Source organism: Ipomoea nil, unplaced genomic scaffold, assembly GCF_001879475.1.
Source record: "Ipomoea nil cultivar Tokyo-kokei standard unplaced genomic scaffold, Asagao_1.1 scaffold2480, whole genome shotgun sequence".
In the NCBI taxonomy this organism is placed as follows: domain Eukaryota; kingdom Viridiplantae; phylum Streptophyta; class Magnoliopsida; order Solanales; family Convolvulaceae; genus Ipomoea; species Ipomoea nil.
Window position 1 is genome coordinate 1,125,930 of NW_017618908.1, and position 129,080 is coordinate 1,255,009.

The 129,080-nt window shown below is 33.5% G+C and overlaps 10 protein-coding genes across 19 annotated transcripts; 4 read left to right on the plus strand and 6 right to left on the minus strand.

Moving 5' to 3' along the window:
- Window positions 1-21,262: 21,262 nt before the first annotated feature.
- On the minus strand, window positions 21,263-23,677 carry LOC109153332 (E3 ubiquitin-protein ligase BOI-like). Its single transcript, XM_019301234.1, has 4 exons — window positions 22,928-23,677; window positions 22,712-22,833; window positions 22,318-22,625; window positions 21,263-22,214 (listed from the first exon to the last, which is right to left on the minus strand). Exons 1-4 carry the CDS (start codon window positions 22,972-22,974, stop codon window positions 21,687-21,689), a joined length of 1,005 nt encoding a protein of 334 aa, XP_019156779.1. The 5' UTR covers window positions 22,975-23,677; the 3' UTR covers window positions 21,263-21,686.
- A 24,517-nt stretch (window positions 23,678-48,194) lies between these two features.
- LOC109152923 (lon protease homolog 2, peroxisomal) lies at window positions 48,195-56,372 on the plus strand. Of its 3 annotated transcripts, none has more exons than XM_019300614.1 (18): window positions 48,195-48,332; window positions 48,421-48,584; window positions 49,081-49,193; window positions 49,292-49,400; window positions 49,566-49,735; window positions 50,676-50,767; window positions 51,130-51,309; window positions 51,403-51,486; window positions 51,728-51,894; window positions 52,155-52,356; window positions 52,460-52,666; window positions 53,524-53,654; window positions 53,925-54,138; window positions 54,343-54,642; window positions 54,793-54,987; window positions 55,386-55,628; window positions 55,734-55,835; window positions 55,968-56,372. In XM_019300614.1, the coding sequence occupies exons 2-18, from the start codon at window positions 48,478-48,480 to the stop codon at window positions 56,049-56,051; spliced, it is 2,700 nt and encodes an 899-aa protein (XP_019156159.1). In that variant the 5' UTR covers window positions 48,195-48,332; window positions 48,421-48,477; the 3' UTR covers window positions 56,052-56,372. The 3 variants fall into 3 exon arrangements, with proteins under 3 accessions (XP_019156159.1, XP_019156160.1, XP_019156161.1); XM_019300615.1 differs by having other exon boundaries at window positions 48,195-48,317; XM_019300616.1 differs by having other exon boundaries at window positions 48,196-48,332; window positions 51,767-51,894.
- A 207-nt stretch (window positions 56,373-56,579) lies between these two features.
- LOC109152921 lies at window positions 56,580-71,228 on the minus strand. The gene is made up of 23 exons (XM_019300609.1): window positions 70,613-71,228; window positions 68,820-69,865; window positions 67,819-67,934; window positions 66,502-66,710; window positions 65,813-65,932; window positions 64,665-64,793; window positions 64,457-64,582; window positions 63,577-63,632; window positions 63,383-63,482; window positions 63,042-63,159; window positions 62,660-62,869; window positions 62,181-62,505; window positions 61,776-61,869; window positions 61,142-61,250; window positions 60,760-61,028; window positions 60,532-60,656; window positions 60,001-60,235; window positions 59,587-59,775; window positions 59,208-59,491; window positions 58,607-58,817; window positions 58,273-58,512; window positions 57,364-57,449; window positions 56,580-57,104 (listed from the first exon to the last, which is right to left on the minus strand). Exons 2-23 carry the CDS (start codon window positions 69,662-69,664, stop codon window positions 56,945-56,947), a joined length of 4,356 nt encoding a protein of 1,451 aa, XP_019156154.1. The 5' UTR covers window positions 69,665-69,865; window positions 70,613-71,228; the 3' UTR covers window positions 56,580-56,944.
- Window positions 71,229-78,184: 6,956 nt separating this feature from the next.
- LOC109152714 (methyltransferase-like protein 23) lies at window positions 78,185-78,862 on the plus strand. The gene has a single exon (XM_019300365.1). The coding sequence runs from the start codon at window positions 78,185-78,187 to the stop codon at window positions 78,860-78,862; it is 678 nt and encodes a 225-aa protein (XP_019155910.1).
- Window positions 78,863-79,704: 842 nt separating this feature from the next.
- LOC109152922 (SUPPRESSOR OF ABI3-5) lies at window positions 79,705-88,152 on the minus strand. Of its 4 annotated transcripts, none has more exons than XM_019300613.1 (17): window positions 87,845-88,151; window positions 86,293-86,425; window positions 86,052-86,092; window positions 85,523-85,732; window positions 84,978-85,404; window positions 84,797-84,868; window positions 84,605-84,697; window positions 84,447-84,526; window positions 83,702-83,852; window positions 83,489-83,573; window positions 83,319-83,410; window positions 83,167-83,235; window positions 82,540-82,719; window positions 82,096-82,282; window positions 80,992-81,924; window positions 80,515-80,699; window positions 79,705-80,140 (listed from the first exon to the last, which is right to left on the minus strand). In XM_019300613.1, exons 2-17 carry the CDS (start codon window positions 86,338-86,340, stop codon window positions 79,961-79,963), a joined length of 3,033 nt encoding a protein of 1,010 aa, XP_019156158.1. In that variant the 5' UTR covers window positions 86,341-86,425; window positions 87,845-88,151; the 3' UTR covers window positions 79,705-79,960. The 4 variants fall into 4 exon arrangements, with proteins under 4 accessions (XP_019156158.1, XP_019156157.1, XP_019156155.1 ...); XM_019300612.1 differs by having other exon boundaries at window positions 83,702-83,855; window positions 87,845-88,150; XM_019300610.1 differs by having other exon boundaries at window positions 83,702-83,855; window positions 84,447-84,697; window positions 87,845-88,152.
- A 1,323-nt stretch (window positions 88,153-89,475) lies between these two features.
- Window positions 89,476-91,861, minus strand: LOC109153151 (vacuolar protein sorting-associated protein 55 homolog). The gene is made up of 5 exons (XM_019300950.1): window positions 91,699-91,861; window positions 90,541-90,646; window positions 90,406-90,445; window positions 90,104-90,188; window positions 89,476-89,793 (listed from the first exon to the last, which is right to left on the minus strand). The coding sequence occupies exons 2-5, from the start codon at window positions 90,616-90,618 to the stop codon at window positions 89,601-89,603; spliced, it is 396 nt and encodes a 131-aa protein (XP_019156495.1). The 5' UTR covers window positions 90,619-90,646; window positions 91,699-91,861; the 3' UTR covers window positions 89,476-89,600.
- A 13,682-nt stretch (window positions 91,862-105,543) lies between these two features.
- On the plus strand, window positions 105,544-110,464 carry LOC109153147 (two-component response regulator-like APRR2). 5 transcript variants are annotated; one of them, XM_019300947.1, is made up of 13 exons: window positions 105,544-105,865; window positions 106,605-106,806; window positions 107,143-107,222; window positions 107,558-107,624; window positions 107,763-107,809; window positions 108,144-108,221; window positions 108,305-108,472; window positions 108,677-108,841; window positions 109,031-109,171; window positions 109,258-109,530; window positions 109,664-109,732; window positions 109,810-109,896; window positions 110,022-110,464. In XM_019300947.1, exons 2-13 carry the CDS (start codon window positions 106,677-106,679, stop codon window positions 110,184-110,186), a joined length of 1,470 nt encoding a protein of 489 aa, XP_019156492.1. In that variant the 5' UTR covers window positions 105,544-105,865; window positions 106,605-106,676; the 3' UTR covers window positions 110,187-110,464. The 5 variants fall into 5 exon arrangements, with proteins under 5 accessions (XP_019156492.1, XP_019156488.1, XP_019156490.1 ...); XM_019300943.1 differs by having other exon boundaries at window positions 105,545-105,865; window positions 108,305-108,841; XM_019300945.1 differs by having other exon boundaries at window positions 105,545-105,770; window positions 108,305-108,841.
- An 80-nt stretch (window positions 110,465-110,544) lies between these two features.
- Window positions 110,545-111,176, minus strand: LOC109153152 (small ubiquitin-related modifier 2-like). Its single transcript, XM_019300951.1, has one exon. It carries the CDS (start codon window positions 111,174-111,176, stop codon window positions 110,787-110,789), a length of 390 nt encoding a protein of 129 aa, XP_019156496.1. The 3' UTR covers window positions 110,545-110,786.
- Window positions 111,177-111,970: 794 nt separating this feature from the next.
- LOC109153149 (glycine cleavage system H protein, mitochondrial-like) lies at window positions 111,971-114,055 on the minus strand. The gene is made up of 4 exons (XM_019300949.1): window positions 113,835-114,055; window positions 113,251-113,339; window positions 112,972-113,142; window positions 111,971-112,261 (listed from the first exon to the last, which is right to left on the minus strand). The coding sequence occupies exons 1-4, from the start codon at window positions 113,935-113,937 to the stop codon at window positions 112,139-112,141; spliced, it is 486 nt and encodes a 161-aa protein (XP_019156494.1). The 5' UTR covers window positions 113,938-114,055; the 3' UTR covers window positions 111,971-112,138.
- Window positions 114,056-115,181: 1,126 nt separating this feature from the next.
- LOC109153148 lies at window positions 115,182-118,859 on the plus strand. The gene is made up of 7 exons (XM_019300948.1): window positions 115,182-115,425; window positions 116,440-116,572; window positions 117,079-117,158; window positions 117,247-117,325; window positions 117,403-117,512; window positions 117,860-117,924; window positions 118,328-118,859. Exons 1-7 carry the CDS (start codon window positions 115,291-115,293, stop codon window positions 118,419-118,421), a joined length of 696 nt encoding a protein of 231 aa, XP_019156493.1. The 5' UTR covers window positions 115,182-115,290; the 3' UTR covers window positions 118,422-118,859.
- Window positions 118,860-129,080: the final 10,221 nt, after the last annotated feature.

Sequence of the window (129,080 nt, forward strand, 5' to 3'; positions counted from 1 at the left end):
TATATATATATATATATATATATATATATATATATATATATATATAATACAAAACAATAAAATAAAGTAGTACTATTTTGAACGAGTCTTTTTATCAATTACTATAACATAATCTTATTATAATTCTTAAATGATATTTTGAGCATTTAAACTTTTTTGAATAATATTAACTTATTAATATAATATGCTTGATATTTATCAAGTTTACGAAAATTTAGCCGTGACAATAATTTTGTAAGTCTTTTTTCATTTTTTTTTGTTCGAAGTATCACGATTATTTATAATTTATTAGTGTTAATATATAAAGATATTGTAATGATTGAAATATGTTTATTTCTTTGTGGAAATAATCATTTTCGTAAGATTATATTCCTAACAGATTATTTAATGATAAAATTTTTTTTATTAAATAATTACCTAATAAGTAAGGTCACATCAAATAAACAAACTTTTTAATTGCAAACCATCTATCCTTACTAAGAAAATTAAATTCCGTACTAAATAACGAGACTTAGGGGGTTAGTTGGTTAGTAATATTAAATGTAAAATTGAATTTTGATTGCGAAATTAACGATTAGAGAATAGAGTTTGGGAGTGTGACCGAAAGACTTTCACCAACGGTGTTAAATGCCACACAAGTCAACGTACTCTGAGGAAAAGTATGGCACCATAAATATGGGACATTAAACTGACTTTGTAATAGCAATAAATGAAGAAATTGACCTTTAGATTATTTTTGTATTCAAATGTCATGAATTTAAAATTTTTATTGACACATTAAAAAAAAAAACTTTTTTGGACTATATATTGGACTCGATGAACGTGCCCACACGTCTATAGAGGGATAATTCGAGTCAATCTAGTTTCGAGACTCAACATTAGACTATATATTTATGCGTACAAAGAGTCCATCCCAAATCTAAATCGCTAATGTTCGTGGCAGGAATGACCTCCCACTCCTATTGTTGGAAAATTTTTTAAGTAAAGTTTCTCATCCACTAAATAAATGTCTTGAGAGCTACAAATTTGATTCTTATTAATATTTTATTGATTAAGTCCATCACACAATATCTTCTTGGTACGATTTACTTAATCTTAATTTTTTTAATACATACAAATTGTATTTTATCATTTGAGAATTGAGACTTATTTGGATTCAAATTACTGTTTATATCGTTGAATTAATCAATGAGCATGTTTGGTTGGGAAAGTTAGGAATTGGGGAAATTGTAAAATGTAAAAGAGTTTTATACCTGTACTTTTGAATCGTACTCTCTAAATTTTTATTTCTTGATGTGGCGAATTTTGATAAGTTATTTTTTTTTTATGTGTGACTCAATACAAGTGTTTAAATTAATATTGTGTGTAAGAGTATAAATTAGAAGTACAAGCTGGCAGTACATGTAGCATTTTTTAATCTAAAATGATATTTTGTGCTTCTCCCAAAACGAGGATCCAAATATTAATGCCCAAGTTGCCTGGATTCTTTTGTCGTTTTGTTCACTTTTGGCCAATATATTCAAAGCTGAGTGGGGCCCGCATTCCAGAAACCACCGGCCATGGGACCCGCACCCCCTCGTTACACCCGTCGTTCATATCATTGCGGTGACGTTAAAGTAAATGCAGTTAAACCCACTTTGCACTTTTCTCGTTCAAGGTACTCCTACGCACGCGAAATCCCAATTCTGCCCTTCCAAATACTCCGGTAATTACTAATCACGGAGTACAATTTACAAGTTTGAGGTAATGTAATTTTTTTTTTTTTTCAAAAATGAACTTAGGCCATAGTTAGCTTATTATTTAATTTTGATTTATTTAGTCAATTATTAATTGTCTAACGTTGTTAAACAATCAATACGAGTGTGATTAATTAGTTTTTTGTAACAGTTTATTATTTCAAAATGTCAAAATTCAAAAAGTTGTTCAAAGTAATTTTTTTATCAACTTTTTAAGAAAGTCATTTTGAATGTAATCAGTGCTAACAGTTAATTTACCAAACACTTTTCTAAAATTAACTAATGTTATCAACTAGTCAAACTCGCTAACACAATCAACCAACAAATGTTACCAAACACTCCTGTAATGTTACTTTTATCACAAAAATCATCCAATATCTTTACGGTTGAAAAATTAATTTCATTAATGCTCATAATGTTAATTTACTTAAAGGTGTATGCACCAGATAAACTTCGATTTCGGTCTGGTGAGTTCCAAGCAACACGCAGATGATGTAGAGATTCGAACTCATGACCTTTGATCTGACTCTAATACCAAATTGAAGTATGTGCTCCATCTCAACTAAAAGTCTAAGCTAATAGTAAGATTGCACATTAATGGTTATATGCTCAACAACAATAAATCATATTAAAAAGGCTATGTTTGACGGATTTAACCTCCTGTGCAATAATCTAACTACATTTTATCCTCCGTATCTGATAATGAAATTATGCTTTTCTTCATGTAAACTTGAAAGATAATAATCCAATAATTTTGTTAGGTCATTAATCTCAAATATCCGATATATAACTTGCAAAATACAAAACTATTTTATTGAACATACTGCATTAAATTATTACGTAAGATATCAAATAAATTCCTCATCGTATCAAAACGTAAAAATACAATTGTGCTTGTTGTACCTGTTCTTATTTTATCGGTCAGACGTCACCGTAAACTTTTAATAATTATTATACCATATCATATAATTTCAACAAATTTTGTTACGTACACCTCGAAATGTATTATAATTTTTTTCCGCTTATAACAATATGAAATATTATTTTCCATCACCCATTGAAACGGATTGGCCCTGCTGGCAAGCATTGTGGAAAAAGGTTTATGTTTTCATTTACCAAATCTATAGAGAAAATAATTGGTCTAAAATTTAGAAAAAAAGTCGTATCCACATAATAATAATAATAATAATTATTATTATTATTATTATTGTTATTATTATTATTATTATTATTATTATTATAAATAAATAAAGTGCCCATACCAATGATGATATGTGGGGCCTCTAGTAGAGAAATTCATGCTCTTCTAAAAAATAAAAATAAAAATAAAAAATTGAGAGCATGATTAACATTTGTTGTCCTAGAGTTCTTCCCCCGTCACATAATAAAGATGAATTGAGTTGAAGTTTAAGGCAAAATTTTATGCTAGACTGTCTCAGGATCTTTGTCCATGAAATGGATTGGATCAATATAAAATATTATATTTATACTAGCAAATATAATACTAAATTGTCAATAAAATATTTATTATTTATATAACAAAATATAATAATTTTACATTTTGATGTAAAAGTATTACATTTTTCTTCATAAGTGCAAATTATTTATAAGATAAAATATACTTCATAATATTTTTGATAAAAAAATAATTTTATATTTTATGTTATGAATAACAAATATTTAATTTATTATTTAGTATTACATTTGTTAGTATAATTATTACGTTTAAATATTGTCCAAGTCAATCCGACTCAACTCGTTTAACGAATAAGGATTAGTAAAACAATTTCACACAAATGTGCCACGAAGTTGATTGACATGTAGGGAAGCAAGTCGAATAAGTCATCTTGCACGGGAGAGCCAGTTTGGCTTATCATTTATTGAGGAAAAAAATATTAAATAACATCTATCTAATAGAGTCAAAAGTTAAAAGACTATGGGGTCGTATACTTCATTTCTCTGTTTTTTCATTTCCAGTTTTCCATTTTTTCATTTCTCCAGTTTTCTAATTTGCATTCCCTATTCTTCTCGTTTTTCATTTCTCTAATTTCCTAATTTCATTATATATAATCATTTCATATATAATTTGTACATTTCTATAATAATAATAATAATAATAATAATAATAATAATAATAATAATAATAATAATAAAACAAAAAATCTGTGGGGAGGAGGAAAAAAAAAGAAAAAAATATAATAATAATAATAATAATAATATTAATAACAAAAAATCTGTGGGGAGGAGGAAAAAAAAAAGATAATAATAAAGATAATAATAATACTAATACTAATACTAATTCGAACAGAAGACCTCTCTTACCCAGTACTGTTCACGCGTGTAATTCCCACTCCTCCATTTGAAGAAGTCCAAATTTCTTTTCTCCAAAAATGTACATAAGATTGGAAAATGGAGGGGAGTTAGGCAATTGGAAAGTTGATTTTAGTAAACGATCGAGTTTTCCATTTTGCATTCTTCCACCTCCTCAATTCTCTGTTTTTTCAGAAAATCCTCAATTTTTTCAGTTTGGTAAACGGCCCCTATTATTCTAAGTTTCTAACCCTCATTCTTATGTCCACAGTAATTACATGGCACTCTCTTACAAATCATACATGAGACTATGAGAGGTAAAATACACTATAAATACGTACATGATAGTCGGTCAAGAAAGTGTTTACAGCCCTTCGAAACTTAGTGTATGTAGTAGTTTGTCATCTGACTTAAAGGTCATGACAGAAGGCAGCAATGTTAAGTTCGAAACCCGCTGGACGGTCTCAATTAGATCTCTTGTGCGCACATGAAAACTAGGATATGACCGATCGACTGATTGCACGACTCGCGATGTACCTCTGCAATGGCTCTTGGGTGGAGTCCAGTGGGCTTAGAATTAGTAGTCCGGCGAAGTTGTGATTACCTAAGTTTTTAAAAAAAAATGTTTACAAAAATTGAACTTGTGATTTTCGAATACAATAATTATGCTCAATCACATGGCCACTATTTTTTTTATTTTTAATTTAATTATATTGTAGTTATTATTATAAAAAAAAAAAAACAAACATTTTATTTATATTTAAGTAATCTCAGTTTTGTTGAGCTCATCCTAAACTCACTTTACATCGTCTCTAGATCCACAATAGAGATAAATCTCGAGTTATGCAATTAACCCACCGATCAGATCCTAATATTCCTATGAATTTTTTTTTTTTTTTTTTTTTTTTCACAATTGTTTGTATGTGGAGGGATTGAAAAATCCAAGTGCCAACTGCCCAAGTGATGGCGTCTCCAAATCAGTAGGCAGGTGGGTACAGCTCGCAGTTTGTAGAGTAATAATAATACAATTATAACGGAGAATTATATTATATTGGAATAAGGTTCAAATTGGTCACTGAACGTAACCTGAAAATGCAATTAGGCCACTGAACGGAAAAAAAGTGCAATTAGGCCACTGAACACTAAAAAAATGTGCAATTTCACCTGATAGCAGGTTACCCTCAATTTTAGCAGGTTATCTGCTTACGTGGCAGCTGTGTTGGCATTTTTAATAAATTTTAATTAATTTTTAATAAATTTTAATAATAACTTTTTATTTTAATTTTTTTTTAAAATAAAAACGACTTTATTTTATTTTTTATTTAATTTTTTCCAATTTTTTTTTATAAAATTAATTATTAAAAATTATTTAAAATTATTAAAAATGCCAACTAAGCTGCCACGTAAGCAGGTAACCTGCTAAAATTGATGGTAACCTGCTATCCGGTAAAATTGCATACGTTTGGAGAGTTCAGTGGCCTAATTGCACATTTTTTGAGTGTTCAATGGCCTAATTGCACTTTTTTTTCGTTCAGTGGCCTAATTGCATTTTCAGGTTACGTTCAGTGTCCAATTTGAACCTTATTCCTATTATATTAGATATTTAGCATGCGGGTTTTACACTCGATGTGACATACATTTTTACTTAACTTATTCCTTCACTTAATTGGATCCTCATATCATATGTTATATAAATAAGCTGGTGAGAATGGTCGTATCTGCCAATGACTAATTGTGTGTTTTATTTTAGTTTATTGCTGCTTTTGATAAGTTAATCACATGTGGCCCATCCTAAATGAACCAGCTTTGCTAGGCTAAAGGTTTGCGTTTGCGAGAGAGATGGGATTGGAATAATTTGAAGGGCATTAATAATATTAAAACGATTCAATAGTTTTAAATTTATTGTTTTCATGTTTTCTTCAAATTATATAACTAATAACAAAATAAGATCTTTAAAATCACTTTTTTCATCCCATTTTATGTGTTTGGTTCAATTAATGAGACTTGACTAAAATTATTTTTAATTTAATTTTTTATAATATTAAATTTATTATTATTTATTTTAAAAAATACATTAAAATTACTATTAAATAAACAAATTAAAATAATTAAAAATCCTAAAAAGAAATTTTAAAAAAATAATTTGATAAGTAAATGGTAAATCAAATATGTAAAACGGGTATTTTAATAATTTTTAAGTATTTATCAAAAAAAAAATTTAAGTAAAGTGATTTTTTTTGTTTTTAACTCAACCGATGAAATTCAACCTTGAAATGTACTATTAGATTAGACCTTTCAATCCCTAATTGTTATACGATGGACTATAGTCTACATTACAATCACGTTCTTATGTAATAAACTAGCTAAAGTAATAAAGTAATGGTAAAAACTAAACTTGAGATCTTTAATTAATTATAAGAATTGTGTTTAGCCAACTAAATCACCTTTCCAAGACAAAGGTTCATATTATTGTGCTTCTATATTATTATATAATATAATAATACTAATGTTCCAAAGCAAAAGTTCATATAAATTATTTTAAAGCACGCGTCGAGCACTTTTATTTGTCTCATTTACTTATTTTTTAATCCCTAATAAAACTTTCATACATACACTTTCCCCATGGAAGAATTTATCTACTCAAAACAATACGGAGTATAATGTATTGATTTAAGTTTCATTTACACAAGAACATTCTACCAAAAAATAGCAAATTTTCAACTTACTTGGTATATCGAAAAGTTGCTAAATTTTGTTAAAAAGGCAATTAACAATTTCTTCTTGATATATAGAATTATCTGTAAAACTAATCATGTTAAATCTGTTGTGAAATTTGATGTATCCTCACTTCAATAGTTGTATGGTTTCGATTGTAGTAAAGTAATTGAATAAAGAGAAAGACAGTGAATACTGAGAGAATAATGAATCCTCTTATTAATCATCATTCAGTGTAATATATACAAGATATACAAAGTTGCTCACACGGGCTTAACTCAATGGTTCAATGAGCTGTATTTGATAAAAGAGATCAAGGTTCGAACCTCGACAACCACAATGTAGGAATTATGACTAAAGTGGACAGATTTCTTGTGTGCACAGTACACTGACATTTGACCCTGTCTGTTGGACTGGATTATTGAGTTACCGTAATTTATAAATGAAACTGTACCAGACCCTGTCTGCTGGATTGGATTATTGAGTTACCTAATTTATAAATAAAATTGTACCAGACCCTGTCTGCTGGACTGGATTATTGAGTTACCGTAATTTATAAATGAAAATGTACTAGAGATACCAATCTAGCGGAGGAATTCCTATTTTTTAGTCTCTATTTACACTGCTTGTTTTTATTTTTATATTTTCTTCCTATCAATAAAGTCACACCATATAGTGGAGTTTTACTCTATAAAAGTTCAAATATGTACAAATTGATTATTACTCAAAAAAATTTCATCCACAAAACTCCTCATTTTCTAGGTGTTTCTAGCCCATTCAAGATTACAACATAAATTCTTTATTTATTATTACAAGCATGCCGATCTGACAACAGTATTGAAACGTGGAAGCGTCTCGAGAGCGCACGTAATGTCTCTGAAAGACAAGGCATGTTCGGTAACGTGAGACCTCTTCGCAAGTGCCCCCCCATGGCTGCCTTTCTTTATTCTTTTTTCATATTTTATTTATTAAAATATTACTCTCAGTATTACTTTTCAAAAAAGCATAATCTTTTTCTTTGTACCACACTCAGGGTGGCATCCAAGCTAAACTCCCGGCTTTACGTTTGTAATTAATTGAAAAGAATAAACCAATTAACTAATTATTAAGTGATAATCAATTATTTGAATAAACTCCCTTCAAAAAAATTATTGGAATAAACTCTAACTGAATTAATTAGACAATTAACTTGATAATTATAAGTCAAGCACATTGTACTCAGATGACATGTAGTGACCTCTCCCATGTGGGAGGTCATGAGATTGAGCTCCAGTGGAGGCGTTGTTGACTCTGTGTGTGCTTCATTAGGTTGAGAAAGTATATTTGAATAGATACTACATTGTAATATAGTCAGTAGCATTCAAGAGTAAATTATATCCGGTTAGCTATTGACAATTAACAACTTAGACTGGTTTCTTGTGGTTCTTTGCGGACTACGGTTACATTACAAACTTCACCCAGAACGTCATTTCTTTCTAGTATATTGAAATAATAATAAATAAATTAAGAAAAACTCCAAGCGAATTGGTGAAATAATTGACATGGTAATCAGAATATTTTAAGTTAACAATAAATTTTAGTTAATCACCTATAAAAAATTTAAAATAATTGGTTGTGATTCTTTATTGTGATTCAACAACCTTTGGGCGTCCGCTTTGGACATTCTCAACTCAGCGAAAGCAGAAGCGGAAGGATACCAATGCGCCCTAAGGAAATTCAATGGCCCGTTGGTAGCTAAGCAAACATGGGTTCACTGGCTACCACCACAACCGGGGATAGTGAAACTGAATACAGATGGGGCGAAACGTTCCTCCACTGGCGTCGCTAGCGCGGGGGGCGTCCTACGCGATCACCAGGGTAGATGGATCACGGGTTTCACTACTAAAATTGGTATTACAGATAGCTTCGTTGCGGAGTTATGGGGTCTCCGGCAAGGTCTTTGCCTCGCAAAAGATCTTGGTCTACACTCTTTGTTGGCAGAAGTGGACTCTTTGGCAGTGGTGCAAGTTCTAAAGGGAGATACTAGTTCTTCTCCGGAGGCGGACACGCTTATTTCTGATTGTAAAACGCTTATGCGGTTCTTCCCAGTCTTTGACATTGTTCACACTCTCCGAGAAGGCAACCAGTGTGCGGATTTTCTAGCTAACTTGGGACAAAGTTCTCCGTGGGGGGTGACTATCCTTCCCCATCCTCCCGACGGGCTCACCCACATCCTGGATCGCGATGCGAATGGCGTAGCTACGAGACGTGTTATTTAGTTCCCTTGGGGCCTTGGCCCCTTCCCTCTACCAAAAAAAAAAAGAGTTACAATGTTAGCTTTATCCCGTAAATTGAAGTAATTAATTACTTGATTAATATATTAATCAGCCTTGTTTCTTGTACACTATTCTATCTCTAGCTTTGTTTTGTTCACTTTCGGAGATTCTTGATAGGTGAGAGTAGAAGCTGACACACGTGCGGCCCAAAATGACCACACGTGTACGATTTACTTGCGATGAAATTTAGGCACTATTGGTCTTTGTTTATTTATTTTTAGGAATTTTTTTATTTGTTAAATAATTTAAAACTTTGTTCCATTTTTACCACTTGTGACTATAATAATATTTTATTTTTGATTATTGACTTTGATTTCTTTAGCTCTTACTTTCTAATTTTTTAAAATGCTCGTTGTAATTTTTTAACTTTAAACAATGGTTCATTTAGGCATCATTGGCATTTATGGTCCGCGATTGTTTTTATTTGTTAAAATATTTAAAAATTTATTTCATTTTTACCATTTAAATATACAAATATTTTTGTTTTTATTACTTACTTTGATTTCTTTCACGTTTAGCTTACTTTCCTTTTCGACAACCTATGATACTTTACTTATTTGTGGTACTTTACCGAGTTATAGACCACAATACGAGCTTCACTCATAATGTACATCAGATAGTGACTATAGATTTCTTCGTGAATGAAAGTAAAATAAATTAAAATGAAAATTAACAATAAAATTTTCATTATAAATATGTAATCAAAGTGTAATAAATTCCTTATTTAATTTTAGGTGGAGAAATAAGACATTACATGTGCAAGGCTTCTATGTGTTGGGTTTTTATTTTTTATTCTTTCTTGAGACAACTACAAGGTAGATATATTTATTAAAGATTAAGCAAGTGGTACATTACATGTGCAACCTAATGATATTGGTGTTAATTAATTTACAAGGTGCAACATAACCACTTTGACTATATACAATAAATTTCCAAGATTTGAAATCTATATTTCATCATGTTATGCGTCATTGGTTGAATATTGGAGGGCAGATTGATTTCCCACATTATTTGTAATTGGTCAAGTAACAAAAAAGACTCACAAATTTCAAAATAAGTGGTCAAGTGAGTGAAACATAATTCTCTTACAATAAGGTCACAACTCACTAGTTTTATTGTTGTCAATATTTTCTCAATCGAGTCTGCCCCACATTTCATATTTGATTTGCAGACTATTATACATAAATGAGTTTTATCTAAGAGAAACTACAAAAGGTCTTTTTTTTTTTTTTTTTTTTTTTTTTAAGTACCAAATAGGAGTGAGAAGAGGGAGGAAAAAAGGGTGAAAAAGAAAGAAAAAAAAAGGAGAGAAAATCTGACACGGAATCAGAAAAAAAAAATCTAAGCAAGTAATGCGCCCGGTTGGGCGCCTGCGTCTCCAGCACGCGGAGACAACCCAAGAGCTTTGTTTCCATTTCTTAAAATATGAACCCCACAAAAGCCTATCACTTGCACTAGAAAAAACATCAAAAATTTCATCTCCCATTAGTTTTCAACCTCAAGATTTTGTTTTTTGATTTGAAAAAATTTCAAAAAAATCACATATATGGTTGCTCTAATGGATACTATCCAATAATGATTGTTGATCACACTCATTAATAACTAATTTGATAATCCAAACACCTCTGTGGCTCTCTTTGAGGAAATGTCACATAATGAATTCTGATAATATTAAACAGATATTACACTGTAATAAAGTTGCTAGTACTAAAAAGTAATCAATTTGATATATAAGATTTGTTTAACTTTTTAAATCAACATTGCAGCACGTTAAAATATTTTGAACTAAATTTTTAAAATTATTTTAAAAAGCATATTGCAGAAGCTAGGAAATTAATAATTAAAGATTGGTATATGAAAACGTAATTATAGTCAACGAAGTAAAGTTAGTTCAACTAAAATAGCATAGGGAAGATTCGACGTCAAACGCAACTTTTGAAGTCGTTAATGTCTCGGGCCACACTCGAAAATGCCCAAGCCCGAAGTCATATGAATGAATGAAGGATGATATAAAATTTTGCCATGGAGAACCATTCCGTGGCCCGAAGAGTTTCAAAGATTTGGCCCATTATGACACTTTCATGGAGTTATAGCCCAATCACGGAAAGGTCCAAAGATCCAAATAGTAAAGGATTTTAAAATGATAAATATATTGGCTTCTATTGTTGATAAATATTTATTTTTGAGTAAATTTCAATTTTTTTATGTGACTATTTAGATTCTTCTTAATTGTAATTCATGACTTTTAAAAATTTTAATTTAGTATCTTAACTATTCAATTTTTATCAATTTTGGGTCAAATCTCACCGAAAAATTATAATTATTTTTAAATTTTATGTACTCATATGTCCATTCCTCAAAAAAAAAAGTACTCATATGTCCATTAATATATATATATATATATATATATATATATATATATATATATATATATATTACACACACACACACACAAATTTGTGTTAAGTTTAATTTTTCAAGTTATGGCAAAAAAAAAAATTTTAAATTTGGGTGTAAGGGTGTATTAAAATCTTAATAGAAGTTATGCAATATTTGGGTGTATTCAATTTAGAGTTTTATATACTTTTGTAGACTTTTTATATGATGAAAAAGTTGTTAAAAGTTTATAAATGTTTGTCATACAAAATCTTATGGAAACGTGCATAGTTTATGAAAATTTAAAAAATTCTATGGAATTTTAGAAAGAGTCTATGAAAGTCATTTAAAATCCATCACTTTAACAGTCTTTGAAAGTATATATATATATATATATATATATATATATATATATATATATATATATATATAAATCTTATTGAATAAATGAATACACCTTCTTAAGATTTATATACTTTATAATTACTTGTGTATGGACGTCATCGTAAAATTTTACAAGTTAACAATGAGGTTGGATTATTGGCGTAATATATTTCAATATATATACATGATATAATTATTATAATTAAGAATAATGAACGTTTTATCCCGAAACAAATCATCAATCACCCCACATTAATGTTTTATCTAGAAGGACAATTTTGGAGATTGTCAACTTGTTGGGTAACTAAAGGGGCAATAATACTAGTTAGATGTTCAATCGTTGTTCAATTTTGCATATGCTTTTACTATTTCTCTTTGTAGTTCTCTAATTTGGCAATTGACATAGTGTTAGGGGGACAAAGAAATCAATTTGCAATCTACATACCTATTAGCATAATCAAGTGGTAGGCCTAAATTTTAAATTTTTTTTTAAAATATTTTTTTAGTTTGTTCTCTCTATGACGACTAATGAATAATATATGGTTGAAATTGAATTGAAATTTAAATAAGAGATCAACTTTGGTTTGAATTGAACTAAGTAGGACTAGTGTTGGAGACTATGGACAAGGAAAAAGGGTTCAAAATTAGAGTTAGAAAATGTCACAATAAGTAGAGAATAGAAGAAAGGGATTAGTCTCACCAAAAAAAAAAAAAAAAAAAGAAGAAAGGGATTAGTGGATTATTTTTGGAGCTAGGGTTGGGTTAGGGAAATGGATGACCCGACCCCATGAGAACATGGCTAGTCACCAAAACCACCAGCCTAGCTCATTCATCATTCAACCTTTTGCTTTTGCTATATTGTTGGCATTATACATTTTGAAAAATAAAAAAGTTTCAAAAGCATGAATTGAAAAGGGTGGCAGCTTAGCTTCCCTCCTAACAAAAGAATTTTTTTTTTTTTAAAAAAAGGAAAAAAAAAATTTGCAACCTCAGCCAAGTTGGTTAGGTTATTAGCTTAGTAATCACAATATTTCAAATTTAATCCTACTTAGAATTGCTATTTGGATTTCTTGGTTTGAGCCAACCAGTTATCTATGAGAAATCTAAATTGATTTACTTCCTTATGGTCCTTTGCCAGCTGGTATTGGGGATGTCAATTGGGCTAGCCCACTCGGTTTCGAGCTAGCCCTGTCGAGTTGTCAGGCTGATTGGATTCGGGTTGTCAGTTAATTTTTTATTTTATTCTCCGATTCGGGCTAGCCCTAATCCTAAACTTCAGATGGTTGAATTTATTGGACGGGCTAAACCATCTGAAATTGGTATCACAAGGTAGGGTTTATACAATGGACACGTACCCTCGAGTAGTCACAAGGAGAGCAAATTGCAGCAGTACAATCGATATCTGCCACCCTGCCCATCCAGGATGCATATATACACTAAAGAAAAAGAGTTATCATATATAGAGTACAATATATTGTACTGCCTTGGCTACACAGCTTGTGATAATTGATCACCAAGAAAAAGAAAGAGAGAAACACATCTCAGTGGATCCAACAATAAATGCATTTGATGATATTTTGGAGCATTGTAATTTCAACATGGGGTGTGTTGTGTGTGTCATCATCTTAAGGGGGCCTTTCTTTCATCTGCTGTTTTCCTATAATTGGTTTTCTTTGATCTCCACTGTTTGTTGTCATTTGATTTCTTTCTTTATTTGATTGATGAGAGGGGGGGGGGGAGGTTTGTATATAGGCAAAGAGTATAGAAATCAGGGTATAGGTACACCTACAACAAACAATATAATTACCTGACCCTCTGAAAATGTTGATCAAATAAGTAAAACATAATTTTCATACTTAAAAGTCATAAATTAATTAATTCTATTTTTGCCAATACATTTTTCATCAAACTCGTTATACAGATCTTCTTAGTACACTATCTTTGAATGGGGATTTCAAGTTTTCCTTTTTCGCTAAAAAAATATAATTACATGGATTGATGCTATCTTTTCTTGTACTAATTCAAAGAACCAATTGGATCAATTCAACCACTTAGCTTGCCCCCTCCAACCCTATCTAGGTTTTTTATGATGAATGGCGACAACTTAAGTAATGAGATGAGCAAAGAGACGAATAAGATCCATTATTATTGCTTATTTTGAATTTGGCCCTTCAAATTATAGAGACTATATAGTGCTCTCCCACTCATCTTTCAATGCCGTACTCTATCTTTCTTTTGAGTGATTTAAGTGGAAATTTTAGTTCAATCACTAAGCAGGCCAGGTCTTTCCTTATTTAGGCACAATGTTTTTAGGTTAGGATTCGGAACGTGATTTCTCGAGTTAAAATTAGACTAAAGTACAAGGACGGGATTGTGAAAAAGAAAACAATGCTGGACACAGAGTATTATGTTGATATCTAAAGTATTTGTATATTACATTATGGAGAAAATATAAGATACCATATGCTTTTGGGGCATAGTTCAACTAGTCAACTAATCTAAAATGAGTTAAGACTTGAGAGACTCTGTTTTCCTAGTAGACGCAAGGGTTCGAGTCCTATCAAAGAATCTATTATACCCATCGATCTCTCGTGCAAGAGCTGTAAGGGGTTCAAACCAAGACAAAAACGCTGAAAGTCCCTCAAGTTTGGAGTTCAAGCTTAAGATAAAACATCGTCCAAACTGCTACTCTTTCTGTCCCATTTTATCTGATTTGTCCCGGCTTAGTGATCAAGGAAGCCAGCTTGAAATAGTTTGTACTAGGAGTGATAGTGCAAACCCTTTCACGAGTTGTGGAAGAAGAGTGGAGTAGGCACAGTTAACCGAACCACTATACTTACTATTTATTGGCCGCCAAACCAATTCTTTCTTCTTTGTTTATTTTCTTTAGTATTGTTTACTTATTTTTAAATCTAATTTGTTGTGTTTAATAGTACTTTTAGTGTAGTTTCTAAATATATAAATTTTGTATATTAATACTAAATTTAATATTATGAAAAATTGAATTAAAAATGATTTCAGCCAAATATCGTTAACCAAATCGAACACATAAAATGAGACGGGGGAGTACTATTTAGTTAGGGACATTAGACTTCAATCCATCTACACATTAGGTTTAATATCTCGAAATGTCTTAACCCTCAATTGAAATACTTATTCATAAGAGCAATACGTACTATATTACTATGCTTATTTCAACGGATCCAATTTAATTTGATGTGACTATTCTGATTGATTAAAGGGTCAAATCAAAAAATTTATTAATTTAAATTATAATCAATCAAATCACACAACATCATCACAAAATTTATCATGTCATAACTATCTCTAGTATTATTTCCATTCATCACTATTTTGGACCAAGGCAACATGGAGATGATAAATTCAAATGTCTCATTATATTTCGTATTGATTTTTGCCAAAAATTTGGAGAAATTTGGGGTATCATCGTACTATGTGTTTTCTGTGCCCAGAATAACAAAAGCATTATGCATGCATAGGTGTCAAGTGCATGAGGATTAAAAAGTTTAATCTCGTTCGTAAAGGTAATCAAGTAGACTGAACATAATTTTCATACTAAAAAAATTATTAGGTGCTCATCGGGCGGTCGAAGAGCATAGACGGGGATTAATCGGCGCCTAGGTGCCTGTATATTTTTTATTTTATTTCTTATTTTTTTTTAAAAAAATTATTTATTTTTTTAACACTTGATAATTATAAAATATTTAATACTTTAATAGTTAATACTAAAATATTAAATATTAACCTAAAAAAATCTAAAGTTTGAACAATTTAGGGTTATTTCGCTCAAAATGATGTCGTTTTGAGTTGAATAACTCATTTAAAAAAGAATTGAACAATAATTAATCGGCCGACTAGGCGACCTAGTCGGTGTCTAGGAGGCCTAGTCAGCGCGTAGGAGGCGCCTATGAGGCCTAGGCGGTCAGTGCCTACGCGGCCTAGGCGGCACTTAGGCGGCCGACCATGCGCCTAGACCACCGGTTATGGTGATACGACGTTAGGCGGCTGGCCAACGTCTAGCCCTTAGGTGCCGATTAATCGGTGCCTAGGCGGGATTTTTGCAACACTAATAAGAAGTAAAAACAATGTTTATTTAATACACTTTTAAAAAGTGGTTACGAATTTTTATCATCACTCAAAATAAGGTAAAATATATGCATAGAGAGATAGAGTGTAACTCTTCTAGTCTTCTATAATGTTGTGATGAAGAGGTAGGGTTTGAGGGTGAAAAAATAGTGGAAGATGAAAGTAAAAGTTGTGATAGTAGATGTGGTTAAAGTGGGATTAAGATGTGTTAAGGATAAGTATGAGATTGGCAAAATGACAAGAATCATCATCATAATCAATTGAGGAAATTGCAGAATCATACCTAACATTACACAAGTAGAACAGTCACAATCCCATATTAAAAAGAAAGAAATTAAAATAACTCCCTTATATATGACACGTTTAATTTGGTTCATGAGAAACAATTCGAAATTGCAATTCTTCCACTGGCCACACATCATTGTTAACGATCTCTTGTTGGGAAATTAAATTCATATACAAATGGAACTATTTTTATTATTAGTATTTTTTATGCGCGATGTGCAAAAAATATATGTTAATATTAATACTCAATATTAAATTCTTAATTATATTAAAATATTTTTTAAAAATAATAGTATACGATTTGTCAAGTGGCAAACGTCACCCAAATGGAAGGTCATGAGTTCAAATCCTAGTGGGGGCAATATTGACTTATTGTGTTTCAATAGGTTGAGACCATATATTTGAACAGATACTACAATAAAAACAGACTTAAATCAGATATATAACCTGAATTGAGACTTTTTTGTATATATTTTAGATTAGATATTTCTAACGTCTGCTTAAGACCTTGTGGGATTGTGGCTCTCCTAAATGATCGGTCATAGATTTGAATCTTAGTGGGGATAGTGACTTTTTGTGCTTCAATAATTTGAGAAAGTATATATGAATAAATACTACATTGTAACAGAGTAAATAGTACTAAAAAAATATTATAAAAGGTAATGATTTATTTTAATATACATAATTTCCTTTTACTAATATGTAATCAATTATTCTTTAATTACACATTATTTTTTTTAGGCTCTCCACTAATTATTTATTTATTTTTTTTGCATATCAGATATGAATTTTACTATATGTATTCTCAAATTCTACCCCATCATTTTTACTCAATAACGTGGCAATCAAGGATATGATATTTTTATAAATTTGTGTGAGATAATAGATAATTGGGGTAAGAATGTATTTGAACTTAACAATAATAAATTAAAGAAAGTGAAACCCCAATTTTCATTCCTGCAATGACTGAAATCCCCAAACAGGCCTTCCATCACATCACAGGGTCCACTGCTGCGTATAGTATACATTACTTGCAAGTTGGGCAGAATTGGTACTTGCAGCAACTAAATATAAATAATGCCGCGTGCGTCGAGTTTATGTTTTCGTGTATGCAGTGTTTGGTTGCCAAGATTTAATGCGCTATGGTAATTGACTTTGACCAGCGTAAAGAACAAGCATGTAGGGTTTCAAAAAAAAAAAAAAAAAAATTACCAAAGCCCTCGTCGCTAATTTAGTTTGTTTGCAAGTGTAAGATTGTACGTAAGAAATTAAAAAAAAAATAAAAAAAAATCATTGGGTTAAAGTTTCACCTTGTATCAAGGACTTTGCTGAATGGACGCCATTTATTTATTAAGAGCTGCTTAACTTGTCGAAACTATTAAATGGTGCGTTTGGGAGTGGCTCATTGTTGGCAGTACGACAGTTATAAATTGTGGAAAATAATAATGTCATCTTGTGCAGGTTATACGGGAGTTGACACATACTATTAAACAGGTTCACAAGGATATGATGCTATCTATATATTGTGCAAATTGGATGACTCTTATTGTATAAAAGGTCTAACGTAACACTTTGACTATATATTAGTACTTTGAGTATCCACTACAAGGAATTATGCCTATAGTCTTTGAGGATATTACTAGAATGGATTTTTCACGTTTTATATCATTTAATTTTAACTTGTTATTTATTTATTTTTCCTTGTTTTTTTTTTAAAAAAAAAAATTAATAGTTTAGAGCAATTGTTAATGCAACTATATGTCAGGTTTCATTATATCATCACTATTTGGAAGCATACTATATTATTATTATTATTATTATTATTATTATTATTATTATTATTTTGTTGTTGTTGTTGTTGTTATTTTTAATGTGAAAAATTCTAACTATAAAGGGAGTAAAAGTAAAAGAGAAAAATTGGACCAAGTGATGAAAACGATAATATTTATTTGTTGTGGTCCAATTTGTTAGTTGAAAAGGAAATAATTAGATTTGATGTAAGCAGTGAGGACAATAACCGGCCTTGTCCAAGTCCAACATATTAATTTCAGCATTTAATTAATTATTAAATACTATTGAAAAATAAATAATTAAAGAATCTATTATTATTATTATTATTATTATTATTATTATTATTATTATTATTATTATTATTTCTAGACATAAAACTGACCAGGACAGCATTTTCTTTCTTTACACTGCCCAACCAAATATTTATATTTTTTGCCTACAGAATCCAATATTATGGTAAGACTAATCTAGATTTGCCTAAATTATGTTTGTAGAATTGAACTTTTTTGAGAGCATAAAATTGAACTTTTGTTTGGGAGAAATTTCACTCAAAAGACAATTCAAAACTCTTAAACCTGAAATATCTTTTACTAGAAGCCCTACCAAAAATTTAAAAGAGAGGATCTTGGAGAGTTGCATTATTTTTATAATAAAGTCAAATAAAAATATAGAGAAAGCAAATCCAAATTGTGTTGGTGCCATGCATGAGTTGATTTGCTTCAAAACTTTTTGACATGGTAGCCATTAGCAACATATTTGGTGGTGATTAGGAATAAGTTCCTTTCAACTTATAATAGCTAAATCAAAGCCCAAAAGATTGGTACGAATATGAGCAATGTAATCTGCTATAAATTAATCTTTTGTTTTTTCAAATAATGTTATTCTATGTTATTCATACAATCATAGTCATAGTCAGTAAGTCGATTGAAGTATTATCAATAATTGAACAGTTATGACCGATCACACAAATCACATTATTTGATGTAAAAAGTTTGTGATAGAACATATTTTTCATATAAATAATTAACCTCATATTAGAAAAATGTTCTCTCAGTACTCTAAAGTCCAAACTAAATATTGACCAAATTGTCTCATGATGTTATAAACTCAACTCATGTGCCATTGTAAGAGGGGAACGCCTAACCCTTGGAACATACTATAACTACGACCCTAAGTTTGAAGGGTGAACATCGAGACGTCAAACCTTCTCATCGATATGAGTTTCGAGAGAAAATCAATCTATTATTCTTAATTAGCGCGCATTTATCTGCTGATCGAAAAACCATTTCACTCGGCACCATAGGATCACTAAGACCGAGTTTAGTCCCCACTCGATGGATGAATCTTACCGTGAAACTCTCTTAAGAATTATAACAATTTTTTAATAATTAAAAACATCCAATGTTGATTACGTACTTAATAATATTTATTAGTGTTATACTTATCGAATCAATTTAAAAAAAAAAAAAAAAAAAAAAAAAAAAACCTAAAATGGAAGTGGTGTGGATGTCACATGTGAAGAGCCATTGGGATACAATACAAATGTATGACTTAGGAGATAATTTGGTTGTATTTGATGATGAGCATCCATGTTGTATTGTGTGTGATCTGGTCAAACTAAGTGACTGTCATTATTATTAATTATAATAATAAAAACATATGGATTAGTGTGTATGGCATTCAATCAATCAAACCTTGAATACATGGTTTTGGAGGGGCATGGAGCTTAGTAGGAAAAGAACAATTCAGAATTGGCTAAAATATTGGGGAGAAAAAAGTTGTGATCCCACTTTCCTTGCACTTATAATCCTTCTTTTAGGGGGAAAAGAAAAGCTGTCACAATTGAATTGCATCCATGATCCATCCACACCACAAATCAACTGGTCAATTTTTTTTGACTAGACTAACTTCACACAATGTGCATTTTTGAGTAACGAATGTAAATTTTTCTCTAAATTAAAAATGTTGTTTAATTTTTTTGGTATGCACTAAGAAAATGTAAAAAAACTCTAAAAATACACTGCGAAAACTATAAGTGCACCCATTCTTTTACATATCATAAAAATGCAAATTAATGTTTTCAACTTATATATATATGATTATTTTCAAATACAAACTGTGTGCATGTATGTTAATGTATGCACGAGCTAATTCTAGATATTGTTGGCAGTGCGTCCAGTGTGCATGTAAGTATGTTAATGTGTGCACGAGTTCAAGTTTGTATTTTAAGGGGTTTGTATTTAAATGTAACTTTTTATATATATATATATATATATATATATATATATATAATGAACCTTCTATACAGCTAACATTTGTTTTGTCATCTTCAAAAACTTGGAATTGGAATTGGAATTGGGATTTTCAAGATTTGATTTTATTGCATTGAATAAACTCCTTGATCAGTGTATTCCTAATTTACTGAATTGTCATTACTATATCGCGACCCAAATCATGACTGACCGCATTTGCTTATACATTAATTGTGCATCTGCCATAAAGTATGAGTTCATTGGACACTGTGGTGTCTGTTCATCCATGTGATCCCAATCAAGATTCCAACTTATCACACAATCTAACTTTTTTTTTTTTTTTTTTTGGAAAAGACACAAACTAACTTAAAAAAGCCACTCCAATAATTCAATCAAATTACTCTCCCAAAAAAAAAAAAAATCAATCAAATTCAAACTTAAGGTTCAGATTTCAAACATTGTGCATATACCTATCACATTCATCAATTTTTAAGAATACAATAAGGATACACAAAGTAAACACATAATCACTATCTAAGGGTGTGTACTGAATAAACTCTACTGTTGTATAACATGTAAACTACACGGAAAAGATAAATCGTATTATGAAGATGGTGTGTGACAAGCTCGACTGAGAGAACAAAAACACGAGCTTAGCTCAATAGTTTAGTAGGTAATATTTGGGAGCAGCGGTAGTATAACAATTATGTCCAAAGTGAGCAGAACCCTTGTGCTCACCGACATTTGGCTGTCTGCTTAACTATCGAATTATCGTGATTTATATTCTGTCGGTCCAGGTTAATTATACGTGAGAGGTAAATTACAGTACGACTGAGGAGGTTTTAGTAAATAACAACAAACTAGTTTTGGAATAGTTGGTTGATGACCATTAATTGAGCTGGATATTTGAATGTGTGATGCATACCAAGACAATTACACAAAAACAGATTAGATTTTTTTTTTCCCGAAAAAAATGATGTGAAATATTAAAAAAAAAAAGAAGATAATAATTAAATAATTTGACGATAAAATTCACGAGCATAATTTCGTGAAAGGGAGATGTACAAGCAAATAAAGTAAATGAATTAAATTAAAAGATTAAAAAAAAAAACCAAAAAATGGCATTTGTCACTCCGACCCATGACACAATGTACATCACCTCTAAAGTTCTTTTGCCCTAAAAAAAAAAAAAAAAGGAAAAGAAAAAAAGAATTTGACATGGATTTTTTTTTTTTTGGTTGCAGAGAAAAGAAAAGATTAGTTCAAAGAAAATATATATATTTATTATTTTATATTCAATATTATTTCTTTGTTCATTTTCGGTTGCTATTTTACTTTCTTTTTTTTTTAAATAACGAAATTGGACTTGGGCCATTGTTAAAGTGGGCCGAAGTATTCGAAGATGGGCCGGGCCTTTAACAGAGGAAGACCTCGACGCTGGAACTTCTAACGGAGAGGCAAAGCGGGCACGCCTGAGCCACCGCATCGCAGGCGGAGCAGAGGCAAAGATGGCGGCACGGCAACACCACCACGGAGGCGATTCGCTTACGGCACGCCTTGCAGCTCGGCCCGGGAGACAAAACTACTCGGTCCGGGTCAATGTAGGCCGACTCCGCATCCTCCGCGTCTCCACCGGCGCCGCATGCCGGCGCGTTTCCGTCTTCCCTCTCCTGGACGGCGCCGGCGTTCATGATCACCTGCTGTAGCTGAGCTTGCAGCGTCGCCGCCGTGACTTCCTGCGCCCTGGCTCTCGCCTGCCACGCCTGCGCCTCCGCGCTCAGCTGCTGCGCGCGGGCGTGCAGCTCCGAGTTCCGCCTCGCCGCCTTCTCCACCTCCGCCTCTTTCTCCCTCAGCTTCCGCGCCACCGATTCCTCCGCCGCTCCCAGCAGCGCGCGGTAGTGCCTCTGCCGTTTCTCCTCCAATGTCCGCCTCAATTGATCTCCCTATACACACACACACAAAAAAAAAAACCAAAATTAATACACGCCGGAGAAAATCCCTAGAAATCACCACCATATTTTCCACAGAAAATCCTCGAAATCTCACCTGAGCTCGGAGAAATTGATCGATTTCATCACGCTGGTGTTTGATATGCGTGCTCAAATCCTCCGCTAATACCGAAAACAACAGAGAAGATTGAGGAGACACCGAGCTTTGTTGTTGTTGTTGAAATTGCTGTTGAGTTTGTTGTTCTCCGAACGCCAATCGTAATCCGGTGGAAACAACATTAGGCGGCGGCGGCGGCGGCGACGCGTGTAACTGCGCGAGATCAATAATCTTAGGCTGCTGCGATTGCATTGACATCAACGGATTCATCTCATGCTCTCTCGCCCTTTTCCTCGAATTACTCCCATCTGAAATCACCAAAAAACAACATCCTTCAACGATTGGATTCTCCGATCACAATACGATTAGGTCTCGAAACGGAGAAAATCCATACCTGCAGGATTCAACCGGATTTGCGTTTGATCAACAACTGCTCCTCCTCCTCCTCCACCATGATTTTGAAAAGAATAATCATTGCCCAAAGGAGTGAGAGGATTCTTCCCATCTTGCAAACTTCTACAAGACAACATACAAAAACGAAGAATCAGAGCACCAATCAACAACCAGAAAAGACAGGATAGAATCCAGGGAAGCATATAGGAATAGGAACCTGTTGAAGAAGAGTACATTGGAAGGGTATTGAGCTTGAACTGCCATTGTTGCCTCTGCAATTCTCTGATATGATCAATCAATCAAGAATATATATATATATAGAAGGAAGGCAGTGAAGGGAGATGGGAAAAGAGGGAAGTGTGATTGGTGGGAGCGTATAGGGAAGAGGCTAATTAAGGCTTACACAAAAACAGCATGAAGAGAAGAAATTGGGCCAACCAAGTTTTGATTGATTGATTCTTTCTTGTGTATAAGCAAGAAAGAGAAAGAGATAGAGATAGAAAGAGAGAGTTTTGAAAGAAGAAATGGAAAGTAAATGAATCTTTATATATGTCAGCAGCACCACCACCATGGGCAGAGCTCCACCATTACCAACACCATTCACACCTCCTTTGCTCCTAAAAACCTTTGCTTTATCCTCTTTATCTCTGCTTCCCTGTTTGCTATGTTCAATGCTAATGCCCCTTCAAAGAGAGAGAGAGAGAGAGAGAGAGAGAGAGAGAGAGAAGAGTATTCTTCCTTCTTTGCTCTGTGTCTTTGCCTTTTCTTTTGACACAGGAATGGGGGGAGTCTCCAGTTTCTTATCAACTCTTCACCTTTCCCTCTATCCCTTTTTATATTTATCTCCCCTATTTAAAAATCCCAATTTTTTTTGCCCGAGGAAGATGAAAAAAAAGAGGAGTAAAATTACATGAACCTATACCATTTAGATGTATGGTTAAAATTTTCAACTTTGATTTGTATGATTCTTGATTTTCTTATTAGTATTGATTCTTTATTGAAGAGTTTGTATGTATTGTACAGGGAATAAATGAGGTGTGGGGGAGTTGGAGTTGGAGTAGGAATTGGGTGATGGTATTGTTGGGTGTGCAGAAGGTCTTTGCCGTTACCGCTGCCGCTGGGATTGTTCGTACATGGCCCCATTCTCCTCACCTTTCCCTATCCTACATCTTCAATATAATGACTTTTTTTTTTATTTATTCAAAATTATTGTTTTTCTTCACCCTCAATTTAATCCTTATTTTTTTGTTTAATTTAAGAGTTTTTTTTTTTTTTTTTTCTTTTTGGTGATGACAGATGATGAAAACGCTCAGCCATTAAACATGATATTGTGAAGGGTCATATGTCAATAACTGACCGTTTCAAATTAAGAAGGACAATAGGGTGGTATGTTAAGAGTGTTTTGGTTTAATTTAAGATTTGGAGATTAGAGATTTGGGAAGAGTGATGTATGGTCTATTCTTTTGGTAAATGGAACACTAAAAAAAATGGGAAGACAAACTGTCCCCCTTTGCTTAGAGAAATGGAATTGGTTTCTTCTCGTGATTATTATTAGTGTATGGTGTCATTATTGTTTAATTTAATTGTTATTTAAAGAGATATATGGTGGGGAAGATCCATAGTCTATGGACAACCCAAGATGGCTATCTAATTTCTATTCTAGTAGTTGCAAAGCTAATGTCACCCATTTGGATGAACCACACTAGTGATGTGGTTTCTTCCACTTTATATATATATATATATATATATATATATATATATATATATAGACACACATAGAGAATCAAATGCGGACAGGTCTTTTTATGCGGACGTGCTGTCATGCACCATTTGGTATGCATAAATGCACCACAACGTGTTAAAAATGCACCAGAGTGAAATGCACAAATACATCACATCCTGAGACGTGCGGTCATGCACCACCACGTGTTCAAAAATACACCACACCATGATGCATTTCTGAACACGTGATGATGCGTTCTTGCATACATGGTGGTGTATGACCATACGCCTGCACAGGAACCAGACCTTATATATAAAACATACTTCGGTGTCGTTATGTCTAAAAAGGAAAAAAAGGAAAAAACCAAAAAAAAAAATTTGAGAGAAATGTCATCAAAGTAAGAAACACCAAATACCAAAATACCTACCCCGATGCATCTTTCCATTTTGAGAGGGGCGGGGTGTTTTGGTAAATCCATCGGCTAACATTTTGTTCTGTGCACTCATTCATTTACCTATTATCGTCATACTTAGTTTTCGCCTATTCATTTTTTTTAGCTATTTTTTTTTTTTTTGTATGACAAATGAAATGCGCAACTATGACACGAAGGTGTGCGATTTACACGAGATGTGCAAACCCTGCTCCTCTAAAAAGATCACGTGCAACAAGCTCAATCATAAAAAAGAGGTAAATCGCACTAGGAAAACTTTGATTGAATATCTCAACTAAGAAAATATTGACAATATAAGAATCAAGTTCATGACTTTTTAGTACGATAACTATGGTCCACCAAATCGGTAACCTTTTTCGAAGCTCTCTATTTTTTAATATATACATCGTATGTGTTGTTGAAGATATAAAAGATATGATGTACAATACCATCAAATACAAAGTATGTTCACAATATCAAACCGTAAAACTTTAATTTCTTATATATAATGCAAAGTATTTAATCAAAAAAATTTACTATCTACAAAAGTCAAATCAACCCCACCAAGTTTAGATTAAATGACATGGGGGTTATGTTTACTAGTAGATACCAGATAGACTTAAAAACAAAATTAAAAAAAATGGAAATTTTTTTTAATTCATATATCTTTTTTGTGATTGATAACCAAAAATAAAATAAAATAAAAATAAAAAAGATATTTCTCTCGTTGTCATTTGCTTGGCGGAAATAATTGTAGAATATTACTTGGTTTTCAAGAATGAACCCACTTTAACAGCTACTGCCTATTCTTCCCAATCTGTATCGTAGAAAGCAAAGCAAGGGATCGGAATGCCCTCCAACCTCTTTCATTGCTTCTCCTTCTCACAAACACTTTAGAAAAATTTTCTTTTAAAAATGTTGAATCTTCAATCTCAAGGGCCCCTCACACCCCAGAGCATCTGAGAATGATAACTCAACTGAACCACAGAGATTAGACATTTGCGTACTGCGCACAAGGAACCTGCTCTCACCGTGTCGCGTATGAGACTCGATACCTGGTTATCCTTCCCAAACTTCACCGTTATGACCAATTGAGCTGCTCATACAAACTTTATATATATATATATATATATATATATATATATATATATATATACTTTTTTTTTTTTACTTTTGTTCCTTTGAATATTGTACATATATCAAACTTTGTAATGTGAAGTTACTTTTTTACCCCTCTAATTTTGCCACTTCCCAAAGGCTAAACACATTACAATTTGTAATTATTAATAATTAAGGACCAAATTTGATATATGTACAATATTCAAAGGAACAAAAGTAAAAAAAAAAAAAAAAATAAAAGAAAATTCTTTTATTTTTAAATTATTGTCGTCCATTGCCTACTAAGCTAGCTACTATCATCCAAAAAAACTCAAACTATGGGGATCAAATTCAAATGAATATTCACGGAATAGATTACAATTGCCATCCTTAAAAAATAGCATTTTTTAAACCTTAAATTGTTATAATCGTGGCGAAACTTTGGTGAAATTGACTAATTAAAATGGTGGCGACGACAAATACATTAAAGCCACCCATCCCCCACTTATTCATGGGCTGTCACAAGAGAGTTTTCGGAAGAGTCAATGGTCATATACGCATGGCGAATGGCGATTGATATGAATTGAATTCCCATTTTGTGATTTTGTGCATTGGAATCTTAAGCCGTGTGGCAATCAAGAAAGAAGGAATTGGTAATTATTCCAATTATACCGCATCTATAACGTTGAAATTCTAGAAAATAATACTTCTAATTCCGAATCCTAAGGACCCTCTAAATCACGGTCTAACAAAACATTTGGGATGATGTAAATTACGGTGACTCAATTGCTCAGCAGACAGTGCTAAATGTCAGTGCGCACAAGGGATCTGTCCACTTTGAGCATAATCTCCCACCGAGATTCGAACCTTCGTCTCTTCTCCCGAATATTGCCTACTGAAACTAAGCCCGTGCGAGCTAGAAAATAATACTTATGAGTGAGCTGTTGTACATGATTTTTTTAGAACAATTTACTTTTTTTCTATATGATTTGTAGAATATTACATATAAATACGGAGTAAAATTTATCTAATTTACACCATTGAATAATGATTGCGAATTTTCTTCTTTTGCCAAACGTTTGTGTCACAACTTGGACTTTGCCAAATTGTTTGTTCTTAGCTTGTTTTCCAGAATGTTTTTTTTGGGTGATTTTTGTGATTGTGAATAACCTTAAAGTCTCCACCATACATCCCAACTTAATCTCCCTATTTGACAAAAACAACACAAAGAAAATGATAGAAACCAACGTTCCATATTGATTTACCGTTGGAAGTTAAGAATTGTGGATGAAAATCGTATTTCCATCACTAAGGGGTTTACAACGATTTGGAGTATTAATTTTTGTGTACGTAGCTCAAAAATTTTTAGTTAAATAGATGAGAAGAACATTCGCTTGGTTGGAGAATTCTATACTTTTTTGTCCACTTCTATCGATTTATTCGTTGTAAAAATTATAGATTGTGAATATAAATTGTGTTTCTATCCACAGAAAGATTCACAAAATTACGAAATACTAATTTTTTTCTATCTTGAAAAGTGGTTGAATAAGTACCAGAAGATCATTGGCTTCATTGGAGAAGTTCTATTATCGCGTTCTATCCACTTCCTATCTATTGGTGGACGAAAATTATATAAATATAAATATAAATATAAATAAATAAATATATATATATATATATATATATATATATATATATATATATATGCATTAATCACAAGTGTAATTAGACTAAACCCATCATTTCTCTAGAAATATATATGTTTTCTTTTCCTCATTCCATTCAAACATGTTTAATTTTGTACATTTATTGCGTTGTCGTTCGATTAAGCCAAACCAATTGATGAAAACAACATTTATTACTATGAGTTTATAAAAATAAAGCGTTTCTAGAAATCTCGACTTTGAATCTTAAGAACACAACTCGATAGCTAGCTTAAAATTTATAAGGGAGTGTTTGTCATCCATTGATGTTTATATCATTCATGAGTTTTCATTATCTTTTGAAGTCTCACTTGATAAGAATATGATTAGTCTCCGTATATGAGTTCTTAGTATATATATTATGACTAGAAACATGTGACTAACACAAGAAAGGAGAAAAGGAGCATCTGGATGAGAGAAATCAGAGCTTTCACACCTTCTACGGAGTAGTCATACAAAAAAAAAAACAGCATTGTTCGTAGAATAAAATGCAATATAGAATTGAACGCCACTTATAAAAACTTTTGTTACGTGGAGTAAATTGATAATTATTTGACATTTAAAGCATTCAATAAACTATTTAAAAACGACTTCTTAACATTGAAATGATATGATTTACATTTTGCCGCATGTTCCTTTGACTATGTTATAACGCTCAATTAATTCATGTTAAATGATTTTTTGACTGTACCAAATTAAGTAAATTTTTCATAGTTGATGGACCATGCATTTTGAATAAATTAATAATAAAGAACCAAATTGTAAATTATAACATACTGGAGGGACCATTTAGAGTATTAACTCTAGAATTTATGTTGAGTTAGTTTTATTTGATTGACTTTTTAAAGTTGATTATTAAGTGTTTTTTTTTTTTTTTTAAATGTAATCAAGAAGATGGAGACACCCTAATAACTTAAGCCGCCGTTGACATCACACGTTCGCGTGAGTGCTGAAACCCCAACAATATCCTCACCAACACCCTTTGCACATCCGTCCAAAGGGACTCTAGCCACCGTAAGCCACTATATGCCGAGCTGAACAAACAGCAAGAGCGTTACCAGATTTTTCAGTTCATAAAAAATTAATAAATATTTTTTTAAAAGAAATTATTGTTAAGCTAGAAGGTAAATTTGAAAAGAAAATTAAATTTAATACTTCTTATTTTCAAATGAATTTGTTAATAATAATAATAATAATAATAATAATAATAATAATAATAATAATAATAATAATAATAATAATAATAATAATAATAATAATAATAATAATAATGTCATATCTCATCACAAGATTCTTTGTTGGTCCAATTAGGGTTTGATGTGACAAGTTGCATAGTAATATTGTGTAACATCTCAAAATTTCTCCGATTTGAATGTTATTTTATTCGTACATAAAGCTTTTTATTTCCAATGTTATTTTTATATAAATTCCTTTGAAATTTGGAAACTAAACGTGTAAAGTGGCTCTCATCACTTCATGGTTGCCATTCTTGATTCTATGACAAAACATAGGGTTGTTCTGTCCACTTTTATTGCCTGCCTTACAAAAAACCCTAATTAAATTCATATAACTTTTTAAAAAAAGAAAAATTCATATTATCTCTTGATATCAAAACAAAACTCTATATATTTATTGGAATACGAGGATGTTTTAATTATATGACTTACAATGCAACAGGAAATGTTTTGCCAAACAAATAAATAAGATTAATTTGAAAGAAGAGTGAAGTGGATAAAATTTTAAAATTTTGTTATGGAAACAATTATAGAGCATAGGAAAGTCAAGAAAATCCCTGATTTTAAGAATTTAGTTAGTTAAACTTTATACATGTTTTAAAAATCCCCAGATTTAAGGGTTTTAATTACCCAACTTGTTTATGTTTTTACTTTTTAGTTCAATTTTTTTTTTTAATACTCCTATAACAACTGATTTCCTAACCTATATGGCTATATGTTTGAGTTTTACCATTCATATTGATAACAAGAGGCAACGAGGGCCAACTTTAACCGAGTTCATTAGACAATTAACTTGGTAACTGCAAGGTTTTAAGTTTAACTGTACTTCTTTAGAACTACCTATTGGCGTTCTCAGTTTGAGATAACCAGCTATGGTTAACCTAGGTTAATTTTATTTCTTTGTGATCATTTGACGACTAGGGCTGAATGTGAGTTTTTTTTTAAAAAATATCTCCTTGATAGACAAGTAATTTAAATTAATTGTTAAAATATTTTTTATTGTAATAAAAGCACTAAAAATTACAGTTATCAATTGTTCATCATGTAATATAATAATTACACCTATAGAGAAAATTGTACGGTGTCATAAATGATGATGTCCAAAACATATTTAATAAAGTTACATTATTTTGCGATACAAGAAAAATAAAATTAAAAATGTAACAATAAGCTACATAGATCATATCGTGGTAGGTTACACCAAAGTTATATGCTATCAGAGTGGATTGCAGGCCAACCATTTGTTCAGAATCCACAGGTTAAATGCAACACCTTCACCCCTTGTGTAACAACTCACAAATAACACTAGTAATGTGCAAAGTGCAGATTCTTCTGATTTTCACCAAAGTTATATGCTATCAGAGTGGATTGCAGGCCAACCATTTGTTCAGAATCCACAGGTTAAATGCAACACCTTCACCCCTTGTGTAACAACTCACAAATAACACTAGTAATGTGCAAAGTGCAGATTCTTCTGATTTTCACTCGTCATGAACTCTTTATATCTTTAACAAAATATATAATATACAAATATTCAACACCAATATATTACTTCAATTTTATATGAATTGAAGTAACAACTTTTTTTTTTTTTTTAAAGAGTGAATCTTGGGTAGCAAGAAAGATTAAAATTAGGTGGTGGAAGGAGTAATCTTCTCCAATACCAAGAAGGATATTTTACTTTAGGTAATGGTGGTGATAGAGAAAGAGAGAAGCCATCAAAAAAGAAGAGAGAAGAAAGAAAATGTGAAAGAGAGTGCTTGGAATGACATCTATTAGCTATGGTTGTTTTGGTCCCACTAGAAAGCGTCCACTCCTCCTTTCCCTCCCCTCCCCTTCAATTCGATATTAGCAATGCACTTCTCCACGGCAATACTTAGGCCAACATGTGCCATTCTTATGTCTTCACATTAATTATTTTATTACAACCAATACATACATACATATATATATATATATATATATATATATATATATATATATATATATATATCATCCCAATACATATATCATATTATTAAATTTTTTTATATTGTTTTGCTAACAACTGCAGAGTACATCTGTATATAGTTCGAATCTTATCAATGATTAAAATATGAGAGTGTGGATCTCAACGTTACAGTATGTGTACTTCCCAGTGAGTCATCTATTACTACTATAAGTAAAGCACGCTTAAGTTTTTAGCTATCTGGTTGGCATACCCTACTTAAAATCAATTGGTTATAAATAAGTGGACATTAACCATTTAACCACATCCTTCAATGATAAGCCACAACGGCACGTCTCGAATTGAGCATGGGCTGAACTCGGTCAACCCCACCAACGCCCAACATGATTTATTACAAATACTAGTATATACAAGTATTTGAGGATATGTAAGTCAATTGAAGCACATCCTGCCATAACCGCCTCCATCTCCATTGGTTTCTAGGGCACAGGGCAGAGGAGGTGAGGGTTCAAAAGTTATATTATTAAATATTTATCTTTTTTTTTTAATACTAAATTTGAATTTAGTGTGCGTATTAATCAAAGATTCAAAGTTGAGATAATAATTATTTAACCAAAAAAAAAAAATTGTTTTGGATGAATTATATATGGTCCATCATATCGACCCAATTGTCATGAATAAATCCACAATTTCAAGACAAGATTATGGAAAGAGATTTTGATGGGTGAGAATGGCCATTGGAGATCCACATGAGAAAGACATGACTAATTAATAAGTACAATGGATTTGCGTGTGTGTATGTGTTTGTGTTTGTATATGTATATCGTCTGATTCTTAGGAAAATAGTGTTTAAAAAAAAAAAAACAGGAAAATAGTGTTTTTATGTGATAAATTATAAATATGAACAAATATTAATCATCAATTTAGTAAATTAATGGTTCAGAAATAAGAAAAATAAAAGAAAAAAATAGATGTTTTTATAATTATTACAAATTTTGATTATGCATGCACTTAAAAAAAATTTAACAATGCATATGCAAGTAACAAACACTCAAGCAAGTTGAGTGCATCCTTAGTTATCCATGTACTATCAATTTTTTCTAAAAGTAGGGACGAAATTTGAAATAATTACAAAAATAATACTGTATATTTTCTTTATTTTTTTAGCTATTGCTCCTAATATAGATGAATGCAATTTGTCTGCACTTCTCAAATAAAACACTATAATCATAATCTGGTGAGAACCACGTTTAAATTGCGAATATATATATATATATATATATATATATGTATGTGTGTGTGTGTGAGAGAGAGAGAGAGTCAGTGTGATATGCAGGCCATATCAATTGACCTTAAAATAAACAAATCAAATTAACGTAAGATAATCGCGTTATTAGCGCCAAACCAAACAACCCTGAAGTCTACTTGCGTGCCCAAACTAGGCGGCCTAATCAAAGCCAATTATATTCGTATACATCACCCTATCTTCATTTCTTTTCAAATTATAATACGAAAAATGTTAACCTACCAGCTTAGGACCCGATAGTTGGTACACGAATAATTAATGTAACTATAAGGTCGAAAGATATATTGGATATGATCCTTAAAACATAGTTTGACCAATTCAAATAAATTAATATCTTATAGCTTCTATGGCAGTAGCAAAGTGTCTTATTGTGAACACTCATGTACAAATACTTTTGAAACCTGTAAAACTTTGAAACATATCTCATAATTTATTTTGCTTCATTATATCAAGCCTTCCAAGAAGAAGAGGTGGAAGCCCTAAGAATTGGAGTTCAATTTGTTTTTGTATATCGAAGGTTGTACTCAAAAAAGAAAATATTGTTACTTATGCCTAATTAACCTTTTGTGTCAAATAATTGCTAGATTTTAAAAATCAAATTCTGCAAGCCCAACGCCAGATGAATCGGGTTAGTCTCATATAGTGGAGGGAATACCAAATTATGATCCGCAACCAAAAAAAAAAAAAAAAAAAAAAAATCTTATATGCCTAATTTTGTTGTCATATAATAGGCAAAGACTAAAAAAATAGCGATACTTTAAGCATAAATCACACACTATTCAACTCGACATTTGAATCTATTATTTAAGGTTTTGGATTATTACATGAACCTTGCATACATAATAGACGGCTTGAAATGTTTATAATAAACAAAATTGCATCATTCAAAAGAAAAGTAAAATGTGTTTTGTCTTAGTTTTCCATGTAGACATACATGCATGGAAGGTGCATGTTTTTTTCAAACAACTCCAAGTAGGGTCATTTCATGCATTATTTGACATTGGAAGGTGGTTTTGTTGAAAAGTGGCAATTGCAATCTCCATATATAGTATTACAACGTAAATGCTCCTAGTACACACAAAAAAAATATCATTAAATTATAAAGTTTTTTAAAAAAATTATATAAATTGAATATGAATTAGACTGCATGCCTGTGAGTTGGAGTGGGAGAGATGAAGTCAACAAAGGGTTCATCAAAGTCTTAAACAAGATTCATCACAGCCACAAGTGTCGCTTGAACTTGACCTAATTCCCACTAGCTAAAAGGATAAAATATTGCAATAATTAATGTAAAATTTATATTTTGATGTTAACAAATTTTAAAATCAGGTAGCTAGGGAGTTTCAAATTACGTATGTGTAATTATCAACCACGGGAAATGATTAGAAACTCTAACAGGGTGTTTGGTTTGAGGGAATTTAAATTCTCTTCCACTTAATTTCTACATAATTCTAAAGGCCATAAAATTTTATAGTTTGGTTGGAAGGAATTGCAATTCCTTTCATGAAATTAAAATCCTATGTCCCCTTGCGATTTTAATTCCTGGGATTTCAAGAAGAAAAAAAGCTAGTGATGAAACAAAATTATCCCTCTTTTTTTTTTAATATAAAATTAATACCACAACAACAATGATCATTTTGGACTTTATACTATTTATTCCCTTTCAATTCCCATGTATACCAAACATTGGAGTTTAAATTCCCAATAGTTCTATTCCTGTAAACCAAACACTGGAATTTAAATTCCACTTTATTCCCAGTAATTCATCTCCTATAGAATTACAATTCCTTTCCCACGTAATTTTTCCCTCCAACCAAACGCCCGGTAAGATTTGCAGTAAAAAATCATATTCATGACTAGCTTTATATCCACTTTAAAAATATGAAAAATTACTGGTCACTATTACTGATGAACACCTATCGATTAAACTGTATAGGTAATTGGTAACATACAAACAACACTAATTAATTAAGTGTACTCAACATTCAATCCCACCGATATATATATAATGCACATATGCCCATATATATACACATAATGGGTGTATAGGTGGTTGGTGCATTTGTCATATCATCATCTATGATCCCTTTGGTGATGGCCATAATGGCAGTCACGAGATGGAGCAGGCAAAGTGAAAACACTACCACCTTCCTCTCTGAAACTATTCCGCAATGAATTGAAGATGGAATTGAAGCAACCCAACATCACATTGTGGGTGAGAATATGACTTGAAGGGGTTGGAGGGGGTGGTGGTGGGGCTTCTTACTATTAATTTGTTGCCAAACGAACAATATAATATTAAAGCTCCTCACTACCCTTTTTTCACCTATCAAATTTGGTTGCCATTTCAATCTCATCAGTCAAAATGTTTCACCTTACAAGTTACTACCCCCATATATTTTTTTATAATAAAAAAAATGTTTCTTGCACTAAAATTTGATCATGTTAAACTTAATGTTATATGATTAGGTTATTATGAAATAAAATTTTAAGATGAGGGATTAATTTCTGATTGTGACTTGAAAGATAGATTATTAAGAAATCAATTTTTAAGATGAGGGACTAATCTCTGGTTGCGACCTGAAAGATAGGAGATCGAAGGGACGAGTGTGTGTATGTTGTTTTCTCACTTGATGGTGGCTATTTGACATTTGTTAACAAATATATATATATATATATATATATATATATATATATATATATATATATATAACTCTTGATCGCGATGGTGTTCATAATATATAATTGAGCTCGGGACGTTTTATATGTAGTTATTCTTGTTTTTTTTTTCCTTGTATTAAAAACAATTATTAATGTCTCTTTATCCAATGATATTACATTAGGGATATGATTAAAAAGAAAAAAAAAAGTATAAATTTTGAACAACAAGCAAAGGTCTTTTCTAATATCAAAAATAGTGTAGAACAAGATCATAGCAGATTCTTCGACCCAACCCTTCAAACATTAATTGTTGCCATAACTTTGAAGTGATAGTGTCGTAGGTCCTAGTACTACATTATATTATTTGATATTTTAATAAAGAGAGAAAAATATAAAAACGAAATAACTTGATATAAGGTTAGGCAATTCATAATTCAACAACAAATAAAACAAAATAATATAATATCGATTATCACATAATATTTACAACAGATTCGATCAAAAATATATTATCAAAAAATTAAACACATAACAATTTGATATAAAAATTATGTTCTACAAACTCTATTATCTCTTTCGGGGTAAAAGAGATTGGGATGCAACTCAATCGTGGCCTTACAAATTAAAGTTGTGAGATAGGTCGACCATAAGCTCATGATCGAAGCAAACAAAAAAATTTGAAGTATATAAGGTAATGGATGACAGCTGCGATGATGCTTAACATAGGAATTTGTAAATTATTTATGAATTACAAAATTTTGGTGTCATACATATTGTATGTACATATATGCGTATATATATAAACAAAGAAAAGAATGTGTTAGAGATCCTTGAATTGGGTGGCACGTCAATATATATACATATAGAAAACTATTAATTTGTTGTGTAGCAATACAAATGAAAAATGATGAGATATGACTTATAAGGTGAGCCCAACAATTCAATGTGCTCATATATATATATATATATATATATATATATATATATATATATATATATATATATATATATATATTAATGGTTTATGGTGACTAAAAAATGATAATACGTAAAAGTGGCTTAATTGCTATTCAGCAGTCTCAACAAGCTAAGGCAATATTATTGAGCAGGGTAAATCTTTGGTTATAATTTTTGTGTTGAGTTCTGGAGTTAGATTAGATAAATTTATCTTTTAGTATGCATAGATCGAGAGTAGATTTATAGGGTCTAAAATATAGTATAGCGAATTTGAAAATTTATGTTATAAAAAAATGAAATAATTAATTATTACAATATAATAATTATGGCAGAACGGTCCCTTCCAGCCTTCCTAGCTACCTTGTCATCATCATATCGTATATTAATATATATAGGTAGCTTTTCCAATATCAGAAGAAGACCAAATTAAGCATATATACATCCTACACATAATTTAGAACATTGCACATTTCAATGATGAATTCATTTCATTTTATATATTATTGATGCTTATCATAAAGGGATGCATATATATGATATATTATATTCCACCCACTAATTTTTTTTTTTTTTTTTTTTTTGTTTTACTATTTGTAATTTGTTGGTTTGCATGTTATGGTGGTAACCTACTATATCTATATATATTGTTGATTTATAGGAATATAGTCACTATCTGAATATGCATTTTGTATGAATCCTGTCTTGTGACGATCTTAATTAGCAAAAAACAATGAAATAGGAACCTTATAATTACTAAGTTAATTGCCAGACCAATGAGCTCGAATTTCCCCAACTATATCTATATATATATATACACTTTAATTTCTTGAATATATACCATTCTTTTTAAATGACATTGAGGTGAGATGGGGACTGAGTAGTCCTCATATATATCTGCTTCCTCGTCAGACTAGCTTTCAGCTCTTACATAATGATAATATTGCTGCTTTGCTATTCATATTGATCAGATCAGATCAGATCAGATCGAATGAATTTACAAGCAGCCTAATAATGTTCTGTCGTCAATTCTCACATATATGTATGTATTATTATGTGCAGTGTCTGCTGCATGCGTGTTCAACAACTATTTTTATATATAAATTTTATACTAAATCACTGAATTAAACATGCTTTATGTTAATATAATCTTTCAAAAACTGTAATATAATAAGCTATATATACTCTATCAACAAAGACAGTTTAATTACCCTTAAAAGAAGGGCATTTCAGTCTTCAATTATATATATATATATATATATATATATATATATATATATATATATTTAAAATAAACATAAAAAATATAATGGGTCAAAACACTTTGTATTAAAAAGATCAAAATGTACTTGTATTTAACGACATTTCAACGATTTTGTTGATGAATGGCAAAAATTGGTCATGTCACAATAATATTAGGACTAAAAGGAGATGTTCTAATAAAAATGACTAAAAGTGGACTGTCACATATAAATTTAGGACAAAAAATGAAATTAACTCTATTAAATATCTACGAATTTTAGTAACTATGTAATTCTATTATAAATAAAATAAATTTACCTTCCAAATAGTACAATTTTTTTGGTAGTGAAATTGATTCCTTGCTCACAAATGGCAAAATTTCTCCTTTTAAAGGCGTCACATCTCAGCCTAGCAGGATGATAGAAAAGTAATCACCGTAACTTAAGGAACTCTGGTGTATACAAAAAGCACAGCTAAGGCCACTATATTAGGTATAACGTAATTATATTCTCATCACTATGTAAAATACTGCGTTATTGTCCGCAATCTATTAGTCATAAGAGCTTGTGAAATTCATTCCTTAGCTTGATCAAGTTGGTTGGTGCATGTTTAACTTCTTCCAACTTTTGTTTGTTTCTTTCTTTCTTATTATCATGAATTCTACTCTTATCTTCAACACTTCAACCAACAAACCATAGTACATACATAGTCAGAATTGCAACCTAGCTAGCTAGCCATCCCATCTTTCTCCTAGCTACCTCAAACCTCACTAATAATTAAGCAGAAAGCGACAGGTACGGCAGGCCGGTGGAGGTCGCCGGCGGCGGCCCGCGGCCGGTACACCAGCCAATGGACAATTATTTGGGTCTACGGTACGGTTCATATATAATCACGCCTGATGAGTATGCAGGAAGATGGTGTTATTATTGGTAGCATATATTGTTGTGATTAGTACAACTAACACCCCCCCAGCAACCAGTCGCCCACGCTAGCTATTACCTGCTAGCTGGGACCTCTTAAAGAAAGAATTGAATTGGTGCAACCCACCCAAACAAACTGGTCGAACTGTTGGCTTCGTAATTCTAAAATTTCAAATTCTACTCATGTTAACGCTTTAAGTCATAGTTGTAAGAGGCACCTTAAGTCGGTACCATACTCAGACTAATCCTAATTCACACTAAACCAATCCAGAATAAAGTACTGATCAGATTGATTTTTCTATAGAAGAGGAGATTCGAATTCCCGATCAGTCTTTTAATGCACACTTTAACTAATGACTAAATTTTTGGTCTTTCAGTGTCCTTTGCATCCACGTTTTGATTGCGGTGTTGCTTGAGTTGCCGGTCCAGCCCCTCCATCCTCAGATCTGGTCTTTGCGTTGATGAGTCAAAATGGGCCTAACCGATTATATCATACGATATATGGATAATATTCTTCTCCCAATATATGGATAATATTCTATCACCCCGATCAGTATTCTATACAACAACTAGTTATCAACAATATCTTATGTGGGTACTGAGTAAGTATTTTCTGCTCATATGGTATCTCTATAGCTTCTCTTTAAACAAAATTACAGGATCCAATAGATACTACCTTTTAATCATTTTATAACTGGAAATCTTTAGATATATTAAAAGAAATTTATATATATATATATATATATATATCTATATATATATATATATATATATATATATATATATATACACAAATCACCAATTATAGATATATAGATATATACACACAAATCAGAAATGGACCCTCAACGGTCACACCTCCAGCAGTCCACCACCACCACCCTCCCATGGCCTCTTTCTTTGAAAGCAATATTATTTCATTGTCATATATGCATGTTTTCTCTACCCGTACCGCTCCAATTACACCTTTCTAGACGGCACATATTCCCATTTCCAATCCTCTCTCTCTCTCTCTCTTTCTTTGCCTTGCTTGTCTCGTTTTCTCACCTACCCTTTGGTAAATAATCAACAAAGTTCAGTTTCAAACTAATGACTTCATGGCCGGCCACCTTAGCTTTAATTAATTATGTTTTTTCATTTGTCTTTAGCTTTAATTATAAATGTTTGGCAATGTTAATCTTTATTGTTTGTTCTATATACTTATATATGCATTAGTATAGGATAGTGGTTTTGGGGCCGAGTAGTCCAGATTATGGAACAGTTAACTTAGTAACTACAAAGCTTATAACTACATACTATTTTAAGGTTTCTTAAGATGCATATATATTGGATGAAACACGCCTTATAATCCTAACCGGCAAAAGATCGTAAGAAGGTAAATCAGCCTAAGTTGCTCATAGCTGATTGGCTCAAACTAAGAACGCCAATAAACCTCTGACGATAAGTAAAACTTGAAACTTTGTGATTACTAAATTAAACCAACTATATATTCAACCCACTTGCCTGAGGGTTGTGATTAGTAGTTTCTGTAAGAGTTGTCTATTAACTTTCTTAATTTGGAACCGATCGTGAGTAACCCATCAACCTTAATTTGGAACCGATCGAGAGTAACCCATCAAGGTTGAGGTCCATCAAGGTTTACTTCCTCAACCTAGCTAACTAGTATCATGGTTTAGGCATTTAATTAGTAATTATTACTTTAATATGACCAAGTAATAATACTAATAATGTAGCTTCCTAGACCATCCATCACATGTCAATATGTCATTAAGTTATACATACACATGCACAACTCCTCCTTGTCATATTGTATTTGAACTCTAGTCCTAGCTTCAACCCCAATTTTTAAAACTTTTGTGAAAACTCTTATGATGTATATTAATTACATTGACTTTTGGTTAATTTAAATTGAGGAAAGTAGAATTAAATCTCATGTATAATTCTATAGGGTGGCGATAAGATCAGAGTGTTTTATTATATGTTAATTTGTTTACTATTACATCTCAAAAAATTAAATTATACTTTATATAAAGTTGTTAGAGTATAATTAACCACTGAATCCGATATTAATCATAATTTACAATAACATTTTATAGTCTTAGTAAGAAGGGGAAGGGTTTACGATTTACCCTGCCAATGTGAATATCATAGTATTCGATGAAGTATTTATAATTTACTAGGCGTTACGTTGCTGTTAAAGATGTTGACATCTGAATTTTAAAATCATATTGCATGATTACTTTTACTTATTTAGGTTGAGTTGTTTTGTCGAACTTGTTTATTTTTAGGATTTGATTTATGTCCCAATTTGTTTGAATTGAATGAATTAGTTGATACTAAGATGGAATCACCTCATTTGTAATTAGAGGCTAAAATATCCACCATGAGTAAGTGGAAGAAAAAGGAAATCAAGAAGCAACTAGAGATCGGATGAGCTAGCAATTAAACATGGTTGCAATGATAATAAGGGGATTTAGTACAATTAGTCTTCAGTCAAATGTGGTAATAATGTTCTAAATTATACACCTTTGCTTAAAGATTATTTAATTTAAAGTGGCAAACATCAACTTTTTTTGCTTGGATGGTGTACGTCCTAAGCCATCATCCATTATTACTTAAACATCAAATTAGCTTAGTAATTTCACTAATTTGTCCCAAAGTGACTGCTTTAAGTGAATGAATTATGGCCATGTTTGGAAAATGTTTATTAACTGATAGCTATTAGCTGATTAGGTTAATTAGAAGGTATAATTAGTTGATAAAATTAGCTTATTGTATGAAGGTGTTTTGTTAGTTAATAGCTATTTACTATAATTTCTTTTCTCAAAAAGTTAATTGAAAAAACTGCTTTAATTTGAGCAATTTTTTTAATTTTAGTATTTTGAAATTGATTTTTTAACCAAGTCAAACAATTAATAGTGGTCAAATAAGTCAAAATTGACTGATAGACTAATATTTTACCAAACAGGGCCTATATGATTATCGCATCGTAAAATCACGGGTTTGAATTGATATTGTCAATATTTTTTGGATTGAGTTCGTCGCACGTGATATTTTTAGCTCAGTTTACATATCTTGTATGAGTTGTGAACTATTATACATGAGTAAATTTACCTAATATATACTCTCGAGTAGTGACTGACCATAAAATAGTAATTATGCAATTGCAAGATCTGAGGTTTGATCAACTAAATGTTATCCGGGCCGACTTCAAATTAGTCCCACAAAAATCCGATGATAGGTTATGTTTATTTTTATATTTATTAGATATTAGTGGATAAACCGTGTATCATCATATTTTTGTCTTCTTTTTAAGTGTCGTTAATCGATTGAAAATGGAATAAAATTGTTTTCTAAAAAAATAATTAAATTGAGAAAATAAATGACACCATTTGATAAAATCTTCATCGTCACGAGAATAATTTAATATGAAACATTATGGGATGTGACCAACGAGAATTCGTATGTGTCAGTCATACATAATGGTGGATCGGAGTTGGGACGCAGTTGGTAGCATATATCATACACATATTGCATACCATCAAACAGCGTCTCTAATAATCACTAATAATAGGCCATCTCACCTCAATTATATACCTTCACTCCTTATTATTATTATTATTTTTTTTTTTTGTGACATGAAAAATTCGTAATTATTATCTAAGTGTGTATACAGAATAAATTTTGTTCATATATAATAATATGCATAAAATTTGTACAAAAAGGACTCAACTAAAATAATATTGTCAAGAATCGAACTTGTGACTATTTAGGAGATATGAGAATCATGTTCCATCCACTTATTAGTCAACTACATATATATATATATATATATATATATATATATATATTTACTCGTTCTTTTTTTCTTTTCTTTTTCTTATGGAAAGATTTGGTGTCTCTTAGCTTGCAATTATTATTCTAGATGTCCAAAGGTCAATAGCATACAATTTACCTTATAATTTTACTTCTGATCACAGTTCAATTGATTGATCCATCTAAAATAGAGTTAATACCTCTATTTTGTTGGCAGTCATAAGGTGCAAAGTTCACTTCCTACCATTCTATCAAGGGGATGTATGAAATTGGCATTGTTGTGGGTACCTGAAACCTATAACCCTATTTGGTAATATAAGTAGCTTACCCGTCAATTTTAATTAGCTTATTTAACCACTATTAGTTGTTTGACTTGGTTAAACAATTAATATGATTGTTTGATTAATTAGTTTTTTTTTTTTTTTTGTAACAACTTATTGCTCCAAAACGTTAAAATTTAAAAAGATGATCAAAGTAGTTTTTCGATAAGCTATTTTAAATTAAAAGTCATTTTGCATGTAATCAGCCATCAACTAATAACTAATTTACTAAACATTTTTCTACAATTAGCTAATACTATCAACTAGTCAAATTCACTAATCCAATCAACTAACAGCTAACAACTATCAGCTAACACTTCTATAAATTGTTGAGCTACGTTTTGTATATTTTCTAATAAGAAAGTATCGGAGTAAAAAAGTATTGAAAATTATAGATTTGTGCCAATAATTATAGTCAGAGATGATTCTTCTCCATGTACATTACACATGCTGAGACTTTTTCCAAAAGGGAAAGATCGAGTACATACCATCTATCATATCCACCCTAGATAAAATCATATCATTCTATATGTAGTTTTGTTTTTAGGAAAAATTCGGAGTCACTATTTCATAATATGTACAGTGTGCAACTCATATTTATGATCTTAATTGATAAATGATCATAAGTAGATAATTAATCTAAATTACTCATAATTAATTAATTTAATCGATAAAGTTAATAAACAACTATTATTTAGAATACAATTTGAAACCTTTTAATTATCTAATTATCCCATTGCATCGATTAGTTATTGTTACTTTAATCAGCCAAATTTTCTATAAAGTTGTGTTTTAAATTTATAAAATGGGAATATGACAGAAAGTTTATTTGCTTGTCCTTAGAATTGTTGCTAACAGCAGATTTTTAGGTAAAGTGAAAGAAGCTTGTTGCGTATTGGCTGTCATTAACCCAAGACTTAAATAAAGGAATATATGATTATTTCACCTCAATTTTGAAGGTGTATGATATTTAGGTATCTATGTAAAAATCAAATCTTCTTCCCTCAAAATGTTAAATCTTCAACCCCAAAGATTTCTCACACGGTCACACCTTAGCCTGATAAAATATTTAAGAGGATATAAATCACGGTGACTCAATGACTCAGTAGACAGGATAAAATGCCGGTGCACACAAAGAATCTGTCCACTTTAAACATAATCTATAATTCAAACTGTTGCCACCTAAGCTAAGCCCGTGCAGGCAAAAAAAATCAAATCTTATACTTTGATCAAATTAAGTTATTAACTTTTTAAAATTACTCAATCAACATTTGAGCTATGCTTTAAAAATATAAATACAAGCATCATACCATGTGTATATATAGAGTGATGAAACTATAATATTATAATATATCTTATGATCAAAGGAGAAGAATGCTTCTCGTGAAAAGTGTAAACTAATCTGAGACATCCATCGATCTGTGATGATCAATGGCTAAAAAAAATTTTAAAAAAATTATAAAATTAATTTTTAAATATTACAAACTTTGATCAATGACTAAGAAATAAATAAATAAAATTGTGGGATCAATATTTATGAACTTGATATGCATATATCCTCTTGTTTTCTTCTTATATTTTATTTTTCAATCCTTAGATTCACTAAATTGATAACTACTATTTATTCACAATTTTCACAAGAAACTTTATTATAATCGGTCATATAAGTATAGAAAACTTCTACATCCTAGTATAACACTTTTGTAGTAAGTACAATACAATATTAGTGTGGACCCACACATTAGAGGTTATTTATTTATTTTATTTATTTATGAAAAAAAAAATTAAAAGTGATGTGGTGGGGAGAGCCATAGAAATTGAAAGGTAGGGGTGCTTGAAGGAGGAAATGAAATGGCATAGAAAGATGGACACATATCCACCAATAAAGGTGGGCGGTGGGATACATATATGGTGCCGTGTGAGCTGAGCCACTGGGGGTGGTTTGCATAGGAGGAAGAATAAAGCAAGCTAGAGAAAAAGAAAGGGCATCCCTCTCCTATATTTATCACAAACACCCAAACATATCTTTATAGATTTGCCTATTTAATTTAATTTAATTTTTTTTTATTATTGAAAGAAACATCCGGAACCAACACTTACATCCGGAACCAACACTTAATTATTGGAAATATCAACCCTTCTAGTCAAATGAACACTAATCCTTGTGCAGATCCCTCCTTAGGCACACCATGTCTCCTAAATACTCTGTCAAATTGAAATGTGGATATCTTTAGAGTTGAAAATTCTCACCCTATTATTATTAATAATCCCTAAAAGTTTTGAAATTTCTTCTTGAAGAAGGAAATAGGCAAAGCTTACTCATAATGGTTTTGTTATGTCGGTAATGTTCTAGGTCGTTATAATATGAACCATGGTTCATATTATAAGGTAGACCACTGATATGCATGTTCATTTTAGTATATTGAAGGATTATTTTTAATGTACTATAAATTTATATGTCGTATATTACGTAAAAAATGAATTTATAGTACATTAAAAATGAATATCTATTAATAATTCACCTGGACCATACTCCACAATACAATTTGCCATATTCTAGTGTACGTAAACATAGAAAGGGTACTCAACAAGCGCAAATTATGAACTGCATGGTGGTTGCAAAAACGGCGTCGTTTTAATTAAAAACGACACGTCCGACTTTAAAAAAAAATCAATTTTGATTGCCGTTAACGGGGTTATGTTGTGCATAATTTGAACTACATATCCAAAATTAATGAATTATATATCCAGAATGAATGAATGAACTATATATCCAAAATGAATGAACTATATAGTTCAAATTATGCACAATATAACGTCGTTAATGACAATTGAAACTAAAAAAATATAAAAATTAAAGTCAAACATCAAAACGACATCTTTTTATAACCGTGTATACCATGCATGGTGCACACAGTTACACAGCATAACGCTCACTCAAAAAGAAATAGAAAGGGTCAAAGCGTCAAAGGGATTGAATTTGGGCTTTTCTTAAATAATATTCTTCAACCAAAGCCCAATAGTCTTAATTGGGCCTTAATGCTCAGCATTAGTAAACTCTCACAAATCTTTTGGGACCTTATTGGGCTTAGCTCCAAATGTGGGTGTCTATATATATATAGGAAAAATTGTAAAAAATGCCCCTCTATAATATGTCAATTATCAATGTCACCCCTGAATTATGAGTGGTGTAAATGTTGCCCCTCAATTATCAAAACGGTGCACATATAGCCCCTCCCGTAACGGACATGTGGTTCCCCGTTAGTGTACAACACTGTTAAGTCGGAGTAAATATGTAATTTAGTTGTTTTTTTCCTCCCTCGATTCAAAGTACCAGCGATGGACAGCGGTGGGGAACCACAGATCCGTTACGGGAGGGGCTATATGTGCACCATTTTGATAATTGAGGGGCAACATTTACACCACTCATAATTCAGAGGTGACATTGATAATTGGCATATTATAGAGGGGTATTTTTTACAATTTTCCATATATATATATATATATATATATATATATATATATATATATATATATATATATATATATATAGAAAAACCTTCATATGTGGTCATGTCATTAGGTGTGGTCGTGTGGTCGTATCTGTGTCGTTGAATCAATTTAATCTAAAGGCTGTGGTAATTCTGAGGATTTTCGCGTGTTTTAGTAAGTAGGGGTGTTATTGTAATTACAGTGACCATTTATAGCGAGCGGGTTCCAGAATACACCAATAGTGTTGACAACATACACCAATAGTGTAATAAAACACACCACAGTAAAACACACCAATGGTGTATTCCCGTGTTATGGTAATTACAGTGGGCATTTATAGCGGTCGAGTTCCAGAATACACCAACAGTGTTGACAACATGCACCAATAGTGTAATAAAACACACAACAATGTGATTTTCCTTATTCCGGTGTTTTATGACAAGTTTACCCTTACAGTTCGCTGGGTAGAAGAATGTGCGCGAAAATACTGAAAAAATCTTGATTAATATGATTCATTAGATCTATCTAATCTAATGGTCTATAATTGACCATATGACCACACCTAACAACATGGCCACATGTGATCACTCCTCTCTCTCTCTCTCTCTCTCTCTCTCTATATATATATATATATATATATATATATATATATATATATATATATATATATTGATACATTAGATTTTTAGGTTATGCTAAACTAATTTTAAACCTTCAGAATCCCTTGCCCTCAGTTTTTATTATTGTATACTCTGCGCACAAGGAGTTTTCATCACCTCTAATAATTTTTTTTTTAGTTTTGAGTCTTCCCGTAATACCTCATGTCTTCCGTGGGAATTGAACCCGTAAATAAATATTTAGCTAGTCTTGCAGTTATAGAACTTGGGAATCAACAGAATTACTCGCGATTTACATTCTTCAGCGATTCTTGGACAAGGACTTTGAGACTTTAAAGTTAGTCTAGCATAAGTTGTGATACCTAATATATATACACAACCTAATATATATATATATATATATATATATATATATATACACTAGTAACTGCCTCAACCAGTCCAGCATCAACTAGTGTTGCACTAACTGCAGTTCCTTTTATCACTTCATGATGATATGTCCATTAGCTTGTCTAGGCAGCCAGCTGCAAGAGTGCTAAACATTCAATCAGCTGCTTTCTCAATGTCAAATCCTTCATTAATACTCATAGAAGGAGATATTGTACAAATGAGAAGTGCCCAACCAAAACTAATAAACTCATGCCATTTGCATTAAGTCATCATCAACCATCGAGAATCAAAAGTTTAACTTCACAAAAATGCATCTAAGTTGAACCAAAGTATACTAACAAAGATCAATTACCAATCACAAAAATGCATCTAAGCTGAATCAAAGTATACTAACAGAGATCAATTACCAATCACGAAAAGTCGAAATCGTATCTAAGTTGAACCAAATATACTAACAAAAATCAATTATTAGTTTATTACCCATCTCTGTCATGTGTAATGACAAATTGCCAGTCCATACATGCAACGTGTAAGACCGCCAGCGTTTAATTTGCTTTAGAATTTGAGGTGACTGTTGACTACATCCCATTTCTAAATTCGTTTTTGACCATTATGTCCCTGAAAACACCACATCTACTCCGCCACCTGGCATTTAGTATCGTGGGTGCATTTGTCTTTTTCTTGAACGACCTGCATCACATTTCATATATCCCTTATCTGCAGCACAATTCTTACACCCTTATTTTATTTCATCAAATTTAGAACCCTTTTTGACAATTTCTTTTTTCTTTTTCAAATCTACTTATAATGTTTACATGCCAATTTACAATATATATATATATATATATATATATATATATATATATCACCAAAAAAATTTACAATGTCAAACAGTAACAATACTAATTATTATAAATAGAAAAAGATATATATTTTTAAAATAAATATAGTAATTAACTTTATTATTTTACAATCGCCCTTCTCTACCTCAAAACACTCAACTTGTTATCCATTAAGATTTGTTCTAGAGAGACAGGCGAATTATTAATTTGCTCATTGTCTGTTCAAACCACATGGCAAGCGTATAGTAAGTTGGGATCATTGGAAAGACACATTGTCCACTCCGTTTAACCATCAAACCACTTTGATAGAATAATTATAAAATAATTGATGACTTTTAAATAATTATCACAAAAATAATTATAAAATAATTGATGACCTTTATACGAAATTGTCCCCAATGAGATCCATTAAGTACTACTCTACATTAAATTATAATGTAAATATTAATTTTGATCTCACAAATATTAATAAAATAACAGTTTTACTTATTATATTAAATAGAAAGAGGCATACATTTTTATAAGCAATGCAACTAAATTATTATTTTATTCCTTTCAAAAAATTATTATTTTATTAATAAAATGTCACATATTTTATACTTTCTTATATATTAAAATAAAAATCGTAGCCTTGTAGCCAATCATATTTAATTTTATTATTATCCATATCATATTGATCCCGATAATATCGAAATCACAGTTCCGCTTTATGGCCTTACAAGCCAAACAGGCCCTAAGAATTATCGTCGAGCGAAAAAATAAGAAAACAGTGAACAACGTGGAGAGAAAAATATAACAGTGAGTAGGATGGATACAATTCATAGAGACGTCGGCGTTTAGGTGTACCGCTGCTTTTTCCGCTGTCGTCTCCTCAACCCAATCCACCCACCCACCCCCCCACCAAAACACCGTACGGCTTCACACTGTATGTATATGCGTATGTATGTGTACCAAAATCATTTATTATTCATATGCGTATCTGAGAATTTTGTGGCGTATGAATTTGTACGCAGGCTGAATTCAGGAATCCTCTCTGCTTTACTATACAGTTATTGGAGAAGAGAAGAAGCATGGCGGAATCTGTTGAGCTCCCCGGTCGTCTAGCGATTCTTCCGTTCAGGAACAAAGTGCTGTTGCCTGGCGCTATAATTCGAATTCGCTGCACTTCGCCTCGCAGGTTTTTTTTCTTTCTTTTCATTTCGCGTATTTTTGGTGTTTTGTTGCTCGCAAATTATAATTCTAGTGTTTTTTCTATTGAACGCCGTTGAGGCGGTTGAACTGTTGTTATTTGTTTGTTTGTTTATTCATTTATTTATTCGTGGTTGTAGCGTTTAGTCGTAGTTTGATTGTGTTATTTGAGTTTGATTTGCACTCTTCTCGACGGAAATTTTTCAGTAAACGTGTTTTCGGGTTGGATTTGTGTCAATATAGAGCCTGTTTTTAATAGTTAGCGATTGGAGTGGAAAAAGGTGCACTAGCTGAAAGTCAACTGTATGGAGCAGTGAATTTTTATTTTTTTTTATTTTTTTTTTCCATCTGTTTAAGCTAAAATAAGTTATCAACTAATAGGTGTTGGTTTTTGGCGGTTTCAAGTAGTGCTGTCTTTGTATTCATGCATAATTTTGGATATACACCATTTGTGATTGATGCAAAAGTGGCATTGATTGGAGCAGTGTGAAACTGGTGGAGCAAGAGTTGTGGCAGAGAGAAGAGAAGGGACTGATTGGGGTTCTCCCTGTCCGGGATTCTGCAGAGACTACTACTGTTGCTCCTACTTTATCTCCAGGTGATTGCCAATGAGTTTTATTTGGTTATCATTTGTTTTTAATTATTACTTGATGAGTTGATGGCTCATTTAAATATTCTTACATGCAATTGTTGTAGGCGTGGTAACTGATTCAGCTGACCGCACACCGAAAAATCAGGCTGGTACATCAGAGTCTCACAAACATGATGGCAAAAATCAGCAGGAAGTTATTCACTGGCATAACCGGTAAATATACCATGCTGCATGACTTGCAATTTGTGCATTAGATTTCAATTATAAAATTTTAAATATGTATTTGGTGTTTAATCACAGTAAAGTCTGTAGAAATTTTACTATGTTGAAGTTGAGTTGTAAGCCCTGTGTTATAAATAATGTATGTTTGTCATGAAGAGGAGTTGCTGCTCGGGCTCTGCATCTCTCAAGAGGAGTGGAAAAACCAAGTGGGAGGGTCACTTACATAGTTGTGCTAGAAGGATTATGCAGATTCAGTGTGCAAGAGCTGAGCACAAGAGGAACATATTATACAGCACGGATTACTTCTCTTGATATGACCAAGCCTGGTAAGATCTTATTGCATCATCTTTAGAAATGTAGCTGATGGCTGTTTCTTCTGTAACTGGTTATAATACTAATTAGGTTATTTTGATATACTGCCAGGCATCTAAGTTATCAGTTCATAATGTGTGAGGTTCGGTAAATCTGGATTTATATGCTTTTAAGACATTTAGGAGACTCCTCAGTGGAGGAGTGGAAGTCCATTCTTTGTTAGGTTCATATTCATTTGAACAATAAATGCCTTTTTACTATATAATGGTTTGTTAAAGCTGTTTTTAACTTCCTAATGAGGTTTACTAGATGCTTGGATAATGCTAATTTTTAAACAACTAGGACACTGAGATGCGGAAGATTAGGTAGAGTTTCAGAGTAGGATTATATTTTATCACTGTAGGTTGAGTATGGCATAGTACTCCAACTTAACCAAAACTATTAGGAGTCTGAAACATGAATATTATATCTAAAGCATTAAAAGAATATACAAGGCATCTTTTTGGCCATGTTATCAACAATTAGTACATGATGATTATGATTATGATTATGATTATGGTTCCAGTTTCTTTTGGCAATGGACTACAGGAGTGTAATTTGTGTGTTTTGTTTCCCTAAGTCCCTAACTTTCATGTTATCGCCTTATTGGTGCTAATTAGCATTTGATGAAAATGATTTGAAGTTATAATGCTTCTATCGTGAGTCTTATGACCAGAAATTCAAAATGCACTCGACCTCCCTGTGGACTTGTTCTGTTTTTCACTTATTTAACATATAATATATTGCAACCTAGTTTTCCTACTGTTTGTCTGTTTCTTCTTTTTTTCCCCCAAGTATAATGGTGATTGTATTTGAGATCTCTTATTTGGCTCCTGCAATTTATAATATCATGAGAACTAGGCTTTAGTCCTCTTTGTAAAGATGCTGAGTCAATAGTCTTGTTACCTTAATTAGAGATGGAGCAAGTTGAGCAAGACCAGGAATTCATTGCATTGTCTCGCCAGTTTAAAGCCACTGCAATGGAGCTTATTTCTGTCCTTGAACAGGTGAATAACTTATCATTAAAAAAAAAAAAATTAATTGAATTTCTACAGAATAGATCTCATAGTAGAAGTGAAAGAAGTACTAAGATTGAATATGGTTTTGTAAACAAGTTATAGTTTATGATGGAACAAAAGAATAAGGCTTACATTCTGCAAAATGAAGCAAATGACTAAATTCAATCCAGTTGAGTTGAGAGATCTGCTCATTCCAAATACAAATAGTTGTGGCAAAAGCAACTAGGGAGAGTGCTGATATATCTTCTGTGTGTGAGCCACCTTGTCTAAATAACAAAAATTAAACTGCTTTTGAACTCATTTCCATCTATGTGATTGTTATAAATTATGTCCTATTATGTTCTCTATAGAAACAAAAAACCGGAGGGAGGACAAAAGTTCTTCTGGAGACAGTTCCAGTACACAAACTGGCAGACATTTTTGTTGCTAGCTTTGAGATTAGTTTTGAAGAGCAGTTATCTATGCTGGACTCTGTTGATGTTAAAATAAGGCTCTCTAAGGCTACGGAGCTTGTTGACAGGCATTTACAGGTATGCACAAATTGACTGATGTGTTTGGCTGTTCTACTCATTGCTTCAGATGTTCATGGAGTTCTGGCATGTAATTTCTCTTTGGTTTAATAGTCAATTCGTGTTGCTGAGAAGATCACTCAAAAAGTTGAGGGGCAACTGTCAAAATCCCAAAAAGAGTTTCTGCTTCGACAGCAGGTTGGCTTACAAATATCCTGTCATTTTAGCATCATATGAGATATTGAGATTCATAAATCTCATGAAAAAAGAGATAAAATCAATTGGGTTTATTCTTCATGAATCATGCTCCTTTTTTTCCTTTATGTGGTTCAGCAATCCTTTCGGAACCTGTTTGTTTAGTTAGAAAACCTTCGAGTTGTTCCCATTCTTCTTCTTTTTCTTCATCTCTTTTGCCATACAAAATGACCGGTTTTTTAAGATGTCCACATGTATGATGTACCTCTCATTCATCATCCAGATGAGGGCTATAAAAGAGGAACTTGGTGATAATGATGATGAAGAAGATGATTTGACTGCCCTTGAGAGGAAGATGCAAGATGCAGGAATGCCTGCAAATATCTGGAAACACGCCCATAGGGAACTAAGGTATGATTATATGCAAACTTTATAGACCTGTTTGGACGTTGGAAAGTATTTTTCATTATATAAATTCTAAAGTAATTAACCAATATGGACAGATATTGAATTCCTTAATGTATATTCATATTTATTGTACTTGGACCTGAACTAGCAGTTGTCAACTTGCCATAGCTGTAAGCACATGATTATGTGCAGAGGCTCTATTGTACTGGGTAGTTCCATCTACTCAAACTCCTTTTAATTTCTCCATTGGGTTCTTATATCAGGAGACTCAAAAAAATGCAGCCCCAGCAACCTGGATATAATAGCTCCCGTGTTTACCTAGAGCTTATTGCAGACCTTCCCTGGCAGAAGGCTAGTGAAGAACTTCAACTAGACTTAAAGGCTGCCAAGGAGCGTCTTGACAGTGACCACTATGGTTTGGTCAAGGTTAAGCAGAGGATAATAGAGTACCTAGCTGTTCGCAAGGTTGAGCCACGTTCCTGTTCAATACTTCAATGTACACTTTCTATCATATATTTGATCCTTTCAGTTGTAAAGGCTTTGATCATGTTTTAAACATGTCATACAGCTGAAAGCAGATGCAAGAGGTCCAGTATTGTGCTTTGTTGGTCCACCTGGTGTTGGGAAGACATCTCTAGCATCATCCGTTGCCGCTGCTTTGGGCAGGAAATTTGTACGCATATCTCTTGGTGGTGTCAAGGATGAGGCTGATATAAGAGGGCACAGGAGGACGTATATTGGAAGCATGCCAGGGCGTCTAATTGATGGATTGAAGGTGCATAATTAACCTTGTGCCCTTGTGGCACTTATGATTACTTTAGTGCTCCTCTCATAGTTCATTCTAATTTGCAACTTTTTATACTGTCTAAAGTTTGATGAAGTCCCTTTATAGGTTTATTGACATGCATGAGGATTAGGGAATCTGTTGAAGCCCATTTATACTTAAAAATTGTAATAGTAATTATAAAGACATGTACCTCATTGTCACCAGTTATGCATAGCCCTTCAAGCCAGATTATGAGGCATGTAATTGCAAATTTTTTATGGTTTTTGAAGAGGATCAAGTGGATTATGTTGACTGCAAACAAATATCTATATTAATACTACATTTCTAATGGAGCTTTTGAAAAATGAATTGCTGGCAAGGTTATGCAGCATTAAGGTAAACAAGAGATTTAAAGATGTGGACCAAATGGTTGTGGGTTATAAACATATGACAATTTCTAGTACTAGCTAATCATTTGTTCACAACCTTTCTGCAAACTGTACACATAGTTTGTTGGCTTGTATAGGGTTGCTAGTTAAGGGGCAGTGCATTCTGTTGAAGGATGGTTCCTGTTTATTTTAATCAACATGGTCATAAGTATACCAGAATTATGTGATTCATTGTATTTACTTGCACTCGTAATTTATCAAAATCATTTATGCTTAACAATAAGGGGATTAGTAGGTTTCTACAATTCTATTGCATGTTTGAATGCTTAGATGCTTCTCATTATTAAAAAAAAACATTTAGTTTGGATGATTATCCAAAGCCATAGTTGTACTTAAATAGTTGGTGGATACTTATCTTGCTACTGTGTTAGCCTATACTATGGAGATCCCAAGTAATTCTATTATTCTGATTTCCAGAGAGTAGGGGTTTGCAATCCAGTCATGCTGCTTGATGAGATTGATAAAACAGGATCTGATGTACGGGGGGATCCTGCTTCAGCACTTCTTGAGGTCCTTGATCCTGAACAGAACAAAACTTTCAATGATCAGTATCCTTTAGTTATTTGTTTCTCTAATTGATGGGTAAGTTAAAAAATAATAATAAGTCCAATATTTGTTTCCTGATCAGTATCCTTTAGTTATTTAAAGCTATACTTCAGTTCAGCAAGTGTTTTAAAGGCACCATACAAAATTATTTATGTTTTCAAGTGCGATATGTATTTGAGCTATAGATCATTTTTGTATTGTTCACCAAACATGTCTCTGCTGAACTCATCTTTCATGCATTTTTCATCTTGATACCTTAATTCAAAATGTAGCTATCTGAGCGTTCCATTTGACCTCTCAAAAGTAATATTTGTGGCAACTGCAAATAGGAAGCAACCTATTCCTCCTCCACTCTTGGACAGAATGGAAGTCATTGAGTTGCCTGGGTATACACCAGAAGAAAAGCTTAAAATAGCAATGCGGCATTTAATTCCAAGAGTTCTCGATCAACATGGCTTAAATGCTGATTTCCTTCAAATTCCCGAGGTACTGTAGTCATGACATATGGTATAGAAGTGCTAATGGGCACAGTGTGAATGCTTGCCTACTGGTTTCACTAGCATGGAGTTGTTAATTAAATACCTGTAAATATCATTATTTTTTGAACTTCTCTTTGTTGGCTTTATATGCTTCGTTCCAAAAGTGCCAGGTTGAATTTCACACTTTTGACTTTTCCTTTGTTTATATTAGTGTATGGTGAAGCTTGTTATCGAGAGGTACACTAGGGAAGCTGGTGTCCGTGATCTGGAGAGGAACTTAGCTGCTTTAGCGCGTGCAGCAGCTGTCAGAGTGGCAGAACAACATCCTCTGCCTCTCAGCAAAGATGTGCAAAGGCTTCCTTCACCACTTTTGGATAGCAAACTTGCTGAGGGGGCTGAAGTAGAAATGGAAGTCATTCCAATGGGTGTTAATAATCATGACATTTCAAATGCATTTAGCATTAGTTCACCTCTGATTGTTGATGAACCTATGCTGGAGAAGGTGCTTGGAGTAAGTGCATTCCTTTCTGTTCATCTATGTTTTATGTATTTCTTTGTCAAAATTAATATGAGATTGATATTGTTGTGTTCTATGCTTCTTTGATATTACCTACTCATATGTTCCTTGAATATGATATTTATTTTATATGTTTGGATCCAGCCACCAAAATTCAATGATCAAGAGACAGCAGAACGTGTTGTCACTCCTGGCATAGCTGTTGGTTTAGTCTGGACAGCATTTGGAGGGGAGGTGCAGTTTGTAGAGGCTACAGATATGGTGGGAAAAGGTGATCTCCATCTTACAGGTCAACTAGGGGATGTCATTAAAGAATCTGCTCAGATTGCACTGACATGGGTAATTATCTTTATTGCTTTTACTTATTTTTAATAAGAAATAAGGTATTCTTTCTGAAAATTTAGAATCAAGTGGTTACCGATTCGTGATCTCATTGTTTCTTGGTGGTTCGAAAATTAAAAACAATGCTTGCCTTCTTCCTTCTTTTAAAAAAATAAAATAAAATTGGAGAGGGTGGTGGGAGGCTGGGAGGGTAGGGGTTATAGTTTACATTTGTGTGTGATACTTTTATGGCATCAAAACTTTCATACAATGAGCTCTCTGGAGAGAAGCTAGATGTGCTTCTACTTCATTGTCAATTCTTTTGCTGATCATGAAAGTTTCATTGGAAGGGAAAGGAGAGGTGAAGAGAATTTGAATCTCAAAGATTGTAGATTTTTACTTTCTTTTTATTGTAGGTACGCGCCAGAACAACTGAACTTAAGTTGTCTACTGAAGAAAATAATCTCCTAGAGGGCCGTGATATCCATATTCATTTTCCTGCTGGGGCTGTACCCAAGGACGGACCATCCGCTGGAGTAACCCTGGTTACCTCACTGGTTTCATTGTTCAGTCAGAGAAAAGTAAGATCTGATACGGCAATGACTGGAGAGATGACTTTGAGGGGACTAGTCTTGCCTGTTGGTGGTATCAAGGATAAGGTTTGGTTCCAACTAAGTTTTACCTTTTTTTGGCTATGTTTATTTTTCTTAATTTTCTTTTCTTCTCCATTTTCGATATGCATGCTGAAATCTCACTCTCTACAGGTTTTGGCTGCTCATCGTTATGGTATCAAAAGAGTGATTCTACCAGAGAGGAACTTGAAAGATTTGGTTGAAGTACCGGCAACCGTGCTTTCCAGTCTGGAGGTAAGATAATCTGTCTGCGTAGTTAGAATATTAAACATAATCTGGTGGCTGCAACTGACAAAACTTGCCCAACCTATCTTATATAGTGTGTTATAACTCATAACTTTACCTATTAATGTCTTGCATATACAGATAATAGTTGCTAAGAGAATGGAAGATGTGTTGGAACACGCCTTTGAAGGTGGTTGCCCTTGGAGGCAACACTCAAAATTATGACAAGTACTAAAAAGAAGATACATAGTAACTCCAGCGCTCTTCCCCTGCAAATCTGACATAAAACAGCCAACCACTTCCCTAAATGCGGTTTGTACAATTCAGTGTGGAAATCTTTTTCTACATATTGGTATTCTTTGCGTCTCAACCTGTATTCATAATGCTCAGAGCTATTTGCCACTTCCGCTTTTCTATATATACCACACTTGATACCATGTATAGCTACTTGCCACTTCATCTACTGATGGAAAGAGCACTTTAAATATTTGATAATCAATGTGTTGAGGCTGCTTCCATAATTTAATAACCTGTGTTTTGCTTGAAGCTGTTGGGTTTTGAACAATTCTTGATCAAACTTTATGAACTGTTCCAATTCTCGAACTCGCGTCATGCATAATTAGAAAATTGACTAATTTCATGAATTAAGAAAACGTCTAACTAAAGAAGGAAACTGCTCCTTTGGAAAACATCTCATCAACAGAGTAAATGAATGAACATATCTCAGATTCCACAGCGGTCTACAGTCTAAAGGACAGAAAATGACAATTTTCCCTGCTTTCATGTCATGTCATTACACAAAAAAATTAGGATCACAAATGAAAAAGGAATATTTCTCACCCTGTAACAATGATATGTTTTACCTAAATTAAATAATTAAAAAAAAAAAAAAACTGCTCATCTATTAGACATAATTATTATACCTCAAAAGTCAAAACCTATACAGCCTCCCTACTCAACGAAGAACAAAAAATCACTGGTATCCTCCTCTCTTCTAGTCATACTAACGAAAACTGCACAAGTATATCAAGGCTTTGTACAAGTTTGAACATATGTACAGGGCAATGAAGACTCTTGCTGTTTTTTGAATTCCATACCTTCGTCCCCTCCTATCAATGTCAAGAAGCAGCTTCATAGGCCCAAAAAGTATCAGGATTCGGACTGAAGAGTGAGAAATCTTGGACTTCTAGGTTTGCTATGTGCCAGTCCACAAACCGGGCTTGAACTGATTTAAATACCAGCAGAATAACAGGCAAAAGCCACCATTTGTCATCTTCCCTGTAAAATTTATTGAAATCAATTCTTTTGATATGAAAATAATAATTTCATCACCAATGTTGAGTTACCGATACTAAAATGGTCAATTTGGTTAATTAATCTTTACTTTGGTATTATTTATTACTCTCAACTAAGGACTGAACCTCTATTATATGCAGCACTATTTACAATGGTTCCTGGTGTTTAGTTCACAACCAAAGTTCTCAAAGGACCTAACCACAAATAATATCTCTTCTAAACATGTCATACAATCACTTACCTTTTAGAACTCCACTTATCTGATGGGTCAGGGGGCTTTAAAGCAGAAATTCCATAATGAATTAGACCACAGACAAAAGCCACTGCCTGCAAGTAGCTCACTTTTTATTAAATCCAATCATAAAGCAAAAGCATATGAGTATTAATAAACAAGTACAAAAGCATGTATGTACCGAAAAGAAAAAAGCAAACGCATATGATGGCCTGCAGTGAACGTGTGCTATGGTCCAATTTTTCTTTTTAAAACGACTCACTAGTATTATGAATAATTATGTGAGAATGATTCCATCAGAGGCAAAAAACAAATGACAGAAAGATAATAATCTATACATGTTGATAGTCAATAAAACAGTTGCACTTTTATTTGTGCAGCAGTTCAATGGAAGATAACATTTGAATTCTTACTTGAGAGGTTTATACTCAGAACCTACATGGAACCTTGTTTTTTAGACCCACATTTAATTGTGTTTCTTTTATTTCTGGCAAAAAAAAGTACTATTAATCTATTGTTCATGAAGCACTAAATATAATGATGCTCCTATGTTAAGATTAAACACCATATGCTTTAGGGGTGATCTGGGGGAATGGGTGAAGCTCAATCTTAAAGTGACCATAAACCAATTAGATGACATCATTATGCACTTTGCATTTTTCATCACTATACTTTGAGGTATGCTTAATTGCCATCCTGATGATTGTCTCACTAAAAGCACATAAACAATCAAAATGGCAGCTCTAAGTTGTTCAGTCCACAAGCTTTCCATTTGTTCACCTGTTTTACACTTTTACTGTTCCCTAAGTGCTTCAATTTTTTTTAAAAAATGTTTCTCTACCTTTTGGTGAAGCTTCTAAAAGATTTCAAATTAAATTAGATCTTAAAGAGTAACTACATTGGGCCGAGGGAACTCACAACGTTCGACAGTGAGGCAGCATTCCATAATGCATAAACTCGAGCAAGTGATGCTCTCCTTGGACCTTTGCTGAACAAGGCATTCAAGCCAGCAGGAAAGGGAGAAAGCAAAGACAGAGGAAGGATAAGCAGAACAGCCAGAAAAGCTCCGAGAGATATCCAATAGAATAGTAGTAATGTAAGGAGGGTGACAAAGAGGTCAACCAAGAGCAACATAGTTATGAGCAGCTGTATAGTGTCCTGAAACACAGTGCACCATATATCAGCCAACAAAATATTATTTCAAATAAGCTATACACTCAAACACAGACATGCAAACATTTGTTACAAATACCTGGCGACCAACTGGGCGAGTATTGTGAAGCAGCAGAGAAAATGGGAAAAGATAGTCCCTTCTAACACCCAAGGACTTCAAAGTAGCTTCAGTCAGGAGACCACCATTAATAATTCCTCCACTGATCCTTGTACGGGACACTGTGGGACTGCTACATGTCTGGTTTTGTTGTGGTTGCACAAGGCTTCTCCGGGCAATTGTGTTAAATTTCCTGAAATACATTGTTTTGGTAAGATTTTTTTTGGGGAGAAAAAGGGGAGGGGGGGGGGGGGGGTGTGTGTGGTTGGAGAATCTGTCATTTCAATGATGCATGAGGTTTGCGAAAAAGAACCCCATTTGTTATGGCTCTCAGTAATATGGACTCAATACTTTTATCACTGACATCTTTTATGAATATTATGAATATTAAAGAATCTGAATGGAAGAATAGAAGTCATACAGCTGAACCCAAGTTCCCAACTATTTTTGGAGTAAGGTTAGTTAAGTGCTTCTTTTAGATGCCCTCACTTTTCAGATGATAGCAGGAAAATCCAGATATAATATATACATGCACATAAATGGAATTACAAAGATGATTCGTGGGCACAACTGATGAACTAACCAGGAGCAGTCATCACTACTTTCCGACATTTCAGGTTGATGGAGATCATGGAGGAAATAATCACCAACCACTACCAAAATTCCCATTTGATAGTATCCAGCAGTAGTTGCCTGGAACCACCCAAGCTCAATTTTCACACCATGAAAATCAAGCTGGGGATTTGCATGGCTTTTAATCCAGTTAATTACAGGGACCAAAGCAGAGCGAATGGATCTGTGCCTCACTGTCCTTAACTGGGCATTTAAACCAGCTACCAAGCGGTTCCAGACAGTTGATGGGACATGCTGAAAAAAAAAAAGAAGATTATTATAAGTATCCATCAATGTTATTCAAACAAATAATTACTGATTCTCACCGAAGGATTAGATTGTAGACAGACCTGGGCAAGTAGATTTGTCAATAAAGTGTCACTGTGAAGATTATATGGTGACATGTAACTTCCATTCCCACCAAAAATTATGCACATGGGGAATCTTTTCTGTATACTAGCTACCATGTCTAAACGCTTCTCATCACCACCAAGGAAGAAATCAATATAAGCAACCATCAAATCAGGTGTAGCTCCAACCTAAAAGCACCAATACCATTTAGATCCAAAGAGGATTATGCTTAATCAGTAAATCTTATCTAAAATACAGGCAAGTAACTGAAGTAAGACAACAGGAAAACAAGTATAACAAAAAGAAAATGCAAAAGTCCCTAAAATTCCAGCACAGGCCAAGAAATTTACATCAACTATGGAGAAGAGATTTAAGTAATGATTATTTAAAGAACAAAGAGATAAATGCTACACCTTCATTCCTTTATATAAAGCACGTGAACGGCAAGAGCGTAAACAGGAATGATCATATTCAGATTTGACATACTCCTGAAGGCGATGAATTTTTTTCCTGCGCCGCCATTGTTTCCAGGACCAGGCACAGGGGTATGCAAGCACACAAAGTATGCTGTGCACAGACCCTTCCCACCAATCATAAGCAGCAACAGAATTTATCTCATCTATGAACCTGTTGAAGGCGTCTTCATACCTGAAATTCTTAAAGTTCAGACATTTAGAAGAAACATATATATTACGGGGACAGAAACTAAGTTCATTACAACTCTTTTCCCCTCTAAGTTGCATACTAACTAGGAAATTTCAGACAAAAACCTCAATGAAGAAGATGAAATCTTTAAAGTAAATCAGGCCCAGACAGCAAGAACTAAGAATAAAGGAAATCCTCACCCAAAAAATGACATGATTAAAGTTAAAAAGAACAACAACGAAAATTGCATGTTCATGTCAATATGCCATTATAACTGATATGAAGGCTTTATCTCTTACACAATCTCGATAATTGCATCAGGTGGTGAGTAAGGAAAATGCCAGGGTTCCCTAAATGTATTAGGACCCATAAAGTACATCCTATAAACATGGCTTTGAGTTTCTTCAGTTTTAGTACCTCGGACCTAAAAGTAATTGAAATAAAAATAAAAGTTAATATATTAACTGTGATGTATCAAACTGGCAAAATATTTAAAATTTGGTGCAAACAAGCCCAGAAATATGTACCTCTGATAATGAAAGGAGGTGTGGGAAATGGTGATCACCATGATGGTCCATTGAACTTGAAGCCTGATGAGAACAACCTGGTCCTATCAACTTCATCCTCAATGTATTTAGTAATACAGATAGGATAACCACAATGCACGCTAGCAGTAGTGAGAAAGGCCAGGGCCCTCCAAATGTATATATTAATTCCTCCAAGGGTGTATAGCAGTTTGGCATCCTGTACTTGTCAGATATACATTTGTAGGGGCAAGATGATTGGGTAACTCCACCTGCAGTGGAAAATTGAGCTATTATATCAATCATTGCACTGGAAATGATTTACAACCAGTAACTGGACAAGAAATACTTGCAAATAAATCAGAATGAAGCACATTAACATTACCTCGCACATAAATAAAGTTAGCACGACTAGGAAGAAGTTCAAGGGGACAAGCAGTACACAGTGATGGATCAGAACCTTCATCACTTTTGTATGTTCCAACTGGGCATTCCTGTCAAGCAGTCCCATCACCAAGATGATCAAAAAGTACTACTTAAAAGGATCATCTCTAGAACAATAAATATCTTAAGCAGTATGACTCATCAACTGCTCAAGCAGTTCAAGATAACCCATGAAGCTTATGTTTTCCCTATTTACCAGGCAATATAATCAATGAAGATATCTCATTAAGAATCTAGTGGGTCAGAATCGTTTGGTTTCAAAAATATATTACTATTGATCATATTGCCTGGTAAATAGGGAAACATGAGGAAATTAAAGAATTTAGTTTAAAATTCTGACCCTATTTTCCATGAAGATACTCCTATTTCACTGCTAGACAAGGTCAGTAAACTATTTTAGTTTAAAATGTGACTGACTAAATTCTGACCCACATGCCCACCATAACAAGTAAGCTTGTAATAGTAGAGAAGTAGAGCTGTATTAAAAAGAAAAACTTAACAACCCATTGAACCTAAATCAACAAGTAATGGGAAACATCATATAGGAAATCAAAGACGAAGGATTGACATGTTACCACACAAAATGTGCCATATAGGCCTTTAGGACACTTCTTTCCGGTCAGTGTACCTTCCTCTCCATGAAGACCTTTACCATCCCCCAAACCTCCACTGTGAGGTAGTAAAGTCAGTAATTTTATGATGTAATAAATGAAAAATACAAGAGAAAAGAAAATGTACCAATGCACTTTCCTATTTATCAACATTTTAAGTAGTATGCTAATTGAAATAAAATCAATGCTCTTGAAGATGCAAAGATTCTTTCTCAGAGAGATAATATAAAGATTACAAGTGTCCTTGAGTTGATTTATTTATCAGTCAGTACCTATTCTATAAAATCCACCTTCTCACATTCTTTGAATAATAATTCAAGTAATCATGTTTGAGATGAATACAAAATCCAAAAAGTTAATTGCATATACCTACTGTCGATGGTGCCATCTACAATAGCAAGAGGTACATATTCAATGCCCTCATTTATCTTCGACCAGTGAAAATGAAGTCTGCCACCACCCCCACCACCTCCACCCATTGGGCCACCACAGCCTCCAGCAACAGATAAAGATGAATTATCCATGAGGGTAAGTGTTTGAAGAAAAAGCAGAATAGTACCGCCAGAACCTCCACCAAGTCCACCAATAAGAGTACCATCTGTGTTTGTTGTTGGTTTATTACAACTCTGGCCATCAGCTTTCACAGATCCATAAACATCAAGTCCTACAAGTGGCCACTGAATGGAACCCAGCACTGGTATACATGAAAATTAAATGAAAAAAAAACTTTGGTTAGTCTGTTATAAGATTAAATGTCATGTGTAAGTTTTATCAACCAAAAATGACTACACACTTGAACACATCTCAATTTTACCAATAAATCTTTTTGAAAATATAATAATCCTTACCAATTATACCCCCACCAGCTACTGGTCCATAGGATTGCACAGGACCCTCAGTTCCACTACCCAATTCACAAGGAAGATCAGCACTACCATATCTCGGGCCACCTTCACTTAAACTCCCACCATAGAATCCAGAACCACCCTTTCCTCCATGTCCAGCACCAGCACCTGCTCCATTTGAGTAGTTACCCATCCCAATTCCATTGCTGCATCCTGAAAGTGCAACATGAAAAAAATCTTGAGCTACGCCATTGTCGTATATTGGAGGCTAACAAGATGCTTGATTCAAAATTCAAACATTGAGTAACAGGAAGGAAAGACACATCAGAGCAAGCAAATAAAAAGGTGAGAAGAGGACAATCTGTAATGCTAGAAGGTAAATGACCTAGTGCTGAGGCAGTTATCACACCACCAGTGTCCACAATGACAGTTCTTGCTCTGTGGATGTGAATAATGCTACCTTTGACAATTCCATTTACAAGAACATCCTCAACACGACAAATCTACCACAAGTTAACCAGAAAATGGTACAGTTAGTTCAAAACCAGTAACAAGTGTTTACTAGATAAAACAACTAGTTTAAATGAACAGGTAAACTTTAGTAGCATAACTTATCGAATATATGGTAACATAAGTAATGTACTTCCTCATACAAATACAGTGCACATGACACACCCACCAAAGCCATTTATTATTGGTACTTAGCAAAATACACACTCATCTTACTTGTAAGGAAAACGAAAGTGTATAATTAACATGGCAATCATCTGGTGGAGTTATCAAATCCACAGGGCAGGTTGACTTATCACAGAGAGATTCAGTAACCCTGTTTGGAAGGATAGGTTAGTAACTGCCCACATAAAGATAAGCAAAATAGTTCTACACTAAGCAGTACAGAAAAGATAAGCCAGGCTTCTCACTTGCTCCTACTGCTATCATCATCCAATGGGGCTTGAAGTAGAGAACCTGGGCCAACCTAACAAAGACAACGTTATTTGATAAAATTAGGAAGAAGGAACTAGCATAAACTTAAAATCAAGAGAGAAAAACCCTATAATAAACCTATTATAGCGGGATGAAATGAATGTATTATTATATGATAAAATGCATCATTTGTATACATGTTCTTAAAACAATCTTTAGAATCATTAATAAAGAAAAATTGCCTAAAATAAACATTTCCATCTTACAATAACATAATTTATAGGTTTGGACGCTTAACCAGATTCTTCTACTCCCTGGCTCTCAAAGTTTATAAAGAAGCTTGTTAAGTGAGGAGAATATTATGCAACTCATTTAAGCAATTCCCTGACCACCTCAGAATTACCCTGTTTAATATAAATCATTTAGTGATTCGAAGAATATGGTTAACCAACATGTTAACTACTACTATGTTTTGAGCTGAATTTCTTCTTATTCTTCATTTTTTTTGCGTTTTTTTTTTTTTGGGGTGTGGTTCCTTGATGTGGCACATGTGCCAAAAGGTTTTAAAAGGCCTTTTCTTAGAGGGGGAGAGAGCAATGGTGACCTTAAATTCATGTTCCTTTTCTTTTTGCTCTTTAGAGTTTTCACAAATCCCATATCCAAGAATATTTAACACCCAACAGAATTAGAATCAGTATAAGGTCCATAATGATTTTTGTTTTTGTTTTATATCTAATGATTCTCAAAGGATTCTAAAAAGTCCTAGAATCAATCATCAAACCAAAACGGCTACTCCAAACAACACTTCATTAATTGAGTATAGACAATAGGAAGGAGAGGAAAACAAGGAGATTGCAGAAAAAGTCAAAGTCTTACAGTTATATTATAGAATAGTGACAACGAAAGTCGTTGGCTTTTTATTGCATCACCATTACCAGTCAATTCCAGAAACCCTTGACCATATACAGCCAAATTTGCATTTGAACTTATAACAGAACTTCCCTGCAAAGAAATGTTGGTCCAGGCCTCAATTTGATTTTCAAGGGTAACTGATAATATGTTCAGAGACAATTTTGCTTTCTACCTTTAGAACAACAAGATTCCTGACTTCAAGGACTGAGGTAGTAACAACAGATTTTTCTCCACCGTCAACTTGGATTTGCGACTGCAACATGAGTAACATCTTGACAGCTACTCTAAGTGCACCATACACCTTAAAATACAGGAAAACTAAATCATTTGTAATTTAAATCCTTAAGCATTTAAAAGAATGAAATGTTAATTGTTAGCACATGTTTTTGTGCAGGAAAAGAAGGGAAAATACAAAGGTCATTCTCTAAACCAGGTATTCTAAAGGTAAAGGATATAGTAACTAAAGAACTACAAAGGTTAACATGCATTCCAAGAACACTCAGACTTGTATCCAAGAATACTCAAGCGTGTTTATTTTCCAACATAAAATAACAAAAAGGTCTCAGGTATAAAACTATGTGCTAACATACTGTTTGTCATGACATTCACCAGTGTTGCAAAAATCGCGCCTAGGCGGCCTAGGCGGCGATTAATCGGCACCTAGGCGCTAGGCGGTCGGCCTCCTAGGCGCCCGCCTAGGCGCTCTAGGCTAGGCGTTCTAGGCGCCGTAGGCGGTCCCCAGGCGCCTAGCGATTTTTTCAACATTGACATTCACACATCATAACTGCTCCTCAACATAAAATCATTAATATATTTTAAACAGCATGTCTCTAAGTATTAATACAATGGTAAGTAGCTGGTGAATGGCTTACAAGAAAATACAATAAGTACACCAAGACAGCTTCCCCCTTCCAAATCCTGACATTATTTTTCCAGTTCTAAGGTTATGTCTGGGTAGTTGCATCTCAAAAAGTATTATGTGATAGTCATTCCAAAAATGTGAATAAGATTAGATCACTTAGCTGGCAGATATGTGATTGACTAAACAAATTCTTATTTGTGCAAGATCAACATCAATTGTTTGAACTACAAATAATGGAACTAAGCATGTTAATGCAAGTCGAACTTGCAACATTTGTTTGAAAAATATATTAAATTTAGTTTTGGTGCAAATTAGCCTTTGCTGGCATTCAGCATTATCAGACAATATTAAATACGGAGTAATAATAAATAAATAAATTAATTAATTAATTAAAAAAAAAAAAAAAAAAAAAAAAAAAAAAAAAAAACCAGCAAAACTTTCTAAAAAGACACTGATACCTTTATGATGGAATCACTCATCAGTAATTCTTCCGCAACAAGCTCAAATTCAGATACTGGATAATCAGACAATCCAAAGACAATGCTACTCCCACAGAGAAGACTGATTTGGCCTCTTACCTTCAACAATGAAAAACAATTACTCAAAAGGTTATCCATGAATGAACAACCAGTTATCCCTAATTCAGGTCTAATAGAAGTGACAACTCAAGGAAAACAACTGAAAAATGTTGCATGCTAAGAAAAAGGTAGGAGCAAAACTAAACTAATGGAGACAAACTACCTGATTGAGTGAATTTTTAAATGATACTATCCTTATTATACACCAAGTGATTCCTCACAATAGAGGAATTATAGGTTTTATACACACAACACACTGACACACATATGTACATGTATGCATCAGGAGAAGTAACTGAATTCTTCCATTCATTGTGTCATTTATCTGCCCAGTTCACACCTCCCACAGGGAGGAGGGGGACCAGCAACATGATTTGCTGCAGGCTGCAGCAATGAACAACAGAAGCCACACATCTAAAAGTAAATTTCTTAAAATAAATAAAATTTCAAGACCTGAACTTTAATCCAAAGCAGAGGGACCAAAACTTTTGCACTGTTTTCCACATAAACATTCATCCATAGAGGGGTAGTACAAAAATCCAGCAATGGAGTTTCAGATTCCGTTGTACCTGAACTCTAGTCCAAAGCAGAGGGACCAAAACTTTTGCATTGTTTTCCACATAAACATTCGTCCACAGAGGGGTAGTAGAAAAATCCAGCAATGGAGTTTCAGTTTCTGTTGTTATATTATCATTGTCCACCCGTAGACTTAACATGTAGTCATCAAAGTAAGTACCAGAAGCCCCAGCATTCCATGGGCAACCAATACTCCAACCACCTGCAAAGAAGTGCAGCTTGAAACTAAATGACGACGAAACAGATCATTCTGAATAAGAAATAAAGGTATGAAAAAGCTAGCAAACTTGATGCATGGTAGTATGATACTGTTCTCATGCTTATGTACACTAGCATCTGAAACTTAGAAGTTAACAAGAAAAATATATGATAGCTCAAGGACCCCACAGATTGGTGCATATTAGGACAGAAACAGAGCCCATGTGGAGGAAGATTGGGATTGAGGCCATACAGCAGGTTTTATAATTTATTAGGACAGATAAAATCCATGTAGCTGATCCCAAGCAGAGAGGAAATAAACCTAGTTCAGTTCAGATGTTTATACAGTCTGTAAATGAGGCAATGCATTGTTAAGTTACTGAGAAGACTTAATCATTAAAATGTGAAAATGTGCTTAGAATGCATGTGTTACAAAATTCAACTATGTATTTTAATATCATCCCAACCTCTCAAGAACTGATGATAATTTACAATTGAAAAGACATGTAACCTGCTAAAGCATGCAATTTATGAGTTTCTTGAGTAGGTTTGTTTTTCCAAATTTCCACTTCTATCATCATAGTTTTTAGAGGATTTCCCATCAATTGCAGTCAATTCTCTTTAGACTAATTATCTCTTCTCAACCCAAATAGAAAAATCCACAGCAATAGTAATCAAAATAGAACTCTGCTACCCAGTATAAATGTTTTTTTTCCTTCTTTCCTTATATAGGTGGATTTTAATACATCATTTAGAGGATTTCCCACTTCTTTATAAATCAATTCTCTTTTGATTATTTCTTCCTGATTCTATGGAAAAATCCAGTCTAAATACAATCAATTAGAGCATGTACCATCCTCATAAAGATGACAAACGATGTTGTCTAAAATTAGGTTATGAACCTAGCCTTCTATTCACGCTTTTTATACCACATAACAGGCCAAGTTCAATATATTACTGAAAAGAAAAATATGCAAAATTGAAAATAGTGAAAACTCAAGGTGGTGGGTGCCATAGTGCAGGTGGAAAGTGATCCAAGGAAGAGTTTATACTTTATACAAGACTGAAAAGTTTAGCAGTCAAAATTATAACTGTTGATTTTTAATACAAACCATGCACAGTGACTTTAACATCTTCTTGCTTGCTGTAGCAATTCAGAGAGATTCTTCCACCTCCACCACCACCCCATCCCCTCCCACCAGCTGCACTTATTATGCCATATCCCTTCCTGTACAGGCAATGGCATTCAATAAAGCAGTTAAATAGGAGCATGTAGACAGTACTTAATAACTCATAGGTGATTCAGTGTTTACAGCAAAAGACTATATACAGGATTTAAACTCTAATTAAAATGGAATATTCCAATTCAGTAAGTCAGCTTTTGCACAGATATATAAACTTCATAGACACTATTTTAGTAGAAAACTTTTTTTATTTTACTCCTACTTAAACCTGAGAATCAGCTCTAACATTAATGCAATCCTTTGCACAAGAATCATCATACTAGATTTGTTTGAAATTGAACACTATTTATTTATCACTTCCTTTCATTGTCATGTTCAACATGTGCCCCCAAGTAATTGATAGCTTATAATGGGAGCTTTGCAAAGGCCAACGGCCTAAAAGGTTCATTATAAATGTTATGATCAAATTTCTCCATGATAAACAAAGACAGGATTATTGACAAATGTACTACCCTAAATCCAGTGATAAGCATCAGTTAGGATTGCCCCAGACCCTTTTCAATCATTTCTCCTCCCATAAACTGACTGAGCTCAAAAAATTAAGACAAACTGTAAATATTTTGCAAGAATTAAGCAATTCTTTACAGCTTAAGAATATACAGTGTCTAGAATTCAAAAGCCCCATTGAAGAAAATGTGAATTACATACAGCAATTTCCAAATATACTGGTTCAGGGATCAGAGTATCACACAGTTGCAGGTTTACTTGCAAACCACACAAAAGTATGAAATTTGTAAAACTGTTGTTTGCTTCCAACAAGCAAGAGAAAGAGTCAAAGTGATGCATGTATCTTATCAAAATTGAAAAAGTCAGTATTAGAGAAAAGGAGCTGGTGGCTTGAAGACAATCCAAGTAGAAAGTTAACTCACAACTTTTGAGCACGAAGAATGATGCTTCCACCAGATCCCCCACCTCCATCTGATCCTCCATCACCACCATCCGCAGTTATAGAGCCATTTGTATACAGAAGGTCTTTCACATCAAGCATAACACGTCCTCCACCACTTCCTCCAAACTTATGTTCATCAGATGTGCCACTGCCCTTGCTTCCATAAGACCATGGGTTACACAAAGATGACCAAGCATAAACATCACCACCCCAAGCATTTGTTTGATTTGTTTTCAGGCAGGATGCACCTCGGCCACCATGCCCTCCACCAGCTCCTTCATAGCCAACTGGTGTCCCACTAGTCTGAGAAGGTGGTGCTCCACCCAATGCTGTAGTACTTATAGAAGAATTGGGCTCCATAGTCAGAGTCAGTGCTGAAATATTCACAGAACCGGCTATAATGGCAACATCCTGACCAACTTTAACATCACCAGACAAATTAAAACTTATGGTACAGCCTTCTATTGGACAAACAATTGAAACTTGAGAAAGTATCTCCAAGTTCCCGGAACCTGATACATACAAATCAGAATCTATGTACAGGTTCGAACTCAGATAGCAGGTGGTATCAAACGACCCAACACCTTCAAGGTCCTGACAAGATGATAATTTTACTTCAGTAGAAATACGTGATTCTTGGAAGTTGCTTGTGATGTACTTTCTGGACTCATGACTCCCAAATGATATAGAATTGTTAGATAATCCTCTGTCTAGCCCTGTAGGTTCACCCTTATGCTGCCATACACTGACAGAAAGTGAAATTATGAAGAGATTCCCACACAAAAGGCACCACCAGAGGTAGCATTTTGTTTGCATTGGACGCATTACCCGCCCAAAATATATATCAAGATCAATACATGAGATTGTGCTCAATTCCAGGGGATCAATAAAGAGCCAATGAAGATTAGGGAAATAAATAATTGATCCAATAACTTCTATAATATTGGAGTAACTTTCCACCAAAACAGACTGTCAGACTGTTTCTAGTTGCCAAACACTAGAGCATGCATCTGTGACCTCAATGCCCTGCAGTTCCAATATCCATTAGCTACTGTACAAGGAAAATAGACCAAGAGCACAGACAATCAAGTATCTGTCACACAAACTAAGCAAAATCTACAGGAAAATTAGACTCCTGAAATTATGAATACATCAATAAAAAAGGTTGGAAAGCATTCCACTATGCAATAGTACAAACTCTAACATTATTACTTATCAAAACATAAAATATTATTATCCAAAACACTAATACTATACTCCACATCCAATTTGACAAGAGTGCCCGCAGAATCCAAATCCAATTACACAAACATACACATATGCATATTCACACAGATGGTATATGAGCCTGCACAAGCATAACTACAGACACTAGCATTTTTTCCGTGCATGTCCCTGTTCCAGGTCAAATGAACTTAGATAAACTTTTTCCAAACAAAAAGGCGGACAAAAAGAGAGATGCACAATATTTAAACAAAAACCGAAAAACTAAACTAAGAATCCACGATCGAAGGACAAATTGAGCCCTTCCAGCAATGCACGACTCAAAATCAACTACTCCACACAATGTTCGTGTGCGCAAAATGCGTATCTACAGGATCACATACACATCAATCCTCATTTCACTTCAACAACAAAAATAATCTCGCAATTTGCCTCATACATGACCATTTCCAGCCTCAATCCACCAAAATCAGAACCAAACACGCACAGATTGATTGAGTGAGAGTGAGAGAGTGATATATAGAGAGAGAGAGAGAGAGAGAGACGTACCTAGAGAGATGAAAATTCCGGAAAATCTGTGAGCGCAAAGAGAGAGAGAATTTTCGGTTTGAATAATGGTGGAAACTGGAAAGCGTTTTCGTTTTTCGATCACTGAAAATACGAAAATAGTAAAATATAATAATGAGCAGTGGCGATTAGCGAAGCAGCAAGTGTGGACTGAGGCGTAGTAGAGCAGCTTTCCCTTTTGCTTGCAATCTCTTACCTTCTCCCTCGCTCCGCCTCTGAAATCTTCTGCTTTTTTGCTTATTTTTTTGGCAGTACAATGATGGCGATGGCTGCTTTTGTTTTCTTTTGCAGGGAGAAAAGGAAGGTCGGTCTCTGAGAGTCCAAGGCGGGGGAGAAGGTGAAAAAGTCCGTTCCGTTTCTGTTGGCCTAGCTGGAAACCATTTTGTGACACTGTTCGGGCCTCCAATCGCCTTTTTGTAACGGCAACGGTGTCTTTACAATTTTAGCCTCGCCTTTTTGTCGTAATTCCGGATGTGACACTCTACGGTTGATCTGTACAGCTAAGCATGGAAAGCACATCCCTTTCCTTCTACGGAGTTCCGACTTCCCAGTTAGATCCACTCGACACATTTCACTTCAAAGGTCAGTTACGTATTTTTATCGGACCAGTATTTAATACTATGATACTCCCTATATCTTATAGGATTTTTTTCCCCAATACCGATTCACTCCCATATTAGCTAATATTGGGTTACTGAATTATGTTAGTGTATTTGACTAGTTGATATCTTAGTGGATGGTATAAAAATATTTGATAAATTAAATGTTAGCATAACTGATTACATCTGTAAAATAATTTTCTTAAAAAATTGACATATTCATCATTAATAATATTTATGGTAGGATAGAGCTTATATAATGTAACTAAGTGTTTTCTCTTTTTATCGAGCAAATTTGATTTCCCATCTTTGTATTTGTCATTAGTGTGTGGTCAATAATAATGGTATTCCGAGTCTATCATTCAATAATTATGATCTTGATGATTTGAGTCATTTCAGTATCCGGAATCAATTATTGAAAATGTTGTACTCCTATTTTGTATGTAGGAACATCATATGAAATGTTAATTTGACATAAAATTAAAGATAATTATCATCATTTTTTATATATTCTAACATATTAGTAGTATATATTTAATGTAATGTCAATTGAATTACATTTCACAATTTATTTTCGTGGCCATATCTTTCAGATATGAGTAATGATAAGCCATTAAGTTCAAGATTCAAATTTAATAAGTCACTAATTTGATTCCTTAAAAGACCAAATCCCCTTTGAATAATAATAACTAAAAGACTAGATGTGTATAGTAAATAGTTAGGGGATTATAATTTTAATGTGTCATTTTCTAAATAAAATAAGAATAAGAGGGGAGGGGAACATGACACGTGCCTCAACAGTGCATTATATAAAACCTCATTATCATTAACTTGGTCATGATTACAATTAACATTACTTTAATTCATCTAAAGTACTTCTTCTCCGTTCTCACGAACGTTGCCGCACAACCGTTAACGTTGTTTCGTAATAACGATGCCAAATTTGACGACGGTATAGTGTACTACCAAATTGTCTGCAGCCGTTAACGTTATTTTCTAACGCCAAAATATCGCCCACCATGCATTACTAAATTAAAATTAAATGACGAAAATCACATGTGGTGAAGGTTGATTTCTAACATTTTATGATGGATTTTCGACAACTCTTTTGAAAAATTTTGCAAATTCATTAAGTGTATTACGTGTTCAATTATTATTAATATCTTTTCAGTCCAGCTCGTTATATTCTTGTCAAGTTACAAGGATAAAAAAGTTTCATTAAAATTATAAAGTATTTTTTAGAATTTATAAACTATCACGAATTGAATGAACTCCCTCCTTCTCGATCCCTCTCAACAAACAAGTTAAAAAAAAACTCTACTTATTATCACATGACATATGGTAAATGATAATTTTGGTGAAAATTTGTTGTCCATGTAAAGCAATCTTGACTTAATAATTTAAAATAATTGATGAGTGTGTTATTAATTATTAATATAAGTAGAAGTTGAGGTATCAACTATTATATGTGTACTTTATGTTAAAAAAAATTGGTCACAACTTTCTCAAATAAGAGTCAAACTCTACAAGTGTAACTCAATCTCTAGGGGGCTAGGTCGAATATGAACTAGTCTCATAGTAAGAGTATCATACACAACAACAACAACAATAAAAACAAAAGTTTACATTAAAAAAAAAAAAAATACAAACACATTTAATGGATCAATCCACCGAATAGTTTGAACTTTGAAGGTTAAAGAATCATTTGATTGGACACTTTTATATCTTATTACTGAATTTAGTTATGATTAAGTTATTTATTTGTTTACTTTTATTATTCTACTTCATATTCATATTTTTGAGTAGTATCTTTTTAAGCCACGAACACACGACTGTGTTTTAAAAATAATAATAATAAATACAAAAAAAAGAAAAAGAAAAAAGAAAAAAAGAGTAGCTGTGTTGATTAGTTGCTTTCAATGCTACCAATACCTAACTAACATAAACCTTTGGTACATTAGTTAATACCTTTTAATCACGACCATTAATTTTAATTTATTTTTTTTGGAGAGAAATTCAATCTTACATCTAAATGTCATGAAATATTGCATATATGTATCATTATTACCCAGATTTGGTATTGTGTAGCTGTCATAGTTGGATTTGAGTAGTCAAATTATTTAAACTATAAATGTAAAGAATCTGAATTTAATGTCAATGTTGATTTTTATGCAAACCTCATAAAGTATGGGAAAACATAATTCAAAGTAGCCATACTTCGTTATTTATTTTGGTTGTTTGGAATTGAAATAATGTCACTCTACCCCCATATTATTAAGGGTGGTCCAACTTAATATATATTTATATAAAATTTAATTAAAAGGCATCTCGGATTTCAATGAAATATCATAAATCAAATATGTCACTTATTAAAAGCATAGCAACTAAATCTTATACACAAAAAAAAAAAAAAAAAAAAAGAAGAAGAAGAAGATTAAATTAACACCATAACTAATATTTATTTTTTAATCATTCAAACAAATTATGACAAAGATCACATTTATGTGAGATCGTCACACAGATTCTTATCCGTAAGACGAGTCGTATTGGGATGTCGATCAATGTAATAATGTAATACTTAGGTATGTTACTTATAAAGAAAAACATAATACTTTTGAGGGCAAATGAAAATAATACTTTTATATTTTGATGTAAAAGTATTATTTTTTCATCAAAAGTATTGTATTTTATCTTATAAGCAATGTTGGCAAGTGTTTGTTAGTTATAAATGAAAATATAAATCGTTTGATGAAAAATGTAATACTTTTACATCAAAATGTAAAAGTATTACATTTTCATTAAAAAGTATTATAGTTTCTCATATAAGTAATAAATATTTTGGCCATGTGTGGTAAGATAGTCAGCCTCTAGGCTAATTTTGCTTATTTGACTACTATTAATTGTTTGACTTGGGTAAAAAATCAATATTAGTGTTTGGTTAATTAGCTTTTTGTAACTTCAAAATGCTAAAATTCAAAAAGCTGCTCAAAACAATTTTTTCAATTAGCTTTTTTATCAAAGAAATTATACCAAACAGTTACAGTTAACAGCTAATTTACCAAACACATTTCTACAATTAACTAATGTTATATCCTCTAATTAACCAAATCAACTAACAACTAACAGTCATTTACCAAATAAAATTTTTATTCATAATTTAGTATTATATTTGATAGTATAAGTATTACATTTCATATTGCACAAAGCTCTTTCTTTCTTTTCTTGTTGGTTCATTACTTGATTGGTTTGATTTGAATATGAAGAAAGGCAAAGGGACAAAGCTAATAAGAACAAAGAAGAGTGGCAAAACACCAGAAAACCATATGGCGGCCTCGGATGCCTTTTCGTATAAACTACGGACTTGCAATTATAACATATTTATCACTTGCATTATTACTCCCCAATAAAGGGGGAATATTAAAGGCCACATTTAAAAAAAAAAATCTTATTAAATTTAAATTTTTGTCTAAAATTCAGGACAAAAAAAAATAAATAAAAAAGAAGTAGAGTAAATTAAGAAAATGAGAGATGGAGAGAAGGAGAGCACATAAAAAATACAGTAATATTTACATAATAATTAATGCATAGGTTAGAATATATATATATATATATATATATATATATATATATATATATATATATTCTTTTGTAATATAGTCAATATTTCTAAAAAAAAATGCATAGTTATGAGTGATACACAAACTTTATCTATTTTATCATATTATTTTTAAAAATAATATAATTTATTTAAGTCATGACAATTTCGTTACTAGTCCTATAAAATTGGTATTTTAATTTATTATTATATAATGTAAAGTTATGCACTATATAATACCTGATTGGGTATATGAAAAGTTGAAAGCTCGACGCCTCAACTAAACCATATTTAAAATAAGTATTTCTTTAGCTCGTGTAATCACACATGGACTACGTGTAATTAGATTAGGTAAAATCAAAGTAATAATGTTATGTAGCCAACTATATTATAGTTTTGTTAGTTGAATAATTGAAGCATGTGCTCTACCTCAACTAAAAATCTAAGTTGGTTCACAGATTATTGTTTTTGTTATTTAACATTATAAATTATTATTTTTTGGATATTTTTTAATTTTTCTCATGATTTTTTTTATTTTTAGTAAAGATATTTTTGTCTTTTTATTTTTTATTTTATTTCAATCGGTTTAATTGGTTTAGAATTTATGTCACCTCTGATTTTTAATAACCATAATTTTTAACCATTTTTAGTAAAGTCTTAAAAAAATTAAACTAGTTGAAATCGGAAAATTAACAAAAAAAAATGAAGCAACAAAAAATGTCATTACAAAAAGTAGGAAAAGTCATGAGAATGACTAAAAGTGTCTAAAAAACAATAGTCTGGGATGTTAAGAGACAAAATTGAAACTAAATTTAAAATTGTCACAAAAAACAAGGGACTTCAGGTGAAATTAACTCTAAAAGATAGCTAGTTATCGGACCAACTTAACTAGAATTATGAGTTAATACCCAAAATCGTCATTGACTATAGTGGTTTTTCTCAATTTCGTCTTAAACGACTTTGGTGACCTAATATCGTCACAGACTTTTGTGTTTCGCTCAATTTAGTCTCAGACTTTTGTGTTTTTCTCAATTTAGTCCCTCATTTGTTATTCTGTCCATTTGGTGTTAAATAAATAGACAATTCAGTAATTTTAATATTGACATCTCTTTACTCATAGACATGTAAACTGCGAAATCTTTTTTTTTTTTTTTTTTTTTTACGAATTACCCTCAGAATTACTCCTAAAACTGCGAATATAAAATTTGATTTGCAGGTCCGGGAGTAATTCTGGGTGTAATTCGTACAAGAAAGAGGAATTTCGCACTTCTCAAGTTGAAAGTAAAGAGAGATCAATATTAGCATTACTGAATTGTCCCTTTATTTAACACCAATTTGACGGAATAACAAATGAAGGACTAAATTGAGCGAAACACAAAAGTCTGGGACGATATTAGGTTACCAAAGTCGTTTAGGACGAAATTGAAAAAAACCACTATAGTCGAGGACGATTTTGGGTATTAACTCCTAGAATTATTGCATTTAACTATATTTTATTTTTAATAAGAAATATTTTTATGTATGATATTATAACAGAACCGTGAAATATCTAAAATGCCCCAGCAGCGATCCGATTAAACGGCTAACGTGCGTGCGAATTGCACGTGTTTGGCAGTGATTATTCCTTCACTTTCTTCCTACTTAACATCGTCACCTTGTCTGTTCGTATCAGTCTAGATCAAAGATGGTTATCATCATACTCAACTTATTTTATATGGTATATAAAATACTTTTTAATAAAAATGTTGTTTTTTTATGAATTTATTAAAAAAACATTATATTTTAATTTAAAATATTACACGTCTCACTTGTAAATCTTACGTACACTTTATTTATTTTATAAATTTTAAATTTAAAATTTTAATATTTGTTTAATTAAAAAATTTATAATGAGAGAAATCTGCAATCGCTACTTGAGGTTGTGCATTGGTACGAAGACTATGTGACTGATTCGATTAAAAGGGTAGTGGTAATAATTAAACTCATGACTTTGTAGTCCAAAAATCATGTTTAGAAGTTCACTCAGTCGCTCCTCTAGGCCATTAAACTTTTTTTATATTGTGGATTCGAGCCTATTTCAATTTGGTCCAAGTAATCCCTCCAAATTACTAATTTTCTTAGAAAATGGTCTAACTGTTTGATTTCATAAGCAATCTGGCCCAAGTTAATTTATGTGAAAAGTGAAAACTATCCTCTAAACCAGTTGAATGTTGTGCAATTTTCATCTAACATGGCCTAATATTAACTGAGTGATTTCCTAAGCAATCTACGGTATGATTCTTGTATTAGAAAGTCAAGAATTTGGTTCTTACTAATATATTTTTGATTGAATTCATTGCACAAAGTCTAGCTAATTATTTTGTAGACCCGAATTCAAAAATACACAATTTTACATACTGAATGTTTACAATTTACCTACTAAATGTTCACAATTCAAATTGTGAGCATTCATCATGTAAATTGTGTATTTTAGACACGGATCCATCTTGCAATGTGGACCTGAGTCCATGGTATATCTGTTGACAAAGTCTTCATAATATAATTTTACTTTAAATGTTTGATTTGAGGGCTATTACACATTAATTAACTGGCTTACTAGTAGCCACCGATTTCCATCTTCACAAACAAAAACAAAAAGCAAACGGGAAAATGCCAAATATGTCTTTGAACTTTATTCGAAATTCGAAAGTGCAATTAGGTCCCTGGACCTTCATAAAATACAATTAAACACTCAATCTTGTCAAAAATGAATCAAATAAGTCTGATTTACCAGTAACAAAATCGGTAAATTATGACTGTTGAACTTGACCACTGTTCACGATCGTTAAAATATTAAATTAATTGCCAGTGATCTTCTCTGGTCTTCTCCATCAGAGAAGAAACGACTGGTCGCCTTCTCCCGTGGTCGTATTCTCCATTGGAGAAGACAATTGGTCCGATCACCTTCTGCAGTGAAGAAGACAACCGGTCACGATCGCTGATTTTGTATTATATAAAATTTAAAGAGTCATCAAAATTTTTTAATTGTTAGAATTATCGTCGAAATTGTTGTCAAAATCTTAATGACCGATTATTTCATGTGAATTATTAGCTATTAAAATGATAAATTTAAGTGTGTAATTAATTTTTTTAAAGTTTAGAGACCTAACTGTACTTTTGAGTAAAATTGAACTGTTTTCTATTTTTTTCTCAAAAAAAAAAAAAAAAAAACGTGGCAAATGCACCCAATACAATCGCCCATTCCATTACAAAAAGGCTAAAAACTAGGGTCTATAATGTCGGAAATTCTGCCAATGTTTTAGGACTAGGGCATTCATGGCTTCATGCATAGTCAAAAAGCTTACATAGAAAGAACACGAAATGAGCATTAAAGAAATATATATATTCGGAAACAAGCTGGTGATATACGAGCTCGACGACGTCTGCGATTCGGTTTCCGGCCGAGCACTCACCGGCTCCTGGATATGGGACTCCGCATTGTTGCTTTCCAACTGGATCGCAACTCACCGGCAAACCTTCGAATTCGCCGGAAAAACCGTGCTCGAGCTCGGCGCGGGAACGGGGCTACCAGGCATGACGGCGGCGAGGCTCGGCGCGAAACGAGTCATCCTGACGGATATAGAGCCGTTGGTTCCCGGGCTGAGGAAGAGCGTGGAGGCAAACGGGTTGGGGGAGCGAGTTTGGGTGAGTCGGCTGGTTTGGGGGTGCGATGAGTTGCCGAGTCGACTCGTTGAGTCGGGAGAAGTGGACGCGGTGCTCATGTCGGATGTGTTATTCGACGCGGAGGAGATGGCGGGGCTGGCGAAGACACTGAAGGAGGTTTGTGGGGAAGGGACGAAAGTGTGGGCGGCGACGGAGGTGAGGGAATCGACGAGTGACTGCCTCGCCGAGTTGGAGGAGGAAGGATTCGGAATCGTTGAACTGCCGAGTCAACTCGGAGGAGAATCGCTCGACTGTTTTGATAACTTTGCAGTTTTTCAATTGATCCCGCCAAAACAAACACAGTTTGAAGATCACTCAGCACAAATGGAAGAATAGTAAGACAAAAAAAAAAAAAAAAAAAAAAAACCTATATTTTGATCCCACTATAGTGTAAACTATAATTGGGATCAACTCTTTCTTATACAAGACTAACATTTTTGACCATTTTCGTTATTATACAAATTGTAGTATCATTTTGATCATTCTCGTTATTATAGTAAAATTTTAATATGTACAAGTTGTAATTTGAATTATATGTAATTAGTTATTTTGATCATTCTCATTATTATACAAGTTGTAACCATTTTTATTATACAAATTATAATGCCATTTTGATAATTGTGATTATTCTTGTTAACTATTTTTTTTTTTTTTTTGAAGAATTCTTGTTAACTATTTTGATCATTCTTGTTATTATACAAGTTGTAACCCCAGTTATATGTGACTAGCCGTTTTGATCATTCTCATTATTATGCGTAAGCATATTTTACTCTTTTGTATACAAAATTTAGAGGATTACTTTGCTAAAAACTAAAGAGACCTACTATATTCTCACCTCAAGCGCCCTCACACCTCGACTTGACAATTTATGAAGGGATAAATTACAATGTTGTAAAAATCGCTAAGCGCTCTCTAGGCGCAATTTTTGCAACAGTGATAAATTATAGTGACTCAATTGACCAAAAGAGACTAGACTTTTGCTCATTGCGTACAATCTCACGAATAGGGGAAGGAGTTCTCAATCTCCTATAAAGTGTAAACCCCAAAGAGGAAAGGGAGGTTGTAAACCCCAATGAGAAAATGAGACCTTCAATCACCTAACAACTCTGAAGAGGAAAGGAGGTTCTCGATCACCTGTAAACCTCGAGCATTCTGGAATTCACTTGGAAGTAAAGATCTTTTACTTTAGAAAAATAAAACTCCATATAAAATAGAAATGGACAAGTATTAAACAAGGATGTTTACAATTCACAACCTTCAAATATGAGTGTTCATTGAGAGAAGACAATGGGTGGAAGGAACTCTGCAAAATGGAATTGCATTTTCCAGATAGAACTATCTATGGCACCAAAAGTGGGACTAGGAGAAACAGAATAGAACACCTAAAATCGTACTCTGCAGCAACCTAAGCGAGCCGAGTCTACCAACTAAAAGCTACGACATTTCTCGGAACCTGGCAATCGCCTTCTTCTGTATAAGAGTTCTGTAGCTATCACCCGCTTGAACTTCAAGGCTTGGATCCACCTTCTTTGGCTGGCTTCCAAGTCCCGCTCTACTGTCCATGGACTGCGCTTGGACCGGCTCTACCATCCCGCTTCCATCCTTTCCCAATCCCTGGACATCAGATCAACAAACAAACCAAAACAACGGTATGCCAAATCAAATGTCAGTTCTTTCGTGGCAAAAAGACCCCCCAGTTGGAGCTTATTGGAAATGCGACTTCCCTAAAAGCCTCGAGACTCTATGGAGCTTCTTGAAAATTATTAGCTTTTGGCTATATTGGTCTTAAAAATACAACCCTCCCAAAAACATTGGAACGTATTGGTTTATAAAATATTTAATCATGTATAGAACTGGGAACAAGGTATGAGAAAACAGAAGATAGGGCAGGGATTATATATTAATATATGTATATAATATCTTTTCTTTTTTTGGATAAGTAACATATCTAAATAGTATCTAGGGAAGTGGAGAGTAAGGAATGATACCAAGCCCTCTTGCCAGCCCATATTTCTGAGCATACGGTTCCCAACGTTACTCTCATCAATAGCTCGATCAGATGTAATAATCTCATAGCTCTGAGAATTTGCATCTCCAGGAACACGTCCACCCCCAACTCCTGGTGGGAAAGGTGTTGGATCAAAGACACCCCTTTTCAATGTGGAGTCCCGATCTTCATTTCCCAGAACAACAAAACAAATTCTTGCACAAGTCAATACAGATATAAAATAGAATAGAATACATCAACCACCATTGGAATCTTCTTCTCAAAATAATCCCCACTAAGCGTGGTGTGGGCCTAAGGACATGATTTTAACTATCAAAAGAACTATATCCTGTCATAACTACAGAAGCAACCAGTGTAAGACCAGGAAAGCCTAGGCTGCAACAAATGGAATTCCGAAAATAAAAGTTCAGCAACGAATACAAGTGACATTAGTCCAAAACATTCACTAAAATCTTACTTGAATCTCCATGATCAGGCAAATTGTCTCCGAATGATGAAGAACCATACAAACTCCTTCGCTCAGCAGCACGATCTCGATAGGTAATATTTGAAGGCTGTTCCTTGTCAGGAAAAGGTTGCGATGGCATCTCAGAAAACCTTCTTTTACCACCTCCAGCAGCCACAGGTGGTGTATAGGAGCTCATTGCAGATGTATCTGTTCGAGGGGGCATTGCACTTGTTGAGACATCTGAATTGATCAATAAAGATGAACCTGTGGCAAATGAAACAGTATTTGAAGTAGAACTTCCTAATGATCCACCGGAGTACAAGGTATCCTTTTTCACCACTCCAAGACCAGAGCCTCTGATGACACCCTTCAGTGTTACCCCAGAACTGTTGGTCACAGCCCTATCCTGGGATTCAATCCCCATTGATTGGACAGTTGTCCCTGCCGCAAATCCAGCAGTAGTTGCAGTCTCCCTAGTAGTCACAGAATCAGTTCTTAATTTGGTTTTTGCAGCTGGTCCTACTGAGTTAGATCTATCTTCAGCTACTGTCTGACTCTCATCAAGAGCAACGCGTGGTGCTTGACCTTCGTGACTTCTTTGCTTCCACATTGATAATACATTACTCATCTTCTTTTTGTTGGCAAGGATGCTGCTTTTTGCAATTTTTATTTCTTTTGACTTCTCTTTCTCCTTCTTCTCTGCAGCTATTGCTGCAGTGGCTGCAGCTTGGATGGCATCTGGTAATGAGGCAGCCTTGTCAGTTGATGTCATAGTAGCAGGTGCAGATATAACAACCTTTCTTGCATTGGATCCATCAGCAGACTTGGCATTTTCACTTTGTTTCTGAGCTGTTTTGTCATTCTGATCACCGCAGGGAACATATTGTAGAGTCTGGTGATCATATGAATACCAAACCCCACTGTTACCATCATAGTATAAACCTGCAAAGATTGAAGCAGTGTATCATCAGATTTTGTTTATAGAATATAAATGTTTCAAAAGTATTTCTAAATACATTTCACAACTGCAATATCAGAGCAATATATACTACACTTTTGTGCAAACTACAAAGATGTTGAATGAGCAGCTTTGAATATAATAAAAAGACAAACCTGTATTTCCGTCATAGTAGAACCCAGAAGCAGCATCATAATAATAGCCAGAGGCTTCGTCCCACACAAACCCAGATTGTGGAGCAGAAGCATCATTTTGATGTGCAACTTCACCCTGCTCTTGTGCAACAGTGGATTGCTTTTCATCTGGATTGTATTCCTTTGGTGCCCATCCAACAGCATCATACTAAAAACATTAAGGCAGGATAGTTAAACAAAAACATCGACTCTGATATGTTTATGCATAATCAACATTTTTTTTAATTGAGGATACTCTTAATTGTCATCAAAGAAACAGTATGATACAGAGTAGAAGGCTTCACTAACAGCATTTTCACAACTAGATAAAGAAATCATAACCAAGTGTGCCACTCCTATTGAATCCTCCTTTCTTCTTTGCTTAAAAATTTAACCAAGTAAATGGGAGCAACTATACGTCTATACCTGTTGAGCAAAAGCTGCAGCTTCAATGGCAGCAGCAGCAAGGCTACTAGCTTGAGAAGCTCCAGGTCCCCCAGATCCTGGACCAAGGATACTTTTTGCATATGCAACTCTAAGGATCTGTCCATTCCTCTCTAAAGTTGTTCCATTAGTTGCTTCAAGAGCTTTCGTAGCGTCCTCAGCCTGGGTACAAAGAGATGTATCATAAGATAATTTTCTTAATTCTAAATAAAACATTGATACATTCCTCTAAAGCAAATATTTATGTCTAACTTCTCTGTGGAAATGATCTTTGAATCATTCACCAAATGGTAAGGATGATATCTAAACAGGATATATACTTCCAGACATGCTCAATCCCAAAATCAACAATGCACACACAATTCACAACACCAGGCACCTATCCCCATATGAGACAATAAGGGTTATAACATAATAACATTCAGAATAACACATTTCTTACAATTAAATATAGACGTCCTTTGCAGTGAAAGAATAATATGTTTGAACATTATTGATTACTATTATTCCCAGTGTCCTAAAACAAACTGTGCAAACAGTCCTTTTCTTTTGGGAGGGATAAGTATGTTCAAACAGTCAATTGGAACAAATAGTCAATGCCAAACATACCGAATAGAAGTGCACAAATGCAAACCCCCTTGAAACATGGGTAAACTTGTCCCTGACAAGTCGAAGATCCTGCAAGTATAACACAGGATCAAATTTGAACACCAGAAAATAGACACTAACGAAAAAAACTAGTGGTAGAAATCATGTTATACCTTGATAGGAGCATGTTTAGAAAATTCATAGCGAAGCATTTCTTCATCAGCATTTTCATCCAATCCACGGACAACCAAAACATGGGTAGGGCCTGACAGAATATCAACACACATTATTGTACCGGTTATGATAATGGTAAGCTATGTTTAACCGGCCGAGTCTAGCAAACCTGCTTCTCCTCTCTTTGCAAGAGATGTAGGGTTTGATGTTGCCATATCAGCTGGAGGAGCATCATCTGTCCGTGGCTCATTACACTGGTTCCAGAAAAAAATTTGTTATACAGTGCAAGCCATGCAACATAACATGATAACAGACTAAAAAGAATATGAACAGAGATGAAAGATGTTGTTAGGGGAAAAAAAAAAAAAAGATCAGATGGAACCTGAAAACAGGATGTTCGCCGTGCAAAATTTACACATCCACAAATTGTACACATCCAATCAGATGGAACTGTCATTCTTCTGTGGCTACCTTGACTAGATCTCGATGCACTCTCTACACCAAGAGGTCCATTGGGCCCTCCAGTTGGTTTGCTACTGTAACAAGTAGCATCTTGTTTATCATTTTTGAATTGTATAGATTTTCAAAACTCAGGATAATAAAGGAACTAAATTGGAATAGAAATAATACACATAATAGAATTTCATACTGGTGAATAAATTTTCATTCATCAACACCAATAAATAGGCCAGAATCCACATGAGTTGCATGGTGAATCAGAGAGAAAAGCTAAAGCAACTAATATTCAAGGAAACAAGACAAGAAAACATCAGTATTGCCCAAATTAGCCTTGCAAGCAAGCATCAGTATTGCTAAAGCAACTAATTTCAAGGAATCAAGACAAGAAAACATCAGTATTGCCCAAATTAGCCTTGCAAGCAAGCAGGGAGGAGAAATACATCTTCAGTCCCAAACACAAATGGTTCAGAAAAGGTGACAGGGCAAGTTAATTGACACCAAAACTAAGTTTTTTAGAATCAAATCCTATACAACAGCAGGAACCCGCAACAATCGGTAAAACATAAAAAAAATTAGAAACGAAGATATTCCATATCTTAAACAAATAGGATGGATCGTGAAGAAACTACACAGTTTTACAATCCAAACAAAATAAAGGCCTGAATTACCTGTACTCAAAGAAAAGCTTCCTACCATCAACAAGAAGGCCATCATCCCCAAGCTTATCCATCATTGCTTGAGCGGCATCCTGTAATAGGAAAATTAAGATCCACCTCTCTATGCTATATAAAGAAAACACAATTGAAAAGCTATCTACAATCAATACCACAGAAGGAAAATCAATAAAAGCAAAACCACGGGAGACACCAGAATTTCGCTCTTTGATCACACGAACATGGCGCAGCGGTCCCCATTCAGCCTAATAAAAACAAAAAAACAAGTCACATGCATCCAAAATAGTGTTCCGTTTCATTTTTGCATTTGACAATTGACGAGAGACAGAGAGAGAGAGGAGTACAAGGATCTGATATAGATCTTCTTCAGTTGTCTTTTGAGAAAGGCCCTTAACAACGACAGTAGCAGAAGGAGCCTACAAGGAAATAGCATACCTAATCAGTACCAGACAGACACACATACACACAAGAAAGTTAACAGATAATGTCTACAAAGAAAAACTTAAAATAAATTATGAAACATACCACAGAGTAGCTGTCATGGTGTCGTCTGTCATCATGGTCCCTACGCCTTTCACTTCTATCATATCGGATATCATCATAACTGTCCTCTCTATGACTACGGCTATGACTTCGACTTCGAGGAGACCTTGACCTCAGGCGATCATCACGATCGCGAGACCGTGAACGGGAACGCTCATGCCTTGTATATGGACTGTGATCTCTTTCCCGGCTTGAGGCTCTCCTATCATGCTCACGATCACGGGAATCACGCCGTCTCCAGTTACTGTCTCTCCTACTGCCTCTGTCATAGTCAGAATCATAACTGTGTCTACCATAATCATAGTCCCTTTCATGGCTATCTTCCCTGCTTTGATGAGAAACGCGATGGCGATAATCATAATGCTCATAAGCATAATCATCTCTGTCACGTCCTCCATACCTGGTGGGCCTGCCAAATCCAAGATCATGGTTGTTGTCAAACTGTGATGACCACCCTGAATACACTAATCTCGTGATACTTATCAGCTTCAAGAAAAGAATCTGTTTAATGATATAAATCAACATACATCTTCTCATTCCTCCTGGAATCCCTATCCAGTGGATATTCTTCTTCATAACTTCTTCTCCTTGTTGGAGCCCACAATCCAACTGGTGGTGGTGGATGTGGGTACTGCTCCCTCTCCAGAATATCACGGTGAAACCCACTCCTAGGGTAAATATTGTCTCTTGAAAACCGTTCATCAACAAATCTCCTATCATCATAAGAACCACCAACCCTACCAAAAGAAAATGAGGCAAAGGCGAATAGAGGAAGAGCAAAGAACAAGATAGAATGCAAAGAGCAAGACAATTGAAGAGCCCCAAATAGATGCCTGCCCAAGAAATTATGCTAGCAGCAAAGGACTAACATCATTAAAATAACATTCCAATGCATTCCTTCATGTAACATAACTAAAATGAAGATGTCAACTAAAAGGAAATCATTATAAAAACAAGACTCTGGTCCTTCATGTGAATTAAGAAATAAAATTATACCAATTAAAAGGAAATCAGTTGTTGAAATGAAAGAATCCTTTTAAACATCTGTTCACTCACCGGAAGTCATGCTCATGGACTCCACCATAACCCTCCAAAGCCTGTGGATTCAAGACAATAAGCTATGTCAGCAATTAATTATCATGGTACAAGGTAGGGAAATCCATTCCACATCCTCACTGTCCCAAGGCTTTCTTTCAATGTTCTTTAAGGAAGAGATGTCTGAAAATGGGACAGTCTCATGAGCCTAGTTTCTTGTTTATCATCCCATATATGTGATTAAGAAGGAAACCACAATTACGCTGTTATTTTCCCATCCTTGCTGAGGGCAATATCGACCAGGATCCATTTCTTGCAAGAAGACTGGTGCTACCCCTACAAAGTTGTGCACGATCTTTCAGAAGATTCAGGAGCAAGATGACTGAAAACCTTTCCTGTAATGGATGCACAAACAGATAGAGTCATGCCATCAATGAACCGAGAAACAATCTCCATCAATTGGCCTCCCCTTTAATGGACTCCTCAAAATCAAATCTTCGAACGATAATTCTCTTGATCATAATAAACAAAGAAGTTTCTTCAAGTAGTAATCATCACATAACAAAACACTAAGTATCATCTGCAGCTGAAGAGGTTAATTAATCTTAGCCATCCCAGATTGGCACAAAATTGAATTGTTTGGATTATTGAGCCAAAAATGCACCACATGTATGGGCAAAGGCAGGGACGATGCGTAAATATTGCATATGAAGTAGAAACCCATATGTTTTATTGATGGCTTATAGGCATTATTGCATTAGATACATGTCTTTAAACTAGACACTGATGTTTTTTACTAAAACACATGCTACACTATGCTAGTACATATTTTGTCAATCATCAGCAAGCAGAACCAATACAAGGCACCTTTTAAACATAAATTGAGCAGAAAGAAAAAAAAAAAAAAAAAAGGAATTTTTTATGTTATCAATGATTTTATAGACATGTACAGCATGCCTAGAGGGTATCATATATACACCATCCAATTCAATTCAAATTTCCAGTCTGAGCTAAAATTGAACCAAAATGTTTTCAGCCTCAGCTAAAGTGAGACCCAATGCTCCATAAGTTGATGGAGATTCAGTTGGCCGAGACATTAGCAAAAGATTTTATTTTATTTTTTTAAATTCTAAAAGCTTAGAACAAGACACTTTGAAAGCCAAGGCCACTACACTGTTGGTGACATGGTACCATTTTCAGCCATAAAAACCCATTATTCTACAAACATTTTTCCTGAGTCAGGTGATTCTGCTTCCACTAGAAAAGGAAGGTGTTACTACTCACTCTATCCATCCCATCCCTTTTCTTATACTTTGTGACACGAAGACCTTCAACCTTCATACACATGCCCTACAAATGGATGCCACCTTCCTCGTGTACCAAATGCCAAAACTTGACTCTACAAACTTAAAGCAAAATCATATCTCCTGAACCCAATTACCAATCCACAACATTACACATTTCTCACCTATCCCCACCTGAAGATATTTACTTGACTGCATTTTCACAACCCCTCAAACACAAAAAATTGACAGTCTTATTCACTATATTATGGATGAAAAACAAGTGCTCCCTGACATAACCACTAGTACAGGCAGACAAATGAAAATGAAACACAATTCCAAATGCTGATCAAAGAAAACAACAATCACAATTCACCGCAATTAGTTAATAAAAATAAACCATTTTCCCCAAAACCATGCGGCGATTCCCATTACGACATCTTTACATAAACGCCCAGACGAAAAGCAAAAACTATTTTTTTAAAAAAATGGAGGGGAACAAAAAAATAAAAACTGATGCTGTAACCTTACAATTAAACCGCTGCAGAATCGAGGAAACAGCTCCGATTGTGATTCCCGGAGCTCCACCCGGATCGATTCTACAAATCAAATCAAATCCAAATACGACGAATAGCTTGACCGATTACAGGCTGAAGGTCTTCTACGAAGCATAAATTGAAGGCAGAGAGGTGGGGGTGGGAAATCTGAATAAACAAACCCTAAGACACTGTTATTTGTTATTGTAATCAATCCAAGGTGGAGCAGGATTACTGTTTGGACTTGTGAAAGATAAAGCTGGGCTCACGTGGACAACGTTTGGGGAGACTTTGTTTGCTATTCTCGTTTGGGTTTGGGTGGTGATGGGATTAAATCTTATCCACGACAAGAATAGCGGCAAACATCCAATAGTTATCCATGGACCCGGGTTCACAAAGTCAACGTTCAAAATACACAATTTACATACTGAATGTTTATAATTTACATATTCAACGTTTACAATTTACATATTTAATGTTCACAAATTACATACTAAATGTTCACATTTTACCTTTTACAAAATCGTAAATATTCAATAGGTAAATTATATATTTTAGATCCGAACCCACCTTGAAAGATGGACCATGGTCCACAGAATGATTTGCCGCAAACATCCCAAACTTATTTGGATTAAGTCACCATTATTAACATTTGAGGAGAGTTTATTTGTTATTCTCGTTTTATAGCAACCAACATATTACAGGCTGTTTGGTTGAAGGGAATTTAAATCTCTTTTCACTTAATTCTCATCTAATTCTCATGCTCTCTATGGATTTTAATTCCTGGGATTTTAGGAAGAAAAAAAGATAGTGATGAATCAAAATCACCTCTTCCTTTTTTAACTTAAAATTAATGTCTAACAACAACGATCGACATTTTTAACTTTATACTAGTTATTCCCTTTCAATTCTCATGTATATCAAACATTGGAATTGAAATTCTCAGTAATTTTATTTCTATAAACCAAACACTGGAATTTAAATTCTCACTTTATTTCCACTAATTCATCTCCCATGAAATTGTAATTCCTTTCTCACGTAATTTTTCCTTTCCAACCAAACGCCCTGATAGAGTTATTGAGATTACTAATTAACTATTATGATTTGGGTCGTTTTTGTTTGTACCTAATACCGAGTAGATATTAAACATTTTTCACTTTTGAGCTAGTACGAAATGAGTATACAGATAAATTATTATTTTAGTACGTCTTATAATAATAAATCCCATATTATTAAAAGAGATAGGTTGAGTGTTTTTACTTTTTTTAGCCAAAAAAGTCATTATTATATGGACCATATTAAAAGAAATTCATTAATTGTCAATGTTCATGATCCTCGAAATATTCATACAATGAAAAAACAACATTTTTAGTCATCAAATTAGGATAAGATAGCTGATTCAGTCCCTCAATTATTAAGACAAGATATTTATGAAACACAATTGTATTTTGTCAAAATATCCTTATCATTTTAATCAAAAAATTATGAGTAACACAATTCTTATAGATACCATAGAAGTTATACTATTTTATATTTCACTTATTGAGAAAGAAGATGGTGTATTATTAAGGTAGAAAAACAAAGATCATTGAGAGAAGTGGAGTGAAGAAGAGAGCAAAAGAAATAGAAGACTGAAGAGGAACATGAATTGACAGAAAGAGAACTCTGTATTTTACAATATAATGCTTAAACAAACAAGAATGGAGGCACATGAACATCTTATACATGGAAAACAGGAGATTAATGGGGGATCAAAGTATATTGTAGCTACCATCGTCACCGGTTACAATGTAACAAACAATAGCTAGAACAAAAACGAAGAACGATGAGAGTTCCATCGCCATGGCTCCCCAACCGATCACACCACCGTGCTTTAAGATGACTGGGATTGCGATGCTGCCAACCGCTGAAGCTCCGGTCAAGAACTTAGTTGCTTCCACCCAGCTGTTAAACGGTTAAACCAACCGGGTTAGCAAACAGCAAGCATGTGCTCCATTTCAACTAAAAGCCTTGGATTGCACATTAATGGCTGTATGTGCAACACGTAGACCATAGTCGCTTATTCGAACCCATGACCTTTGACATGGCTCTGATACCAAATTGAAGCATGTGCACCATCTCAACTAAAAGCCTAAGCTTATAGTTGGATTGCACATTAATGACTATATGATCAACATTCATGAACAATCGTATTGGTGGAGCCGTGGAAGAGTGCAGCTATGCTATGTGGCTTGATTTATGCGAAGAGACTTACCCGTTTTCAGATGCAGAGTAGAGAGACGAAGCATCTGATCCCGCAAAGAAAACCAAAGGCATCGGAAGCATGACATACATTATTGCTGCACAAATGAACATTAGAATGTACACACACTTCATTACTGCAATGAAACGAACAGAAATGCGATTTATGCTGCTTCTCTGAACAAAAGATTCCCATTTATAGTTGCATTTATGATTTCCAGTCACAGAAACAAATGGAATGCTCTCTTGATACTCTAATAGCATCAAAAGGTATATTTTTAATTAACCTATTTTCTGGGTATGCGTTCAACCTACCTGTTAGCATTGGCCACCAGTTATTGAACAAAGCACAAGCCTAACACATAAGAAGAGGTAACTAAGAAAAATTACAGAAACAATGGCATATAGCATTTAATAATCTACAGAAAATTAGGCAAAGGCAGGAGTCACCAGTATTTGCAACGCGATCCCAACTGAGACTAAAGTTGCCAAGGCAACAAGCTTCCCACAACTACGCACATCCACCATGATGAACTCAGCTCATATAGGAGGAACACTAAAAAAAAAAATAATTAAATTGAGTTTTTTGTTACGTTCTTAATTTATGTATCTCCACAAAGAATTAGCCCTAAAAATGAGGGTTCATATGTTAATGGAGAGTAATAATCAAATGAGACCACATCATCCTGTGAGTCCCGTGAGACTCTTCGAAAATGCACATAGTTTACTACACGAATGCACACAGACTAGATTGTTGCAATTCGCCCCTCAGCAATGCACACAATCTACCCTGTGTGCATCCATGTAGTAGCTTGTGAGTGCATTTACTAAGGGTCTCACGAGAATAGGTTTATATATATATATATATATATATATATATATATATATATATATATATATATATATATATATATCATAACCATTAGCTACCAAACTCTTGGTCTTTTAGCATATTGCGGGATTAGTTGATTAGATGAAGTTCAGGGAGTTGCCTGACCTCTTTCGCAATCCCCATGTGCCTTTTTTAACTGCGAGGGCAACCCCATTCAAGTTGGTCAAGTTGTTTACATGGTAATCATAAGATTACAAGTTCGACTCTCTATAGAAGCGGCCTATTGACCTTCTTGTTTGAACCAATCAACCTTCTTGTTTGTTGGCTAAGGTCACAGGACGAGATTTACCCAAATGCACAGAAAATCCTTCAATTGCTACTTTCTTAACAGTATCACTGTAAGATTTAGAACCATTCCCCCTTGATTCATGTTACAAACATACCAATTACTATTGTGCACACAAACTAAATTCATCTGTTTACTAACAAACTTTCCATGAACCCTATGAACATGGAATTAACCTATCAAGATTGAAACTTTCCAACCACATTTGCTTAAACCTCAGACAAACTATCGACACACAATTGCAGAAACATTTTGCTTAATCAATTCATCAATCACCATAACCCCGAGCCTCACAGCAGCAAGATAGCCCATCACTCTCTAATTCAACCACAATTCATACAATTTCTTAACTGTCTTGTTCGACGTTTCATACATAACTTATCAAAAACAAAAACAGACAGAGATAAATAAAAAATCTTCGGGTACGAACCAGAATAAGGCGACTAAGGCTTCTGATTAACTTGTGTTTGCAGAGGATTGAAGCTGCTTCTCGGTTTTTTCGCAGGAAAAATGTAGAAAGAAGATGAATTTGGGTGTTCAGTGTTCATTTGCGGGCCGACAAGAAAGTCAAGTTGTTAACTAACTTCGACAACTACACAATTCCTCGCCAATCGTTATACCCTACACCACGGCGCACATAGCACTGTGCGCCGCGCGCCTCCCAAAACGACGTCATTTTGGGAGGCGCGGTAGGAAGTTACTAGGATTATGTGTATTTATTCACACAGTTATGTGTATTTGTTCATACAGTTATATGTATTGGTTCATACAATTATGTATATTTTTTATACAATTATGTAAATTCTTTTTATACAATTATGTACATTCGAATCAAAAAATTTTTGTGTTGATAGCGTAAATTGAACCGGGGGTTACGGTTACACTACGAATACGTATGTTTGTGAACGAGTAGAATGAAGCGCTCGACGGTCAGCCGGTCGGTCGGACTACCGGGCGACGACTGAACCGTCCGAGGCTAAGTAGTATTGCAACTAGTAAGTAATAGGTTACAAGCGGGTTGCTATTACAGGGTGAAGGGTACAAGTAGTAAGTAGTAGTTGTTATGATGAGATGAAGATGAGATGTGAGGAGGAGATCCTCCTATTTGTACTGTTTGAGTCGGTCTACGCATTTAATGCGCCTGCTGCAAGTGGATCGACGTGGCGTCTTCTCGTTGGCTCAGTCAGGCGGTCGCTTTGCAGCTATGCGTAGGTTGACTGATCGATGAGACGGAGCCGTCCTACCTGCAAGCTGTCCATCATCGCCCTGCAAGTGCAAGTTGCATCCCAAGACTTGTCGTGCAAGTTACGTTTTCGGCTCTGCAGGCTACGTCATCTTGCAGGCCGACCGGTCACCCTACGGTAGACCGGTCGGGTGACTTTCCGTCGGGGCGATTCCAAGAGTGATCCGAGAGCATATTCTCTTGTCATGAGGCCTATCGGTACGAACAGTGCGGTTTGACCACAAGTGATTTAGTCCTGTCGGGATTATTACCGTAACGAACCGGTCGGATGACTTCTTGACGGACTGGTCATACGGATTATTCTTCTGTACGTATTTACCCATCATGTGTATTATGTTAATAGTTGATGTGTATTATGTTAAAAGTTTATGTTTATTATGTATTATGTTAGATTATGTGTATTATCTTTTAAAAAGAGTATGTATATTTTGTTATATAATTATGTACATTCATGTATACAATTATGTGTATTCTAGTATAACATTATGTACATTCTTGAACAGCGGTTTTTTTTTTTTAAAGAAAAAACTACTGCCATTCACTGGGGCGGAAAATTTCAAAAAATAAAAAAATAAAAAAATAAAACGACGTCGTTTTGCATCTGGGCGCATATTGCAACGCGCGCCGTGGTGTAGGATATAAATTGCCATTCCTCGCTGCAATTTTAGTTTTGCTTATATGGGCCGGAGATGCTTGAAGCCCAGAGCCGATTTTGTACCCCATTGTTGATCCAAATCTTTTTTTTTTTCAAAGTTAATTTCATTCGTTATTGAAAGATAGTGAAATAGACCATTGAATTTTATAAAAGAAAACAATTAGACTTTTTAAAACTAAAAAAAATTCAATTAAGCACATTAATTTGTAATTATGATTATATGAACCCAATAACCAATTATTCAACTGGAATAATATGTCATTAACGTTTCGGTGATGAAACTGACAAACAACATAAGCCTACAACTGTCAACGGCGGTTATCATGTCACATAATCTTAAATTACCTATTGGTTATGGTAAATAGGGTTTATTTGACCAACTTAAATAAGTTAGAGTGTTTAATTGTAAATTTTTAAAGTTCAAGGATCTAATTGTTTTTTCGCATAAAATTTAAGGGCTTATTTGACTATTTTACCTTCTTTATCCTTACATTTAAGATGTAAATCATCAACTCAAATTCAAATCTATGTAAAGTCATGTTCAAGTTCAAAATAGTTATAGTGGTTTGAGTTTTATATATAAAGAGTGCTTTTTATGCTTGTTTTGTTCTTCTCACGCGTGTAAAGAGTCATCCGGCTATGTTAAAGAGTGTACTTATATTGAGCTTGTTTGGTTATCAGCGGTTAGCGGTCAGCGGTAGCGAGTTGTGTTAGCGGTTATCAGATAGCGGATTGTATTAGCAGGTTTGACCAGCAGATTGTATTAGCGGTTTATAAAAAAGTGTTTGGTAAAATTAGCTGTTTAGATTAGCGATTAACATGTAAAATGACCATAAGGGTATACATTATAATTTATAATTTATAATTCATAATAATAATAATAATAATAATAATAATAATAATAATAATAATAATTTAAAAAAAAAAACGAAAGAAAGAAGGGAGCAGCACAAGCTGCTCCCCTCTTGTATTCCCACTTTTCCCACCGTCCCACATCGGTGGGAAAAGTGGGACAAAGCTCCACAAATTTGTTGCCCATCCCAGATGGGCAACATTGAGGAGCCGTTTTGGCTCCTCAAATTAAGGAGCCATTTCGGCTCCTCATTAAGTTTTATGTTTAATTTTTTTTTTATATATAAATATAAACAGGGGCGTTTTGGGGAAAATTAAATTTTCCCCAAAACGCCAACTGCAAACGCTGCAAAGTGCAGCGTTTGCAAAAGCAGCGGTTTGCTAACCAAACGATTTTTTTTGGCGGTTTGACATGGTCAAACCGCCAAAAACGGCGGATCCGCCAAAAAATGGCGGATCCACCATTAACTAAACATGGCCATTGTAGGGAAAATGACACTTTTTCCCCTTAAGTTATATACTTATAGCACTTTTTCTCCCTGAATTATTTAAGTGGCTCTTTTTCCCGTTGAAATGTTAAATGGACATATTTACCCTTAAAATAAATATTTCATTTTTTTTATTCTCCAACAAATTATAATTTGGTTCAAACCAAACAAATACTATAGCAACCAAACCAAAATATTCCAATTACAATTTATAATCAAAACGCGATATTTAGAGTTTATTAAAATCGTGAACCGGAATGGCCGGTTCATGTTCCGAACTGAAAAAATAAAATACATTTATTGTTGAATTTAGACTATTTTAAAATAAAAAATAAAATTTTAAAATAAAGATGGTTCAAAATCGCGAACTGGATTCGAAACCGCCGGTTCACGGTTCATGATCCAGTTTTTTTCTATTCTTAAATTTAATAAATTGAAATCCAAATATTGGGTTCTAGATCTGAATCATAACTGAAAACTTTTAATTTGATTGCTATAGTGTCTGGTTCAGTTCGAACCGAATCGTGGTAATCGCTACATATACGCAATATTTTGTTGGAGAAGTAAAATAAATAAAATTTTTACTTTAAGGGTAAAAATGTTAATTTAATATATTAGGGGGAAAACCACCACTTTTAAAATAATTGAGGGGGCTAATGTGCTTACATAAATAATTAAGGGGGAAAAAGTGCTATAAGTATATAATTTAGAGGGAAAAAGTGCCATTTTCCCTATATTATATATAAAAAATAAATAACCCTTTCAAAAATAAATAAATAAATAAATAATAGAAAGTATGAAACTTAAAAAAAAAAACTCATAAATAAGCGTGTACTTATTTTAACTGAAAATTTAATTAAGATACAAATTTCTTACCATACATTGCAAAAATATAAATATAAAGAGAATCTAAGACAACTGGGAACATATTTTCTTTTTAAGTAATACTATACATACTCTCACTTTTCATTCTATTTTATACTCTTAATTGACATGACACGTTATGATTCCTCCAAAAAATAAAAATAAAAATAGACCACCCCTATAATATTGGTTTAGTAATTTTTTTAAAATTTAAATCTCACTTAAAAATTATTTCTAGTAACATGTAATGATTTGATTCATGAATATTCATTCCTAATTGAGAAATAAAAACATGTGACGAAAATTTTGTCCCTTCAAATACACTTATAATTTCCCTCTATTGTTAGTGCCATTGATGACACAATGCCATTTATGGTCAAACAAAATGTATGTCATGTAACAAATGCAACAAAATAAGGAATAGGGGATAATTTTTCATGGACCCCTCAAGTTTTAGATGGTAAAGCTTTAACACCCTTTATTTAAGAAGTTGCAATTTAGCCCTAGCTTTGAATTTTCACTTGTAGTATTTCACTTAAGTCCCTTTGTCAACATAAAAATTTTCTATGGGAGAGGATTATTGTTGAGATTATTGTCAATTATATTTATCATAGGTTAGGTTTCTTTGGTAGTTGGTACATTCGATAGATATGTGGATATAATGATATTTGAATTTAAACTTAGGCTTATTAGATTAAAAAAAAATATTTTTTTCTTAATATATCAAGAGAAGCAATACAAAATAAATAAATCTAACTCTCGAAGACCCCTAAATGGGTGCTCTAACAAATAAATTTTTCATTGTAGATGTTTAAGATTAATGTCAAATCAATTTAACCACAAATTAGTCTATCTATAGATCGATATGTCTAATCGAGTAAATTCATTGTCTATAAAACAAATTTCTTATAACATTGATCAGTAGACAATGGCATTATGCTATTCTTATGTGAATAGATACCTTTCTATCAAACTATATCATGAACCCACATCATGACTTAGTAGCAAATGTTTTACTGTACTGTAAATGTATGGGATTCAAATCAAATTATTGATGACTTGGGTTCAATTTGTAGAAGTCTAAGATAAAGCTAGTGAATAGTGATGATGTAAATTACTATTCCTTTGTAGGTATATAAAAAATCAATATTCTTTTATATCTTCCTTTGTTTTACATACAAAGAAAATTGATTCCCTAATTTCTTATAGAGAATTTTTTATTTGCAGGAAACTTGTAAGCGCTACCTAAATATGCATTTTGAGTTGAGTTCACCTTGTAACTTTAGTCGAAAAATGACCATAAAAAAATAAACTAGTCTAGGTTGTCTATAGCTGACGAAGTTAAACCGTGAAGACCAAAAAACAGCTCTTATAAAAAGTAAAACTTAAAATCTTGTGGTTATCCTTACCAAATCAATAGAGAATCTTGTATGTATGTTACTAGTGATGGTGTGAATTAGTATTCTTGTTTTTTTTGAATAAGGTGGATAAAGCTAGGCAAAGAAATTTAGTCTAGAGAAGGAACCTAGAACCAATCCCATGAAGAAAGCTGGTGGATTTATGTAGAAACTTAGACAGCAGACAATTGTTAAACTTAAACAATGTCAAAAACTGTGTGCTTGTAATCTTAAAAACTGTGTGCACAATGCAATGTCCCAACTAAAAGGATGATGATTGATTATCACCCATCTCATTGACCTTAAGTCTCTATGTACTCTGTACCCTTTTAAGGCTTTGTGGTTACAAACCTTCATGCTGGTGTCCTTCATTCAAAAGGGTCCATCCTTTATGCTCAAAGTGTGGGTGGGACAAACAGACAACCTACCCACCACATCAGTTTCATCCGTATAGGACACCGCACAAACATTTGTCCTTTTTTTTTTTGACTGACGGACCAGAAAAATCTGTAGTCACTATTTAAGGGTATGTGTATATTCGGTAAATCACGGGATCTTAAATAGTAAAGATTACAAGAAGGTAATTAAACTAGCCTAGATTGTCCATAGCTAACCAGCTCGATCATGATAGGAGTCGAATTTGTAACATTGTGACTACTTAGTCAACACTTGATCAATTCAGATCGTACGTACTACGATCGCATCTGCAAAGTTTGATTTTTTACTTTCAAGAAATTAAAGATCTAACTCGAACCTCTTTAACATGGATGCATATAGACAAGAAAATCTGAATTTGGTGATGCATATCTCCACATAATAACTTAGGAATACATATATTTACAGCAGGTAGGCAAGTAAATTTTTCCAAGAAATCCATTATTGTAGACTTGTTACCTACTAACCTTAAGGTCACATGATGACATCATTTCTTTATATTTAACCATAGTCGATGGTAAATAGGGTTGTCAACTTATACTATATGCTTGAGAGAATGGTATGGTGAGATACAACAAGTTATTGTGGTGATAGTGAAATAATTACAATGGTCTAATTAATATTCTTATAGGATCTGATCTTTAATTACTATTGTAGTTAACATTTATGTGGTTTATCCAAATGATCATCTCGAGAGCATTTGGAGTGGTACCATGGAAGTGTCCCGTCCCCATCGGGGATGGGAACGAGGACGGGGAAAAATTTTGGGGATCGGGGACGGAGACGGGAAATTTTTGAAATTCCCCGGCGGGAGCGGGGATACCCCTCCCCGCCCCGCCCCGTCCCCGATTATATATAAAAATTAAAATTTTAATTTTTAAAATTACAAATTACAATAAGTTAAAATTTTAACAAGGAGTTACCGGGGATGGGGTCGGGGTTTCGGGGACGGGGACGGGGAGTATACTCTCCGCCCCGTCCCGTTGCCATCCCTACGTCTCAAAAATTTCAACCCTTCTCTCAAATGCACTCAATCTTGTCAAGTTGAAGCGGGAGGTTCTTAGGATGAGAGATTTTGCTAACGTGGATAAATACAATTGAAACTATTGATTTATGGACAAATAATTAATTAATGTAAGGATCTCATCAGAGATTTTGCAGCATCAGAATTTTGACATTTTATGCAGTTCATGTAGTGATGCTGGCAATGTACTTGGGGCATGAAAGATTTGGCTGTCTTCAAGTCTTTTCCTCAAATTATTCATTTACAACTAGATAGTTCTATATATATTCAAATAAACACTACATTTCTTTGTAAGAACTAAGTACCCTTATTCGATCCATTTTAATTAGATTATGAATTAAACTTTTGGTTAAAAATCTTGTGTTCAAGCGACATAATTATAGCTCTCTTAAATGGGTGGTCACAAGTTTATCCTCGATCAATATAATAGTACTAAAAAAATGAATCAAACTTTTGATTACATTATATTTTAAGAACATTTTAAATTAAATTAACTTTAATTTTAAGAAATTCAAAAGCATATATAATATATTAAGTATTACACATTTTGTTTGAGCATAATTTTATTGGGATCATAAAGTTAAACATTGAGAATTTAAGTTGTCAATATCATTGTAACCAAAAAAAAAAAAAAAAGTAAAATGAAATAAAATTATTTTTACCAAATTTGATTAGACCCAAATGCTTATTGTGTCCTACCTTCCCTTTAATTTCTTCGTTTTATCCAACCAATCATGTTACCTTTTGTGTTTGATACTTTAGAGTATTTGGTAAACAAACTGTTAATGTAATTGTAAGGTAAATGTTTGACTATGGTAAATGTTATATCATGTTACAGTAATATTAGAGTAGTATTAACATTTATTTTGTTCGACTTATTAGAGAAACTTACAGTTACTTCTTGACATTGTGTAATAGTTCAAAATCCACATAAAAAATAAATTAAAATTATGTGCGACGTGATCGACTCAAAGAAGTTGATGAGAAGAATAGAACTATTTTTACATAAAAATGCTTACTATTTTTGTCGATAAATTAAACAAAATTAGGCTCCCATTAATTTATTTTTAATTACTAATAAATGGAGTGTTTATATTTGCAACATAATTCAGACACAATGTCACGTCTACGTCACTCAATTAGTTCCATTATCATATCAAGAATTCAAGACAATGACTATTTACTTATTTAGTCCATTGCATGATTTAATTTGCATCAACATTCATCAATGAATACCTAATTATATTATATTCATTTCAACACATTTTGATTTAACATCTCGACCATTCATAAATAGAAGAGACATTTAAATTAAGATCTAAGTTTATTTCATTCGTAATTAACTTTTATGGTGGAATTGAAAAAAATTAAAGATATTATCTTAAGTATCGTATAGTATTAAAAGTCGATAGATTGAGTCCAAAGTCAAGGCTAGCTACTTGGCCTTTATTAAGGTCAGAAAGAGAGGCGAGTTGAGAAGAGTCCGCACAGTATGAATCGTCTAGAGTGGGTTGCTAAACTAGTATCCTGTCAATCGTATTTTAAAATTTTTAATATACCAAAACAAAAGCAAACAAACCACATAAAAGCGTGATTAAGTCACACATACACAATCAATTGTCAAAGGTGGAAAGATTAATATCATTAGACAAGTCCTCCGATCTTAAATATGAAGACCCAAATGCATACTACTAAAAATGGTAATTGGGATGACCATCAAGGCATCACCAATAGGAGACTTTGAAGGTTTTTTACACGGTTTTTAAAGCAAAGCCATCCAAAGTGGAGGTGAGCGATTGATGAAAAAAAAAAAAAAAAACTCCTGCAAGCCATGGGGATTTTACATAGAAGTGGATCCCATTGCTTTTTCAAAAATGTCTCCTATGCACGCATGAAGAGCAAACCATGCACCCAGCGCCCCAGCTGGCACGTGTACGCGTGAAGAGCAAACCATGCGCCCAGCTAGCGCGTGTATGCACGCGCTAGCTGGGCGCGTTAACACTCTTCACATGTTTTTTTTCCTTTTTGTTTTCTTTTAAAATTTCAGTATTGTTTTTATTTTTTTTCTTCTTCTTCTCATTTTCTCTTTCCTAATCACATATACCAAAACTTTTCAAAAATCACATCATTATTGAGGATGTCCTCACACTACATGGTAATTAACAGACGTTTTTTTTTTTTTTTTTTTTTTTTTTTTTTTTTTTTTTTAAATTTCATCATAGAATAAAAGACGAAAAGTAATACCTAATCACAATAATTATAAAAATTAAAACTATGGGGCATAGTCTAGTCAAGAATTATAAAAATGGAAAAAACGTATACAAGCATATAATTGCAAGAAGTAAACCATGTCCATGTATATATATCTATAATATAATGAAAACGGAATTGAAAATATAGAATGATAGATAGACAAGTAGTCGTAGACATGAATCATTGGAGTTATCGTTGAAGATTTGCCTCCCAAACGACTTGTCACTTGTCAGCATACAATCCATTAAACATGAAAATAGTAAGAATTATATATTAGTTCTGATTCTTTCAAAAAAAAAAAAAATATTAGTTCTGATTTATTTTTAAAATATTATTACACATACTTTTTTATTCAATAACGTAACTAGGACTTTATCTTTTGGAGGATTCTTCAGACAATATTAAGTCTATTTTGGTGGTTGATTGTATGGGTGTAAATGAATCAACTTGTTCGATCGTGTGCTATTCGTTATTCATTCAATTAAACTTGAATTGATTTCAGTTAAATTCCAACTCAAGACAACTTGTTAACTAATTAAGTTGGATTTAATTTTTTATTTATTTTTTATTCGTGACTTGTGAAGTTACTTGTGAGATTCAAACTGAACTCATACTCTATTCGCAGCACACATACAAACTTGAGCATGCCTAGATTCAAATTCAGCTCGCCTCACATGCATCCCTAGCTAACTAAGTAACGTGACTGATACTTTTATTTTATTTATTACCGAGTACTTCTCAATAAGTTAATTAATCATTAATTTATAAAAATAATTTTTTTTTACCTAATTAATATAGATCACGTAATAAAGTATATGAATCAAATAACATTATATATATATATATATATATATATATATATATATAAAAGGTTTGTAGCTTGGGATCAGAATTAGAACACGTATAGATATCATGGACCGACCAATAAATCATGCTAAACCCAAAATGGTTTTGCACTACCAACTTTTGCCTGTTGAAATTTGTCGTCAGCGTGTCAGTGTAGTATTTTTGTAACTCCGTGAATTGAATGACTTTGTTCCGTAATCCTTTCTAAACCAAAAATAAAATATAATGCTTCCTATCTTATTATTAAGTGAAATAAATCTAATCATGCCCCAAAAAGATTTATTAAGTGTATGAAACATAATTTTCATATTTATTACGTTACAAAAGCACTAGGGGCAAGCTAGTGTGTGAGAGCTCCTAGCAGGTGTGTTTAATGTTTTTTTTTTCTTTTCTCAAATTTCTTTTTTCTTTTTCTCTCTATTTTTATTTTCCCTCGTGACACAAATTTTGGAATTTTGGATTGTTGGGTTGCTATTATTCAAAAACAATTTTGGGTTAATATAACAATATTTTTTTCCAGGTTTTTTCAAAAAGTAAGAAAAAACACACCTAGTGCATACAACGCATACCGATTGAAGAATTTTGGTTAACGGTTAATTCAGTTAAAAAATATTGGTTAATCGAAATTATATATATATATATATATATATATATATATTCTTTGGTTAACTATTATTTATACTTACACTTTTTAAAATTTGTGCTTTTATATTTATAGTGTTGTTATTGTATTGTTTTTGTATATTTTTGTTTTAGATTTATTATTATAGGTATTGATCTTTTTTGAAAGTATTATAGGTATTGATCTAATTGGCAATAATAGGTATAGTAATTGGTAATGATCATTTTTATTTATAATTTCAAGGATTTAAAAATTTAGCTAAAAAAAACTTCAATTAAAATTAATTCAGTAATAAAACCTGGTTTCGATTAATTAACGATTAAATCTTTAAAAATTTTAGTTAATTCAGTTCGGTTAACTGAATTCACACCTCTAACAAAGTAACAAGCATATGCACTGCATGATTATCAAAAGCGTTAGGGGGTCAAATAACTTAACAAAAACTCAAAAGCAAATCTCAAACAAATAATTTTGCTCTAACATAAATATCAAAGCGATAAAAATGAATAATTCAATCGATTTCTCGTGAATGGTGAAGAAGCTAAGGCCCTCGTGAGCCTACTACCTCTTCGTCCTCTTTGCTAACCTTATCCTATTTTCTTTTGGGTGAGACTGACTTCTCATTTTTTTCATTTAATACATACTGATACCGTACGTACTTCACCACCACCATGCATGCATGCATGCATGAGTTATTATTAGAACAATACGACGAGCGGGCAGAGGGAGTCTCGTGTTAACTTTGATAACAACAGTTTCAACTCCGACCATTCATACTTTTGATGAATTTAATGTACAATATTTCGTTGATATATAACCCTGCAAAGCTTGGAAAAATGTGTGGTTGATACTGTCGATCATCCATCGATATAATTAACTTATTTTGTGTGACGAGATTTTACATCTATCTTGTGTAATTTATAATGTTTCGATCTCTTTATCTCTCTCTCTCTCTCTCTCTCTCTATATATATATATATATATATATATATATATATATATATATATATTGCAAGGTTTTTGAGAAATGTAATTGGTTGATATTGTCGGTGTAATTAATTAACTTATTTTGTGAGTTGAGATTCAATGTGTAGTGTAGTTTATAATGTATAATTATTTTCTGATGAGTTGAGGAGTGAGGACTGACCAGGTCTCGACTCATGTGCTTAAAAAAAAAAATAGTGATTGAGTTATATATATGTCAAATGTATTCACCAATTTTCTATGGTCAATACATAATACATAGGCCCTGTTTGGTAAAATAGCTGTTAGCTGATTGTGTTAATTAGAGAGCATAAATAGTTGATAACATTAGCTGATTGTAAAAAAAGTGTTTGATAAATTAACTGTTAGCTGATAGCTGTTTAGTATAATTTCTTTTCTCAAAAAGCTAATTGAAAAAGTTGCTTGGAGTAACTTTTTGAATTTTAGCCTTTTGAAGTTGTAAAACGCTAATTAACCAAACATTTATATTGATATTTTAACTAAATCAAACAATTAACAGTGGTTAAATAAGTCAAAATTGACCTATAGACTAATTTTTTACCAAACAGGGCCATAATAAATTAAAAACAAAAATCTAGCAAGGGCCGCCACATTTTCTTCTTCTCCTTCTAAATATTCCTCCGATCCTAACCATCTCCTCTTTTTTTTTTTTTTTTTTTTTTTTTCATAGTCTTTCTTCAATATATAAGAGTAGGCATTTTTTAAGGTTTCAAAATGTTACGACCATTTTTAATAGGTGATCGAAATTTTGAATCACTTTTGATAGGTGGTAAAAGTTTTGACCATTCAAATATGGTAAAAACTGTTTAAAATATCTCTACAATTATAAATTATTATTAATAATATCCCATATAGTAATGCATGATATATATTGATTTATAATAATAATAATAATAAGTCTGCAATCTATCTGAAGATAGATGATGACTGAAGTGAAACCTATCTTTTAACCCTAACAGGGCGTTTGATTAGAGGGATTTTAAATTCCTTTCTCACTTAATTCCCACCTAATTCCAAAGGCCATTAAATACCGTAGTTTGGTTGGAGGAAATTGCAATTCCATAGAATTGCAACTCTCCCATTTTCATGGAATTAAAATCCCATGTCCCTCTTGGGATTTTAATTCCTGGGAAAAAAAGATAATGATGAGTCAAAATTACCTCTTTCTTTTAACCTAAAATTAATGTCTAACAACAATAATGAACATTTTTGACTTTATACTACTTATTCCCTTTCAATTCCCATGTATACCAAACATTGGAATTGAAATTTCCAGTAATTCTATTCCTGTCAACCAAACACTGGAATTTAAATTCCCACTTTAATCCCAGTAATTCAACTCCCATGGAATTACAATTCATTTCCCACATAATTCATCCCCTCCAACCAAACGCCCTGTAAATGGTAAAAGACTAAGGAGGTAAATTAGCTCATATTATTTATATAGCTGATAGTCTCAAACTAAAAAGGTCAATAAGTAATTTTTAAATGAGTAAATACCCAAAATGGTCCCTCGACTATAGCTAAATTCACAAATTGGTCATTGACTTTCAATTTTAACCAATTAAGTCCTTAACTTTGTAATTTTAACACAATTTGGTCCTCTGTCTATTTGACCGTTTGTTGACTGTGATTTTTGAGAATATATATGTAATTTCATGGTCCATCGTCAGTTTTTTAAGGTTCTGGTTGCATTTTCAGACCGCATTGTTACATTTGAATCCACTGCCGAACGCAATCTACCAAATCCGGTTGTCTTTCTTCATCCTCCCTTTGGATTCAATGTAGTTGAGTTCGTACCAGAGCGAAGAAGACGACGTGCTTCCGAACAAGTGCAACGTCATCCTGGAGGTCTCCACGTGCTCCGACGAGAGCTGAAGGTTCTTCTGGAGATCGTCGATCACGGTCAACAAACGGTCAAATAGATGGAGGACCAAATCGTGTCAAAATTACAAAATTAAGGACTTAATTGGTTGAAATTGAAAGTCGATGACTAATTTGTAAATTTGACTATAGTCGAGGGACCATTTTGAGTATTTGCTCTTTTTAAATGGAGTTAAACTTAGACAAAACTTTTTATTACTTTTTGTCAGTGAGTGGGGAGAGGGAGGAGAGGAAAAAAAAAAGATAAATGATAAGGAAAAACAAAAAGAAAGAAAAACAATGGTGTCAAGTAAAATAAGTAAAAAAAAAAAAAAAGTAAATTTACGCGGCGCTAGTTGGGTACTCATAATGTGCTAAACATGCACCAGGAGTCTGTACAGTAACTCAAATGTTGTACGGATCTATCCATTTTGAACATAATTTCAACACTACTATCGTCAAGATTTGAACTTTAATCTTTTTTATAGATACTGCATACTAAATCAGTAGTTAACGAAGCGTGTGCGAGTCCGGTATACTATACTTGATAATAGGGAATTAGGGAGTATGATGGGGGCTTTAGAACTTTTCTTAAGTTAAAAGAGATTAGCTAGCTAGGGAAGTGGGAGTGATTAATTAATGTTTGACCGGTGGGAGATTAATGTCGGAAGGCGTTGCATGGTATATTAGATAGAATTCAAAATAGTCACAGGCGGATGTGGAAAGCACACTTCCCACTTCCCATTCCAATGCCCGCTTCCTACCTCTCCCTCCCCACCCGCCCAAAGGGGCCACTCTCCTTCTCTGTTTTTTCTGTCTCTCTCTCTCTCTCTCTCTCTCTCTCTCTCTCTCTCTCTCTCTCTCTCTTTCTTGTTCTCTGTTTGGGAATCTGTTTCTCTGCAGCTACATACAAACTAAGCATTAAGCAACACCCCTTCCTAAGAGCATAGGGAAAGGTTCAAGAAAACAGTGGGCAAACACTCCCTCCCTCTTTGCTCATGCATTATTTCTTCACCTATTAACTCCTTCATTCATTTGCCTTGCTTAAATTGTAAGTCCAAGTTCTGGGCTTTCTTCTTCTTGCTGTTCTTTATTGCAGTGTATGTATGTATGTATGCATCCTCCTCAAAAAGCTTCTGCCTTTGCTCTCCCCATCCTTTTCTTGATTCACTTTCATGCATTTCATTATATTCCCAGATGGTCTTGGGGTTTTTTGTAGTAGTATGTTCATTTGTATTTACATCTCTTTTGTCTCTTTCTTTCTCCCCCATTTTCTTGTCTTTTTCTAGCATTTGAAGATCTCAAATTGGTCTTTTTTTTGGTGGGTTTGTTTGTTTGTGGATGGTTTGAATCATAGTCTGACCAAAATTCCCTCTCCCTTTTGGGAAAATTGGATCTTCAACAAGGATTATACTCCAAAGTTTGGATTTTTATTAGTGTTCTGGAAATGGGAAACTTTGATCATCTGCTACCATGCACCTTTATCACTTGTCTGAGAAATGTTTACACTATTAAACTTGGGAGCTAACCTGTGATTTAGCTTTGGTGTTGCATAAAAAAAAATGAGACTATGCATATATTGGTAATCTGTGTTGAAAGTTTTTGCCTTTTATGAGTTTCTTCAGGGAATGATTCACTTGTTCTTGTGCCATGGATTTTGTTATTGATTATTATTGTGTTGAAAAATTACAAATTTTTATCAGAATATAACATCCATATATCTTTGTGTGGATTATACACTAAGAGATCTATGAAGTGTGCTTATTAAAAAGATCCAATTGTTTTTGCAGACTGATTGGATGTGAAGTGGCCATTATATTTTTCACTCTCAATGGCTGCCTGAAAAGAATGCCGGTTTAGCAATGCTTTGCACTGCAAATGATTTATTGGGTTGGAAGGATTTTCCCAAGGGGCTTAGTGTTCTCCTCCTTGATGAGGACAGCAATTCTGCTGCTAAGATGAAAACGAAACTCGAGGAAATGGACTATATAGGTAAAATAGCATAATTTCCGATTTTCCTAATCTAGAGATACTTAGGGCCCGTTTACTAACTGAAAACATTATTTTCAGTTGTCAAAATGGAAAACTGTGCTAGTAAACATGTTTTCTGTTTTCTGTTCTCCAAAATTTCCAGTTAGTAAACGAACCCTTAACCTTTCTGTCCCGGATTCGTTAACTTTTGTAGTTTCCATAATGTTGCTACTATTAGCCTTAATCTGGATAGTAAAGATAGTCCGAGTTTACGTTCTGTTATTCAAGAATCGAGATTTATTCAAAAGACGTTACATGTTTATGAAGTAATAAGTGAACTATAACTCTGTTATGCAGTTTCAACGTTCCAAAACGAGAACGAAGCTCTGTTAGCAATCGCAAGCAAATCGGTGGAATTTCACGTTGCTATTGTGGAGGTACTAATTTTTTACTCACTCCAACGTTTTGTATAATTGCAAAATCAAAACCCGTGTGATTTTGATATTCACTTTCGAAAAGGTTTTGACGAATAGTGGAACTAAAATTATTGTGCTCGAGACCTGTATCTTTTGCCACTCTCGATTTGGAAGTGACTTCTAAAAATGTAATGAGTACTGCTTTTACTTTTTGGCTGTCTTTTGCCTCTGAAATGCTGCCATGTCGAACCCCACTTATCAATTCAACTTTAGGGTTTTAACTTGTGGATAAAATTTTGAAAAGCGGGACTTGTGTAAATTGCTGTCTTTTTACCTGAAACTGTTGATTTTTGCAGGTTAATATTAGCAACAGCAATGAGGTATTTAAATTTCTGGAAATCGTTAAAGATTTGCCCACAATACGTAAGTCATTGACATGATTGTATATAATGCTACTGCAAATTCTGTTGTGCTTCTAATTGTATTAACCAAATAAATTCTTCGGGGGGCTATCTTGATCTCTTAATTGTTCTAACATCATGTTTCGTGTTCTTATTGTAGTGGTGTCGAATGTCTACTGCCTTAACACCATGATGAAGTGCATAGCGGTGAGAGATTATTTGCTCAAATTCATTGTTTGATCATTTTTCGTTTTTACGTTCAAGAGGAGAAACATTGAGCAATAGTCATTGCAAAAAGTTTAACAATATTCGAGATCATTTGAAGCATGTGTGCTCCATCTCAACTAAAAGCTTAAGCTGATAGTTGGATTGCAACCCCTCACGTGTGGGGGCTGATTACTTTTGATGGCTCCAAGCAACACATGAACCAAATTGAAGCATGTGCTCCATCTTAACTAAAAGTTTAAGCTGATAGTTGGATTGCACATTTATGTTTATATACTATAGTCAGACTAATGAGTATCTCTTAATTATTTTGCAGCTCGGTGCGGTTGAGTTTCTTCAGAAACCGCTATCAGATGACAAACTACGAAATATTTGGCAGCATGTTGTTCACAAGGTTTGTTCGTTTTGAACGCCTAATGTTTTCGATTTGTTGCCTCGTTTTATGGAAAGCGTGCCCTGAGCTTATTGTCTAAACAGGCATTCAATGCAGGAGGAAAGGATGTCGAATCGCTTAAACCCGTCAAAGAATCTTTAGTTTCAATGTTGCAGCTACGATCAACGAAGAACGAAGAAGCAAATACAGTGAACTCCGACGAAACTGAACAATCAACGTCGGTCCAGGAAAACAACCGGGACACGTTATCAGTATGTGATAAATACCCGGCTCCTTCGACTCCACAACTGAAACAATGTGGGAGGTCGCTTGACGATGGTGAATGTCACGATCAAACTAACCTCTCAATGGAACAGGATAGTGTGGAGCACGATGGAGAATCTAAATCTGTCGAAACTACTTATTGCAATTCTGTTTCTGAAACTATTCCCGCGATTAATCCACCCGTTATCAAGCAGGAACGAGAATCGAGCCCTGAACAGGCGGGGAAGAACGGTAATTCTACTTGTTCGGAGAGTAAGGATGTTCGTGCCAACGCCAACAGTGAGTGCCGTGATCCTAAAAAACCGTCCGGTGTCAATAGTTCAACCGGGACAAAAGCTAATAAAAAGAAAGTAAAGGTAAGATGCTTATCAATTTGTACATCAAGTAAGTGGCAGTAATACTCTGCACTCTTCAGTCACACATTGATAAAATAAGAAAGAATATATGGGTTCATAAAGCTATGGGTTAGACTAGCTAATTAGTTGGATTCAATCTTTTAGTGTGGTTTGGCCCATGTGCATTATATCTGGTGTTTGGTTGGTCAGGTAGACTGGACACCGGAACTACACAAGAAGTTTGTACAAGCGGTGGAACAACTTGGTCTCGATCAAGCCATTCCTTCACGAATTCTCGAAATGATGAAAGTTGAAGGTTTGACGAGGCACAACATAGCCAGCCATCTTCAGGTATTTCGACATCTATACTTATATTACATGCTCAAAACTCTTTGTTCTTGGAGTAAAAATATTCTTCTCGGGGGTTTTCGAAACAGAAGTACAGAATGCACCGCAGGCAAATATTACCAAAAGAAGACGAATGGAGATGGCCTTTATCGAGAGATTCAACACAAAGGAGTTGTTATCCACGTAAACCCGTAATGGCCATCCCACAGTATCATTCTGCACCCCCCGTCGTCCCAGCTGGTCAGTTCTATTCCGCCTGGGCGCATCCAGGCAGCTATCCCGGGGCCCATGTGTGGGGCTCACCTTACCACTATCCCGGATGGCAGCCTACAGACGATTGGAACTGGAAGTCCAACACAGGGGTAAGGTTAATCTTCCTCGAGAGTTGCATCTATCAGTTCATATTAACCTTAAATTATTGTCGTGATAGTTAAATATGCATGGCTCGAGACACATATTTACAACATTAACTGAAAAACAATTGTGTTTTTTAAGGTTTATGCCCAAGCATGGGGCTGCCCCGTTATGCCACCACCTCAGGGATCATATCCAACATATCCTCAGGTACACTTTACACAATAAAACCGATTGATTTGGATGATTTTTTTTTTATTTTTTTATTATTATAACACATTCGTTAGATATTGCAGAACACCTCAGGGCATCACAGAAGTGGTGGAGTGCAAGATAGATACAACATGCTAGAAAAAACATATGATTTTCAGCCAGTAAGTTTTTGGCATTCGATATTTCTTGTGTCATTTAAATTAGACGAGACTCAAATTGCAGAATCCCGATTACACTTTTTGTGCGGACCAAATGGTTATTAGATTATTTCGTTTTGTTTTTGCAGGCAGAAGAGTTGATTGACAAAGTTGTGAAGGAGGCGATAAACAATCCATGGCTGCCCCTTCCTTTGGGGCTAAAGCCTCCCTCCACTGACAGTGTCCTCAATGAGCTTTCTAAACAAGGCATCTCCACTATCCCTCCACAAACCAACGGCTCAGATTTGCGCTGACATGGCTACAAATTAAACTCCTGTGCCAAAAATGCAAACTTGGGCATGCAGCATGCTCCAAACCCAGAATCAAGAACTGGCCTGGATCCAAATCTGATGATCAGAGAGGAATTGGAAGATCCACCATTCAAAATTCTTGTAAATAAACCATCTTTTCGAGCCCCCTTTTAGCCCAATTGGAATGAAGATGTAATAATGCTTTGGTTGATCTTTGGGCAGATCTGGGGATGACATTCATCAATAAATAAATAAATAAATAATTTCTGATCTGATCTCAAGCAATATATGTTTTGAGTTTTAGTTTTGTGGATTGAGAAACATATATACATTGGAAAACCTTATTTTATATAGGATTTAACAGCACTCCATAATTAGGTACAGTAATGCTAGATTTTTCTTATTCTAAGCAGAATGTTACAATAAGCCAGTCTTATGACCCTAATCGATCAAATTTTTTTAACTACCCCTCCCTCACCGAAAACCCTAAATTTTCAACCACCGGACCTAGGGTTTTCGGTGGGGAATGACCTCGCTCTCTGGTGTCCGGCCTACTAGAAACCCTAGTATAGGCGGTTTCCAACCCGGCCACCACCAGAAACCCTAGGCCGGTTTCCAGTGAGAAATGAGTATTCGGGTACCACCAAACATTTCTTGGAAGGCATCAATGACATCCTCTTCTTCCATTCCTAGTTCATCTGGGGTATCACAAGCCTGGACTCGTTTGCCGTCGAAGAAGAAACGAGTGGCCTCGAATTCTTTGTCTTCCAGTTTGCAGTACCCAACCAAGACAGTCTGCAATGCTTCATTTCTCCTGATTGTGAAGTAGTGATCACGCTGGTTTTGCATCTGAACCTTCAGTTCTATATAGCTGCCATTTTCTGTTTTTACAGTCCCCACCATTTCTGTGATCTCCTCAGTGTAAATTAAAAATGGATCGATCGATCTTTTGCTCTTACTTGAAGTTAGTTGGAGATGAGATCTTACTGCCATACTTATATAGGAGTGTATGTAGTGAAGGCTGTGGTACGGTTCTAGCTTTCCATATTCCAGTTTTGAGTGTAGTGATTAGTGAAGTGGTTTTTCATATTCCTACTTTCTGATCATTACTTCAAAATTTTAGAATTCCAAGCTTCATTGTCCCAAAATGTTGAATCACCAACCCTAAGGCCCCCACACTCCGACTTCCGAGCTTCATTGTCCCAAAATGTTAAATCCCCAACCCTAAGGCTTCCACACTCCGCCCCGACCAAGCATGTAAATCGGGCCAAATGTCGGTGCGCACTGACCGACGACATACTCCCGTGTAATAATTATAATTTGTAACTTCACAAAGTGCAAATCACACATGAGAGGGAATTGAAATCGAATTTGATCGAGAGGCTGTACTGTTGACAATAAAATCTAAATCGAAATCGAATTTGATTGAGAGGATGTACTGTTGACAATAAAATCTAATGAAACACAGAGAGTCAATAGCACCTCCAGACTCGATCTCACAACCTCCCAGTACGGGAGTTCAACTTGATACCATTGGATCACAAGTTTTCTATAAATTTCAAGTTTCCTATAACTTTCTTACTGTTAAATAATTTAAAATGTGTCTGCACAAGTAGATAACTCAATCTGAAGGGTTTCTTATGGGCAACCAGCACCAACCTTTTTATTTATAAGAGACTTTCGAGTCGCCGTGATTTATCCATTCACAATCTTGTCTCTAGGGCAAAAGAATTTCGCTTTGAGGGTGTGGCAATTCAGAAATGTTGGAATTACAAGTTATGAAGAGATAGCTAGAGTGAGAGAATGGTTGAATTGAAGTCAAAAAACCAAATGTGATGATTTTGATGATTGTAGAAATTTGAATAACTGAGATACATTGTACAGACATGCATGGTGTATATATATATATATATCAACCATGAAACTAAGGCAGGGCAGTTAGTGGAAGTAGAATCTCAGTGATCTTCTTCTTCACAAAACTTGGTGTACTCTTTTGGGTCCATCAGGGATCCCAGTTCTGATGCATTGCTTGGTTTTACCTTGATCATCCATCCATCCTCATATGGGCTCGAATTGATCTTCATTATGCAACCACACCCCAAATGTAAGTAAAACATGCATAAAAACACCATATATATGTCAATTAGTATTTCAATACATATCTTTTTGAGTGACAAGAGGAACTCATAGTTACTAGTGCACCGGGTAAACCTCGTTTTGTGACCTTAGTCAAGACAGAATCACAAGGTAAACTAGTCTAGATTGTCTATAGCTGACCAACTTAAACCAAGAAGGCCAATAGATTAATATTGCTCCCACTGGAAGTCAAACTTGTAACATTATGATTAATTACCGAGTCAACAGTATGACTAACTTGGTTGAGCTTGCCTCTTTGAGAGGGTACAGGATAAATCTCGTTTAATCTCAACCCTAACTGACAAATGACTTCAAAGAGGTAAACCAGCTTAGATTAGCCTAGATCATTTATAGCTGACTAGCTCAAATCAAGAAGGTCACTAGGCCGCTTTCACTGAGAGTGACCGTAGCCGTAGGGTTGCCCCTTGAGAGGGCACTGGGTAACCTCGCCTTGTGACCATAACCGGCTCACATCTAGAAGGCTGATAGGCTAATTTGACTATGAGTCAAACTTGTAATTTACCTAGAAGACTGATGGACTGCGAGTCAAACTTGTAATTTTGTGGTTACCAAATCGATTATCTGACTAATTTGACTACATTACCCCTTGAGAGGTGCATGGACTCATGAAATAACAAGGGAATTGAATTACCACTCCGGGTCCCTCGGTGAGCTTAGCATTGACCTCCACAACCTCCCCTGAGATTGGAGAGTTCACATCACTTGTGGCTTTCACACTCTCCACAGCCCCAAAACCGCTGCCTTGTTTAACAGCAGTACCCACTTCTGGCAGCTCCACAAACACCACTTCTCCAAGGTGGTCCTGAAAATACCCAAACTCGTTTACTAACGGAAGAAATTCTTAATTTTTACAAACACGTTTACTCGTGCTTTTAGAAAACAGAAAACAGAAAACAGAAAACGAGAATACCTGAGCATGATCAGTGATGCCAATGGTGGCAACGGAGCCCTCACTCTTCACCCATTCATGTGACTTTGCATATTTTAGCCCCTCCAACACTGTAAACACAAGCCCACATTTTCATTCACTTCAGGTATGCTATGCATAAATTCTAATTTTTATAAGGATGACAATGAAACCGGCAGGGTTTAGTTCACAAAATTACAAGTTCGACTCCCTAGCAGGAGTGGCCTATCGGCCTTCTTGATTTGAAAGTGAAGGTATAAGTAGTTAAGTGTAGTCTCTATTCATGGCTACAAGCAGTGCTTATATATTATATCAGAACAATCGTCACGAAACCCGAAAATCATTAATGCTTCAGAATATGAACACCATTGGCAAGAATTGCAGCTATATATCTCTAACAACAGATGCAATGAACATGCAGAAACTTGTTGAGCATATAACCATTAATGTGCAATTAACTATCAGCTTAGACTTTTAATAGAGATGTAGCACATGCTTCAATTTGGTATCAGAGCCAGACCAAAACAGCCATATATGTCTGTGAAGAGATATATATGCAGAAGGGATTGAAAGAAGTGAAAAATTACCAGAAGAAAAGCATCTGGAGAGGGAGAGATTAGGCTTGGAGGAAGCTGCAGTGGAGAGTCTCAATGCATTGGCTGTGGAAGAAGCCCAGATTCTGAGAGCCATTGTTTTGCAGCTTTAACTTCACACTCTTATTATCCCTGCAGGGCTTAGTTTGAGGAGACAAAGGGATAGCTACAAGAATGAGAAGATTATAATGGGGATAAAGGGTGCAGGAAAATGGTGTCTCCCTATAAATATTTGTTGGGTTTTATTATCTTGGATGAATGGTGGAAAATGAAAGCCTCATCCCTTGGTGCGTTTGCACTTTGTGTAATTTGAATGATTCAAATTCTCTCATTTTTCCTTTGAGTTTGATTCTACTTAAGTATACACAAATTTGTGTAATGATGGTGTTAGTTTAGTAGGAGGTTAGGAATGAGTTAAGTGAGATGAACACCTACCATTAGTTTCTTCTAAGTTTGGGTTATTGTCAAACTTTTATTAATATCAAATTATACACTTCTTCGTATTAGATATTCATTGTAAATTCAAACTCTCAATATTCGTAGTAAAGATCGAACCCCACCTTATCTTTAGAGGTAAGTTTTGACTGAAATTCTCATTCACTAAACCGATACAATGAGGGAAGAAAAGGAAACAATAGCAAACGAATTAAATATTATAAAAATATGAGTCTCATAACACCCACAAAATATGTAGTCAACAATGGACGAAGTCTCTATGAAGGATCCTAAAAAGATGTCGTCTTAGGGATAGACAATTCCAGTCCGAACTTGATATGAACTCAATTTTATGCCCTAATAGAGAAGGGTCTGTTCTCAGACACCTATCAACACTAGTACCTTTTTATATCGGGTACAAACATGCATTATATATTTGTATATAAAGTTACAATGAATCACAAAAGTCTCTCTAAAGGGTCCTTCAAAAGATACTATTTCAGAGATAAGAAATCATGTATTGTGTGGGTCCATATAGCTGTGTAGATCACGGTCCAAGACAACGTCTTGAATTTTATGAGTTAAAATAATGTATTTTTTGTGTTAGAATGATGTACATTATGTATTAGAATAATGAAATTTCTAAGATAAGATAAGATAATATATTTTATGAATTATAAAATCGTATATTGCATTGAGTCGCGTGAATAAATTACGCGAAATCACGTCATTTTTGGATCTGTATGGACCACGGTCCACGCAATAACGGTTGAAGACACACAATCTAGAGCCAAAGAATGGGAGACCGGCCCAAGAGCGAAGAGCTCAAGTCATCAAGATAAGCAAAAACTGGGTAAAATTCTTGAGCCCAAGAGAAAGTTGGATTATAGCCCAACTCAAAATTTCAATCCGAAACCATTTTCGGATTTCAGAGCTGATCTTCTTGCAGCTTCGTCCAGGGAGGTAGAGAGCGAGAAAGAGAGGGAGAGAGAGAGAGACTTCTCTGAATTCAACAATGGGACGTGAAATCGAGCTTGATCTTGTTAGCGATGCGTTGGGGGAGGAGGAGAAGAAGAAGATGGTAGAAATCAATTTGAGAGTAATCGGCCCATCTCCACCGTCTCGCCTCCTCGTTCCTTCTTCCATCAAAGTAAAACTTGCTTCTCTCGTCGTAGCTTTCCCAATTACGCAACTTCTATCAAAATTATCGTGATTTTGTTTTCTGTAGTTCAATTTTTTCTGAAACATTATATGCGTATTTCCTTAATAACCTCTCATCTTTTTGTGCTGGGCTGCTTGTGTGGTGAGGAAAATACACAAAAGGAATGATCTTTTTCACATTTCTTAAAAAAATTGAGAATTTGTTGCTGGACTTAGATTCTAGGATGCAATTATAGTTGCAAACCCCATCCAAATTGGTTTAGGTTAGCTTTGTAACAACAAAGTTACAAGTTTGATCTGGCCTGTTAGTGATTTGAGCCGGTCAATTATGGGTCACAAGACGGGTTTCTCTTGTCACTCAAAAAAAATGTGCAGGTTAAGCTAATATGCTGCTAACTGTTAACTTTGCTAATAGAGAATTAGACTGTATTTGTATGAAATGGCATATGACATGGAAAGTTATTCTTCCTTCAATAATTGGGAATTGTATGGAACCTGTATCCAGTGACCTCGTTTGCCGTTAGAAGGAAAGTTTTCAAAATGTATATGATTTTGTGATATGAAAGAGATGTTAGACTATAGATATATGATATATCTAACATTTGGTATCAGAGCCCTTTATAATCTCTGACTAGTTGATTGTATTGCCAAAAATCAACATTAATTTCATATACATTGAGTTTTTGTATATGCTTTGGTTTCAAAAGTCTAATTTTTATGTGAATAATCGTTTAATCGGTATTGCTAGATTTCTCTCTGGTACGAAGTCCCGTGGGTATGCTACTCTTAATGTTCCTTGCTTCTTATTTTCATTTTTGGTTGTCTTGATGTGGGAATTTGATAAAAGGACTTTTTAACTGGTTGATAGTATTAGACTTGCCACTATTCTGCACCTTATTGATTTCTATCCTTAAAAACTTTCCAACTAAAAAAAAAAATCATTGTAATTCCAAATGATGTTGTGTGCTTTTAATATCCTTTTAATTGTGTCAATGACACACAGGTTCATGATTTGAGAAAAATGATTGCCAAAAATCGCCATTTACCTATTGAAGCTTTGAAGCTTGTTTTGCAAGGAAGAGTATTGCATGACACCCAAAATGGGGATGATCAAACAATTCAATTCAACAATGGAGGTCTGCGTTTTATCTGAATGCCTCAATTCATTTATTGAAGTTCTGTTATGCATCTTCTTCTTTTACTCAACGGGAGTTTGTAACTGATATTTTATGTTAGGTCAAATTGGTGTGTATCTTCACTATATTAGGATTAGAAGTCAAGCCTTATAGTGAAATATAAAAATCTATTAGTTTTTGTTTTAATTCAGGTTTCTACGCCACCCTTCATTGTCTCTTAAGCCTTAACCCTTATAAGCTATAATAACATGGTACTAAAGAAGCTTATGATGAAGTATTTTCCTCTTTCTTCAAACCTTTAAGGCTTCTACTTTGCGTTTTGATTGGTTCATCGGGGACCAGTTGCCTTTATGCAAGGTGTTTGTCATTTGCTTGTATACATTGGAGGTTTCTGATGATTTGATGTTACCTCTCAGTATGTCCACAGATATTTTGCATTTTTTTTCTTTGAATGTGATAAAATTAGTTCTTCATAAATCGCTACCTGTAATCTCATGCTTTTGTAGATTCTTTGATCATTGCTGTAAAACCAAAGTCTCCCCCCAAGCACATTCGGGATGAATTTGACGATGATGATGATGATCTGGTAATAACCAAATTTATGCACAAGACTTATTTATATTTCTGATATAAATACAAATTTTCAGATGCCTATTCGTTTTGCTTGTCTTCAGAAGTTTCATCTACCGCAATCAAGTAGTAGGTGGAAAATGAGGCTTTTCTCTATATTACGCGACAAATTGAAGCTTCCGGGTAACAGCCTTATCCTTTGCATTTACAGTTTTTTTCCTAAAAAGTACTCTCTTCTAATCTCTTTTTCCTTCTTGTAGATATGCTTTTGATGGCAATTTTCTCAATCAGTTGTAAAATGTGGGCTATTATTGTCATGTGGTTTATTCTGGCACCCGTTGCCCATAGATTTGGCATTGGACCATTATACGTAAGTATAGTTTGAAACTTTGAATTCCCGTCTCTATAAGAAAACAATCAATGCATAGTCTGCTCGGTATCTTTCTAATTCTACATCTCTATCCGCTGTGTTGACACCGACTATCCTAAATCTTTTTGGATAATGGAATTAAATTTTATGATATGTATAAAGTCGTCATAATCTTCACAGAGTTACCATCTTCTTGGCGTGGTCCGCTAGAATCTAATAGTCTTCAAGCAACTAGTCCCTATAGCTAGTAATTTCATCGCACATTTCTGATATCTGAGCTCCTGTTCTTCATTCCAACTGCAGGACACTCAACTCATATTTCACTGTATCATTGTATATATCTGCAGATACTCGGGACAGGATTTGGGATTATATTCTATAATCTTGGACATCGGCAGCAGGGGGAACTCAGGTAAATCTCAACATATATATATATATATATAAATAGGCTAGGCCTGAAGGCCGAGCCTGGTATATATAGGCCTGGCCTGTTTAGTTTAATAGGCTTTGAAATTGGCTCAAGCCTGGCCTTTTTACTAAATGAGCTAGGCCTAACTAGGCCTTAATTAGGCAAGGACATAGGCCCCTACAAGGGGCCTGGCCTATTGCCACCCCTACCTGACCCCGCCCCCACCCACCCCCAACCACACACACACAAGGTTGAAAAAATCGCTAGGCGCCTGGGGACTGCCTAGGGCGCCTAGGCGGAGGCCTAGAGCACCTAGGTGGCCGACCGCCTAGCGCCTAGGCGCGATTTTTGCAACACTGCACACACATTGCCAACTTCTTGACCTTATTGTTCTTCATCTCCGCAGTGCATACTCTATATTCAACGAGGATTTCAGAGAGCTTCCCGGAACTCTTAATGCTGACCACATCGACAGAGACATTCGAGCAGGTCGGCTCTGAGCTTCCATATTTTTCCCCGAGAAACAATCCCTCTCAGTGTTAGCTAGGCCCACGAAACCCGCAATGTATCATGTTGTATCTACATAGGTTGCAGCTGTGGGACTGTGGTCTTCCCCCTTGTACAGGAAACCAACCTGGACCATATAACTTCAATAGATGATAGCAAAATAGCATAAAGGGCCATTTATTAGGCCTGCAAATTTGTTCATTGCGTATGAAAGAGGGATTCATTTTGCCACTCCCTTCCAATTCCCCTTAAGGGCAGAGACACTGATGAGCCAGACTGATCTTTTCTTATCATGACATGAAAAGTCAAAATTTTTCTTGTTTTGGTGAGGAAAGCTGTGTGGGCTTTATTGTACTTTTGATCCATTTCTGGTTGGATAATTTGGAGTATTTATTCTGATAAGTAATGGTGAAATGATGGGTTGGGTTTCAGTACAGAATTTTTAAAAAAAAAATGTTGTTTTGTCCCCTTCTCTATTTGGCATGTTACTGCCATTCTAGACTAATCTATTTGGGGTCAAGGTTGTCTATTGCCTTTTAACCTTGGTACTAACCCACGTCGTTTCTATGTCAGATTGTATGGAATGATTTTCTCACGTTGTTTCTATGTCAGATTGTATGGAATGATTTTCTATTCCTCTTATTTTCGTCTCTGATGTCTTTGTTTTTTATATAGATAGTTGAATGATTTGTTATCTTTCAAAAATAAATAAATAAATAAAAAATCTATGTCAAGATTGTTTGGCTATTTGACGAAATGAAATAACAAACAAAATAGTCATGGAGAAATGATAACGGGTTACAAATCTTTTTAATTACAAAACAGGGTCATGGAGAAGCGATAACAGGTTACAAATCTTTTAAAATAGAGTCATGGATAAATGATAACAGGTTACAATCTTTAAAAATTTCAGTGAGAGTTTCTGATGTGAAAACATGTCTGATAAAAAGACTCATCTAAGAGTAATATGCTACTTAAAAAAGATCAAACCACTTTTTTTTTTCCGTTAAATTTACTAAAATTATTTTTCACTCTCATTTCAGACCATCTAAAAACTTATCAAATCACCTTTTTTACATTAGTGAAATTATTCATTTACGTAAATTATTTCTCACTCTCATTTCAGCCCACCTAAAGACTTATCAATCCACCTGTTTGTTTTTTTTTTTTTTTTTTTTTTTTTTTTTTTTTTTTTTTTTGTCTTTTTTCATTACTCACATTATTTGTTGGAGATGGTGACTAAGAAACTTGATGGAGCATTTTAGCAGGTTTTGACAATCCAATCAATCACCCAAAACTAGAAAGGGATGGATTTGAAGAAATTGGGAAAATATTAGATGGAGTTAGGTGGCTGACCTTAAACACATCATAGACCAAACATTATATTATAGTATGAATAATATAATATTATTTTAGAAACAGACTGTCTTAATTTTAGTACTGCTTTCAATTATTGTAAATTGAATTTATCGTATATTGGTTTGATTATAAAGCAATGTCGAAGCATCAAGCATTGCTACTGACATTGGGAACGTGCATGTTCGCCATGTCAATAGGTCAGCAAATCACTTGGTTCATGTGTTAGCACGAGCATTTGATTCTATATCTGCCTTGGGTCAGTGATTTACTGAGCCACCAGCCTCTATCTCATATATGGTTAATTATTAATGAAATTCCATATTTCCTTTCAAAAAAATATTATAGTATGAATTGAATTGAAGATTTCAAGGTAAAGCTTTGATGTTGTCAATGGAAATCGGCGATTTTCAACTGGGTTTTTTTTCCTCTTTTTTCCACACCAGCCACAACACACAATTCAACGCGCATTTGAAAACCGTATACGAAGTATTCAAGAGGACAAGGGAGGGAAACTCGTTCAAACATCACAACCAAAAGGACCATTTTTTTTTTTCTTTTGGCCCTAGCTGTTAGCTGATTCTGTTAATTAGAGTATATAAATAGTTGATAACATTAGCTGATTGTAGAAAAGTGTTTGGTAAATTAGCTGTTAGCTGATAGCTGTTTGGTGTAATTTCTTTTCTCAAAAAGCTAATTGAAAAAGTTGCTTGGAGTAGCATTTTGAATTTTAACCTTTTGGAGTTGCAAAAAGCTAATTAACCAAACGTTTATATTGATATTTAACTAAATCAAACAATTAATAGTGATCAAATAAGCTAAAATTGACTACCAAACATGGCCTTTATGTTTGTGAATATTAAGAATGGTTCTTTTGTTACTCATAAAAAATAAAAAAAAATAAAAAAATAAAAAAGGAATTGCGATTATGCTTTCATGAAAAAAAAGGAAATTGCAATTATGTGATTCTCTCCTACAAAACAAAAGAATTTATTTACCTTCGGAATTAGGTGGAATAAAATTGTAATTCTCTCAAATCAAAATTCCCATTAACGAAATAAATTCAATTTCAGGTATATAAGATTTTATAAGTATGAATCTTGTAAATAGGAAAACGACTATTTAAATAAAAAATCTCATTATACATTTATACCGTTCAACATTCTTCAACTTTTTCTTTGACATACCGACTTCTATAGTCAAGTATAATAATACTCCATAAAGGCCGTATTACTTTATTGTATTAAAAATATTAAAAAAAAAAATCAGAAAACAGTGGTGTGAAGACTGGCATTTTGATGATTTATTCAACTCGGTAATACTAATCAAAATCGCGTTTCAATCATTGACTCTATCATTTAATTTCAAACTCATTAGTCATAATTACCATTGACTCTAATCTATTCCCATTTTCCTAGAATTTTCATAATTATAAATTATAATAATAATTCCCATTTTCTTTTCACACCAAGAAAACAATAAACAAAAGAAATTTTATGTACATATATCTAGATTACATTGAGCCAAATAAGATTAAAAAAAAATCAAGTGGTTTGTAGTCCACTGGTATTGGATTGCTCCCCTATATGGGAGGTCTAAGTTTCAAGCCTTAGTGTAAGTGTAGTTTTTATCTTGTTTGATGAAACATTCAATGCATGTAAACGAAGGACGACAAATACATGGTTACTAACTATATGATTGATATTTCGATTTACTTATCTACCTATAAATACGATGAAATTTTTAAGGTGATGATTGATATTGATATCTTTTGTACCGAATATAATTATATATACTTTTTAGTTATACCGAGTACAATTAACTTTTGTCCGCACTTGATGCAGTAAGTCTAACTGGACCAATTGTGTGTACCAATTGACATTCGACACCATAGCCTCGTAAATATGATTAATTTTACACATTGAGAAAATTGCACTTTTCACCCCTGAATTATAAGAAAATATCAGTTTTTGTTCGTTTCTCCAATCATATTATCTCTTTGTATCTCAATTGTTTGCGAATTTGTCTTTTTTTGCTCCTCAATTGTGAGCAAATCGACTTTATTGGCTCAATCTTAATAGAATTCAGAGATAAAAAATAATAATTTTAAATTTTCAACAAACAATTATGAAATAAAAATGTGATGACATATATAATTAAGAGATAAAAAATGTTATTTTTACCTCGACAACTACACACTTACATATATGTGTGCATATATAGGTAGAGTGGTAAATGTGTCACAATGCATGTGTTTGTTGTCTAGAATCTAGGCACATGAATTTTAATAGAGATTAAAGAATTGGTGCATAAGATAATAGTAGCTAGTCAACAAGTGGTGAAAAGAGAGTTTTGAGATGGCATATTGGCATGCAGCCTTGCCGTTGCCAATCCTCTACGGCACCCTATCATTTCTCAAGAATTATAGGATCTAAATTACGGTGATTCAATGATTCCAGTTTGACAAGACATTTGAGATGATATAAATCACGACGACTCAATGGTTTAACAGACATGGCCATATGTTGATATGTACAAGGGATCTGTCCACTTTAGACATAATTCTCACACTGTCGTCGTCGAAGTTCAAGCCTTGATCAATTGATATCTTCTCCCAAATATTACTCACTAAACCACTGAGCTAAGCTTGTGCGGACAAAATATCAGGTAAAAATTCTCAACCACTATATTCTTCTCCAAGGAACACACTTACTACTACCACAAAAACTTTGTCCGCAATTACCATTTATACACTTGTAATTAACTCCGTTACGTTGGTCGGATCCAAAACTTAATTAATTTATCAAAAAAAAAAAAAAATCTTGTGTGAAATATTTTACTTGTCTTATTTAATATGAGTTGATTTAGCCGTCGTTATTTGGATTTTGGAAGTTGATATACAAAGTTCTGTGGCTATTATTTTAGTGTGTTTCTTGTGTATTAATCAAGTACTTTGGTGCAAATAATTTAGTTTCATGTTTTAAGAATTGATATACTTATGATTAATCCTCACTTGAACCTATTATTTAGTAGAATTCAAAAGACACTTTGAAAATAACATATAGTAATTACTCTTTTATTAGTAATAATATATTTGTTTTTTCTAGATATGAAAATGCTGATTGATAGATACAATGTTTGTCTAGAAATTTTTTTCGTTGGGCGGGAAAAAATTTTCATTTTTATTTTTTCAAAACTTGTGATTTTTTATAGTATAAGATAAGATTATTGGATCAATTTGGTTGTAATAGTTGCTCCAGTTATGATATTCTTATGTTTGAATAAACGCAATTATTTTGTATTTCTTGTTTTCATCACCTAATAGTTTGAGATAATTAATAAACGAATTGTTAATGTAAGTGTCAAGTTGGAATATCAATTAGTGTATATATAGAAGATATTAATTAATTTTGCATTAGACATCCTTTAAGTAAAAATGTAATAAAAATTGTGTAATTATTATTTGAAAGATTGAGGAGAGAACACTATTGGATAAAGGTTGGTATGAAAAGCAAGTCCGACAACGTGGGATGGTTTCAAATTTCAAAGACCAAAGGGGTCCCTTTTGAAAAATATAAAAAATTTTGAAATTGACCCCACATTGGGTGACTTGCAATCTGTTCGTTGACCATCCTCACCCACCCACCCCTCATTTCCCTAGGTGGGGCCCACATCTCCAACCATGTGAAATTTTGTCATTCGATACATCAATTATATATATATATATATATATATATATATATATATATATATATATATATATATATATATTCTTATGTTTATCTTCTCGTTTTTTTTTTTTTTAATGTTGAATTCTAATCAAAATAACCTAAATTGTCTCACCAAGATGATGGATAGTATCATTACTCTTGCTCAAAAGTGAATGGGAAAAGTCAAAATGTTCAATGAGTAATCAATAATACAAATATACAATAGATATTGATAACAACAATTTTAGAGTTATAGGCAATCCCATTAATAGTTTATATTTAGTTTTTGTGGGAGAAAAAAATTAAGTAAATGATTTTTTTTGACAAATGGAGATTCGGATGGCAATGGAGTGGGCAGAGGCGGGGAGTATACTCTCCGTCTCTGGTCAATCCTTAGTCGAAATTTTAAATTATTATAATTTTTAAATTTAAAAAACTTTTAATTTTAAAAAATTAACATATATATATATATATATATATATATATATATATATATATTAATCTATTTATTTGTTATTATTATTTTTAATTTTTAATTGTAATAATTAATCGGTGACGGGACGGGGCGGGGAGGGGAGGGGTATCCCCGTCCCCGTCCTCGACGGGGACGGGGCACATTGCCATCCCTAAATGGAGATGATGATCTTTCATTGATTTTTTTTTTTTTTTTTGCAAATTAAGATTTTTAGTGGGATTTGCGTGGATAGAGAAAATAAGAAAGTAACGGGCGAAATCCCGCTTTGAGCGCAAAATGCACGCTCAATAGGCGCATAAAAGTCTTTTTTTTTTTTTTTGTCATTACATACAACTTTAAATTATTACATACTATATATGTAAAAACTGAGATTACAAATTTTATATTTAACTAATTCAAGATAAAATTACACAATGGTCAAATGTAAATTTATTATATATTTATACTTTTTTTTCCCGGAAATACTCAAGAATCTAAGTCCCTACTATTGTAGTTCGAATCTACGACCACCACCCATTTAGTTGACATATTTATGCATATTAAATAATATAGATTATACTTATTATTTTACAATGACATGCCAAACAATTTATTTTTCTAATTCTTTTTGGATGGCGATGGAAACCCTCATCCATTATTCTAGTGAAACTTGATTTCTCTGTAGTAGTTCACAACTCACATATGAGAGATAAATCACAGTAGAAAGATCATATGCAACAAACTCTACCAAAAGCATGTTAGCAATAATTAAACTTGTGACCTTTAAACATGAAAATCATGTTTCACTCACTCAATCATTCTTTCGGTCACATTAAATGAATTGAAGCTTTAAATAAAAACTGCTAAAGTGAAGTTGAAACTAGATTATGTTAATATGGCATGGATTTCTTTTGTTGGTTATAGATTCTTATTTGAAATTGTATTCTTTCCCCACCCACCCCAACCCCTTTATGTTTATGCATAGAGAGAAGCAACACATATGGCTCTGTTTGGCAACGCTAAGCTAGGAACTTATATAGCTTATTTTAAGCTACTAATAAGCTATAAGCTCTGTTTGGTAATGTTTTCAAAATAAGCTCCTAGCTTAAAATAAGAGCTTATTTTGGAACGTTACTTTAGGTAGCGTTTCAAAATAAGCTACTAGCTTCCTCAACTTTTTTTCCATTTTTACCCTTATTATTTTAAAGTAATGACATATTTTAACCTTATGAATTAAAACCCTTTCTCTTCCCATATCCCAACTTTCACGTCAATTCCTTCCTTAGTCTTGTTTCCTGCTAAACAATTATGTTTGAAACTTTAGCTTATTATTATTATTATTATTATTATTATTATTATTATTATTATTATTATTAATGTTATTTTAAAATTAGTAATATGGCTTTAATCTCAAATTGAACAAGAGCCGCCAACTAATATGATGTTTAATGTGCTTGAGCAGCATCCAGATTACATACCGCCCGATGAACTTCAAGATTCAAGTAGTAATATCTCCATCAACGAAAATTTAAGTCACACCTCTATGGAAATCCGCCAGTAGTGCTTGATCATGCTAATAGTTTTATTTTTAAAAGTGTTTACTTTTTTTTGGAAGACGAAATGTTAAATTTTAATATGTAAACAAACTAATTTAAATTTTATGAAGATGTCCTTTTTAGTCTTTTTACATTTATCAGCTTATCAAAAAGCTAATTTTACCAAACACTTTCAATCATAACAGCTAGCTTAACAGCTCTTCAATTTTCAGCTCCGAGCTTATAGCTTTTCAGTTTTCAGCTCCTTTTCAGCTATAAGCTCCTAGCTTGTAACTTTTCAGCTAGGTTTGCCAAACAGAGCCTAACATTAAAAGTAATTATAAAAATGGAAGAAAATAAATACATTTATAATTTATAAGAAAAATTTACAACATTGATAAACATAAATACTTATTTTATTGCGTATAATTTAAAAAGTTTTAGAGGTTATATCGAATGAAATGGAGATATTGTGAATACAGTCGAGATTCGAATCTATGACCATTTATTTGAAATGATAACCGAAATGTCATCACACTACATGATAATTGACTTAAAATAAAGAATTGAATTTATATCATTCACACAATTAAAATAAAATAAATACATGGCATTTTTCCTAATTTTAGTGGTATGTATTTTCAAACTTGAAATCTCCCGCCACTATACATTTGAACTAATTAAAGATAAGTCCTAAAAATGACTTTTATTTTTTGAATATTAATTATTTAAGTTATTTGATCCAAAGTCAAAGCATCCAAACTTGATAGTATATTTCTACAATTATAGTATCGCGCATAGCTCAACTGGTCAATCAACATAAAATAAGTTGAAAAGTTTTTATTTTTTATTTTTTATTTTTTATTTTTTTATTTTTTATTTTTTTTATCCACTAGTCTCCAAGGCAAAAGCAGCATATCCATTAATTTATCTCATCCATCAATTTTCCGAACGGAAACAACACATCCCGCAATTTGTCTCATCCACCCGTCTCTACGGTAGGTGCTAATCTTTAAGTTTGGAATTCAAACGCATTATTCATACCATTATAGAGCGAGAGTTTACGATACAATGTTTTAAAACAATTCAATGTCATTTTATTTTATTAATTGATAATGAGATTAATTAGTTTACAAAGACTCAATTATTAATTATAATATATTTTTATATTTTATCATAAACTACATGATTGGATACAAATAAAAGTTTATTATCTAAGTTTGATGGCATTGATTAGGTGACCAAACTTAAAAACCAATTAAGAGGTCCAAACCACAATATTCCAACACATGGGTTGACTCGGGGGACTAACTTGAGGAACAAAGATCAATAGAGGCTAGGTCAATATGGGTATTTAGGTCACAAACCTCTCATTCGTGGTATTTAGACAATAAGATATAATATGGAGAAAATTTTTTAAAGCATTATTTTCGATCCCTCAAACTTTATCACATCACATTATATACTACGAAGTATATATATATATATTTTTTATATTTTTTGTATGATACAACTCAATATCTGTTCAATATAATATTATACTAGTTCCACACTCTTACTTGGTACTGGAGCATTATCAATGGTCTTTTTTCTTTTTCTTTTTGAAGTTTTTGCCAGAAAGAAATAGGCCAATCAAGAAAGAATGACAAATAAAAAAAAAAAAACTAAAATTTGAGAGTGGTTGTCAATTTGTGACCATTTAGATACACGACGCATACACAACATACGTCCAGTAAGCACACAATTTTATTTTTTTTTTTAAATCTATATTTTGTAGTAAATTAGTAAATAATTTTTTCTCTATAATATTTCATCCACCTAAAAAAAGCTAAGCAAACACTCACCAAAGATCCACCACACATCATTAATACAAAGCCATTTTTTATTTGGGAGTGACAAATGTGACAACATGTACATCATCTAACATAAAATATCAATTGAACGTCAGCTTTGAACATATTTAAATCAATTCATTGTCTATTTAACAAATAAAAAAACATATAATTCTTTTTTCAACTTATTTTATTTACAACATGTACATCATCTACCATGAAATAAATATTGAATGTAAGCTTTTAACATATTCAAGTCAATTTAATATTATTCATTGTCAATTTAGACAAATTAAAAAAACGTACCCCGGTATTATTCTTTGTTCAACTTATTTTATTTATATTATTTAAAAACACTTATTTTATTTATATAAAAATTACTTAACACCAAATTTATAGGGGTGTACCATATTATGGTCTTTTGCTGGTTATAGTTACAAGGCGAACTTCACCCGTGGTGCACTTTTGAGTAACAGATATGAATTTTTTTGTAAATCAAAATGTAATTTATTAACTTTTTTTCGAATAAGAGTCAAATAGTGTACGCATAACTTGAACTAAATCTAAACTAGGCAACAAAACTTATAATAGATGGGCAATTTATATCGTGGAACAGGGTTCACATAGCATTGTGGACCCTGGATCAAAACGACGTCGTTTGATTTTAAGTTTTAACTGATTCTGTAACTTCCCGTTTCTCATGTTTCAACACAAAATTTTAATTTATTCTATGTACAGAATCGTTACGCTTAATGTACAGAATTGCATAACATGTCATACAGAAACGCATAACACGATATACATACACATATTTTATATTTTACTATGAGATACATACACATGTTTTATATTTTATTTACTCTCAGGTAATACTTTATGTCTTATAGACACATAATTTCATAATACAAGATATAAATTCGTAAAATAAGACAAATAATATGTTTTGTATTATACAATTACTAATCAATTTCAAGTACAAAATTTTTACGCTTAAGGTACAAAATTTCGTAACATAATGTACAGACATACATAACACGATGCACATAAATATGCTTTACAGTAAGAAAAAAACTCTATAACGCAAACTGAAAAACAAATGTATCTGTTAATTAAAGTTCAAAACGACGTCGTATAAGATCAAGTACACGGTATAACGATTGTAGTAGATTGGGTCGCAAATTATGTTGTGCAACCGAATGCACCTTGCAAGGTGCATACGGTTGCAAAACGGCGCCGTTTTGGTTAAAAAAAACGCGCGTTCCACTTAAAGAAGAAATCGGTTCGATTCCCGGCAATAGCATTTTTATATATCCAGAAATTCATAACTATATATCCACAAATTCATAACTATATATCCACAGTGAATGAATGAAGTAAAAATCTACAATGAATGAATGAATGAAGTAAAAATCCACAATGAATGAATGAATGAAGTAAAAATCCACAATGAATGAACTAAATATCCACAATGAATGAACTAAATATCCATAAATTCATAACTATATATCCAGAAATTCATAACTATATATCCATAATTCAGAACTATATATCCACAGTGAATGAATGAACTAAATATCCATAAATTCATAATTATATATCCACAAATTTATAACTATATATCCAGAAATTCATAACTATATATCCACAATAATGCTATTGCCGAGAATCGAACCTGAATTTTTTTTTAAGTGGGACGTGCGTTTTTAGTCAAAACAACATCGTTTTGCATCGTATGCACCATGCGCATGATACATTCGGTTGCACA

Bases quoted from the DNA above. Each gene is read 5' to 3' on its own strand.
- LOC109153152 (XM_019300951.1), bottom strand. From the start codon at position 111,176: ATGGCAGTAAGATCTCATCTCCAACTAACTTCAAGTAAGAGCAAAAGA.
- LOC109153148 (XM_019300948.1), top strand. From the start codon at position 115,291: ATGGGACGTGAAATCGAGCTTGATCTTGTTAGCGATGCGTTGGGGGAG. The intron at 115,426-116,439 runs GTAAAACTTGCT...AATGACACACAG, and splicing joins TCGTTCCTTCTTCCATCAAA to GTTCATGATTTGAGAAAAAT. The intron at 117,925-118,327 runs GTAAATCTCAAC...TCATCTCCGCAG, and splicing joins CGGCAGCAGGGGGAACTCAG to TGCATACTCTATATTCAACG.
- LOC109152714 (XM_019300365.1), top strand. From the start codon at position 78,185: ATGAGCATTAAAGAAATATATATATTCGGAAACAAGCTGGTGATATAC.
- LOC109152923 (XM_019300614.1), top strand. From the start codon at position 48,478: ATGGCGGAATCTGTTGAGCTCCCCGGTCGTCTAGCGATTCTTCCGTTC. The intron at 54,988-55,385 runs GTAATTATCTTT...TTTTTATTGTAG, and splicing joins CTCAGATTGCACTGACATGG to GTACGCGCCAGAACAACTGA. The intron at 55,629-55,733 runs GTTTGGTTCCAA...CACTCTCTACAG, and splicing joins TTGGTGGTATCAAGGATAAG to GTTTTGGCTGCTCATCGTTA.
- LOC109152921 (XM_019300609.1), bottom strand. From the start codon at position 69,664: ATGCGTCCAATGCAAACAAAATGCTACCTCTGGTGGTGCCTTTTGTGT. The intron at 58,818-59,207 runs GTTAGTTCATCA...AATGTATTTCAG, and splicing joins AGTAGTGATGACTGCTCCTG to GAAATTTAACACAATTGCCC. The intron at 57,105-57,363 runs GTAAGTGATTGT...TAAATTTTACAG, and splicing joins GATAAGTGGAGTTCTAAAAG to GGAAGATGACAAATGGTGGC.
- LOC109153147 (XM_019300943.1), top strand. From the start codon at position 106,677: ATGCTTTGCACTGCAAATGATTTATTGGGTTGGAAGGATTTTCCCAAG. The intron at 107,223-107,557 runs GTACTAATTTTT...TGATTTTTGCAG, and splicing joins TTCACGTTGCTATTGTGGAG to GTTAATATTAGCAACAGCAA. The intron at 109,733-109,809 runs GTACACTTTACA...CACATTCGTTAG, and splicing joins CATATCCAACATATCCTCAG to ATATTGCAGAACACCTCAGG.
- LOC109153332 (XM_019301234.1), bottom strand. From the start codon at position 22,974: ATGGCAGTTCAAGCTCAATACCCTTCCAATGTACTCTTCTTCAACAG. The intron at 22,834-22,927 runs GTTCCTATTCCT...GTTGTCTTGTAG, and splicing joins AATGTACTCTTCTTCAACAG to AAGTTTGCAAGATGGGAAGA. The intron at 22,215-22,317 runs GTGAGATTTCGA...GTGTGTGTATAG, and splicing joins ATCAATTTCTCCGAGCTCAG to GGAGATCAATTGAGGCGGAC.
- LOC109153149 (XM_019300949.1), bottom strand. From the start codon at position 113,937: ATGGCTCTCAGAATCTGGGCTTCTTCCACAGCCAATGCATTGAGACTC. The intron at 113,340-113,834 runs GTAATTTTTCAC...TTGTGTTTACAG, and splicing joins CTCCAGATGCTTTTCTTCTG to TGTTGGAGGGGCTAAAATAT. The intron at 112,262-112,971 runs GTAATTCAATTC...TGCATAATGAAG, and splicing joins TCACCGAGGGACCCGGAGTG to ATCAATTCGAGCCCATATGA.
- LOC109152922 (XM_019300610.1), bottom strand. From the start codon at position 86,340: ATGGATCCTGGTCGATATTGCCCTCAGCAAGGATGGGAAAATAACAGC. The intron at 85,733-86,051 runs GTGAGTGAACAG...TTCTTTTGGTAG, and splicing joins GTCCATGAGCATGACTTCCG to GGTTGGTGGTTCTTATGATG. The intron at 83,411-83,488 runs GTTTGCTAGACT...ATATTCTGTCAG, and splicing joins TGCAAAGAGAGGAGAAGCAG to GCCCTACCCATGTTTTGGTT.
- LOC109153151 (XM_019300950.1), bottom strand. From the start codon at position 90,618: ATGGTGGATGTGCGTAGTTGTGGGAAGCTTGTTGCCTTGGCAACTTTA. The intron at 90,446-90,540 runs GTGACTCCTGCC...CTTATGTGTTAG, and splicing joins GGATCGCGTTGCAAATACTG to GCTTGTGCTTTGTTCAATAA. The intron at 89,794-90,103 runs GTAAGTCTCTTC...ACCGTTTAACAG, and splicing joins TACTCTGCATCTGAAAACGG to CTGGGTGGAAGCAACTAAGT.